This window comes from Drosophila busckii, chromosome 2L (genome assembly GCF_011750605.1).
Source record: "Drosophila busckii strain San Diego stock center, stock number 13000-0081.31 chromosome 2L, ASM1175060v1, whole genome shotgun sequence".
Classification (NCBI taxonomy): Eukaryota; Metazoa; Arthropoda; class Insecta; order Diptera; family Drosophilidae; genus Drosophila; species Drosophila busckii.
The window spans coordinates 10,128,505-10,247,403 of NC_046604.1; the positions used below are offsets into that span (position 1 = coordinate 10,128,505).

The 118,899-nt window shown below is 37.6% G+C and overlaps 2 protein-coding genes across 9 annotated transcripts in view; both read left to right on the forward strand.

Moving 5' to 3' along the window:
* Positions 1 to 1,101, forward strand: part of LOC108594528 (cell division cycle 7-related protein kinase) — a 2,442-nt gene extending 1,341 nt beyond the window's left edge. Inside the window, exon 1 of the mRNA XM_017979732.2 lies at positions 1 to 1,101. This exon is cut by the window's left edge and continues 1,341 nt beyond it. Coding sequence (XP_017835221.1) covers positions 1 to 1,001 — 1,001 coding nt within the window. The 3' untranslated portion in view covers positions 1,002 to 1,101.
* A 24,949-nt stretch (positions 1,102 to 26,050) lies between these two features.
* On the forward strand, positions 26,051 to 95,714 carry LOC108595477 (fasciclin-3). Of its 8 annotated transcripts, none has more exons than XM_033294199.1 (7): positions 26,051 to 27,016; positions 87,549 to 87,866; positions 87,932 to 88,273; positions 89,035 to 89,469; positions 91,499 to 91,529; positions 94,612 to 94,963; positions 95,487 to 95,714. In XM_033294199.1, exons 1-7 carry the CDS (start codon positions 26,974 to 26,976, stop codon positions 95,664 to 95,666), a joined length of 1,701 nt encoding a protein of 566 aa, XP_033150090.1. In that variant the 5' UTR covers positions 26,051 to 26,973; the 3' UTR covers positions 95,667 to 95,714. The 8 variants fall into 8 exon arrangements, with proteins under 8 accessions (XP_033150090.1, XP_033150100.1, XP_033150116.1 ...); XM_033294209.1 differs by having other exon boundaries at positions 94,615 to 94,963; XM_033294225.1 differs by lacking the exon at positions 95,487 to 95,714 and adding an exon at positions 95,292 to 95,351.
* Positions 95,715 to 118,899: the final 23,185 nt, after the last annotated feature.

Genomic DNA, 118,899 nt, shown 5'->3' on the forward strand with positions numbered 1-118,899 from the left:
ATCGCCATGAGGGCAACAGTCTGCAGGCGGAGGCAGAGGCGGCGGCGCTGCGGCAAGCGGACCCGGAGCGACGCATACGCGCAGCGGGTGGCGGCACCACAGCCTTCGAGTCCAGTCCCATGGAGCCGACCAAGAAGGAGCTGGCGGCGCAAAAGGCGGACACGCAGCGGCTGATCAATCGCTTGCGCTTCATCAACGTCAATGTGGATCCCAACAACTATGTGGTGTCGACCAATAGCGGCCGCAAGGAAATGCACGCCTCTCGAGCTGGCACGCCCGGCTATCGGCCGCCTGAGGTGCTGCTGCGTTATCCGCATCAGACCACTGCCGTGGATGTTTGGGCCGCGGGCGTCATAATGCTCTCCATGCTGTCGTCGCTGCATCCGTTCTTCAAGGCGCCCAGCGACTGCGCTGCGCTCTCCGAGATTATGAATCTCTTTGGCGATCTGCAGGTGCGCAAGACCGCCTTCATGCTGGATCGCCTGGTGCTGCTCACCCAAAAGGTTGGCGCTCTGGACTTGAAACGCGTCTGCATGCGCTTTCGCTATGCCGCTCAGTTTCTCTCGCCGGAAATGCAGCGACGCCATCGCCAGGCCGATGGCAACAGCGAGCTCTGCCGCAGCTGCGAGCAGCCCACCTACAATTGCATCTGCAAGCACAGCACGCATCAGCTGGAGACCTACGAGGGCCTGGACATCTTTCCGCTGCATGCCTATGACTTGCTCTCGCGCCTGCTTGAGATCAATCCACAGCGTCGCATTACCGCCGAAGAGGCGCTGCGTCATCCTTTCTTTAGCGAGCATCATCGTCTAGTTGCTGGCGTGCCCTTCAGTCACCAGCACCAGCAGCAGCAGCAGGCGGGCATTGCCCAGCTGCGCTCGCGTGAGTCGTTGCCCTCCACTGCTGGCGGCTCGCGTGGCCTCAAGCCATATCTCTCCCATCCGCTGGGGCTCAGCAATAGCACGCGCACCGCTGCGGCCTCAAGTACGACGCATGTTTGATTCAACGTTCATGTCCAAGCCTCTCAGCCTGAGATCACCGCGTATAAACAAAAATTGTATTGTGCAACAAGCTCTAAATTTTGCAACAACATAAAAATAATTCTCATTGTTTTCTGTTCTTTTACCGAACACTGATTGTATTAACTTACTTCAACTGCTGTTATTAATATTTTAGTTTGCATTTTTGAATTTCTCTCTCGTTTTTGCAGCCTGCCACTTGCATTTATCATCTTCTTCTTGACAATCCGTTTGACAAACGACCATTTTCCCAATTGGTTTTTCGGTTTCCTCTGCCTTATCCATTTGCATTATTGACAGCAACAATTGCTTGTTGCACTTGCTTCTCGTTCTGGCGACTCCCATTGGACTTTACTTTGCGACACAACCTGTGCGCTTTGCCAAACTACTACTGACAGTTGCACTCACAGTTTGTGACATTTTAAATAATTACTATGCAGTGGCTCGTGCATAAAATTTGCATAAAAACAAAAAGCTGCAGCATACTTTCGAGCGTTGCATCGAATACTGCAAACTTATAAATTTAATACGCATCAAAATGCGAAATATTAAACGTAACGCATAAGCCTTTTTCTATTTCTAAAATTTTGTAAACGACTTTACATAAATTGTTTTTTGTATGCTCAAAAGTAGGCAACACTTTTTGGTATAAACTATGAGCAGCGCGCTACTTTTTCATTGCATAACACATAGGTAAGCTTACATAAGATATAATCAAGTTATAAAACATTTTAAATTAAAGGTTTACGTATTTATTGAGAATTTATAAATTTATCAGCTATTTAGTTATATCTTACTGAGCCAACGGCAAATTAGTTACGAGTCTGCTAAAATGGCACCGCATGTTGCCAACTACTTAATGCGGCATAAATAAGGTGAAACGCTGTCCGAATTTTATGCACCACGCTAGCAATTTTTTATACTCACGCACACACACACATACACGCACAGCATTTTTCACATACAGTGCCGGCTTTTAACGGCTCATTTTGTTTCTTAGGCTCAGTCAGCGTTGACTCCCTGCGGAGTCATAAACATTATGCGGTGGCTGCTCCATTTCCACCGCGTTCGAGCCACAAAAGCCGCGTGCGCAGCTACGAGAACACAATGCGGCTTATCAGACAACACAAAATAGCAGAAGAGCAAGCACAAAAAAAGAAACAATGTAAAAAACACACGTTATATATGTGTCTGTGTGTGTGTGTGTGTGTGCTGGCTTCGGTATCCTTTGCGCTGGAGCTTCCATCTTTTTGACTGGCCGTTAGCCAACGCTTTATGGCACATGATAGATTAGTCTGGCCACAGGTGTGCTTGCGGCTTTAGTTCACCTCTCTGCCTGGCCGCTTACAACAGCTTTGGCTATGGCTTTTGCCACTTTTTCATTTATTTACTTCAGTCTTTTGGTGCTCTCTTTTTTTTTTTTGCTAAGGGTAATTAAGTAATTACAATGGCAGACAGCACTTTAAGGTTTTTTGACTGCTAAAAATTATGATAGACACTAAAGGCTGCGAAGCCAGACGGATTAAATTGTAATAAGCCGTAAAGTAGAAATAGGCTAAGTTTACACTTTACAAATGTGTAGAGCTTAATTTAGTTCTAAATATTGAATTATTGCTCAGAAGCAACGTTGCCGTCGTCGTATATTTGAATTGACTGTAACTTTTATTCGTTAGGAGCAATATTGCTATTAAAATAATGTTAAAATATTTATAAAATTATATTAGCAAAATGATATTTTTGGGCACTCACTGAATAAAATAATAAGAATAATGGAGTAGTAAAATATTTATCTCTATACATATAAAAACATTGTACTCTGCTTAACTAAAATACCCTAAATATTGTAGAAAAGAAAATGTGATAAAAAGAAAAGCTAAAAATATTATTAGGCAATATACATTTTATTGATTGCCGATTATATCTAAGGACCTATACAAAAATCATCAACATGTGCAGCTTAAAAACTAATGATAAAAATTAAAAATGAAAATTATATGATATATTGGCGTCAAGTTAAAGACTGTTTAGCCATAATAAAATAATATAATAATAATAATAATAATAATATTATTATTTATATAATGCATTATTATAATATGTATTTTTGTATCATGAGCCAATTACGATAACGCAGAGATTTTTTCATTTCTTTTACGCCTGCGCTCTCTTTTGCTATAACACTCTCTCTCTCTCTCTCTCTCCTGCTGCTGCTGCGCTGCGCTTGAGCGACAGCGTGCACTGAGAGCAAAAGTGAGATAACAAAAGCGAACAGAAATGCATAAATCGTTTTAATTGGTTTGCGCGTTCTCCGTTACTCTCAGCTCTCTCTCTGTTGTTAGCGCTGATTTGCTTTATTTTAGTTTCTTAGTTGCACTGCCTAGAATAGCATAGAAAAGCGATATAACAACAGAAAGCTTAGCGACAGCAAAAGTAACAATGAAAGACAATTACAATAACGACGAGCATTTTTTCATTTCCTTTACGTCTGCGCTCTCTTTTACTTTCGCACTCTCTCTCTCTTGCTTCCATTGATGCGCTGCTGTCTCCGCTTGAGCTTGAGCGACTGCGTTTTCTCCGCTTGCACTGAGAGCAAAAGTGAGTAGATTGATTTGTATGTAATACGCACAAAAATATTTTATTCATCAGCACGTTCTCATTTTCTCTCAGTGCAGGCCTTAGACTGCTGTTGTTAACACTGATTTGTTCTATTTTAGCTTTGCTGTGGTATCATTTTTGTTTAAATTGTTTACATTAGTTAAGCTAGGGGTCTTCGATTTTAACTTAACTTTAGTAGCATTAAACTTCATTCTAATTATCAAAACAAAATCAAAACCATTTAAAATTTGAATAAAGTGTGAAACTTTGAATATAGAAAACACTCAGGATTAGTGCAAAGTGCACTTTGGTTTATCTTTCTCTCTATTTGAACAATACACAGCATAAAGATAAACTTAAAATATTTTAAGTGAATCATTTAAAATCGAGAGCAACTACGTTTTAACACTTTTGACAATCGTTCGCTTTTACAACTTTAAATTTATTTAAAACTATAATATTCAATTTTAATTTTTTGTTTATTAATTATGTAAATTAATTTAAAATAAAAAAGAATAAACACAAATTTACTGAGCTAAACGACTTTAATATTTCATTAATTAATTCCATAAATTCCAGTAACTCTTTTGTAATTTAACTCATAAATAATCGAATCTATAAGTCGATCTATGTAGAATGAAAACAATTTACAGTTTTAGAGCTGCGATTAGCGCAAAGTCGTCTTTAATAACTACATATGTGGCAATGCTCAAGTGGTGACTCGTCCATAAGCTTGGCCTGACTGTCCCAGCTGTAGGTTTATCTAACAGTTCATCTATTCGCCTGTCGGTGGGTGTCGTGTTGCGTTTTGTTTTGTTTGTTTGCTGGCGCGCCTGTCGCGTTTTGTTTGCCATCCGTTTACAGCGATGTCTCCTTCGTTCTTGGACTGTGGCACGTTAAAGGAAAGTTAATGCGTCATGGTTATGCTCATCATGAGCAACTCGTTGCCACATCGATGAAGATCATAATGATGATGATGCCGGCCAGCACAGGCCAGGCCAGACCAGATGCTGCTGCTGTCGCTTCGTTTGCTTGTGTTGGGTCAGTAAATGAAGAATGATGGACCAGCCAGGCAGACACACATCCTCATCCCATCTCGCCAACCACAGAGGAGCACAGTTGGCTGCACTAGTTTATCATTGCTGACTGACTGACTGATATACTTTTTGTCATCTCCAGCACGTGAGAGTCGCTGTTGCAGTAAATGGGATTTATGCTGCGCTATCGGTAGTCGAAGTGTTGATTCCTTTTTTATGTTTTTGTCATTGTCGAGTGTCGAGCATCTTGAAACTTAAACGTTAATTGGAAATTTTTAGCAATTTCCTAGCATTCCACACGACGAGCTTAGCCATTGCTGTTGTTGTTGTTAGAGTTGGTGTTGCTGTTGCTGTTGCATTGGCCAATCGTGAAATTTGCTGTACAAAATATGGATTTATGTCAACAGCTACAGCATTGTCATGCTTTCAACATTGCAGTCATTTTTCGCGCTGTTGTTGCTGCTGCTGCTGCTGCTGTTGTTGTTGTTGTTGCTATTGTTGTCGTCGACGTTGTCAGCTGCGAACTGTTGGCAATGCATCACTGATTATGAAAAGCTTGCTAAAAGCTGGACTTGTGATATATTGCTCTGTTGTTGCTACTAACGCTGCTGCTGCTGCTGCTGTCGCTGTTGCTGTTGTTCTCGGTACAATTTTTTTGTGGCATCATGGCGCTTCTATTGCCATCATCACATGAGCACGTGAGCAAGGCGACAATGATGAAGTTTTATGCTTTGCCACCTGCTGCCAGCAAAACACACACAAAGCTTTATGTGGGGCTTAGATTTCGTGGCTGATTGTTGCTGAAAGCAACAGCAGCAGCAGCAGCCCCAACAGCAACACCAACGGCAACAGCTGCAATGAAATGGAAACGTTAACGCTTCTCTTTTTCCTATTTTTTTTTTTTTTTGTTTTGTATTTGTGACTTTGAAGCAAAGTGCAACGCCAACAACATTTGATGTGGCAAGAAATAATCAAACTCAACGCCTTGTTGATAAATCGAGCAGAGAGTGCATACCGATGTTAAGTGAATAATTTGTTAATAATTAAATCAGCTCAGCATAAACTCAAGCCAAAAGCTGCTTACGTGTCAGGTTTTTGTTCATAAAATCCAAATTATGTCGAAACTGTAAGGTGTGCTGCCAAATGACATCAACGCTTATTAAATGACCACAAGCTGACAACAACAACAACAACAACAACAACAACATTTGCTCAAAGTACACTCAACATAATCCGGAAACGCCAAGTGACAGCAAACATGTCAAACAGCAAGATTAATTAACACACACGTGACAAACACGGCAAGGACAATAGTCCCCAAAAACAAAAAAAAAAGAGAGTGGCAACGAAAACGCAAAACAAGGATTGTCTGCCAGGTGACATTTTAGTTGTCACAGTCACAGTGACAATTGCAGTGGTACTTTTGTCCAAAAAGAGTCCTCAGGCTACCAAATTGGTGTGCAAAATTTGCATGTAAATTATTGGATTCGATTGTTGAAATTGCAATGGGTCAAAAAATTTGTAGAAAAAGTTTAAAAAGTATAAAATGGAAATTGGAATAAAAGCATAAAAGTTAAAAAGAGGCTATAATAGGAAGGAATAAATAATGAGATACGTTATGCTCAAGCTTCCTTTCTCCAGTAAGCATTTAGTAGCTTCACTAATTACGAATCACTTACCCTTCACACAAATCATTGTTGAAATTGGAATTGAAATGTCCATCACCAATAGCAAATTCACCAACATTCACATTCTTTGCTTCTTATTCTAATACAACAAACTGAAATTATAATGTTTAAGTGAAATGGAATTTAACTATTTAATCAATTGGACCAATGTCATGTCACCAATCATCAATCACTAGCAAATTCACCAACATGCAGTTATAAATGCTTTATTTCTTATTCAAATACAATAAGCTGAAATTAAAATGAAATAGAATTTAACTACTTAAGCTTAAATTAAAAATACGTAGCGTTGGTGTAATCATTGCATGATTTTTCTTGATAAAATCACCAACACACTCACCAATTGTTACCAAACGTAATGAAGTTTCAACACCAATTTATAAAATTATATTTAATGAAGATAATTTGTTAATTTAATGTCAACTAAGAACAGTCAAGTGAAAAGAAGTGTACAACAATTCAATGCATAGAATTATATATATTATATATTTTGAAGGATCAGGATTGGATTGGATAAAATTGGTAACTTTTTGCCCACTGTATGACAATTGAGTGCATTCAAAAATTCTTTGAGGAAACGAAATGCAACTAAAGTGGAGTTGGACAGTCGTAGTAACGCCCTTTGGCATATATTGTTAACTGGTATGTGGGTGTGTTGTTGTATTTGTTGCTACAGGTGCGTGTGGCTCGCATTTATGAACTCGTTACACGTAATTAGGGTCAGTGTGTCTGTGACTTTGTATCTGCATGCGGGTATCTTCACCAAACTCTCTGTTCCTATGTGTGTGTGTGTGTGCGTGGGACTCACAATTAATTAGAGTCGAGCGACAACTGCAACACACACACACACACAGAGAGAGAGAGGCACACAGAGACACGTGCAATGTGCTGGGCTGGCTATTGAAATACAAAACTGTGTGTTGGGCCAGCGCCACAAAAGTCATAAAGCTTCTTTGGCCACTTTAATTAGGCTAGCATGTAAATTAGCAGCGGCTGCCACTGAAAGCAGCAGCAGCAAGCGAGGGTTGGAAGGTGTGGCATAAACGGAAGGACAAACGCTCTAGCTCAGGTGAAACTCACACACACACACACACACACGAGTGTTGTGGCCAACAGACGCACATGGCGCACTATTTATTATGAGAATTTCATGTGCCCATACATTTGGCGTCGGTTTGGAGTGTGGGTGTGGTCAACGCCCATATATGTATATACAGCTCGCATTAATTGGCAGCGGCCATTCCATTTTAATTAGTTTTCGCAATGGTTCAAGCGCCGCTGCTGCTGCTGCTGCTGCTGCTGGCGCCAATTGCTGTGGTCCTGCGTGAATTATTATGCCCAGTGTAATATATTTTATAAAACGCTGACTTCTGGTTCAGCCTCTCGCCCTATGCGTTGCGAATTATGCAACGGCCCATATATATATGTACATATATACGATATGTATTTACGTCGAATTTAATTGAGTTGCATGCGGCTTGGGACTTGCAACTGATTGCAGCCAGGCTCAAGCTCATTTGTCAATGCTTTATCTGTGGGTGGGCGGTCGGTCAGTCGGTTGCAGCTATAATTAACTGTTTGTTAGACCAAATTCCCAAATATAGCAGACAAAAGATTTTGAAACCACATGAATGTGCATTCGACAGGAAGCCAGAGCTAATAAAGATCTCAAATTTCGAAATGATGATGAGCTCAAAAAGGCAGCAGCTCAATGCATTGCTTCAAAATATAATAAAGAGCGTTGCTAGCAGCCAAATGAAGAGCTCTCAATTGCACTTGCCATTGGCCATTGGCGTGTGAAGTTCACAACACCTGTACGCAACCCCGAAAAGAAAAACAGACAAAAACCATGTCGAACTATAGCTAATGCCACTTAGCTGTGAACTGAGCGCTGCGCTGGCATAAAGGATAAAGAAGATAAATGCATAGAGAGGGAGAGAGAGAGAGTGCCCAGCCAATTGCACAATGAAGTTGTTTTGATGTTCGGGACTGGGGGCTGGGGCGAGGGCGACAGCTGCTTGGGCTACCTGCTGATCTCATTCCATAGAATGTAAGACTATATAAATATATATTAATCAATATTTATGGCAGCTATGGGCATAATAACATAAAGCCACTGCCATCTATCAAATGCAGCCTAAAACACACACACACACACACACAGAGAATTGAATTGAAACCTGTTATGTGAGCCAAGTGCAATGCAAACAAGTCGAAACAGCGAGGGCGAGAGCAGCAGCCCAGGTAAAGATAAATTTCGAAGTTGAAGTTGAAGTTGGATTCATGCTTGTGTGCACTTTGACCACAGAAAAGGTCAAGACGCTACGCTGACGATACCAAAAGAAATATACAAGACAAATTTAGGACAAATCAATGGTCGCTACTTAAACACCCTGTAGAAAAAACTGATATCAGAGACTTAAAATTACGTCTAACTTAAGTTGGGACATTTACATAATATGTTGTGATTGCCTTGGGCTTAGTAAATAATTATAAATCAAAAGTGGTAATAAATAATTATATAATATATAAATAATAAATAAATATCTTAGAATTATTAAAATATATAGTTATTAGCGTTAATCATTCATTGCTATGAGCTTAGATTCTCTATTAAATATTATATTATTATTAGTCAGTCAGTTAGAAATCTACACTTAAGAAAAAATTATAATTTAAATACATGTGTATTGAATATTTAGTATTTAATCAAATTAATTGTACGCTAGGAATTTAATATTAATGATATTCTAAGACTCATGTAAAGTTTGCTTTTGGTTACTTTATATTCAATACTGAAAGATCAGTTTGTATATAAAATTAGCTTTTAAATAACAACAGACATTATAAGTCAAGATTTCATTTCATCCAGTTTATGTTGTATCTGAATAATTGATTTTAGTTATTTGCATATTCTGTAAATAAAAATATTTGTCGTTTTTTAAATGTGAAATTTACCATATTTAAGTTTACTTAATCTTAAACAGTTATCACACCTTTGTATTTGTTTTCTTTTTAATGTTTAAAGTCAACATTTAGTTTCAAAAATTAAATACATTTATTGCATACCCCTACTGTAGGGTATACTGTGGTCAAGCACATTTAACACACACATCAATCTACTTGATTTTTGAGTTATTTTGTATTCATCTTTTATTTTTCTTCTTCATTCTGCTAGCCAGCAGCCCGTAACCAAACTGTCGAGTAAGGGGTGAGTGGTGAGTGGGACTGTGGGACGGCTGGCGGGACTGACAAGCGTAAAAGTGTTGCCTTTTTAGCTGTGAGTAGAATATGTGGAATGTAAAGTCATCTCTTCATGCATAAGTAAACGCGTTCTGGTATTACCGAAGCAGTTCCTTCTCTCTCTTGCTCGTTTGCCATATCAATTTCCATATTAAAATAGTTTGAGGCAAGTGTGTGTGTGTGTGTTTCTTTGATTTTGCTGTGAGATTTTCCCACAACATTTTGCTAGCCACATACAAATATTTCTAATTGAATAAACAGTTGGCCAACAGAACGGACGAATGAATGAATGAAAAAAAAAGCAGCAAACTTTGAACTGTCTGCAGTTGGAAAATGCCTAATTTCATTAAATTTCATGAGTTGTAACTTTTTTTTTTTTATATGGAGACAAACTTGGGTTTAAGCTTTGATTTTCAACGTGTTGCTTAAGTTTTTAGTTAAGGGCATGCTGATTTTTTAAACTAAGTACTCAGACTAATCTAAGCATATAAATATATTTTTATGCATTATAAAATCTATAAAGAATTTGTTGTGCTTGCTTTATAAACTTAAACATAATTTTAGCTTCATCATCAGCATGAGAAATTGTTTGTTTTCTTTTCTACATTTTCAAATTGGTAGCATCATAATTGATTGTTTGTATTTTCTCATAACTGTAATAAGTATGCTGACATGACAGTTTTTTTCTTAAGAAATAAATATAATTGAGTTCAATGCTTGACCCGATGGAATGACTTTAAACAGTTGTGAGTGAGCATGAGAGCAGCTGAATTTATTTAATGTTTATTAATAAAGCTGTGGGCTACCAAAATCAAAGTTAAAAATATATATTTATATATTTTATTATTTTAATACACAAAGCAGCGCTGGACAAACTTTTATTGCATTTGATTGTTGGCAACTGTTAACTGTTTGGATTATTTGAAATTCAAGTGTCATCAAGTCGAGCGTAAGCGCAACAACATTGTAGCAATGTGGGCGTTTTGTGGGTGGGCGTGGCCACAATTTATGCGCATTTATAATTGAAACGAACCACGCTGCAAAGCAAAAAAAAGAGGAGCGAAAAAGCAAAAGCAAAAGCAGCAACAGCAACAGCAACTGAAAACAAATGTCGAGCGACAACGACACAAATTGAATTGGCTAAAAAGTTTTAATTAATTTATTGTTACTTCAGCTGGCCAGCTTGTATTCATTCAACAAAAGTCCACCCAGCACCCACTCCCGTCTCTCTCTCTCATCGTAAACATGGCTGTGTCCTTTAGTCTTAATTGTGGTGTTTGCTGTTGCGACAGTTTTCAGTTTCATTTGACTGTGATTGCTGTTGTTGTTGCTGTTGTTGTTGCTGTTGTTGTTGTTGAGTTAATGTATGTCTAGAGAAGTTGGCTAATTGTCTAGTGTGTTGACTGCAGCAGCATTCAGAGCTCTCTTGGCCTGCACCACTAAATTGGGGAGTGTCAATTTAAATGCGTCCTGCCCTTTTGGTCTGGGTAATGGCCAACGATGATTCAGCGTAGTCTGATTTACGCTCTCAGCCAAGTAACCCAAGCTAATGGCTAAAAATACAGTTGAAAATTGTTTGCAATAACTTAAAGCAACACAAATGCTTCAACATACAGAGAGAGAGAGAGAGACAGAGAGAGAGAGAGAGAGAGAGAGAGAGAGAGAGAGTGAGAGAGTTCATGAATCAAACTTGAGCTATTTTTTGTGGCTTTACAATTGTCATTTGTACATTTTCTGTTGAACAATTTTCAATTTCAGCATTCACTGGAACTTTATTTATCAGGCAGGCGTTGCTACTGTTTGGACTAATTGCAAACTCCTTTGAACAATTATATGTCATATATACATATATTTATTTGCAAACGCCGCACTGTGGCTCGTTTGCCCAAAATGCATGGCAAAAATCAAATTTCGAGGTGTGCTCTGAGTTAGGAAATGCTCTAATTTAATTTTATATTTATATTTACTTTTTTTTAAACTTCAAAGTTGAAGTAATTTTCTAAATTAAAATTAGATTTGAGACAAGTTTAGCCTAGCTTAGAGCTTAGAATCGACAAAAGTCTGTTCAACTAATTAAAAATCTAAATTACAAATGTAATACATGCAGTAATAGTATTTAGTTGTTAAATTTATTAATGCATGCAATATATAATAAATTTAAAGAGGAATGAATAGATCTTTTTATTTAATACAATAATAGTAGTAATTTGTTAGCTAAGAAGACTTGGCTCAATTTATCTGTTGCATAATTTAAATTCTTTTCAAACGTTTGCATAATGCAGATCAGCTCGTCAGAAGATATTAAAAAAGAAATCATTGCCACAAATTATTTTTAAATTATGAAAAATAAAAACGACAACAATTTACGCCCTATTTAGTGTGATGTTCACTTTGAAGTTGGGCTCGTTTAGCCCATAGCTTTGATATCAAAAGTTACCGAATTTTGCCCAAATGAACCACAGTGAAGACTATAGTAAGGGAATTACTTTGTGTGGCAACAAGAATGTTTCGGTTGCTGTGACATTTTTATTGAATTTTAATTTATGCCTTTGAAACGATACAGGCACATAATAAATACATATACAATATATACGAGAGTCTGCATCTACATAAATGCAACAAGCAGAGCAGGAGACAACAATGGCATTGAACGTTGAACGTTGAGCGTTGAATGTCTCGAGGGCTCGAGGGCAAATCAAAACCAAAAAATCAAAGTCAATAACCTGGCCCAATGCAGAGCTGGGCTGGCCCAACTGTTAGCTGTTAGCTATAAACAACAACAACAACAAAATAACGTAACGAAAACAAAAACCAATTTTAGTTCTTGAAGCGTGACATCAAACGACAAGAGACAAACACACACACACACACACAGATTTTCCAACTGGGCACATCTCAGGCTCGCTCAGGGTTTGCCTGCATTGTTTTGCTTACCTGGGCTAAGAGGCTGTCGCTGTTCTTTTCAATTTGTTGCTGCTCTTGACCAACAGCTCGAGGGCGAGTTCATTGACTGCAGTTAGATTTTTCGATATGATGCTTCAAATTAAATTTATGGCTACTTAGGGCGGCACCTCAACTCAGCTCAGCTCAGCTGGTTGCCTGGCACTAAATGATTATGTCTTTTAATTTGTATGCATTTATGTAAATGTTAAAGATAGAGGAACAGCGGAAGATTTACTTAAGCCCACAACATAGTAGCTCAGTTCACTGAACTGCTCCGCTGGCTGGCCTAACTATGAGCGATGGACTTGGCTCTTGGCCTGGCCAACTTAATCCACAATATTTGTCGCGTTGCACGCATCAACAAGTTGTGTTGCCAGTGGCTTTGACTTTATTGCTTTTGCTGCATCAACAACAGCACAGCTGATAAGATTGCGAATTCCATTTGCCACACTTTGGGGCACACACACACACACACACACACGCACATGGAGCTAATAACATGAGCGCAAACAAACAGCCAAACCGCGCTCAGTTACTCAGCACTTTATGTACTCCCATGCCACGCCCCCTCTTTACACGCCTCTGTTTAAGCAGCGCTAGTGACAGGCTAGCTGGTGCGAAAACTAATAAAGACAAGTGGCCAGTCACTAGCCATTGCCCCAACTACGCAACTTTCGAACTTCAATTCAAACTACAGGCGCCCCAAGTTACGAACTTCCCACCACCCCCAATGGCAGTTACAGTTAAACTGGCAGCCAACGTCCAATCTCTGCCACATCTTTCAGTTAGCTGCTGCTGCACTTGGCCAAAAGCCTTTGAGCAAACACATGGCTCGGCTCTGGCTGGCGTCCCATTAGTGCCGTGCGCTAATCGCCATTGTCCACCCTTGTCAAAGCCCAAACTGCAGACTTGCTCCTGCTCCTGCTCCTGCTGCTGTTGCTGGTCTTGGTCTGCGACTTAGACTTGCTTGCGGATTTGTTATGTTTGCTTATTACTCACACAGACAGATGCTATGCACTGCAAAAAATTAAACTAATTCACAAAGAAAGTTTCATATATTTTTTAGATTATTTTGAAATATTTTTAACAGCAATCGGCCAATACTAAGCTAATGCTAAAACTGAACGTTAGTTTAGGTTTGTAAGTATAACGAAGATTATTTTTATTTTTATTTTGTAGTAACATGATCAAAAGTTAACTCAACGCAAAATACTTGAAATAAGTAGAATCAAAACTAAAAATATTATAATTACGCTACAATATTTATATTAATACAATAACACAGTATAATATTATATTGGATTTATTGACATTTTGAAGAAAGTTTACTACAAATTTATTTAAGTTGTTAGGATAAAATAAATGTTATTTATTTGAATCTTCAGCGCATACAAATATTCAAATTATTTAGCCATAAGCTAACCAATAATTTGTTAATTATAGTTAAACTATATCACTCATTTATTTCTTCAATAATAATATTTTATAATAATAATTGCAGTTTTTTAGAAGAATGTAAGAGTTGAAGTCATTATTAAATCAGTAGCGCATGCAACTATTCATTTTATTCATAAACTATTTGAGCTAATAATAATTTGAATATAATTTTAATTGTATTTTGAATTGAAATCTCTCATTTATTTCTTCCAGTGTCTCTGCACTTTTGATGCCACATTTTTCTCACATTTTAGTTGGAGCAAAGGTTTTGTGCTTTTGTGCCCAGACAAGCAGCTAAAAGCGCAAATAAATAATCAGAGTAACAGCAGCAGCAGCAGCAGCAGCAGGAGCAACAGTTGCCAAATAGATCAGCACTTTTTGTCACACACACACACATATGGGGGTGTAATATATCTATGTGTGTGTGATATGTGGTTATGTTTGCTGTGGGCGTTAGTTGTGTAGCCACTTGGTGCTGCTTTTGGTTTCGGTGGGTTTGCTGCTTCGTAGTTTGTCAAAGCGTAATCCGTTGCTTTTTGGCATTTAAGACATTCGCATGGTTTCCTCATCTAATAAATTGCAATAGATTATTGTCAGCACAGCTTTCAATGTGTCAAGCGGCTACAGCAACCCTCGCCGCTGCAGCTAAAGGGGCGGGTCGGGTAGGGTGTTGTATCCATGTCCTTGTCGCAAGTGCTAACTATAATCAATAAGCTGCAATGCTTATGCCAATGCACTCGAATCTATATTCATTCGTTATTGAAACAGATGTAAATCGTCGATTGGCGTACACAATTTCGTTAAATCGCGTGTAAGCAAACCCAGAAGCCATCAGTGCTTATCAGCACTTAAACAGTTCAGTTGGGTGTTCTCTATAAATTCGCGTGTGGCTTCCCCCTTGGAGTTAATTGCAAATGGGAAGCCTTACGGATCGAATGCTGTAATTGAATGGCCATAAGTGTTTACCACACAAACAGCAAACAAAACAATAAAGATTAGCTCCATGCCTTTCCCACAGAGCATTAAACAAATTAAATCACATCGTTGCGAAAGAAATAAGAAAACTTCTGGATAAGGCCCGTCATTTTGAACGGAACTTTTTTTAGAAGCCGCCAAGCCCACATAACTTTGCTATAACTGGCAAAAATATTTTATTTACGTACGCGCAAGAAATCAATCAAATTATCACAAATATTAAAACTTGAAACAAAACAAATTGCAAAGTATATACACCTAAGGGCTTACGGATTTTTATTTTGATTATTTCATCCCCAGTGGAACTATATCGTCCGGAGTGTCGTCAAAGATTTTTAAATATATTTAATATACACAGTATATACATTTTGTAAACTGTTATATATTTCAGCATATGATGTCAGCTATGTCGTGTGTAAGCTTAGATCGAAAATTATCATTAAGTAGATTCAACTTCTTGTTGATTTCAGAAAAATGATTATTTCTAATTCAGTCTTTAAAAGAAAAGCAAGCAAATATCTTGTTCTTCTCAAAAGTTATAGAAATTAACTTTTTTTAATTTATTACTTTAAATTTTGAAATATCAGAGTTATAAAATAATTGAATAATTCATCAATTTAGATATTTTTGAATGCATTTGTTAATTATGCCCATTGTCAAAAACAACATTATATAACACTAGAGTTTGTCTCTATATTGGAAAACTACACTTATATATTACTTCTTCTTCTTCTGGTTTGAACTGTGTGCGATTAGCAATTCAAACAATTTTAGTTCAACTAGTCATCATCTTTTTCCAAACTGAATTTGAAACACACTCAGATACATTCTTAAAGTATTGTTTTGATATTGCTTACAATACTAATTGAATTATAAAATATTTAATTCAGTTTATTTTATAAAAGACAATCTCAGCTCGAAGTTTTTTATTTTTTTGCCAACAAACAAGTTCTTTAACATGTTGGCAATTCATTGTGCTTAGTTGATTGGAAAATGTTTGCTTAGCTCGCTTCAAGCTAAAAAATAGTGAACAAATCTGGCGATTAAATGCCATTGGCCATCGAATTTGCAACATTTTCTGCACATGACATGGGATGCAGTAACTTTTAATTGCTGCCATGGCTTATGTTGTTGTTGTTGCTGTTGGAGCCAGAGTCAAGGTTTAAGCTGAAGCTTTGGCTTTTGTTAAGCGCGTAGACAAAACTACTAAATGTCAAAAGTGTCAAAAAATTTCCACGAATTATGTCTAAAGAACATCAGAAGTTGTGCTAGTAAAGCTTTTGCTGCTGCTGTTGCTGCTGCTTCTGCGGTTGCCAGTTACTAGTTGTAGTTGCTGCTGTTGCTGTTACTGTTGCTATTGCTTATGGCCAGAAGTTGACTCGGGTTTTTGCTTGGCAGCTTACAAGCCGCAAGTTTCTGCTTGTAACATTTTCGACACATTAACGGCGACGGCGACGGCGCAGAGCTTCAAATGTTGCTGCTGGAGTTGCAGGTAGAGGAAGCGCCTTATGGCACGTTTTGTTTGGTTTCTTCGTAACAGAGAAAGGAAACAAGCCAAATATGAGAGCGTATGTGTGTGTGTGTGTGTGTGTGTTGTAGTTGGCCATGCGATATGTGAAATTGAGAACAGTAATGACGTTGTCAACGGTACGTTATACAAACTGACAGAGCACGCCAAAAGCAAACGTAACGAACTCAGTCACGTACTGGAGACGGCAGCAACAGCAGCAACAGCAACAGCATTAAGTATGACAAGTTGTTCGTTTTTTTACTTTTGGTTTGCTTGACCTATTAACTTCAGTTGGAAAAGTCTTTGAAGTAGCACAGGCTAGACTTGAATAAAATAATTAATTAATTAGATTGCGCTGCGTTGAAAGTGTTGCTTAGCAACATGTTGCGGGCTTATAATGCTTGCTTCAAATTGTTTGTATGTTAAATTATAAAAAACTCTATTGTAGCCCATGAACTCTGAGTATTGGGACACCCTGTATGTTGTCAAACTATATTTCCTTATTTTTGTTTTTATAAACAGCCGTATCCTCTTTTTTGATTTAAAACAATTTATTAATTTAAATTTCAAAAAAGAAAAAAAATGTAAATGCGAATATTAAGGTATTTAAATTTGTTTTCTTAATATAATTTTTAATTTTAAAAAACTTTTAAATCTCACTTTAAATATTTTTTGTAATCTTTTACTTTTACGTCTGCTGTAAAAAATAAAATTAATAAAAAAAATAAAGAATGAGAAGTTTGTTTTTTTTTTCTTACTTTTTCAAAGCAGCACAGGCTTGTCTGTATTTTTGTATTAAATAATTAATTAATTGGCTTGCGTGTTGCTCAAGTTGCTCTTAGCAACATGATGCGGACTTTGAATGTTGCAAGCAATTTCTAAGCTAAGCTGAGCTGAGCAGAGCGCCGTCTGGCGGTTTGGTGCTCTGGTGTGTTAGTTGAAGTGTTCAAATAGAACGCGTGTTAAGCTAAACACAAACAATATGTGGCCAAGAGCAAAAAGTAAGCACAAATGCAGGCAACAGTAGCCGAAGCAGGCCAAAGGCATTGAAAGCGAAGACTCGAATACAAACACATGAAGAGGCAAGCGGGGGAGACTGGTGGTGGGGGGGGGTGCTTGCAACAGTAGACGCACCAACAAGAGTGTCTTGGGCACTGGGGAAACCTGTTTGGCTGCTGCTGCTGCTGCTGCTGATGGCCATGGCTCGGCGCTGTGGCTAAAAGCAACACTAACAAAAGCAAGAAGTTGAGTTCGTTTTCTGTGTTTTTTTTTATAGTGACGACACAAACCGGCTTTACAGCTTGCCAACTGTGTTAGAGTGTAGAGCAATGGGAGGGGGGGTGTAACGAATGCAACTGCACTGAGACTGAGACTGCGGCTGAAGCTGAAGCTGAAGCTCTGGCAAAGTAAACTTCACATTTGCCGTCATCTTATTGTTATGTTTTATAATATTTTAGAGACAAAAGCGAAAGACATACATACGTGTGTGTGTGTGTGCGTGTGTGTGTGTGTAGACTGTTGCAGACAGTGTGGCCAAGGCGACACTTTAGTTATTTTCCACTTCTTCTCCACTTGCACTTCACATTTCAAAGGCGCATTAAAATGCATGATGATAAAAACGAGCCAAAGGATGAGCATGAGTCGAGCCTGGAGGCGGCTGCTGCTGCTGCTTGCAACTGGTTGGTGGTTGCACATATGATGTGGCTTGGGTTGGGTTCTTTTTGGCTTTTAGGGCGTGCGTGTGGGTGTGTGGGTAGCCAAGAATATGATACATTTTAAATTCAGCGTTTTACATGCGGCTGCTGCTGCTGCTGCTGCTGCTCGTGGGCGTCTGACGATGATGAAGTTGATGTGCTTGGAGCTCTTGTTGGAGCTGCAGTTGAAGTTGGTGGCGTTGGCGGGCTCATCGCTAGGCACGTTTGGTTAGTTAGGAGCCTTGTCAAAGGTTAAGTAGTTGAGCGCCCTGCCCAGACTTGTAGCATGTCCTTAGCCTTGAATCAACAACAACAACAACAACGAGAACTACAGACGAGCTACAAGTTTGCCTGCTGGCCAAGCGCTTGTTTGCCATATCATTAGGCATAATTGTAATGCAGTTAAGACCAGCTACCCCAGTCGACGACTCATTTGGGCGCAGAACAAAGCTTAAAACAATGACAAACAACACAGCGTGCTGTCCCTCAAGCTATAAAAATGATTTGACCTTTTTCGCCCAACAACAACAACAAAAACTGGCAGCACACATTTGAGGCCAAGAGTAACGAAAAAAAAAAAAAAGCAAATCAAAGCAACTGAAATCAAACCAAGCCAAGCAGAGCCAGAGCAAGAGCAATTGAATTCGAATTTGTGTATCTGTATCTAATCTAGCGTGGAGCCAGAGCAAGAGCATTTCGGCTGCTGTGGCTGGGCTTGGGGCACGTACATGTGGCACAACGAGTGGCAGTCAAAACGTAGAGTAAACGCAGTAAATACAGTAAATAAATAAAAAGATACGTTGAAAATTCGTTTCACTTAGCTACAGTTGCTTTATTTTTGTTTTGTGTTTTTCACTTGCCTCGTTGCTCGCTGCTTGTTGTTTTATAAAAGCGTTGACCATTTTTTATTTATTTTTGTGTTTACTGAAAAGCAGCAGTTAAAAGAAAAACGTGAGGCGCTGCTGCTTGCTGCCCAACAAAGCAAACAAAAAGAAAACAGAAAAAGCTTCACAGACAGCCACACAGCCACAGCCTCAGTTACGGATACAGCTACAGTAAAGTAAAAGATACAAATGAATACATGTACACACATATTGCTGTGTGTTTATCTTTGATGTGTGTGTTGGGTTTGTCAAAAGCGCGCGCAAAGAGCATTCAAAAAGCCAAGCAAAGCAACAGCAACAAGCAGCAACAGCAATTAACAGGTACAAAAGGTACAGTCCAGCAGTAACAGTAACAGCAACAGCAACAGCGTCTTAACAGCGCTCAGTTAACAGCAATAGCGACGCTCAGTTAACATTAACCGCTAGAGAGTGAACTGAGCGCAGTCTGTTAAACGATCGAATATGTTGCTTGCGCGCTTAGCAACATGTTGCTTGCGACACTTGTTGCCAAGCGCTGCTGCTGCTGCTAGCGCGAGCAACTGGTTGCTGCCAAGTTATAAGTAAAATATGCATAAATAAAATAAATTAATTTATGTGCTAGATTGTCACTTTGGCGCTTGTTTCGCCTGTCACAGTCAAAGTGAGTCGTGGCCCATGAAGTAAATAAGTAAAAAGCTCTCGCCACTTAATCCCTGACTCCCTTAACCTTTTGACCCCCCCAACACACACACACACACAGCAAACTTTTGGCTAACACATACGCCCCTTTTGGCAGTGCTAATGTTGCAGCGGCGACAACTTTTCGTGAAACTTTCCTAGCTGCTTGCTGGCCCCACAAGCTGTTAGCTGTTGCTATTGCTATTGCCAGAGCTGTTGCTCATTTTTAAACAGTAGAAACCCCCAATTGCCCAGTGCCATTTTACCATCTAACATATAAGGGCCCCCACCGCCCCGTTGGTTGTACATGCTTACAATTGGCTGAGGTTGCGTAACTTTTTGCACAAACCTTTCGCACATAAATCTCAATTTGTTGCTACGCTCCGGAGTGCGAATAGTTTTGCGATGACTGCCGCATATGAACGACACACACAGTCATAACCAACACCCCACGCCGCTCTCTCTCGCTGACTCCCCTTTGGCACATTGGCTGTGCATTTGAATTTATGCTCAGGCAGGTCCCAATTGGAGCCACCCAACCGCAACATGTTGCACGTAGCTTATTACTGCCGCCGCTCTGCCATTGCCATTGCAACTGCATCGTCAGCAAGTGCCAGACGCTGCTGCTGCCATTGCCTGGGCTTTAAGTAGGCAACATGATGGGCACCACTTTTAGTTTTTAATAAATACTCTGAGCAACAAATGCACACACAACTTTTGGTCAGACTTAAAAATACTTTGGGCAGCAACTTCAAGGGAACTCGTCAGTCGTCAGCTACAATTTGAAATATTTAATGGAAGTTTGCAGCACCAATTTAAATTTAAAATAAAAGAGGTTTAAGAACTAAAACTATGAATTGTAGACTTAATTAAGTAAACAAATATGTTTTTACTTTCAAGAGTAAAGAGAGCCACAAAATGTAATAGAAAATAATAAAATAAAAATAAAGTATAAATTTGTATTGAGAATTTAAGTGATAATTCCTCTAAATAATTCTTAATTGGGAATCGGTCAGCTATAATAAACAATTTTAAATATTAAATTAAAGATAGCAGCATGAATTTAAATTTCAGTTAAAGTGTATACATTTTTATTATAAATTGTAGTCGGTCTAAAGTTTGTTGAATAATAAATTTATATTACTTAATTTAACAAAATATTTTAATTAAGCATATTTAAACTTCAATTTTAATTTTAAAATGAGAAAATTGGGGAAAAACCCAAAACATTAAGTGATTAGTATTAAATTGAAATTAAAATAAAAATGTTTAAATTCTTAACTGTAGCTAAATAACAAAATAAATTAAATTAAAAATTGTGTGTCAATAAATTTAATAAGCAAATATGAGTTGCAAGCTTTAAAAAAAATTTAAATATTCAACTGAAGATTGCAGAATAAGCTGAAAGCTTAAAAAATACATTTAAATTGTAAATTCAATGCAATAAGTTTAATAATCAAATATTTTTTTACATTTTATTTTACTTATTTAGAAAATATAAATTGAATTATATATTAATTTAAAATGTGTACAGCCCAAAAGTTGAAGTTTTGGTTGTATTAAAATAGTTTTCAAATCAACATTTATTTACTAAAAAATATAAATAAAACTAACGTTATATTGTTATATAAATATTTATTAGTTTTAAGTATCTACAGCTCTGCTTAGGGCTCTACTCTGGGTTGATTTAGAAATAATGCTCAAGTCAACATTTTATTAAGTACTGTAGAATTGCTAATCGTGATAAGCGCATGCCACGCCTACAAAAGAACACAAACGCCCTACAATTACACACGCACACACGCACACACACACTGTTGCTTTAGCTGTTGGTAAAGCCCATTGCTGTGGGCAACAGTGTCTCCGGTGCGATAACCGTGCTGACGTTGCTGGTTACATTTCTAACAACAGCAACAACAACAACAATAACAAGAACAATATCCAGAGTGAAGCAGGATAGCTGCAATAGTAATAACTGCAGCAGCTACGTAAAAGTGCTTAAATGCAAATTGCCAGCGGCTGCTTTACACCCACCACAACAACAACAACAGCAACAGCAACATCAGCAGCAGCAGCAACAAGCAGATCTGAAATATTCTCATTACAAGCGCAGTTTAATCTCCAGCAAAACGCAGTCAACGCAGGCCCACGGGCCAAACATTCAGTGTTGGAGTCCAAGGCAACGAGTTAAATGTGTGTAAAGCCGCCACGCCCCCTACCTCTTACACTGCCCCCCACGCTTCATATTGTTGTTGTGCTGTGCCTGGTGTTTATGTAAAAGTTGAAAGAAGCAAAAACAAAACAAAAAATGGAATATAAAACGTATATAAATTCATTGTTTTGCACAATATGAGTGACTTCAGCTAAACTCAGTCCCCGCCTCCGCCCCCGCCCACAAGCCTTGCCAGTAATAATGGCAACAAAACTGAAACTGAACTGTAACTCAATTGTAATGCAAGGTCTTTACTCGCTCATCCACACCCAGAACACGCCGGAGCGCCACAACTGCCAGAAAAGAGACACAGAAAGAAATTTTAGTATCAGTTTATAATGCGTGACTACAATATCGAAAATATACATAAATAAAAAAAACATATAAATAGAATTAATATATATTTTTATGTGAATTATATTAAGTGTTAGAGGCCTAATTCTGGAGTTTTATTTTAAAATATGTGCATAGAGAAAAGAGAATTTGTTAAATGTAAGTAATAATAAGATAAACAATTAAATTTAAAATTCACTTTATTAAATTATAACAACCAAATAAAATAAATATCACCATGCAAGTTTAAGGTCAAATTTATTTTCTGAAATTGATATATTTTTAATTAAATTCGTGTACAGAATTGAATTATAATTATTTTATTTCTATTAACATTAATCGAAAATTGCAAAGTGTGTTAAATTATAACTATTATAATAAAATTACAAAAACGTAATAAAAAAATGCATATAAAATAATATTTTAAGTAATAGCTACTGTACATTCAATAATTTATAAAATTAATTATAAAAAGTGAGGCAAGCAATTAAATTAATAAAAATAAAACTACTACACATTAAATAATTTATTACATTCATGTGCATAAAAAAACAAATGCAAGCACTTAAAGTAACAATATTTGGCATTCTGTAGATATTTATGAAAACAAAAACTAAACACAAAATATAATATATTTTTTCAAAACTGAAGAATTGAAGATTATAAATGCATTTAAAGAATGTTTTCATAAATTGATCGCATTTTTGAAGGCGATATAATAAATTTTGATTGATTTATTGTGTAAGCAGAAGCTATACATTTAATTTAAATTTATAAAGTCAGTGGTTCTATCTAAGGGAGTCCACTGGGCTTTCGTGGCAATGGAGCTTTATTTGGGATTCTTCAAGAGCGCTGAGCCTGGCATGCATCCTGTATCTTTGCTGAGCCTGCGTCCATGCCAAAATTAGTTTCTTGTTACTAACTTGGCATTCTCATAGTAAACGACGCTGTTAGCATAACTAGCGGAATTAAATAAACTGCAGTTTAGGTTTGTACATTTCTTTTATTTTCAGTGCATTTCCCAACTCCAACTCCAGCTCCAGGTTTGGTCGCTCGTCGAGTCGTGCGCTTAACAAACTCGACAGCCAGCCAGGATGCCAGCCCTGGCTGCCAGCCTGGATGGGTGCCTGGCGTGCTAAATTTGCATGTTTTGGTAACTTTATATACTTGCATGTGCGTACGACTCGTTTGCCAGCTTTTCTAGGCGATTTTCATTTCATTATATTGCAGGTTATTGTTTTTCACTCTCTGTCTATGTGTGTGTGTGTGCACGCTATGGAAATGACTTGCAATGAAATTATAATGAGTTTGACTTGGGCTTTTATTTTCTTTTTTCTTCTCTTTTATTTTTTTTTGAGTGGGCGTTGACATACGTGCAGAGTAGGCGTGACTTGATTGGATGCTGCATTTTGGTTTAGCATAAAATGCATATGACAGAACGAACGAATTTTTTGAAAATAGTGCGTAGCCCAACTGACAGCAATTTATAATTTTATTTCACAAAAGAATTCAATTAGTAGCACATATCACTGTATCAAGAAATATTTTGAAAGTAATTAAGCATGAAATATTTGCAGTTGCTGCTGCTACCTCTGCAACGAAATTCCAAAAATGTTGCCAAGCCAGCAGCAGCAATAAGTTACAGGAGAATATCCTGAGCAATGCCAACTCAGCAGCGTTTGCCGCATGTTTTGACATGGAGCCAGGACAGCCAATGTTTTTCTATATATTTGCTGCTTGCCTGCCTCATCATAGTCCAGAGACTAAACGTTAACATTGCTGATGCTGCATGGATTTTTGTTATTTTATATTTTATTTTTTATTCCTTGCTGGCACGAAGTCTATTGCCTGTCGCCAAGCTTGTTGTTGGGCTGCTGCTGGGCTGAGCTGCTGCTGGGCAAATTGAGTTGCAACCAAGCAGACGCCAGTGGCCAGTTGCACAGGATGCTAACGGGTATGGGTTTGTATACAGAGACGCCTGCCGCTTTTCCGGCTTCCGTTCTATCGTTCTATCTCTTTCTCTCAGCCCCAGCATTTACACATTACGTGTAATCATCATTTTCAGCTTGCAATAAACACATGCTGTCTGTTCTCAGCTCTCACCCCCGCCCACCACCCCCGCCCACGCTGTAAGCCAAGTAATATTTTAAAGCCATGGGCCACTCCCACACACACACACACACACACACACACACAACAATCCTGTAAAGAGCTCACACATTTACATTTTACATGCCATACATAGTGCGATGGCCGTTACATGAATTTACAATTTCCAGTGTAGTGCACACAGCTCGACATTCTTTATTGCATGCGATATTTTTATTGCATGCAAAATGCACAGCGCGCAAATGAAAAGTAAATACAAATGATAGACAGACAGTTATGCTATTTATTTAAAACTATAAATCAATGGCAATAAAAAATGCTGTGTAAATATTTATAATAAAGTAAAAGTTAGCTGTGAACAGTCGTTGGTTAAAGAAAATGCTTAGAAAAAATTATTTAAAATTTATTAAAATGAGTAATATAATTTAGAATAAAGTGATTACAAAAATACAGTTTTTTTTACTTTTCTTACATTAAAATATATTTTTTAAATATTTATTTATTTAATGACAGTTATAAACATTCGATGGTTAGAGAAATATTATTCATAATTATTGAAAATAATTATAGATATTTAGAATAGTCAAAGTTAACTATGAACAGTCGATAGTAATAGAGAGTGATTTAATAAAAAATTTATTTTTTTGCATAACAATACTTATTTTTTATTTATTTATTTTATTTAATATCAACTTTGAACAGTCGACGGAAAATTGTTACAATTAGAAATAAAAATAAATACTAAAAAAATTAGTTTCTGTGTTTTTTTTATTTATTTAAATTAATTTATATATTGCGAGTGTATTACAATTATTATTATAGTATTAGATAATTAAAAATTATAAGTATCGTATGTCACTTTTTATGGAAATTGAGATTTCAATCCTAAGTTATTCTAAAGTTCGTCACTCATTAGCTGATTAAATATTATAATGATATTCCCTCTTGTTGTAAAGATATAAAGAATAAAAATTTGGACTTTCTACAGGGCGACACCAGAATTAAATCAGAAAATACGAAACATTCGCGGAAGTGTGGGTAAACTAAATGCCTTTAACTTCTTTTATTTACAGGGTATATTGGCTATGGACTGACAACGCTTGAGCATATGCAAAATAATGCCAAAGGGCATTCGATGCGAGAGGTTTGCTGGAAAAAAATACTTGCTTTGATTAAATTTAAAAAGAGTTGATAATTATTGCTGCAGCTAGAAAAATTAATTCACCACCCGCCTCCCCAGAGATGCTGCATGCATATTTTAGAATTGAACTAATTAATGCATGTGTGCGCATTTGTAACTATAGTTACTGCTAATCTGAGTTAAAACTGACCGCGTTTTGTTCTATTGACATTTTATTCGTGTGCCACACACAAAAGGCAGCAAACAAATGTCGCTTGAGATTATCGGGCGACAAGTAAACAATGCACTGGGGAGAGACAAAAACAAAAACAAAAACACAAGCAGATTTGCATGCAGAGGCAAAAATCAAATGCACAATAGTCGCAGCAGCAGCTAAAGTGGAACAGCAGCAGCAGCATGTTGCTAGCGCTGCAGCAGCTGCAGCTGCGTGACTGTTTAGCTACAGCGCAACATGTTGCGAATGAACATGTTGCTAACGCTGCAGCTGTTAGCTGCGCTGCTGCAGCTGCGTAGCCGTTTGGCCCGCTTAGCAACTTTAACGCTACAGACACAACTCAGTCTGTTGGTAACTGTTGCATTCGACGCTTCGAACGCTCTCTCTCGCACAAAAAAAGAACTCACGACTTCGTTTGTCGGCTACACACACGAATCATTTAACGTATACTTCGTACGTTGGCTCGTTCGCTCTCGTTCGTTTCTCACCCACGCTTGGGTTGCGCTCTCACTCATTGTGCGTGCGTGTGCGTGTGTGTATGTGTGCGTATTGCCGGCCCGTCGCGTCGTTTAACGTCATCGTCATCAATTTCATAACGTCATTTCGTTTTTGCCGCTCGTTCGTTCAGTCAGCGTGTGTGTGTTAGTGTGCGTGTGTATGTTAGTTTATGCGTGTGTATGCGTGTAACTTGACCAGCCAGCTAGCTAGTCAGCCGGACTTGCGTCTTTCAAGTTTAGTCAGTTGGTTTCGCTTCGAGTGGAATTTTCGGCGCGCATACTAAATAAATGCCATTGCGTTTATTTACAAACAAAAGTGGCCAAGCACTCAAAAGTTAATATTCCTTATCGTCGTAGTCGCAGTCGCAGTCGCAAGTGTTTTTGACAGTGCAAACATAAAAAGAAAGTTCAGCACACAGCAACTAAATTTTAACATAAAATTATATACATATACATATACATATAAAAATCAACGTTACATACAAATGCCATTGTGGCCCATATAAAGTGAAGCCCACTCCACAAAGTTTGCAACTTCAACTAAAACGACACATTTTATGCTTCAAAAGCTAAAGCGTTACAACAACAACAAAAAATCACTAAGCTCTTTGCCAAATACGCGCGAGAGTAACAGCAACAACTAAAAACCCAAGCAACATAATAATAAAAAAGCGCCTTTTGCCCAAAGGCAAAGTAACGTAAAAAAACAACAACAACAAGTGCACATATATAGGGATTACGGAAGTTGCAAGAAGAAGAAGAAGCAGCAGCAGCAACCACACAACATGTCACGGATCGTTTTTGTCGTACTGGCAGCCATCTTAACAGGTAAGCTCTTCACTCTCTTTCGTTCTCGCTCTCGCTCTCGCTCAGTCTCGCATGATATCAGAACAGACGGCAGTTTTATTTTTAAGCGCTGATTGATACACAGCGAGTTTTTTTTTTATGGAAAACTTGTTTTTTATATATAAATATATATTGGCTAAAATCAAGTTAAGCTAGGCCATTGTGTCCCATAGACTTGAGTTGCATTCCAGCCTGCGCTTAAGCTTTGGTGGCTTTTTTTTTTTTGCGAATTTGGCGTTTTTTTAGTTTTGGGGCATTTTCGGCAACTGCGCATGCTTAGAGACGAAGCCGAGCCAAAAGCCTAGCAACAGTGCCGAACAGCGCAGTGTGACCTTTGGGCTAGAGTTCGCAGCGCGCCTAAAAGGTCAAACACACTAACGTAACTCGACTGTTGCTTAAGCAATTTGGCCAAAAGCTGCATGCTAGCGAACCTTGAAGACCAAAGCTTAGGCTAGCTGCAAGTTCAACGACTAAGCAATATACACACAAAATTTTAAATTAAATTAAGATTGTTGCGCTGCATAAAAATTCTTTAGTCAAGCTACAATAAAGGTGCTCATCATATAAACAACATGCTAGCAATTAAAAGACAGCAGTCTCAGTTGTCTGTGTGTGTGTGTGTGTGTGTGTGTGTGTGCAAACAAGGCAGCAGGCTCAAGTCTCAGGCTTTTGGGTATGGGCGCAACTTGCTGAAATTTACAACTTGCCAGCGCCTGGCAGCCTATTTAATTAAAATCCTTCAATGGCATCTTTTTTTTTTCTTCTCTTCACGCTGTATGTGTGTGTGTGTGTGTGTGTGTGTGAAAGAAGCTGTATGCCAGCCCATACTCATTAGCTTAAAAGAAGCTGCTGCTGCTGCTATTTATGTTGCTGCTGTTGCTGCCTAACAACATTAACAGAACTGAACGGCAGCAGCTGTCTCATTACCATTACATGAACAACTCGTTCAGCACCCACACACACACACACCCACCCAACTTATATTGACGTAGAGCTGCCTTGACGTGACTTTAAGATAGACACAATTTTTTTTTGCTGCTGTTGCTTTTGAAATGACAAGCGCAACGAAACGTCGAGCTAGAGCCCACAAAAGCTTTGCAAAATGTATGCAAAGCAGAAGATCCTGAAATCCTGAGCGTTACAGCAGCTGCAGTTGCAACATGAGGCAGCAGCCATTGCACTTTACTTCTTGTTTTTTTAGCTCTTGCTGTTTGTGCAATTATAAATGTTTAATGGGCTGCCGCAATGCTTGCTGGGCTGCAGTGCAAGTGTCCATTCAATTTGAGCTTGGCATACGCGGCGTATAAGTTATGTGGCCAAATGTCACACATGCAAAAAATTGCTTACAGCTTATGCATTTTAATGTGCAACAAAATTTCAAGCACACAACATACAAAACGTACGTGTGTGTTATAAAATAAATAAAATGCCAAAGCGGCAGAGCGTTGGGTACAAAAATAAATTTTTGATGTTTCGGCTCGTACTACATTTGACTTGGCAGCTGATTTTGGCAGCACAGAGACAGCGACATGTGGTTTATACGAAGAAATTACGTATACGTAGCTTAAGCTTATGCTAAAACGTTTAGCAGCTCAATTGGGTTTGAGTTTGTGTTAAAAAAAAATTGCATTTTATTAAAATGCTAGCGCATAGCTTAGTCGCCTTTAGTTTTTTTTTTTTTTTTTTTTTTTGGGGCTATATATGGTAATTGCATGTAGCACATAAAGACAAAGCACTGAGACCCTGTTCTCTACTCATTCATATTCATAACAACGTCGTTTCGTTAACGTTTTTTGCATTGCTTTTGTGTTTTAGCTTTGCCACTTTTTCTGGCCTGGTCAAAAAACATTTTTTTTTGCTCGCGCGTCCAGGTGCTAGCTCTAAAGACAAAGGCTTAGGATATGCCCTGCAGCTGAGCTTATAAAGAAAGAAAAAAAAGCGTCTGCAGTTCTTAAAATTTCTTTTTTTTTATTTTGTCTTTTGCTTATTTCTCAATTTCCGCTTTTTAATTGCTTGCCATTCTCAGCAGATATATATATATATATATGTATACGCGTTGGAATTTGGTGAAAAAAGATTTTTCTTATCTATTGATTTTCATTTGATTGGCAAATTGTTTCACGTCTTAAACAGCGTCTTGGCATATTTTGAATAAAATTGCCAAATGGCTAATTTTCTACATTTGCATGTGCTTGAAAGTTATTGGCAACGCTTGCCTTTGGGGCATGTTGCTGGCCATATTGACAAAGCGTATGCCAAGCAAATTAAATAAAATGGCAGCAACAAAGCGAGCATAACAAACAGTTGCACTTGCAACAGCAGACACAAGTTGCAAGCTTATATAAAAGTTTTCGCTCCGAGTCTGAGCGCCAAAAGTTTTTGCATCGATTCGACTTACGAGCACGTACTTGGCTTCGTTGTTGTAACTGGCATATGATGTGCATAAATAGAAAACTCGCTCTTAAGTCATACTTAATGATGAAAGGAGCAATGGAGGGGGGTGGGGCTGACTGAGTGATTCATTGACATAGTTTACTGAGCAACTAAATAATATTATGTAAATGAGCAATGAGTCAATTTCACTTGAATCAGCAGTAGCTGTAACTAATAAAGTTAAGCGTTTATTTTATTGTTTAGCGCGTCAGCTAATAACAATTTTCTATAATATAATAATACTTTAAATATATATTTATATTTTTAAGACTTTACACAGACAACTTCTTATTATTATCATAGTAAAATTAATATACAATATTTAAAAAATTTGTTTAAATATATTACAATTTTTGAATAAAAGCAGGCAGCCACAATGGAAATTATATTAATATATTATTTTATATATTATATTTTGTTTTTGTGAGCCGCATAAAAATATTTTTTATATTTTATAATTATTTCATAGTAATACATAGAAAATATTTTATTGTTTTCCATTGTCCTTTACTTGATTTTTAATATATTTATAATATTTACTTTATATTTTTTATATATCTTTCAGTATTAATTTTAATACAACACAAACAATGCTATGGAACAAAGATTATAATATTTAGTCTAATTATTTTTTACAAAAATGTCAAAGTGTATAAAAATTATAACCACAATGAATAGGAACTTACTTAGTACTATTTTTAAGGCAGCATAAATATAATAAAAATATTATCGTTATGCATTAATTATTGCTGTGCGTATAAAAATAAAGCACATGACTTCAATATTCAAATTATAGCCACAATGAATTTAATTCATTTAATATTTGGCGAAGCAGCATAATTTATATTTGGCCATTGCACTCACAATTCGTCATTAATTGCAAGTTTATTTAATTGCTATACATGACTTGGCCTGATGGATTCTTCAGCAGCCATTTCCACTTGAACATATCAATCGTATTTGCCTTGAATGTTTTGCTGTAAACTCAATCAGCAACGCGCTTTTATTTTTAAATGCAACTGCAACTGCTGCAGTTGATAATGACTAGAGAGTCGAGTAGATATATTTATGGCTCGACTCGTGAGTCATTGAGGTTTGTGTTTTGTTCTCTGCGTTAGTCATAGCTAAAACTAATTGAAAAATGGCAAACAGCAAGCAGAGCTTCGATCAAAGCCAGATGACGTATAATAACTGTAAATGTAAACAGCATATACAAGTTGCTTACTTGCTTTTGTTTACAATTATTGTTGATTGTGTGTTGCATTTACAAAGTTATTGTGTGTGTTTGGCTTTGATTTGGGGCAACGTTGCTGCTGCTGCTGCTGCTGATAACGCAATGTGCACCTGCTGCTCCAGTTAGGAATTTTCATAATTGTTAGTTTGTTATGCTAGTTTTTGGGGGCACACACACACACACGCATACAGACACACGCACCTGACAGTCAACTGTATATTGATTTTGCTGTGGTCGCTGCTTTGGCGATTAGATAAGCTCTTATCAAGAAATACTTACAAGCTTCATGTGTATGTGTGTCTGCTGATAAATATAACTGTAATCAGTGTGTCACACACACACACACACACGCTAGTGTGTGTGTTGCCAATGCAATTTGTCTCGCAAATCAAATGCAGCTGCATTCAAAATTTTCTCATACAAAGTCGCTTATTGCATTTCCTCGTATTATCTTTGCCATAAATTGTTTTGTATGATTTGTTTTTTAATTGAATTCAAATCAACCTCAAACTAGACAGTTTGATTAAGTTTTAATCAATAGCAAAAATAATATTTCCATTATTTTGCTGACATGACTTAGCCGAGTTTATAATATAATGTTGTCATTAAATAATCATAAGCATATAGCACGTTTGACGTTGTGTGCGTGTGTGGCATGTCTATATGTATCAAATGTGCTGTTTTAATTAAATTTTCATACACAAGCGCTTTACTATATATAAACAATCATACAATGTTCCATTCATCGTGCAGCTTAGAATTGCAATATTTAGTATAAAATAATTGGATATAATCCACGTGCTGCTGCTGCTGCTCTTCATAATTACATGCCACATTGCAACTGCAACACACTTTGCAAATCGTTCAGCCAACCAACTTTAATCCCAGATGTTATCACACACACACACACACACACAAAGTGAATGCAGCACGCAGAGAAGTCATCAAAGTTAAGCTGCAAAAGTTATTATATTTTAATATAATATTTAAACAATTGTTGCATTAATTAATGTGCAAATGCCACATGGCAAAATGAAAGAGAAAGCAAACGAATTTACAATATTAATGATATAAAAAGTAAATGAATCATTATCAATTCTGTTATAAAAATGAATGATAATGAAGTTCCAATTTTTTACGTTATTTTTTTTAAATTTTAATTATTAATTTTGATTAATTTTATAACTGCCTCAGAGCATAATCAATATTTTTGATTAATACTTTTTATTGCTCACATGCTTATCAAAGATTTTTTTTATTATTTTTAATCAGCATAAAACTCAAACAGTAAATTACGCACAGTGTAGACGGGTTATTTATAAATATTTATGTGCAGCAGTAATTTTTATATATTTTTAATTACAATTATTTAATTGCTTGTAATACTTAAGGATTGCATAATAGCTATAAAAATTATGTATTTTATATATATAATATTTAATTTATGTCGTTAGCTCAAATATATTTACTATTTGCATATATAAGTAACAATTAGTTAACAATAAGAAATTCAAATTTAATAACCTATCCCAGTCTTATTTTATAAACTTATGTGAAACATTGAAAATGGAACAGGGCGCGTTGTAATGATCGGTAGAAGAACAACTCAAAGAGTTATTTTAATTATATATGCCAATAAGCAAGTTTACAACAAAATGAAATTTAAGCATTTGCATGCTCTATGATTAACCACAAAGCAGCAGACAACGTTCATTAACTGCCATTAGTGTTCACTGTACATCGTTCACTGTTGCCAGGGCGCAGTAGTTATGAGACTTGGGCGCAGTCAAGATCAGTTTAGCTCAAAGTTCAAAGACTCGGCAACAGCCGCAGCCGCAGCCACAGCCCATAGAGCTTCGAGCTTCACATATTTATATGCTTATATGCTTATATATCTTTTTTATATATATACCAAGCACATGTTGACTAAAGCCCCACAAAGCGCAGCTGCTATCTTGTTCATATCTAAATGCTAAACTTTGAGAGAGAGCGGAGAATCGACGCTGTTTGTGGCTTAAGTTGGTTGCTCACTAACCGGTTTCCATTCTTTTAGAGCTCAGGCTACCATTATGCACACATACTTGTATAAATATATATATATATACATGTGTCTGCTATTATTTCTCAACATTTCTATGCAGTTTTGTTTTGCTCTTAGCCTGGTTTGTTGCTCTCGCTCTCTGTGAAGCGTAAAAGCCAAAAAACACGCACACATGCGCACTGCGTATGTGTGTGTGAGTTTAATATTTTTAACTGTTATTATTGCTGTTACTTTTGTTGTTCCACATTATTGCTTCAGTTCTCTAATGTTTTTATTTTTATTTCTTTTTGTGGTATACTTGTTTTTATTTATTCAATGGGTGTTGGCACTAGAGCGAGATAGCTGCTAGCTAATTATTTGTATTTTTCTGCTGCTATTGTTGATGTTGTTTGTATTTGTACAACTTTTTCAACTGCTGCTGCTGCTGTGTAAGATTTTTGTTTTTTCTGGAAAACTGCAGCAGCAACCAGCTGGGAGTTAATTTGTAAGTTTCGACAGTTTGGACAGCTACGCCAGCTGTAAAATTTTTCTATATTGTATATACCTTTGTTAACCAGCAGCAGCAGCAGCTAAGCTGTTAATAATAAAACCAACACTTGAGTTTAGACTCGAAGTCTGCTGTCTAAATTGCTCATCGCTTGTTTGTGTGGCAATTAAAGCAACGTTGGCAATTTTGTGTCTGGCATGACAGTCGCTCGTTATGCGTCAATTGTGTTGCTTGTGGCCAAAGCAAAATTCACAATTTAACAATCTCTAAGGGTGTTGCATGTACAATCACTGCAACTCTGCTGGGTGCACGCGCCTCGTTCGGGCTCTGAAACTGGACCACAATGTTTAATTTGATAAATGTGCTCAGATTCGTGCGACAAAACAGTTGTCAGCCCAGCCCTGCCCAGTCCGGTTAACTGCAACTTGCTTCACACATTTATTGGCTACAGTTGTTCATTAGCAGCAATGTCTGCTAGCTCTGACAGCTCTCAGCTCTCAGCTCTCTCGCTCGTGATTAGGATTGATGTGAGCATATTAACGTGCTCTCGACATTTTGCAATTGCTTAAATATTGAGAGCTTGAAACAGGAGCTATGCATAGCACATAATGAAGTCAATTTGAAGTGCCTGAGCTTGGGGAATGCTCGTAGTTAATTTGAAGTGCCAAACTGTTAATTGAAAAGCCTGTTGGAAAAACTGCAATGAAACATTCGCTTAATGTGCAATTGATTTAACTTAATTTTTATTTTCATTTTTGGGCGCGCAACTCTTTGCTAATCTTTACCCATTACAACAATTCAACATAAAAATCGTTAAAAGCGACTTTGAAACGCTTTTTATGTTGTGCGTGACCAACAAGCTTTGGCCAACTGGCTTGGCTGGCTTATGAAATGAAAGCCCAAAGAATAAGCCAAGTAAAGAGTAGAATTTCAAATTAAATTTAAATAAATTTCACGTTGCACGCACAACGAGTGTGAGAAAGTTTGCCTAGCATAGACTTTTGTTTACTAGCTGTAGCTTTTATATATTTATTTCTTTTTTTTCTTCTTGTAATTACTTTCTAAGTGAACGAGTGCGTGAGTCAGGCAAGAAAGTTTTTCACTTTATGGCGTTTTATGTCGTTTTTTGCTGCCTTTTTTTTTATATTTATTTAGCTTTTGCCAGCATTAAAAGCTTGAAGTTGTCTCAGCCAAGTTAACTTATCGCATAACGCATATTTTAAAGGCCACACACAGCCAAGTATTTGCTTCTGCCTTATCAATGCGAACGCGTTGCGTAGCATTTTATCAGCATTAGAATTTGTTGCTGACTGCTCAGCAAATTGTTAAATAAAAGTTCAGCTATTACTACTACTACTTGGGGCGTGGCTAAATGATAGATCGCATTAGCGTGACTAGGAAATGAGCACAACAAATGAAAGGCGTTAATCCTGTTAATTAAACTCCAATCTCTCAATCTTTAGACAATCCGCACGTACATCGGGCTCAAATTATAGTTCCGACTTTCAATTTCAAGCTTATCAAGCGGCACTCTCTGCATTAACAACAATAATTACAACGAAAATCACAACACCAACAATTACACCAACAATTTGTAGTAGCTCAACAATAAAAACTACTACACCAACAATTTAATCACAACTCACAATTTCGTTTTCATTTTCATTTTCAACGCCCTTCACTGCGGCCACTTTCACTTCGTAGAATCGCATTTAAAAACTGCTTTATGCATATTCTCATATTCTCTGGCTTTCATCTCACTAATTTCCGCATTAAATTAAGCAATGAACAGCTCGAAAATTAACATGCGCCCCAGCAAGAACAACAAGCATAAAAAGACTTTTACAACTGCCAGAGCAACAATCAAAAATACAAAGCACACAAAAACTTTCACCTTGGCCAGCCCAGAGACCCAAACAGCAAACTCCAGTCAAAGTTACAAGTCACAGATGCAGATACAGCTACAGATATGGTCAGAGCTGCAGTTATTTATGTTTTTGTTTTTTGTTTGCAATAGTTTTAATTTTATTTCGCAATTGTTACAATTAAAAATAATATAATAAAATGAAGGTAAATAAACAACCACAATTATGCAAACAATACAAACAAACAACAAATTTTGTGCAATTAAAATGTTTACGCGCATATTTTTGTTCGCATTTTTAAAACAATTGCTGCAAGCCCCGCATTGACACTAATGCAATTTATTAATTAGAACTAATTTATGGCATGCAATTAGAATTTTGATTTTGTTTTCGATTAGTTTAGTTGCAATGATAAATATATATGAAAGTGTAATTAAAATAAATTATCCATATGCAATCGAATGATTGCAAATGCTTCTGATAATCAAATTATGAAAATGCATTGTTTTAAACAAAAAAAAACTAAACAGTCTGTATTGTGCTACAAATTAACTAAAGCAAAATACAATGTGCTGTAGCCTGCTAAATGGAATGTGGTTGACATAATTGAAACTTAATGAAGTGTTGGTATTTAGTTTAATTAGTTGCTAAAATATAGTAGCAGGCGATTAAATTTTACAGTCTCCTCAGCTGGAATAGAGTTGGAGAATATGTTTAATTGATTCTAATTGATAAGCTCTGGCTGGTCTATAGCTGGAAATCTTCTTCTTCTTCTTGCATATAAATAGCAACGGTCTAATACTGAAAATAACTTTTCATTTGGATTGCTAAAATTAGAAATAATTTAAATGCCTAAATTGTGCATTCAAAATTTTAACTAACAGTGGCTGAATTTATTTTGATTCTATAGTAGAGATTATCTAGCCTGGACCACTTGAGTTCTTAAAATAACATTAAATAACTGTAGCAATGTTTACAAATGTCTAGACCTATGACAAGTGGACTTTGGAAATTCTTGGAAGCAGCAAACTGAATACACAGAGGGATATAGCAAATATATTAAAGCGAAGTCAAGGCCCAATATGAAGAAACATAAATTATCATATGCAAAAATAGTAAATTCTGAAGAAATGAGCTTCAAAAAATGTTTAATAAAATACTTAAGTAACTAAAAGTTATCAAAATAATTAAAACTTGCAGCTGAGGCTTAAAAAATATTTTTTAAAATATATTAAAATATTTTTTATTTATTTATTTTATTTATTTATTTATGTACGCGCCAAAAGTTGCACACACACTAATACAAGCAAAGCAAAGCAAACAAGCAGACGAAACAAACAAACAAACATCTTAACGACTTTGAACGCGTTAACTAACTTTGAAATCCCCAAGAAAAGTGAGAGGCAAGTGCGCAAGCTGCGCCCTCAAAGTTACTAAATTCGATTTGGTTGCACTTAGGCTTGCTGCAATGCGTCAGCAACAACAACAACAACAAGCGACTAGAACCGTAACTGTTGCCGACCCACTTTAGACGCTCAGCTCTGCCCACTTGAGTGGGTCAAGTAAAACCTTTTTGTCAGCAATAAAAAAAAAGCAGCAACAAGCGCACATGGCATCCAATTTAACATTTTGGCCATTAACCATATAAAAGCGACTTGAGCTCAACTCAAGTGGCTCTGCCAGTGACTGTGGCTTAGCATTTTTGGCTTTTCCTCAGCTTTTCTACTCAAAACTGTCACGCCCATTCCGGCGCAGTTTCTCATGCTCGCAGTCTCAGTTAAAGCAGCAGCAGCAGCAACAACAACTGGCCAAAATACAAGCGCCAGTCGCTGCGGTCGTTAGCAGCAGCAGCAGCAACAGCTGAAAATGTGGGTCGACTTTGTGGCCTGTTGGGCACTTTTCGTCGTCGTTAAATTAGCGGTTTTCAAGTAATAATCGCTGCCGCTTTAATTGCAACCGCATGCAAATTGCGCAATGCACTGAGCAATAGAAATAAACGCACACACACACACACAAACACAAACACCAGCGATTTAAATATGCCAAAAGGCATAGTTTGCAGTTGGCAGTAATTTTCATTTGATAACAACAAATTGTGTTTTGTTGATGTAGTTGTTGTAATTGTTGTTGTAAGTGGAGTTGTTGTTGTACTTATTGTTGTAGTTCTTGTTGTTGTTGTTGTAATTATTGTTGTTGTAATAGTTGTTGGTGTAATCAAATTGCTGTTATGGTTGTTGTAGTTATTGCCTTTGTAGCTGTGGTTGTAGTTATTGTTGTTGAAATTGCTGATGTGTAGTACTTGCTGCTGTATTTATTGTTGTTGTAATTGTTGTTGTTGATATACTTGCTGTAGTTATTTTTGTTGTAGTTATTGTTGTTGTAATTGTTGTTGTAGTTGGTGTTTTTATACGTATTGATGTACTTGGTGATGTTGCAATTGTTTCTGTAGTTGTTGTTATTATTGTTGTAATGTTCAAATAAATTTATTGTTGTAATTTTAGTTTGGTTGATGTTGTTGTAGTCATTAATGTAGTTGTAGTTATTGTTGTTGTTGTAATTCGTATTATTTTGGTTGTAATTGTTGTTGTTGTAGTTATTGCTGTTGTAGTTATAGTTATTGTTTTAATTGCTGTTGTAGTTGGTTTTTTTGTACTTGTTGTTGTAGTTGGTGTTTTTGTAGTTGTTGCAATTGTAGTTGTAGTTGGTGTTGTTGTTATTGTTGTTGTAGTTGGTGTTTTTGTGCTTATTGTTGTATTTGCTCTTGGAATTGTTGTAGTTTTTGTTAATATTGTTGTAATGTATTTATTGTTGTAGTTTTAGTTGTCGTTGATGATTCGTGTTGTTGTAATTTATACATATTATTGTAGTTGTAATTGTTGTTGTTGTAGTTATTGCTGTTGAAGTAATTTTTGTTGTTGAATTTTTATAGTTGTTGTAGTGGCTTTGGCATTATTTGCTTGTTGTCTTAGTTGTTGTAATTGTTGTGGTTGTAATTGTTGATTTGTAATTGTGGTTGTTGCAGTTTTACTTGCTGTTGCATTTGCGTTTGATTATTGTTGTTGCAGTTATTGTTGATGTTGCTGTTGTTGTTGTGGCTTTTGCAATTGCTTGCGTTTGATAATTGCTGCTGACATTGAAATTTGTGAATGAAGCATTTCCACTCACACGAATTCGATAGCTGACTCATTCATTCGAATTTAAAGTGCCCGTACCCCCGTTTATGAGAGCTCCAGTCATAAATACGTCCGTGGCCCCGCCCGTGGCTCAATTGCACTAATTGAACATGAATCAGCGAGTGAGTGAGACGCGCTTGCTTACAGCAATTTGTGTATTTCTAAATTAAAGTGAAAATTCAAATGAGCAACTTATGACGCGTTGGCTGCAACACGCGCAGTATTTACAGTATTTTTGGGCAGCACTTGCAACACGATGCGGCAGCCATAAAGTGTGCGGCAGCTTGTGTGTGAGTCGCGCTGTTTGCTTAGCTAATGTTAATGAGTTGCGTGAATTGCCACGAAATCTGGTAATTAATAGTGTGAGCACTAAGCTAAGTCTTTGTTTTCCCACAACATTTTATTAAATATTTAAGCGTGGCTTACTGGCTTAAAGGCTTAGACGCTTGCAGTATTAGCTTAAGCTTAAAGTGCATTTTGAATAGACGCAGCAAACTGCAAGCAAAAGTTTTGTATTGAAATATTTTTAGGCAATAAATAAATTAATGAATTTCTTGCTAATTTTACTTTTCTTTTTACTCGTTGCAGGTAAGCTACGAAAAATTGAAAATCAGACACGTAAGCAATGTCAAAAGACTGAATTTATTTGTATCGAACTCACAAATCTTCTTGAAATTTCCTGCTGAGCGTGGCACGCAACGGAGCCACACGAGACTATAAATGTCACTTGTCGGTGCGCTACCGGAAAACTATTAAAAAAGAATTATCACCTGGGTTAACAGGGCGGCGGTGGAGTGGGGCGTGCATTGTTGTCAGTTTCAAAAGACGAAATACCGACTGAAAGTCACAGCAATTAAGAGCAGCCAGCCCCACTCAAAAATAGCCAAGCCGAGAGAGATGGTGAAGTAAAAAGAAAGTTGTGAAAAAAATATGATTTTTTGTGTGTTTTTGTTTTGTCAACGCTCTTTTGTGTGTATAAACAAAAAGGTGCGTTAAACAATTTCCAACACTCGAACGCCATACAACGGAAGCTAAGTTGTAAACAAAAGAAGCAGCAGCAGAAATTGTTATTATTTTGTTTGGCGCTGCGCTTGGCTGCATTTTGTGATTTGTTACAAAATCTTTTTCTTTTTTGTTATTGTTGCTGCGCTTTTCTTCGCTGATTGCTTGACAGCTTCAAATGTTGAAGCAGCCTGTTGACAGCTGCCCTTAGGCTGGAACGCTTGGGAATGGAACACGCAGCGCTGCTCTCGCTGCATTTGTTTACTTTGGCGTTGGGCCTCAAATTGCTTCAGCGCGCAGACCCAAATGCAATGTAAACAAAAGTGCGTAACCCGCTACGTGTGCGTGTGTGTGTGTGAAAGAACAACAATAACAATTATGCGTGCATAATTAAAGCTAAACATATGCGGCGGGGCCATTGGCTTGGCTGGAAAACTCGGAAAAAGTGTCTTCAAACTCGCTGTTTGTTTACATTAACGGTAAACACCTTGAAAATTGCTTTCATTAACAGGAAATCCCTTGCAGGCAATTAACACCAAGCTAGAAAAAATATAAGCAGCACCACACAATGGGCCACAAGAGTTTTGCCCATACCCAGCGGTTTGTTCTAACAAGTGCAGAGTCCCAATTGCAATCCGATTACCATCAACTGCAATCAATGGCAACAAAATCGAATTGCACCACACACACACACACACGCACACATACAAATGTCATTGGCCTCACTTGAACTGCTTGAATGTGGTTGCGAGGCGGTGCCGTGCCGCACCGAGCCGTCAAATTGTTTTCCGCCTTTTGTTTTCGTTTTGTTACAAATGTTTTTTTCTTTTTTTTTTTCGCCCGTATACCTGCAATTGCAGATAGAGATAGAGTATGCTTGGCATTAATGCAGGCAGACCAAAAGATACTTGAATGAACAATGAAATGTATAAATAACATTTTGGTAGTAGCAGCTGTACTATTATTAACTAAGCTAATTAAGAGCTCAGTAGCTGCAAGTAATTACAAAGAAATAGTAGTAGCAGGCGTAAAGTGTAGTTAAGTAGCGGCAGCTAAATGTACTTTAGTAGTATTAATAGCAGCAAGTGGTACTTTGGTAGTAGTAGTAGTATAAATAGAACTAATATTCTCTACTAAACTGCAAGTTTGTAGTAGCATTATTATCAAATAGTAGTGGGCGTAATAAGTAGTTTAGTAGTGTAAGCTAAATGTACTTTAGTAGTATAAAAAGCAGAAAGTGGTACTTTGGTAGTAGCATTATTAACAAATGGTAGTAGTAGGCGTAAAAAGTAGTTTAGTTGCTCTAGTACAAATAGCAGCATTATTATTGAATATTAGTAGTAGGCGTAAAAGGTAGTTTATTACTAAATGTAGATTTAGTAAACAAGTATTCAATTAAATGCTATCTGATGAACTTAAGTTACTTCAACAATTATCAATCACCAACTTTGGTTACTCCAACGGTTGCCACCCATACAAAACATTGGTGAAATTAAATTGGTAGTGCCCTAGGCGGTTACCATTTCACTTAAATTAATAATCATTTGCAGCAATATTCACAATAAATTAACTACAATTGAATTCACCAATATGCACCACATACTAATCCCTAGGGGATTCACCAATATCTAACAACTAATCACTAGTGAACTCAACAATAAACACCAATCGCTAAATTGTAGAGTAAAATTGCATTTATTCAAAAATATTATATTAAGTTTATGACTACAAATGAGTGAAAGTGCAAAATAATTTGTAGTAACGATTGCTATAGTACTTTTTTCAAAGAGTAGTTGAAATTCAAAATAGTAGTAAAAATAGTAGCGCATCTAAACTTCGATATGCGCTTCTCTGCTTTATTTTCGTGCACTTTTTTCACATTTTGCTTTTGGCGTACGTACGTTTGAACACCCCCCGCCCCACCCAGCAGTTTTACTTTGATATGGGCAATGATTTGGTTCAGTTTTGTAATTGGTTGGGCTGGCGCACGGGGCGTATAAGCTCAAAATTTTAGGCGGTACAAACCCAATTTAAAGGCGAGCTCTGCAAACAATTGAATGCAATTGCATACAAAATAAATTTAGCAAAAGTCAACTAATTGAATTGCAGGCGATACACAAATTGTGGTTGCGACAGTAGCAGCGGCAGCAACATCAATTGACTTGCCATGGCCATAACCGAAAAAACCAAATGAAATCAAATGTTTCGTGGCGCCAACGAAATCCACAAAAATCTGTTAGATATACATACAAAAAATAAATGCGACAGAAATTGTGCAACGATTTAGAATAGGTATTGATATTATTGTTATGCCTGCCTGCCTGTCCACTCCAGTCCAGTTCGGTCAGTTCGGTCAGTTCGGTTTTGTGGCTACAAAATCTGCCGCAATCTGTTGCACACATGATTTCATTTTTATTTCCTATTAAAATCACATAAACATCAAACACACAGCACAATTGAAATATGTCTAAAGCCGCTGCTGCTGCCACTGTTGCTGCTGCTGCTGCTGTTGCATGTTCGTGGTCAATGGTTGTGCTTTGAATTGATTCGATTTGAACTCTAATCAGCATGTAATGCTTAAAGCTCTAGCACAAATATTGCGTCAAGTAAAATGTTGTAAGCAGCGAATATTTTTTCAATTTATTTGCCAGCAGTTATTCATTATAAATCCGAGGGCAGGCAAAGGGACTGACACCCACATGGCAAGCAGCTCCAACTGTGTGGCAGTTGCTGCCGCCGCTGTTAAGCTGCTTGAAGTATAAACATGCCACACACTTTACAGCGACAAAAACAGACAAACAGACATTCAGTCAGTCAGTCAGACAGACAGTCAGACAGTCAGTCAGTTGGCAGCTGGCATTGCTATTCAATTTGTTTACCGCCTTTGGCAGCAGCCCTTTGTGCTCATTACTCTTCATTATATGTATTTTGATTTGATTTTTTTCTCTACTCTGCTCTGCTTGCTGCTTCTGCTTAATTTGAAGCAAAATATTTATTGATTGCCACTACAGCCCCCAGGGCTGGGGGCGTAGCACATTTTTGAGGCATGCCACTTGGCAGCAAGCTTACAACTCATCCACTTGACTTAACTCTCGACTGTTGAGCGAGTGCTCTTGGCAGCAGAAAAATTCTTACGTACATAAGCTTGAATATCTCTTGACTAGTTATTGCCTCAAAAATTTTATGTTGCACTAATTAGTCTTGTTGCGCATTTTTGCTGCAAGCTCAAGTGAGCGAGCGAGCGAGAGTTGGGGGCGTTTTGTAAGTGACAATTGTACAATATGTGGCATGCCACACATGCACAACGAGTCAGCGCTTATCACGGCGTCAACTGCATCGTCAGTTTACAGTTCCGTTCTGTATCTGCCGGAATCGTTCGCATCGCATCGACGTCTGGCATGTTTCATTTTGTAATGCAAGTGGCAGTTGCAAGTTGCCGCTGCTTCATTTTTCTCTGCTGCACATTTTGTTTATGCATCTTCTGTGTCGTCTGTCCCGCTGCATAGCTGTGTGCGCATTGTTTACCCATCAATGTTGACGACTGACAAGAAACATGCAACGCCCACAATAAGCGACTTGCAACAATAGCGCCGGCTCAGCTGGCAGTTCAATTTAATTTCCCTTTAATATTTATGCTTTGCTTACTCTAATTGTAACTACAAGAGTTGAGTTCAGTTGAGTTGAGCTGCCTTTTCAAATGTTTATAAAATATTTCCGCTCTGCTTTGACAGCGCGTTGATTGAAATGGGTTCAAATATTTTTATAACAAAAGCACTTCAATCAATTTTCAATACTTGAAATATGTTTTAAGCTGCACGCTTTAATTCAAAATCAGCTTTAGCTAACAATTTGCATAAATAGCTGTAAAAAGTAAGCAAACAATAACATTATGTTAGCAAGTTAATAATTATGTGGAAAGGCCAACTAAAAAAGTTGCATAAATTATAAGGCCAAGGGGAAAGAAAATTCTGCTAAAAAAATATATATAATTATTTTTAATAGTAAAGGGCAGAGCGAACTTGACTTGACTCGGGGGCGTTGCTGTTGAGCAATCAAAGGCGTTGACATAGCAACAAAAATCAGCATGAGGTCATAGGGTTTCACTTTGACCAACACACACACACACACACAGATACAAATAAACAGTGTGTTTATGTCAACATCAATGCCAAAATTCAATTGCTAAATAGCTGTGGGCTTTGATTAAATGGCAATCAACAGTTTGCTACTGACAAGTTGAAACTAATGCGATGATACCCTTTGAAACTTTAACTTTTGAACTTTAAATCAAATAAATAACGTTAAAGAATAACGTAGATTCATAATAAATTCGTTACGGTGTTAAAACTTACAACAAAAGCAATTTTAAATCAAAATTAAACTTAAAAATAAAAAAGACTAAACAATTTCCTTCATCAAAGATTTTTATTAATTTTAAGAAATATATATCTTTAATAAGTACATATGTTTGATTTATATTTATTGGCTTACAAATTATCATTTAATTATCATTAATGAAAAACCTAAAAATCAGCACATAATTAAAGTGTTTAATTTTTCTAATAGAACTACGCTAACTATTATAAATTAAAATTAAGTTTAGCCTTTAAGCTTTAATTCTAAATAAGCTTAAAAATTATATAACATTTTTTTTCTTTTAATAATATTCTTAATTTAAACTTTACAGCGTATTTTTCGCTTCACTCTCGTGCTCCAAATTTTAGTCTTTCGCCATTTTAATTGACACAAATTAAACTGTTTGCTCTTTCGCAGCTATGTGGCTTTGCTTGTGTCTGTGTGTCTGCGTGTGTGTGTATCTATGTGTGCGTAGGCGTCGCTTTGAAGCTCTCACCTATTAAATGTGTATTCAAGGTGGAACCGTTGCTTAAAGTTTATTTTGTATTGTGGATCTCTTAACGATTTCCTGCAATTTACTTTTAGTGAAAACAAGAAAAACGCGCAATTTTCGTCGCACTTGGCGAAAACTAATTGAAGCGTCGCTTTTACAAGTATTTTTAGTTTTCTACTTTATTTATTTTTAACAAATATTCACTTGCCAATTAGAACTTAACTCGAATACAACTTTTACTAAGTGTCTCTTTACAATTCTCATATGCTAGCTAACTAGTTGTTGCTGTTTCTGTTTTTTTCTGCACAACATTTTCCATTTTTTTCTCTATTTCGTTTTGAGCATTGCCTTTTGTGCTGGTTTTGTAATTGCAACATAATTTGCTATTACATGCTACATCTTGTTGCTGCTTTTGCCTTTGTTGTTGTTTGCTCAGTTGAGTTTTGTGGGTCTCTAGGTCTCACAGCTGTTGCAAATTGCGCCAGCGACTGAGCGAGCAGTTGGGGCCTGAGACAATTACAAGCAATTAGAAATGAATTGCTGGAAAATGCCAACTTTAGAGCAACACAAAGCAAGCACACAAAAGTCAAGTAAAGTTTTCCATGTGTTTTGGGTGAATGTCTTCAGTTTGCTTAGCAATTAAGCATAAATTAAGTTTTCATTAAATTAAAGCGAATATATTAAAAAGCTTAGACAACTAAGACTAATGGGAATTGAAATTTCTAAATTTTTTTTATAATGTTTGCAACTAAAATTTGTATTTAAATCTGATAAAAATTTTGCAATGTAATTTAGCATACATTTGACAAATTTATGCAATTCAAATATTTAAATTTAAATATTTTATTATTTACATAAATGTGTTTTTAATTATATTAGTTGCAGCAAGAATTCGATAAGTGAAATCAAAATTGACTTTAGAAAGAGTTAAAAGCAATTTTACAACTACTTTTAGTAATTGAAATATTGTCTAAATTACTTGCACATTTATTTAATAAATATGTGCGTATATTGAAAACACAAAATTAAATTCAAATGAAGCTTCAGCCTTTCTAATTGGCATTTAAAATATTTCCATATTTACTTATTATGTTTATTGGAGCTTAAGCGTTGCTTTGACCCTAAAATAAAAATAAACAAAGACGAGCTCATGCACTCGTTTTGCATTGCAATGTTCCTAAAAGATTATCTGCAATTAGTTGCAACATTTTTGTGGCATTCATTGGGACAAATGTACTCCTACGCTGACCTCTCGGCCAGAACCCGCTCGCTCTCTGTCTCTGTCTCTGGAGCATGTTTTGTGTGTAATTTGCAATTGCAAATGGGAATGTGAATGTATCTCACGTATCTTTTGCATGTGTGTGTGTGTGTGTGGCGCTTTGTCTGGTCCAAAGCATTTGGCCCGAAGGCAGCAACAAACACAAGAGAGCGAGACAAATGCGCATTAAAATACATATAAAGGATATTAAAAATAGTAGGAAGCGGAACTACCAATTAAATGGCGAATGTGTGTTCCATTCGTGCTGCTTCTTCTTCAGCATGTTGTTGCCGCTGTCCGCAGCAAGTGCTTGCAACAACAACAAAGCGCACTTTACATTTTTTTTTTGTTCAACTATTTTTACATTTACTCCTTTTTTTGTGCATTTTTTACATTTTTAACTCGATAAGCGTGTGCATACTATTTGCACAGACTGTTGCGGCTGCCGTCAGTTACAGCAGCAACTATTGTTGTTCTTGTTGTTGTTGTTGTGTATGAAAACGTAATTAACAACATTTTGCAGCAGTTTTTGTAGCGCTGCCAAGGGATTTACGTTAACCTAGCCCAACTGCAACTGCAGCTACCCCAAGGGGGTGGGCAGGGGTTCCAACACAAAATGGCATAACTTGTAGCATCGTTTACACTCAGTTTGTTGTTGCTGCTGCTGTTGCATGCAACAATCAAGTTTGCTGTAAATGCTTTGGCTCTAATGCTTAAATAATTTCTCTTTTGTTTTTCACATTTTTTTCCTTTTCCTTTGTAATTAACATAATTAATAAAAGCACAAAGGCCCATCAAAGTCAATTATTAACAACTCAAGAGTGCGCTCCAATATAAAAAAACAACTAGAAGAGCTCGTAAATAAATGAAAACAATTTCAGTGCTCAATTGGTAAAGCAAAAGTTCAAGCCCAGGCTACTTAAAGGGAACTAACCACTTGAACCGCCACAACATGCCACAGACGCAGCCACAGCCACAGCCCCAGCCGAAGCAGCAGCAGCAACATAATTAATATGCATAAAAAAATGTTTCAGCTGTGGCTCTGAGTGGGTCAAACGGCGCTGCCCAGACTGAGATCAGCAGATTAAGCTGCCGACTGCCGACTGCCGACTCAAGCATCTGATGTTTTATTTAGAGTTATTTATTGGAATGCACAAAATTATTATAAACAATTCTGAATAAAAATGCTGAGTTACAAAATATTACAAATTGCTTAAACAAACAATTTATTAAACCTATACAAAAATAAACAAAGGCATTCAATAAAAATAATTTGGTATGAAGCAAGAATGTTCGAAAGTCAATTGCTCTGAAGAGAATTTTTTAAAGCAGCAACAAATTTGAATAAAAATTAAAACAAAAGAATATTTTTTTAAATATTTAAAGCACAGCACAAATGTTTTGAGCTTAATAGCTATTAAAGAAAATGTAGTTTAAAGAATAAAGTTAGTGCTATGGCAAAGAAATGTAAAGAAAACATAAAAGTTGTGTAAGCAATTTATAAAAAATTATTTTAAATGCAGAAAAAGTCTGTAAATGCTTTAAGGAATTTTTTTAATATAATAAAATTATTATGCAAACTAATAATAATAATATATACCAAAGTTAGTTTAATGTGAATGAAAAGTAAAGAAAACATAAAAGTTGTCTAAGGAATTTATAAAAAAAATTATTTTAAATGCAGAAAAAATCGCTTAAAATTCTGTAAATGTTTTCAAAAAAATTTTTAAATACAATATTAAAAAATGTATAAAAAATTAAGCTTATAATAAAAATATTATACCAAAGAAAATTTTCTCCAGATAATAAAGTTAGTTTTATGTCAATGAAAAGTAAAGAAAACACAAAAGTTTTCTAAGGAATTTTAAACAATTTTTTAAGTAAAAAGTCTGCGACTGCTTTAAATAAATGTTTTTTGTAATAAAAAAAAATATTTTAAATTAAAAAATAAACATACAAATTATTAAATTATGCCACATATTGCTGCTTATCGTACAATCGCTTAAAGTTGTTCAATTTGTTGTATGCAGCGCTTGTAGCTTTGAGCTTGCTGTGCGGCACGCTTTTGTGGCAGGGCCGCTAACTCGCATCCATCCCTATGCGCTTCATATAGTGCATGCGTAATTATCTCAATTATTCACCGAAATGAGCCCGCCAGCCAGCCCGACTGCAAGTTTGTTTACATGCCTTGCCACTAATTTCATATGCGTCTTGTCTGCACCAGCAGCACCACCACCACCACCACCACCCCCACCCACTTGGCACTGTTTGCCTTATGGAGTGGAGCGCACAAATTACATTTGTATGCGTTTTGAGCTGCACGCATTCGGAATTGCAGTTGCAATCGCTGCATATAAATTGCAACGCAAATGCAAAAGCCACAACAATTGTGAGCCAGCCCCCCCCAACCCACCAACCCACTCAGTTGTGAGTCATTAATGCGCTCGCCTTGTTGATGACTATCTTTGCTTTAGTTGCTTGTTGTTTGTTGTTGCTCTAACTGCAGCTTAGGCCTGGCTAAGCAACTTGTCGTGCTGTTGGCCTTGGCGCTGACGCTGACGATGTCATCAGTCGTCTTATTTGAGCAATAGCGCTTAGGCGTATTTGCATTTGTCTGCCGCTTGTTGCATGCAACAGTTGCTGCATGCTGGCAATTAGTGCCTGCCACCCCCGCAGGCTCGGCTTGGCTTGGCTTTCGATTGCTTACACTGCAGCTGATGTTTGACCGGTGCACAACTCTTGCCACACATTGCTGCATAATGAATTGCATTTATTAAACTGCACTCGCCAAGCGGCAGCTATTTAACAAAGATTAATTAAAATGCCAATTAAGGCAGCAAAAAAAAAGTAAAAACGTTTGACAGCTTTGTAATTGCGGTAAACTTTGCAATAATTAAAATTAAATATAAACTTATTTTCAGTGGCAAGCAGTGGCAAGTGAAAATATGTTGCAACGCGTTGCAGGTGTGCCACGCCCACCGGTTTGCTAGCTATCAATCTAATTACTGTCAACTTGGTAGCTTGGGAAAGACTGCAGCGCGCACTTCAATTAGCGTCTGTGCCATTAGGCCACGCCCACTTTTGCGTTATGCAGGCGCTGGCATTCATGTTATTGGGTCGCCGTCACTCCAGAGTGGAGAGTGCAATGCACTTGGCTGCTTGCTGCTTGCTGCACGTCGCGAGACTTGATGGCTGTCAACTAAAATGGAAAGCTAACATCAATTAGCCGGGCTTAGACAGTCGGCGAGTTTGGCCTGGCCTGGCCATATCTAAAGCCTCCATAGCAATTGCAATTAATTTATGAGCTCAACTTGCAACTGCAACTGCAACCGCTTTCACATTTTTCGTGTGGCTAAGTCGGCAAAGCTATTGGGCTTGCATTTAGACAATGGCGTCAGTTTTATGGCCCCTTACGGTTTGTAGCTTTTTATGATATGCAGCAGCGCATCCCTGGCAACCTGCAACTGCATTGCGTGTGTGTGTGTGTGTGTGTGCTTGCAACAAAGCCTAACTAATCAATGTCCGACAGTTTGGCAGCGGTGACCAGCTCAACTGTCTGCCAAAAAAGCAAAACAACAAAAACGAAACAAAAACCTGCCATAGCCAAAGTGAAAGGGCTGCAGCCCTCAAAGCTCCCCATGGTGTTCACACACACACATACGAATACACACACACCCACCTATGTATGTGTGGTTCACTTTGCATTCTCGTTTTGTTTGTTTATTTGCGTTTTCCTATTACACTCGCAGCTAATCCAGCTCTCACATACTGTGTAAGTGACTGTCCGTCTGTCCGTCTGTCCGCCTCTCTGTTGCTTTGCCGGTCAGTCGGCGCTGGCATTTGCATGCTTTTGGCATTGCCAGCTAATCCGCTGCTGCCATTTTAGTTCAAATCTGCAAAAAATCACACAAGACTTGACGGCTAATGAGCAACTGAAGGGAACTCCAGAGACTCTGAAATAAAATAGTAAAGAGTTGTGGGTTTTGATGCAAGCTTCAAAATAGCACGAAAATATATAATTACTTTAATATTACAGAGAAATTTTTTTTTAACAACAAACCAAAGATTTCTGAGTTTAAATTCCATTTACTTGCTGAAAAATATTAAAATAAAATGTAAAATTATTTATATTTTAAGTATATACATACAATTATTATTATTATTTTTGTTAGATTTATTTGTTATATTTTAGTATTTTAAACTATAAAATACTTTATTAGCTACATTGACATTTGTCTTATTAAAATAATTAGCTTGAGAGAATAGTGAGAATATTTTTGTCTTCTAAGCAATATTTAAAATTATTAATATTATTTTCTATATTTTTTTATTAATGTTTAGCACTACTTTTTATTTAGTAAATTAATGGAATATATTTATTTCAAATTATTTCGACTTGAAATATAAATAACTATTTATTTATTTAATGTCAACTATGAACAGTTGACGATAAAAGAAAAAGATTACATAAAATATTTAAGTTAAATTTAAAAATTATTTTAATAAATTAAATTTTTTTTTAGATTTGATAAACTTATAGATTAGGAGTGTTTAACAGACCCAACATTCGTTGCAAAGATTGGGGAAAACCCAATCAGGTTTGGGTTAGTGTGTTAGTTATTAAAAGTTAAAATAAATCTTTTAGTAAGTGTTAATTATTATTAGTTAAAAAAGTTAATAGATATTTGATTTCACACTAATAATTTACTAAATTATTTAAACATAATTGAATTTGTATTGCATTGTATTTAACAAAATGCTTTATGACTTCAACTAAAAATTGAAGCCCAGCATTTCTTTATACGATATTATTATTTGCTTGGATTTTCATAACATATGTGCATACTTTTAATATTATAGAGACAGACTGGCTGTCAAAGTGACTGACAAAGTCGTGCATTTCAATTACAAAGCCCAGTGACTGACTGTTGCGGCTGTGCATACTGCAGGTGCCTGGGGGCGTGGCACACACACACACGCGCAGGGTGCTCTGCTGTTGTTTTGCTTGCCAAATGCCGTTGAATGTAGTTGATGTTGTTGTTTGTTTGCTTTTGTTTCTGTTGTTATTGTTGCTGCCTTTGCATTTCCTGCAGTTTGGGGCTGGGGGCTGGGGCAACACTTTTTGGTGTTGCTTTCAATTTTGCTGCCTTTGCTGTTGCTTCCGCAGAGTTTGGCATTTCCGACGCGCTCATGCGTATAATTTTTGCTTGCAAACTGTCGCTGAGTGCGAAACAATACATTGCAGCCTCGAAACGAAACGAAACGAAACGAAAAGCAATGCACTGTAGGTAAAGTCAATGCTTGGGCCAACGTGACGTATGCGCAACGTGAGCGAAAGAACGAAAATTGGCAACTGTGAATGTATTTTCTTACAAGCAATGACCCCCCTCCAGCACCTCCACTCCCTCCGCTGTTGCATTTTACAGCCTGCACTTGTGATTGTTTTTCTTTGGCTCTCTCTCTGGGCTTTTTACCTGGTCCGAAGCGCGTTGGCTGATTACGTTTGACTGGTTTGTTTTGGACATTTGGCTTAAAGTCTTAAATTATGCGGCGCTTCGAGCCCTCGAGCCTTTCAATGCGCCACAGCTCGTTGAATGGCCGAGTCTAGGACAATGCCAGGCACCAGCACCCAGCGCAGGCTGTGGACAATTTTTATGGCCAACATGGCTGCTGCTGCTGCTGCCTTTTGTTTGAGCGCGTTTGGCCAAAAAGCAAAATTGCAAACTCAGCCAGCTTGCAACACGAAAATTGTTGTGCATTTAATCAAGCAGCAGCAGCAACTTTAAGAGCTCCCACGCCGACAAGCCTTTAAGCATATTTCTTGTCAGCACTTGAAGTTTATTTATCTAACTTTAGCATCAACACGCAGCAGCAGCAGCTAACCCCCAAAGCTGTCACTGCAACGTTGCGACCCTCGCTGCAATCAGTTCGCAGACCATGCCACGCCACCTGCTGCTGCAACAATGGCAACAACAGCAACAACAACAGGTGGGCACCAGCCACGTCATCATAAATGGCCAAGCTCACGTACAACTCGTTACTGCAATGCCATTGTATGGGAGCAAGCATTTCCTATTCGCATTGCCTTAGTCTAGCGCATATGGCCTTACAGTCATTGCTTGTCGTTAGCTTATCCCGCGGTGCGCTTTTGCGGCTGCCACATGCTGCATGCAACGCCCAGCCCAACCAACCAGCCCATCAACAACCCAAAATAGAGTCCCTGGGCTGGGCTCGCGGCATTAGGCAATTTCTTGCAGGCACATTACACGATTTACTTTTCCATTTTCATTTCCATTTCCAATTCGAATCTCAAGCCCCCCCAATGCAAATTGCTGTGCGGCATTGGGACGGACGGACGAAGCTCTAGAGCCAAAACAAAAAAGAGTACACACCATAAAGACTCGTTGGCCATGTGGAGAGGGGTGGCAGCAAATAAGGCGCTGAGGCCAACACAATGAGGCCAATAATGAGATACAATGGGCATTCAAAGTGCAAATTGCATTTGAGCAGAGACAAGTGTACTCGACTTTCAATTGTTTTCCATTGATTACATTAGCGGTATGTGCTATCGATAAAAATCGATTAAATTGACTTGTGATCAATATGAATTTGTTCTATATAAATTGAAATACGACAAATCGATAATTAAACAAATATAATGCAGCATTATTCGCCAAGAAATTATAAAGTTTTATTACAATAGACTATCGATTTAATTTATCGATGTGCATGTTCTATAAAAGCAAAAGCCTGATCAGCAAGCAAAGCAAGTACGTTAGTCTGTATGAGCATCAACAACTTAGACACTAGAAGAGCTAGGGCTACAAAATATAAAAAGTAGACACTTCTATACTCTACCAAGTAATCTTTTATTATTGAAAATTTAAATATCTGCCACTAGCCTTCGCAAATCGCAAGAACGTTCAAATTATTTAATGAAATAATTCCAAATTTAGCACACACAATTGTTGACATGTTCTCAATCAATGCCCATTCATTCCAAACGGATAAGAGACATATACACATATAAAAAATGTTACAGATAAGGGAAAGTGTATCAAACTTTAATGTGTTCTTTTTAATTATATTCAATGTGGAATGAGTCGCTCAAAGTTCTTGCACAATTCTCACTGCAATGCACAACTTTTGTCAGCTTTGTTCCACTGTACTTTGGCTAACATATCCACACACACACACACACACACACACACATTGAAAAGTTGAGTTGGCTTCCTTCGCTGCACTTAATGCACACGCTTGAGGGAGTTTATTGAAAACTTTGTCGTGCCAAGAGCAAGTGGCTGGGCGCAGCTCTAAAGCGGGCATATGTACATATGTGTGTGTTTCAAGAGTTGTGGGGTGGGGAGGGAAGACAGTTACATACACAAAAGACAGGTATTATGTGTACGCTGAGCATATTTGGTTGCGCGCCTGAGCAGGTTGTCGGCATTGCAAGTAACCGCTTGAAATGCTGACAGAATAACGCGGCGCACGCTTCGCGGTTGCCTGCGCTATTGTCTGGCTGGGCAAGAACCCTTTATGCCACCACCCCCAGCCCCAGTGACAGCAAAGCAGAAAAAATAATATATATAATGCCTGAGCAGAGCGTCTTAAGTAGCTGGCAGCAGCTCCTTTCGAGAGCAAGAGATCTTATGAATGCCAAGCATGCCGATAACGCGCGCCTGTAACCGAAACCCCAAATGCCCGCGCTCACATTTATGCGCGCTACGTGTTCAGTACGCATTATGGCCATGCCAAAAGCAATGGCGATTATGAAGATACGCGCCGCCGCTGAAAGAGATGCCAAAGATGCAGATAAGAGCGCCCGCTGGCGCATTTTTTTACTTTGCTATTGATTTCAACTAAAGTTGCCAAGTGAAAAAAAACACAAGTGCAGCCATTGTTCGACTGCAAAGTGTGAAAGCCAAAGAGTCTGAAGTGATTGGCAGCGTATGGGAATAGCTTCATTACTCAAAAGTATTTGGGGATTCGCGCCAAGTGTAAAATCGAATCAGTTGCAAATTGCCTAAATAATTTGCTTGCCAGTTAAATTTTGGTTAGCATTTCAATTTAAAATATTCCAACATATCATTTCCTCTTGCAAACAACAAACAATTGTCAGGCTGCATTATTAAACTTCATAACGTTACAATTTCCAAACTGCAAATATGCAACAGCAGCAAAAAATGTGGCACGTATATCATGTAAATCGAATGCATAGCAAAATATGGCGGCAGACAGACGTACCCACCGACCCACCAAACACAAAAAAATCTATGAAATGCAAACCCAATAAAAGGTTGAGCTGGCAAGCAGAGAAATTTGTCATCACTGCAGGAAGCCGGAAACTAGCAACAGTTGCTGTTGTTTTTGTTGCCGCTGCTGCTGTTGGCGTCACGCCCGCTCAACAGAACTTTGCTGAACCCCCCACGCCTTATCAACAAATTTGTTGCTTTTGTTGTTGCCCGCAGCTTGGCGCGGTTTTCTATTTTTCTGTTGCCACAATTGCAATCATTGCAGGTTCAATGTACGCGCAGTTCGTAGCACACACATGCACACAAAATGTATGTAAATTATGATAGCAAAAAAAAAAAAAAAATGTCTCGATAGCGCAGGTGAAGTAAACTTGGCATATTAACCACCTGTGGCGTTTTGTTTTTTGCTGTTCACTAAGCAAAAACAACAACAGCAATGCATATATGCGATATATGTAATGTTTGTTTATTATGTGCTACAGTGTGTGTCTATTAGTTGTCTAATGGGACGTATGCGCAATATACATAATATTAAGTAAATAAATGTGCTTGCGAGTCTTGGGGGAGCTTTGAACAAATTAGCATAGCAAAAAAAAAAAGTTGCTTTGACAACAGAAGTTGTTGTTTACCATAAAAGGTTGTCAGTGCTTTTTTTTACACATGTGGGCTGATCGAATTGAGAGATTGAGAGAGCGACTACGCGCACTTGGGGAATATGCATAGATAGAACAATCAAACAAATAAGATATGTATGAGGTAAGCGCATGTGGAATGCTACTATATGTACACACGAAAAGCAATATAAATAAAGATAATTGAATTAATAGACCACAATAGACAGAGCTATAGACAGAGAGAGAGAGAGAGAGAGAGAGAGAGAGAGCAACAGTATAAACATAATTTATAAATGTGACTTAGCTGAGAAATGTTCAATGGAAAACATGTGTGGCATTGTAGGAATTAAAGCAAGTGCTAAAATTTAATATATGTAATTCCTATGGCGTTAGGCGCTCTCTTTAAATATTAAAATAAATTTATTGTACTAACGTTCTGCACTTCATAAATATTTCTAAAGCAAAATATATGTTATACGAAAAGAGGCGTAATTGACTTGAATTGCTATCGATAATTGCTTAGTATCGATTTAAGCAAGTATTTATACTAAATTGAATATAATTTGAGTTAGTTGTTGGGCAATAATAATCAGCTTTTAATCTAAATATATTGCTATCGATAACTGCTCATGGTCAATTAACTGTTTAATCAAAGCTGATTACACTTGAGCTTAAAGTGAGAATTAAAGCAGTAACAAAAAGTAATAAAGTGTAAGCAGTTTGTAATCAAAGTATATTGCTATCGATAACTGCACATTATCGATTAATTGTTAATCAAAGCAATAAATAATCAAATGCAAATGTAACATTTAAAAAACAATAATATTTTATGCATTTTTTTCTTATATTTAAAATTATATTTTATTATTTCATTATTTGTAAATTCCATTAACTAACTGTCTACTTTGCTTTATTTTCCAGGTACGTTCATCACTTTGGTCTCAATACTAACAAAGGTAAAAGCCACAACACAAACATAGATAGACACGTGTGTGTTTGTGTTTGTGTGTCTGTCTGGGTGTGCGTGTGTCCACGATAAAAGTCAAACATTGGCGCACTGGCTTCAGTGGCTCGTGCAAAATGTTTGCACTGCGGAAACGGATATAAAAAATGCAAGCAAAAGTAAGCCGCAGGCAAGGCACAGAGCAAAAAGAAATAAACTGATATATATAGTTGGGTGGCAAAGCAAAACAACAATGCAGCAGCAGCAGCCACTAGACAAAATGTTCACACTTGCAATTAAACAACAAAAGCAAACACAGAGTATGAGAAAAAAATATGTCAGAAGTTAGAAAACTGGGGCCACTTTATGAGCTGCATGGGCTGGACTCGGAATGTGGGTCAAGAGTGTCATAACAGCGCCACCTAGCGGCGCTAAGCGAATTAAACAGTGCAGCAGCATAAAAATAGCAAAGAATGAGTCGAGTCGAGAGAGTGCAGGCCAAACAGTTTGCAATTAAAGTGTGTGTGGAAGAACAATAACCCAGTTGGAGTTTTCGGAGCAGGTGCGGAGTAAATGAAATTAGAAAACAGAGGAGGAGTCATCGGGCAGCAGCTCGACTGACACGCATTCTATAAGTTTGCTTTGCTTGTTACGTTGGCCTGGCGCTTTCACATTCCGGCACACTACACTTGACCAAGTTAAGTGAAGCTGCCCAGTTGCTATTTGGTCTCGGCTTTGGCTATGGCTGTGGCTTTGGCTTTGGCTTTGAGTACTCAACTCCCGCCTGACCACTTAGCGAGAACCTGCTCGAGGCCACTTTCCCAAACGACCGCAGCTGAGTTGCCAACGCCGTCGCCACTCTCCACTGCAGTTTATTGGATGCCATACATTCGCTCCCCCACTCTCTGCCGCTCTGAACACTCAACGCTGCTGCTGTCTGTCGCCCTTTTTGTATTTGTTAAACATTTTAACAGCAGCTCGCTGCCTACGTAGAGCGTGAGTTGGCTGCCCTGCCGCTTAATGAAAAACACTAGAAATACTGAATGCTTTTGTTCAGGCCAAGTTTAGTGGAAACAGTTGCACTACGAGTGGGCGTGGCGTCAGTTGAGCTTCACGCTCTTTTGTTTGCCCATCATCGAACTTTTGGTGTAATTAAAATTTCGGTTACGGCTTTTGAGCTATTTTTAGTGATAGCATAAACTGTAAAGTTTCAATAAACATTTTCAAATTGTTAATGCACTTTCACTTTACTGCATAAAAAAAAAACAGCAGCAAAGCCAAAGGCGCATTCACATTGCACTGCTAAGTGGCAAAGACTTTCCAATGAGCAATGAGAAATTGTTGCACGTGCACGTTGCACTCAGCTCGGCATGGAATCGAGTCAACATGCAAATGCTGTTGCCATTGCCACTCTCTTGCTTTTAAAGACACTGCACGTCCATTTCGTGTCGCTCGGCCATAACGCCGAGCTGGCTGGCCAACTCATAAAAGTCTCCGACTATCAGAGAGATTCGGGTCAATAAGTCTGCTGAAGACTGAGTGACTCCACGACGGACGACGGGACGCGCCTTAACCCAATGTGTCGAGGAGTGAAAACATTTGCGCTTTTGATTTCTGCCATTCACGCTAGTGCCAGAAGTCAAAGCCTTTTATTATTGACTTACACGCTGAGATTTATGACGCTAATTAGTCGCATGTATATATTTTCTTTTTGCGGCATTTGGGGTTAGGCGACATGCAACATGGTCAAAGCATATTTGATTTGATTTATGTGGCAACTGGTTGCTGGGGGCGGCGCGTTAGAGCGCAAAAAGCAGCTGGCGATAAACGATAAGCAGCTTGCAGCTGAAAAATAATAACAACAACAACAACTACACAGACATTTCTTTCAATTGTTGTCAAATCAAAAGCTAAAAAATTATCTACAAAGCGACTGCAATTTACCATTGAAGTTAGAGTAGAGTTAGTTTCAACTATGAAATACCCTTTAAATTGAATTGGGTTGTATACAAATTTTATTTAAAAATTATTTATTTCATGTTTATATTTATTTGCTCAGCCTGAAGGCCTTTGTTGCTCTGGTTATACAAATTGTACCATAGAATTAAATTCTAGGCTACAATTAAAAAATAAATAAATTTATTTGCTAGTGCAACAAACAAGCAAAAAAATGTGCACATTTATTTATTTATTTAATATCGATTAAGAAAATAATTAAAAATAAAATATATATAAAGTTAAATATTTAAATTTAAATGCTCTATAAAAAGTATGAATATAAACACTATAAACATTCTACAGAATGAAAAGTTATATTTTGAAAGAAAATCTTCTCTTACTCAAAAATAATAGTTAATTATTAAGCTGCAGACAGCTTTGCTTATTTGATATAAAAGTGAATGCATAGCAATATATTTTTAAATATATCAATTAATTATTATTTTTATCAATTATCAATTATTTTTATCAATTAATTATTTATTTTTAATCTGCTGACAGCTTTTACATAAAAATAAATTTAGATTTCTTGCACTTACTTATTTATTCTTTCAACAAATTCTAACTCCAAAGTGTATAATACTTATTTACTTTTTATTTAACAGGGTATATAAGTTATAGTTGCTTTTATGGCTGCAGTTGCGACAGTGACTCGACTCGCAGCAGGACAAAAGCATTGGAGTGTTTGTTTTTTTCAGCATTTATTATGATGTTGCTGATGTTGTTGTTTGCTTTTTGTTTTTTTGTTGCATGAAATTTGGCTTCTATGACTTTTGTGTGTTTAGCTTTCGCAGCAATTTGTTGTACATTGCATTATCATTTGTTGGCTGAGTGCGCTTTAAATAATCGTTGGCTCTTCAAATTGTTTTGCCCACAATGCGTGTGTGCAACAGACAGCAACAAAAAAAATCATGAGACAGAGAGAGAGAGAGAGACAGCGTATGGTTACCTTCGTAGCTTGTGCAATTTTTATCAAATTTCTGCTTGTTGTTGTTGCTGTTTTTTCTCTGCTTTGCGCCAGCACAACGTTGTTGATGCGTTTTTTATAGCCCAGTCATTAGGGGGCGTGGCAGACTGAAAGCAACAGCTTTTGTCTTGCCTGCTGCACAACATTAGCATCATCATCATCATCAGCAACAAGCAACAAGCAGCAGCAGCAGCAACAACGTGATGATTGCCTGCAGCTTGATATATCTGTTGGCAGTTGTATTTGAACTGGTTTCAGGGCTTAGGGGCGGGGGCGTGTCTTGCGTGCGCCAGCAATTTGCCCAAAACGTTTAACGAGCTGTTTATGGGCCCTCGCTTTGCATAGATTTGTTTTTTCCCCCACCCTTCCCTCCTCACTACTCCACACACTCCGCACAATCAGCTGCTGGAAATCTAGTTCCAAGTTGGCATCCACTTCGGCTTGACAGCTTCAAGTGGGCAGGCAAAAAAAAAATACAAAAACTACATGTTCATAGTACTAATGCTATTCATAAATTCAAATGAAGCACTTTAGTAAAAAAAAGCCAAATAAAAGATTTCCAAACAATATAAACTACAAACTGAAAGCACACAGTCTACAATAGTTTTGTGTTCTGTTCCATGGAAATCTTTACTCGGCTACCTTTTGCTCTTGTCATTGTCATTGTCAGCAGCAGCAGCAGCAGCAGCAGCATTGTTGTAGCTGTAGCTGTCTCTTGTACAGACTCTTGCATAAACATTTGCTGCTTATCTATTATCAGTTGATCTCTCTATCTCACTACGCCACGCCACTGTACGTCATGAATTTAGTTGCTAAGCCCCCCTGACCAGCAGCAGCAACAGCCGCAGTCGTTTGAGCTCTTGGCAACATTTCTGCTTCAGTACAATTAGTTTGAAAGTTTTGCACTCGCAGTAACTGTCTCCAACACTGTGCAACAAGTTTAAATAACTTGAATGATAAACTGCATACTTTTTATTGTATTCAATTAAAATTATTATACCCTGCAGTACGGCTATTAGTATTACTCACCAACGCCAAGTGTTGTAGCAATTGTTGATTTTGTTGGTGATTTCATCAAAATTCACAAACGCTAAGTGTTAAGTAAGGAGAATAGTTTTCTAGTCGTATGTTGTTGTTGAATTCATTGTTGTTGATTTTAATGAATTCACCAACGCTAAGTGTTGTAGACTTATTGCTTAACTAATGCAACTTCAGTACAGCTAGAAGCATTTTCTGATTTTGTTGGTGATTTCACCAACGCTAAATGTTGTAGAATAGTAGTAAAGAGAGTAGTTAATTATTTATTATTATTATTTAAAACTTTTTGATTATATATTTATATTTATGCGCTCCAGCTGCAATTCACCAATGCTAGGTGTTGTAGAAAAATAACTACAGTAGCGCAATGTTCGTTTAAACATTCGAATTGCTGTTAATTAATTTAATAATAATATACCAACTATGTGAATTGATAACTTTGATTGATTTCGTTGAATTGCCTACATAAATTTCACCAATGAACCGTACTGCAGCTTTATAATTTTCAATAGCGTGTGCTGCCCGCATACTTTTGTCGCACAGTGTTGTCAATTCGAGTGCAACTTGAGTCTGGCTGTCAGCTCGTACGCTCGATTAAAGCTGAAAAGCCTTAAGCGCCCACCGCTTGAGCACCCCCAGCCCACCGCATACATATTTATGCACTTGGCATTTGTGCATTTTGCATTTATTGCCGCTTTGTTTGCCACGCCCATGCAGCGTGAGCTGCCCCTTGCAGTCGTTGCAATGATTTTTCAATGCCAACGCTAGTATGACGTGGCTTTCATTTGTGCCCTCTAGGCGGCGGCTATGGGGCCTGCAGTCAGACTTGTCGGCTTAATGCACACAAACACACCAACACACACACACACACACATAAAGACACAATAGTCGCCGTCACATAGCATGCACTTCATTTGAAATGGCTTTTCTTTATTCCCATTTTTTTTTTGCATTGCTGCTGTTCTTGCGTTTACTTTTTGCTTGGTAGCTCGCTCGGCCCGTTTCATGTCTTCAAGTTATGGCCTAAGCCAGCTGCCAGTCAAAGCCCAAAGCCCAGAGCACTTCCTTCCTGCCTGGCAAGCCTTGACTAACTGTTAACTGTGATTGGGATTGGGATTGGGACTGGGACTGGGACTGGGACTGGGCAATGTCTAGGCAGTCTCGGAAGCGTTTAACTCTGCTGATTGATTGCAGTCAACAACAATTGTTTGTTCCTTTATGCACAACATTTATTTCCAGTTAGGCGGTTACTCATAGCTGCACTTCTTGTTTCGCTCTTTTGTTTGCTTATGCTAATGCATAATTTTTTGTTCTGTTGTTTCACAGCTTTAAGTTCTGCCCTGCTCTGCCCTGTGTGCATTGTTATCTTTAATTGGTTGTTGTTAGTTGGGCATAGCCATAAATAAATCAAGACACACCCGCACATCGAGCCTATTTATAAATGGACTCGTGTGTATTTTCCATATGTGTTCAATGATTCATGGCAGTTTTGATTTTATTGCCTGCATTTGGTTTCCATGGCTGCAAGCTGGGAAGCATCCATTGCTTGTAAGTTGCAATAAAATTCAATTAAATATCTACGACAGCAACATATTGTGCAATTGAAATTATTTTTGTGACAGCAACTGCTCAGCTGCATATTAAAATTGCTTTGCCAAAGATATCTGCAATTTAAATAGAACACAGTAGGTGCATTACATTGATTTAAATTCGTAGAATTCATAAATAATGCACAACAATACGAAAGGAGTTCTAACAATTGAACTGCAGCATTAAAAATTATTTTGATTAAACTGTGAGTTTCATGCAGCATATTTGTTTTAATGTTTTCTGTTGAGATCTTTAATTGGACATTTAGTATTTCAATGTAATTTATATAATTTATTTGCTTCCAAGAATTTATATTTTGTATAAAAGATAATTGATTAGCTGTCAATTGAGAAATAAAATATTTTCAACTTGAACTTATTGAAAGTTATGTAACATAAGCTTTATATAATATATAAATTTATTAAATAAATCTGAATTGAATAAGATATAATACAAACATTAACAAGATATTATCAAGTTAATTGTAGTTAATATTAAGTTGGGTACCTTCTGCTCTGTTTAAATTAAAATTCATTTATGCATAGCAAACTGTCAAGTTTTATCTATTATCGAATTCCAAAAAGAATTGCACATTTAATCAAGACCCATCGCAGCTGCAGGGCAAACTCTAAAAAATGCTACTAATGAAAAGGTGCTGGCTGAATGGAGTAAATGTTTTAAAAGCTCTGAAAGAGAGAGGTAACGACAGAAAGAGGACACACAAAATGAATTAAATGCTGTTAGCGTTTATTGCTGCCTTTTTTTTTAGTTACGGAAATTGATTGACATAATAAAATAATCCTTGAGAGTTAATTGAAATGGACGAGGCGGATGAAACGCTGAGACAAACTGACAGTTGGATAAAGTGTCGGACAGGTGGTCGTCCGGGCAAATAGCGCATAAAAACCAAAACAGAAACGTAAACGAAATAAAACTACAGCAAATGAAATTAATGTGACTTTTATTGAAATTAAATTCGCCATAAAAATAATAAAAAAGAAAGGGCGAACGTGCGCCCCAAAGAAAATTTCCAATTGCATTGGCCATGTATAAAATTCGATTAGCGCTGTGGCCACGCCCACATTTTAAAGGTAAAATATTTTGCATAATTACTCAAAGTTGCAAACTCATGTTTTGCCATCAATCAATGCAGCGCAGCAAGCAAACTTAAAAGCAAGACAAATTTTCCATACTCCGTGCTCCGGAGTAATCTGTCCCGAGGCTTACAACGCGCCAAACGAAAATTTTAATTATGGCCAGCTTAACGGGCCAAAACTTTGCCATGGTCAGTGCAACGGCAACAAGCACAACTGAGCTCAACTCAAATAGCTGCAAAAGTTGTATAAACATTTTATTTATTTTGCCTAAAATTAGGAACTGACTTGAACCCTTTTTTTTTTTTTTTATTTGGAGCGATACTTAGGAGCCCAACTGTCAAGCTTTTTTAATTGACTCGCAATCCCTAGGCGGCTGTCAAGCAATGGACTTAACCTTCCTCTTACGCATTTCAATCCAATTTTAATTGGGATTCAAAACTCGCACTCGCACTCTCACTCTCTCGCTTGTTTGAAAATTTATGGCAATTGGCGCGATTTTGGAAGTTTCTTACTCTTGTTTTTGCATTTGTTTTCATTACTCGACTCGCATTTCTGTTGTTGCTTCTTTTTTGTCGACCGCGCTGTCTGCTCTAGCGTAAAATTAATGCCCCCTGGGTGGGGTGCGGGGCGCGGGGCGGGACGGGCTGTATGCATTGTACAAAACATTGCCCTATGCCATTGTGTTTTCATTTCCGCCTCAATTGTTGCACTAAATACTTTGCACAAACACTGAGCGAACGCAAACCTGGAACGGAACCAGTTCGTTTGTAAAGTTGAGAAAATCGCGTGTCTGCTTAGCATGGGCATATGTTAATGCCAGAGTACAGGATGCGCCCTAAGTTTTATCTGCCCTGCCCCATCCCAGACAGACAGGCAGCCCTTAACTGCATTAAAGTCTTGCGCCTGAGTTGATCTTTTATTGCCCAAACTAGCACGCACATGGGTAATTACATATATGTTGACTCTAGCTCGAGCTCGAGCTCTCTCATTATCTACGGTTCAGTTAGAGAAAAATAGCGTAGCGAATGCAAATGACGTACGACATTTGATAAGCATCTCTTGCTCTCCCTCTCTCTCTCTCGAGTTAACGACTCTACCATTCAGATTTGACAGCTGTTCCCGTTCGTTCGGGTGGTTAAACCCGAACTGAAGGTAGTGTTAATAATTAAGGGGTTGTGTTTTATGTTAAGTTAATTATATTGATAAACTTGACATAATAAACGAATCAGTAGTTGTACTACAATTTAATAGCAATGCTAGCATATTTTATGATCCCATGAATAAAGCATTAAAATAAGCTATAGTTGTGTTTATAGCTTAGAAGCTTTTTAGAATTTAACAGCAGTAGAATTAAGTACAAAAAGTTCTCAGAAAAATGTACCTAACTTTGAATCAAGTTTGAATTTTCCAAAAGTTCATTAAGGCTATTTCCTTAAATTAATTATAATGAACAGTTTTGACGAATCAGTAGTTTAGTTACTAATTTAAAATAGTTCTAGAATATTTTCTAACTTTATGAATTACTTCATCAATAATTGAATTTAAATTACTTAAAGTGTAAGTTAATTAAAAAGCTCACTACATTGTAAAATGTTTATTAAAGCTCCAAAGCTTGTTTATTAAATTTTTACTAAATATTCAAAAAGCTCTTTTAAGGCTTTTCAAGATATTCTCGTACTTCTACAGCTGATAAGCTCTAAGCTCTAAGCACATTAAAGCTGCTCAAAAGCTTTCACTTCTATTTGATTTGCCTGATTAACACTCTTATACTTCCAAAAGCATTTTAACAGCAAATACAAGTGTTAGGTTTACTTAGCTCCAAGAATTCGTTTCAAGCTACGCTTTAAAATCCACTTTAATCCAATTTTCTGTTTAACACACGGTTCATAATTAATTCCAGCGATTACATATAAACATATTCAAGCGTTAAATGTTGATTGATTGGTATACTGCAAAATTGATGATGTGTACCCATGTTGCCAGCCGAAAAGAAAATAAACACTGCCTTTAATAAGTTTAGCAACGCCCAAATGCTTCAAAACCTATTTTTGGCTTTAACGGAGAAAAAATCGGTACGGCAAATGTTACAAGCGACACAGCATAAAAAAGTTAATTAAGTTAAAAGCACTCAATGCACACGCTGTAGCAACAATAACAACAACAAAAGGAAAGAAGCAGCAGAAGGCGAAAAAATACAGTTAACAGTTTTTTATATTTACAGCCATGTATTGATTAAAAGTAACGCGAAAAAAAAAAAAAAATTGGCACACAAAAAAGGTAAAATGAATGATCGTAAATGGATATGTGTCAGACATAAAAGGTATATATATCGTATAGTAGTATATGTGCGAATACATGAGACAAATTAGCAACGACATGCGGCTACAATAAGAGCAATTTTTATTATTATCTGGCACTAGTGTAGTTTTGTTAACTGCGAGCAGCTTCTTTTTTAATTTAATGCAATTTATAACTGTGGGCTGATTGCTCTACAAGGATCAAGCGGGCAGAGCAATTGAGGTCAGAATTTTTGGACCGCAATCAAGAGGCCGCGCCTCAAGTGTTCGTGCCAAGACTGAGATTTAAAAGCGAGACAGCGAAAGTGAGAGAGAGAGAAAGTGCTGAAGAGCTTGCGGCTGACAGGCGTTGTCTATTGTGATTATGCCACATGCCCCAGGAGGTCACACGGAAGCGTTGACAACTGCAACTGCCACACATATAAGCGAAAAAAAAGCAACTGACATAAAGCAAAAGGCGGCAACGTCTGTTTGTCTGTCTGACTATTTGTCTGTCTGTTGTTGTTGCAATTTTCACATAGCTGAGATACTCTCACGGCAATTTGTTATTTGCTTAACAACAATAACACCCAACTTGCGGCAAATTGTTGCAAGCAATAAAAAAAAGAAACTGAAACTGTTAAATTCAAATTATGCAAGCGAATTTCACTCACTGTGCAACATGCAACATGCAAGCAGCTTATGCAACCAGAACCTTGGCACAGTTAATGAGTTCGTTGAGATTTAACAGAGACACACAGCTGCTGGCGCCCCTATTGCGCCATTAATGAGGCGTGGCCAACCGCAAAAGGGATCAGACATGCTTAAATTTATTGTTAGTTTTAAAACTGCTGCTGACGACAGTTGACAATTGCGAAAGTAAATGAAAGAGACACAGAGAGAGAGAGAGAGAGAGTAACATCTAGATAAGCAAGCCAGAAAGTCAGTCAATTAAGGTCCAGACAGTCGGCAAAAATGTCACTTTTGACATTTATTAACTCGCAGCAGTTGTTGACTGTCCCTTGCTCTGTTTGCGCTGCTCTTAGCTTAGGTACTGGCAATTATGACATTTATGCGGGACACTGTTGCTAAGGGTTCAATAAATTCAAATTGGGTTGAGCAATCCAAGAATAAACACAGCCATAGCCTTTGACCGAAAGAGTTTGTATTCCATCTAATATGACTGCTCTGTTTATGCATCTTGTATGGCTCAAACATATTTCATAACTATGTCTATGTATGTCACACAAATCCTTTGCCCAGCCCAACTCCCCAATATGTCATATTTTACTCTCTGCTCACTGCTGTTGCAAGCGTCATGGCTGCTGCTTGACTTTATTTTCTAACTATGCCAGGCTAACATTGCTGCATGCTGACTGCTGACAACGCTTGTCACACTCTTTAATTTATCCCTTGACAATTTTGCAGCCACAGCAGCAGCAGCAGCAGCAGTCGCTGCTTAAAGTTGTAGCCCCCACATAGAATTTAACGCTGACTTGTCAATGTGTTGCAAATTCTTGCGTCTCTCTCTCTTTCACTCTTTGCTGCGCGTTTGGCATTCAGGCAACGCTGCCAATGTCATCTGTCAATATTGATTTAAAATCAATTCATCTCCCGCTGCGTTGAATGTCTGACTTAGACGCAGCGTGAGTTTTTCATTAGCTCTAGTTTGCCAGTTGAATTCTCTTGCTGTTGCTTTTGCTTTAGTTTTAACTTTATAGTACTGCGTGTATAGCATTTATGTTTGCATGTGTATGTGATTAATCAAATTTTTTAGAGTACGCCGTGCCCAGGCCACGCCCTTGCAGTTGCTCATGACACTTGTCCATCAGCTGGGCAAACAAAACAAATGTTAAGCTGCCAAGTTAATGCCAAACCCGCAGACAGACGCACACACTGCCCGTCCGTCATTTCAATTGAAGCGTACCGTCATTTGAAACGTCAGCCACCCCCCTCGCCCCTCCGCACATAACCAAAACCGCACTGCGACTGCTACTACGATTACCAACTGAGCCAACCCAGTTCTCAGTTCCCAGTGCCATGCAAAGTTCAATGCTCCAATATGCAAATGGACTCTTGTTGCTGCCACTGCTTCAACTGTTGTTCATGTTGTTGTTGTTGTTGTTGTTGTTGTTGCCGCTGAGCACGCACAACATTACATTAAATTTATTTTTTGTATTGCTTTTGTTTTTGGCTTGGTTTTACTTTTTGCCACTTTAAAAAATGGGCGGCGCTTGTGAGACGCGCTGTTAACTTAAATTGTAGTATGTGCTAGCTTGTTTTTTAAGCCAAGAACCGAATGTAAGCTCGGTCTTAACGCGGCCATAACAAATGCAATCGAAATGCCAGCACAAGTGGCCAACAACAATCACAGCAGCTTAAATGGAATGCATATTGAATAAATATATAAACAATGAAACGCACTTTTAAAGCAAACAAATATAAATTTTATTAAATGTTAACTACAATAAGGTTAAGCAGCTGTTTGTTATTATGCAGCTCATGTTAAAAGCGCGTTTTAATTTAAATTAAATTCAGTTTATTTTGATTTATTTTTTTGCAAGCGTTTATACTTATCGCTATGCTCTGTTATCGAAAGTGTATATTGTCGGCTTTTTGGCTCTGCTGCTGTTGACTCCTCATTTCAATTGCATCCAACAACACTTTACAATTTACTACCGTGTGGGGGGGGGGGGTCTACCCCAAACCGAATTACATATCGTGTATAAATTTTCACGCAATAAAAGCAACGGCGCTTAACTGGCACAAGCATCAAAGAGTACGAGCGATATACGCTATATATATTTTAAATGGATTTTCATTTAACTGCTGAAATAAAAAGCTGCGCATAAAAAAATTGTCTACCTGTTTTACCATCAGTAAATCTATAACTGAATCCCATATAAATGTTTTCATTTAACAACAATTATTTGGCTATAAAATACTACTATATGCACAAATATAAAGCTAAATTTAATGCAATGCACTGCACTGCACACACATTCATTTATTTTAAAGCAGCAGCAGCTTTATATTCTCTTTAGTCCGTGTCTTAAACAAGCTTTAGATTTTATTGTCAGATTTTAATTGCCAGCTCATATTTCATTTGTTTATGCAAAGGCAAATCTCAGTTAGCTATACAAATTGGCCACAATTTGTGCCAGCCGAATATAGAAAACAATTAGACAATTGCATTTAGAGCAACATAAATTTGTGAGACAAGCGAATTAAATTAGTTTACAGTTTTATAGCCGTATTCAAATGTAAATGCAAATCATTTACATAAAGTGTGTGTGTGTGTGTGTGTGTGTGTGTAATCATTGACTGTCAGTTCTTATCCTGTAATCAGCATTAATATTTGCCGCAGTGCATTGTGTGTGCGGCATACAAAGTTAATTTTAATTAAATCAAAGCATACAAAACTCGAAACACAAAACATGCCCTCAAGTTAAATTAAATTGTGTACTTGAATCTAAGTTAATGGCTTGCCAAATATAGCACGAACGGATGGATGGCTGGATGGATGGATGGATGGATGGATGTGTCTATCCAACTTGCTCTCGGCTGGGGGCGTGAGCTTAAAACTACCAAAATTGTCGCGAGCACGTGCTGAAGCTATCAATGTATTTTGATTACTTTGAGAGTCAGGCACGCATATTAAGTTTGCCTACATTGTATATTTATGTATCAGCAATTAACAGTTTAATACATAATAAGCACCTGGTTAGGCAGAGCAACAAACAGAAATGATTAGCTACGATGGGAGTATCGATAGTATCGATAAGCGCAATACGCTTCATTGTCTGCTGTTGTATATTCGTTGTCTAATTAAATTTTAAGCATAGCAATCAGTTTGTTATCGATACTATCAATAAACTAAAACGATAATCAGTATATACTGTTTCATTTTTATACTTTGCAAGCGTCTACCGATAAGCTCAATCTACTGTTTGTACATAGAGAGCAATATGTTATCGATACTATCGACAAATTAAAATGCTCTATAGCATCTTCTTGGAAATAAAACATTTTAAGCATAAATGCAAATAATCTGCAGCTAACATTAAAATACGTTAAGAGCATTGCAAATAAATGAGTTGCTCAACTTCATTTTGGCATAAACAACATTTAAATGCTGTTGTGGGATTAGTTTAAAGCCACTTAGCAAAACGCTTCAAAATGCAAGCAAAGCTGGCAAAGTGTGAAGCGGCCTGCTACACACAAAAACAAAACTCAATTTGTCACTCAAACAACATTTGCGAATTTGCAGTTAAGTTTGCTTTGTTTCATTAGCAACAATAGCAAAAGTTTTTGCCAAGCCTGCCTAATGTCGGCTTAGCAACACACACACACACATGTATAGAATGCTTTAGTATGTGTGTGTCTATTTCCGGCTAATTGATATGCGTAATTTTGAATAAATATGAAAGCCTTTGTGCTAAGCTCTATGGCTTTGAGGCTTTTAAACAGAATTGCAGCCAAAATTCACTTAACTCAGGTCAAACTAAAAAGTTATGCAAGTAAAGTATTTTGTAAAATTTACTACGCTACGCTAAAAACGAATTGAGCTAAAAACCTGAGCATGCAAAATGTCAACAAAACTGACAACAATGCAGCAGCAGCAGCAGCAGCAGCAGCAGCTAGCAAAAGTTTTTGGCTTACACGTGCTGCCAATTTGGGCGCCAAAGATAGAAGACAGGAAAAATAGCATAACATAAAAGTAGAAGAGTGAAGTAAGTTAAAATACAAAGTTCTGTGTCTATTATTAAATTTACCAAGGAGCTCAAGAAAAACTTAAAACACTAAACTGACAGCTGTGGCTTGCAACACACGCAACAGCAGCAGCTAACACATTTTCAACACCTCTAGGAGCTGCTGCTGTTGCTGCTGCTGCATTTGAATAATTACTCAACTCTCGAGGTTGCAGTGCGACAAACCAAGCGATTTATGAGTCTCCCAAATGGCGACACACTCACAATTCTGTGTGCGTGTGTGTTTACAGTTTTATTGCTGTGTGTGTGTGTGAAATTTATGTGCCGAACTGCATGCTAAGTAAATTAAATTCAAGCCTAGCAACATGGCCATACATGTTGCTGGCAACATGTAGCGCAACATTTGAAATTGGCAACGTTAAGTTGTCGTTGTCGTTGTCGTTGGTTTCCTTTTTTCTAAGGGTGGTGCACAGCTGCCATTGGCTATTCGCCAATAGATAAAATCTAAAAATATAAAAAAGAAAATAACAGGAAATGTGCTAAGGCAAGCGCGCAATATTTTAGATGATGATGTGCTTGCTGTTCAGCATGATGATGATGAGTGGAACAACCCTGAAGCCGCAGAGCCTGGCCAAAGGGGAAACACCTAAACCAATTTGGCACGCGAAAATTTCATTACAGAATTTAATAAACAGCAGCAGCAGCAGCAGCAATAGCAACAACAACCCTAGCTCTAGGGTTGTCAGGCTGTTAAGCAACTTCAACTGCTGCTGCTGCACACCTTTAAATTTCATGGCTAAGCCGCCTGAGTAACCATTTTTGGTTTTGTATATTTTTGTCAAGCATATGGGGGGGGGGTTGGCTTTAGTTTCTGTTGGGTGGTTCGCTTGGGTGGTGTGTGCCCATAAAAATGAAAAGCGTGCACACACATACATATTTGAGCTAAACGCTTGGCATATTTGTGTAACATTTGCATTCGCCATTTTTTGATTTATGCCACACGTACCACATAGAAAATGGAAATTTATAGCCAGTCTCTCTCTCCCCAGTTGACTTTAAATGCGCTCAGCATAGCCATAAATATAAGAAAAACATGCATATACATTCTTTAATATTGAAGGCTTCTGTCAACAACTCATTAACCCACCCCCGCCTCATCAATTTAATCCCCACTACACTCCATTGAGTTGACAAATACTATTTGAAATTCCATTGCATTTCATTTCAAATTTTGGCACCCACAAAATATTTTATTTGCATTGACATCATCATCATCACATCAGCGAGGTGTCAACGGCAGCGCCAGCCCCCGAAACTCAAAACTGAAACTGAAAACTAACGCAAACAGCAGTAGCTATAAAATATTTTTAATACCTTTATGACAAGCCACGCCCACAAAACTACACCTCACATGAATTCGTGTGTGTGTGTGTAGCCATTGAAAATACGCCAAGCGGCGACTTCATTAGTTTGATTGCATTAACGGAGCTTTTTGGCAGCACATATTGGCCAAGGGGGGGAGCGTAGGGCGGGTGGGTGAGTTGGTAGTACTGCTAACCGCAAACACAGCGGCGAAAATTTTACTACTATTTTATTGACAGCAACAACAACAACAGCAACAACAACAAGCGCGCAGTAAACAGCAGGAAAATAAAATAAAATGAAAATAGTATGAAATATTTTCTTGTTCATTGCTGGCATTCTTGTGGCTTTTAAATACGTATACGTAATATATTTTGCTGGCTTAACCGAATAAATATACCGTGCGGTTAAAAAATCTACATTAAAACAAAAAGTTTTATTTTTAAATATCATTATTTTAAAAATATAGAAAATAATGATGCTCATCTTTTTATATCAATACGCAATAATCAAAAAGTAAAACTTAATTATTTTTTATGATTGCTTGAAATAAATATTGTTGCTCTGGCAAACATCCTAATTATTTGTTAATAAAAAAATTTAATAAAATTTTTATTCTGATAGTGATATTTACGTATATTTTTATTTTTATTTCCGTACATAAATTTTATATGATTCATTTTATTTTAAACACTGCGTATGAATTTTGGGTAATGAGCTTATTTTATGCAATAAATGTTTGAATGCATTTTGCACTTTTCGACATTTTTTATATATTTTGCTGAAATATTTCGCGGCTACTCGCTTGGAAGCTTTTCGCCGAGTTTCAGTTTAAGTTTCATGCCCTGACAGTGGGTGAAGGGCAATAAAAATTCCACAATGGCGTTAGCGTTTGAGCACTGCATTTGTTTGCGTGTGTGTGTGTGTGTGTGTGGCGCATATTTGCGGTACAAACAATGTCGCACAACTGGGGGGCGCACCAGTCGCGCTTTTGTAGCTAAAAGTAAAATGCAATAAAACCAAATTAAATGCAGAGACACACACACACACACATGCACACATACACAAGTGTAAAGTATTTAAAAAAGCATATACATAAATATACTTTATATGCCATAATTTATTCGCCAAGCCAAAAAATACTGCAGGTTGGACGCTCGACTGGCGGCTGTGCTCTCAGTTCGGTGCTAAATTGTATTACTGCACGCGATTCCCTAGAAAGCCATTAACAGAGACAGAATACAGGCAAAAGCAACTGTTATTGTGACTATAACCAACAGCTACAGCAACTCACTAACTCAAATGGACAGACACACACACACACACACACACACACAGTTGTTGGCCATAATAAGCTATGCCAAAAAAGCAGAACTGGCTCTTTGAGAATTTCGTTGCAAAAAGTTTATGGTTTTGTTTGTTTTTTTCTCTTTTGCATTTTTGGGGCTAGGCACTGGTATGTGCCCCAACAGTAATTAGTGTAATAAGCCTCAATATATGTATGTGTGTGTGTTATCTATGCATGTGTGTGTGTGCCATTTAATCCTTTTGCTGTAGCTTGCAGTTTGCTGCAAAAAGTTTGCACTTAAAGCAAAGCCGCACACACAATTGATAAACGATTGCAGCCCTGGCTGCATTAATCATATTTTTTGCTTACTAAATGAAAACTAATATTTAATTTTATCATCATTTTTTTACTTGCAGGTAATTATGCGACGCAGACATGCAACAGACATTAGTTGAATAAACCACAACAAGCGGCACTTGACATGCTTGTCATGCAATCATTGCCACGCCCACAATTAGCAGCAACAACAGCAGTAAATGTTTTGTTTAACTTTTGAGCGAAATGTATCTATTTTTCCTAATAGGCAATCAAAAGCAGGCTCGACCACAATTTGCGGAACACACTGTGAGCTTTTGAAGTGGCTCACTCACTCCCTTGCCGCTTTGCTCTTTACTCTTTAGTTTAAGCAAAAGGGCTACTTGCGGTCTCAATGCTACTCAAGCATAAAAGTTCAAATGCAAATACAATTTGCCACTTAAAATCAACATAAATTGAGTCAAGTGCAGTGGCAGTGGCAGTGGCAGTGGCAAAGGGAGGCACTTGAAGCCGTAACAAAACAAAAGTGAAGCCAAGCTGCAGGCAAAATACTTTAATAAATGGCAAAGCGACAAAACAAAATATTTACAAAAATATGCGCTAACATTTAATTCAATGCTTTATTAATTTACTAAACAATTTCAATTGAAATGCTTTTATAAATAGCAAAGCGATTAAGCAAAATGTCGCAAACATTTATATATAGCTAAGCAACAATTAAAAAAAAAAACTAAAATCAATAATAATTCAATGCAATAATTAAAAATGTTATAAACACAAAGCTTTATTAATTTTCCAACATTTAATTCAATGTATTAATTTACTAAACAATTTCAAGCAGCAAACAAAATTAATGTATAAATAGCAAAGCGATAATAAACAATTTTAAGCAGCAGGCAAAATACTTTTCCAAATTGGCAAAGCTACAAAACAAAATGCTTAACAAATATTTGCCAACACTTAAATAAAGTTTAGTTTACTAAGCACATATCACAAACAAATGCTCACTCAATTGCAAGTCCCTCGACTGCAGATATATAGACATTGATATCTTTATCCGCAGACAGCTGCTGAGCTTGCCATGTTTATCATTAAAGCAGACGCGGGCGCACAATTGTAGTCTCTAATAAATTCATAATTGACAGCAGGCGTTGCCCACCTTCGTATGTGTGTGTGTGTGAGTGTGTGTCTGTGACAAATATTGTGCGTAGAGTTACGCATACATATGCTGCTTGCCTGCCTGCTGGCCAACTTCCTGGCAAATTGCTGCGCTTCCTGTCAAACCCCAGCAATGTGGAAAAGTGAAAAGAGGCCAAGCACACACACTCACAACCCTTCTGGGGTAATTGCAAAAACTATTAAGCCAAATTATGGGTTTTAATATACGTAGAGACGACGCATATAAAGTGCCGGCTGCCTGAGCTCGAGCTCGACTCTCTTCGCTGCTCCGCCTGCTGAGCCCGGAGTGCGGCACTTGAGTCTCTGAAGTGGCGTAAAAATCAAGCGCACGCGAAATTATTATATTACTCGAGCATACATAGATTTCAAATGCAAACCCAACAAACCCAATTTGAACCCTCTCACCCTCTCACCCTCTCACCCTTTCACTCTTCTGGCTTTGCCTTCCCGCAGTTTGTTTGATTGCAAAATATTTGCTTGTGTAAAAAAGGCGCCGCATCGAATTATATGAAAAATGCAAGGGTAATATTTGTTTGACCTGCATGCACACAAACCCACCCCACCCCCCAACCCTAAGCGCGCAGTAGTTTCTGTTTATTCGTTATTTTTTTTTCTTTTATTTGCCCCCAATTGGCTGCCAGTCCTGTGGTATTCCCCTGGCGCTCTTTAAACGGCCCTGGTTAGCCCTGCCAATAAAAATAAAAAAAAAATTATGCCAATTGATGCCAGCAAAACAAAAAAAAGGCAGCAAAAATTTAACTGTGCGAAAAAATAAATAATAAAAGCAAAAAACCAAAGTCGACTTCACTTAGTGTTCAGCGTGTAAATTTTCAACACTCTGTTGTATATTTATTTTAATATCTTTTTTCTCTCGCTCTGCCCCCAACAACACAATTATTAAGTGTTAAGTATAAAGATTAAAGCGTACGAATTTAAAATATAAAGCCAAAAAGTCAACAGTGAAATGCTGTTAATTCGCATAAAATAATAGTAATTTTTAAAGCAATAAATAAGAGTTAACATTAACAAAATGCAATTCAATTCTTATTTCATAACTTTTATTTCAAAAGTTATGTAAGCCAATCAACAATTCCTGAGCGATAGCATTAATTTTTTAATAAAACAATAGGAAGTCTAATACATTTTTAGTCTTTGCTTTGTATTTGTTTCTCTCTCTTAAATTTTTATACACTTTGTTTTTTAATACAACGATCGTAACCCTTTGTCTCAAGTTTTTAAATATTTTAGTCAGAAACATGTCGAACCAAATCGTCGAGATTTCATTATTTAGAATAATTAGAGTTGCTGCGATTTATACAACATACATAAGAAAATTTTCTTTTATCTCCTAAACCTATCTCCAAGATTGATTCTGGGTTCTAATCAACAATTATGTCAGACAATAGAATAGATTAAGCCTTAGACTTGTTGCTGGTTAAACAAATGAATTCTGTGTGTGCTTAAACTGCCTAGAAATGTTTTGATTTTAAAATTTTTGACACGCCAGTATAAAATAATATATTATATATATTATATAAAAGACTTTGACTATTACAATTAATTGGTAAAGCTGTCTAGATAAATAAATTTAATACTTTTCACTTTAGTTATGTTTTGCAATTGTATCCCAACTTCAATACAAACGCTCGCTTTGGATCTGCCAAGTCTCTCACTTGCATCGCCTTTCGCACGTGTGTCCTTTAACAATCCATTTACACTTTGCCGACAAGATAAATTGCACTGCATCTGAACATAAATTTAATTTACAATTTTTTTTCTCTGCTTTTTCACTGTAAATCTAACAAAAAGTTTACACATGAACGCCTCGCAAGTATTTGGCGTGCAGCAGAGCCCATAGAAATTTCAATTTCAAATTACAATTTGCAGCTTAAATGTCTTTCAAGTTGCTGCTCACTGAAATTTTAATAACTCAATTACGCACACATTTGAATTCATTAGCGCCACACGAAATAACAAAATAACAGCGAGAGTAGCAGTCGGGCTAAGGCAAATATATAATGAAATGCATATAAATCAAATTTAGCGCTGAAATGGCAAAAGGAGTCGAGTTGGCATACAAAAGGGTCCTGCTACCTTTTGTTATGTACTACACAGGGGTGCAATATTCTTTCTATTTCTGTTTTTTGACAGCAGGGCTGATATTCAGAAATTATTGCCTAATGCCAGTAGCAGTTGAAAATTACTAATAACGTTGTATACGCATTTTCGCCATAAATAACGAATGCAGCAAACAATGCATTTAAATCCCTAGACTAACAATGCATAATAACTGGCAGTTACATATGTCCGTTGGCATTACGATCTCTCTCTCTCTCTCTCTCTCTCTCTCTCTGGTTAGTTAGCGAGGCAAGAGGGAAGAGAGTGTGCCCAGCTTAACGGCTAATAAGGTCAGTTCAATTCAGGTAGCCATGCTCTCAATTTGCCACTAATCGTTATTGGCAGACTGCGGCCTTTCCATTTCGATTGTCAAATGCGGATCAAGAGCACTTCCTGCTGAGGATTAGCACGCTGAGCTCTCTCGCTGCTTGACTGCGGCATTTGTTGCTTGACTAGATCGCCAAACAGCAACTGGCAATGTTGAGCTAATTGGCAGCTAAGCCAAGCGAATGAGGTCAGCTGACAAGTCGAGTGTAGTAAAGAATAAAGCTATGAGCTTGGTGAAAGCCGCTCATATGGCTTAAGCAATGTAAGAAGAGCAGCGAGCAAAAAAAACAACAGCTCATTGTACTTAGTGGCTACTCAAATGACTTGAAACATTTTGCAATGACAGCTGCAGAACTCGCAAAGAAGTTTATGAATTAATAAATGTAGAGCTACTACAAATTTTCTATATTTTATAATGAATTGCATTGTGTAAAACGCAAAACTAAAGTTAAATTGGTTTAAAAAAAGACTTCAGCGCTCTTATTCTTATTTAGATTTATATTTGAAGAGTTTATTGTAATCAAATACGAAAACGATGCTGACTGTCAATTTGCAACTCTCGCTATGGCAAGCTTCTTATCATAGATGCAAAGCAAAAGTAATGAATGAATAAACTTACACATTTATCAATGCATTAATCTGATTGCAATCTGAATTTAAATTACGCTTATATGCATTCATAACTAATTAATTTGCTGCTGAGCTAATTCCTTTCGAAATCTTTTCCTATGTTAAACTGTTACTTCTTCTTAAAAGTTAAGCTGCAGCCACAAATATTGTAAGTTATTTAAATCATTTATTTTTGTTGCTAAATTAAATGAATAAATTAGACCTATTACCTATATTTATTACATATGCTTACTCAATTATTAAATGCCTAAAAGTTTATTTGCCAGCTACTTACAAAATTCAGGCTAAATAATTCATTCTCAGCTGCATTACAAATTTATGTTCGACTTAATGCTTATCCATTGAATTGTTTATAAGACAGCAGCAGCAGCAGCTATAGCTAATTAATTTCAAGCTTAAAATATTGTATATTAAAATAATTGCCAAGCATTTGCCTGTCTGCCTGCCTGGTTGATTAATAAAGTAGATCAAAGTTTGATTTGTTTAATTAAATACACAATTGAAGCATTGAGTGCAGTGGGTCTAATGAGGTCTTAAGCCAAGTTAAGGCTACAAGCAACTGTTCACATTGTTAAACTGACACGTCGGTTGCACAATCATTTTCAATTTTAATTGAAACTGATTACTGCATTCGCAGGGCTAACTCAGATTACACCAAAGAGTCCGCCGCTCTCCTCTTGCTGTTGCTTAGCACTTGCTCTGCTTTTTGGCAGCTGTGTTGGTTAAGCGTAGCTTTGTGGTAGGCAAATCTACCCTCAGCCAAAGTAGCCCGCAAGGCAACGTCTCAATTTCCAAATGCTTCAACTAATTACATTGTCTGCCAGTAGTTTTTTTTTTTTTGTTTTGTTTGGCTGCCTGGCATTGTTAAGCATTTTCTATGACATAATTCAGCCTGCGACTCTGACTTTTTACACGCTGACAATCACATAATTAAGGGTGCAAACAACCCCTGGGCAGGGCATGGAAGATGTGCCACACCCCTCACTTGTCTGCACAGCTGGCGAGGCGATTGTGCGGCACCCAATCAAATGTAAAGCATGACAATTGTTTAATGGAAAACTCGCTGCTTTGTTTAATACAATATTATGTAAATTTTCCAGCAGCAAAGAAAAATCACGCAGCAGCAACTGCAGCTAACATTTATTATGCGTGCTAAGTCCCGTTAGCGCATAAAGGGGCGAGTATGCAATATCTTTCTATAGTGTGCGTGTGTGTGTTAAAATGCAAGTCAGCAAGTGCTGCCATATCCTTAAGGATTTGGCGAAAAGCAATAGAGAGCTAAAAGCTTTCGCTCAGCTACGAATATTTGCGCTGATTTCTCTAGTGTCTGCACTGCGTGATTTTTGTGGCACACAAAGGACATGCAACATGCCACAGCGCACACCGCACACCGCACACTGAAATTTCAATAACCACGCACAGTTCATAGAATATGCAATTCCAACTGTATCGCCGTATTAGCCATAAACACATGCTAGCTAAGAAATTAGTTATCAATTGTTAAGCAAGCGAAGCTGCAGCTCTTAGCTGATTGCAACCGAGTTATCCGAAAGTTTGGCCACAATTGAGGCAAACAGTTGGACCACAGCCTGTCTCTGTCGTCATTAACAATTGTTGAGCAGGGCAACCGACCAACATTTACTCAAGTTACTCTCGCTCTCTCCCTCTCTTTCTCTTTCTCTAAGTGGCAAATCGTTGCTATGCCAGCATAATAATGTGACCAGGGGATTCATTAATGATGAAAATCAATGCAACACATACAGACATTTATCTCTCTGTGTGTGTGTGTGTGCATTGAAACAATCATTAATTAATGTCAACTGAAACAAAATTAAATTTTGCGACAAACGCTTTACGCTTGAAATCAATACGCAGCATCATCATCATCAATATTGCCAAGCTGCAACTGCTAGGGGCCCAGCATATATATAGACATATATTCAAACTGCTGCTGAGGCAGGTAAGCCACAAAAGATGCCTCATCGCTTGCACCCTTTGCGCTGTTAATCACATTTGGCTTGGAAAACTTTCTCATGCCCACATGAGACTGTTGCTGCTGCTGCTGCTGCTGCTGAGTTATGGTACGCTTGACCTGGCGCTGTTTTAACTGTGGTTAACAAATTTTTCAAGCGCTTTTGCGGCCAACTGCCGAGCGGCGTGCAACAACTTCATTTTTGTGTGTGCGTAATTTGAGTAATTGCATTGGAAAATGTGTTGTGCATATTGATGAAATGTGATTGGCAAATTGAAAAGGCAATTAAATGGCTGCAACTTATGCTTGAATAAATGCAACTTAAGCATTATTCACGCTTGTTGGTTACGAACTTAACTCTAAATTATGAAGCATCAAATTCACTTGCACTTAGCTTGAGCTATAGAAATATAAATATAAATTTCTTTATGACTAATTAAAATAAAATGCAAAATGCTTGAATAAATATTAAATGTGTGCTCATACTTTAAATTTCAAATTGAAAGGCGTGACCATCATTTATTTTAATGCAGCCTTAATGAGCACTCTAGTAATTATTTTCTGGCTGCCTTTGTTAAGTCAAATTTTAAGTGGCAGTCAGTAGCATAAGCTACTTAAGCTGCAGCTTCTTTTTTTTTATGACAATTATTGTACGTTGTCAATGGAAGTCAACCACATCCAAATTATTATTGCTATAAATGCAATTTTTGTTTACCGTTTGCTTGGCTTTAATTTAATATGCAGACGATCAAACGAATGTGTGCGTAAATTGCAACACGCATAAGCAGCGTTATTACAACGAATTAAAAAGCAAAGAAGAGAGCGAACAAATGACTGATGCGTGTTCTTTTTGGGGTCGCCATTGAAAAGTGTTGTCAGCACAGCAACAACATAATTGCAATTTAATGCACATTTATTGACATTCAACGCTCTCTCTACATTAATTAAAAAAACACATTTCATCGCCTGAGCAGACAGCCAGACAGCACATGGAGCAATCGCCCGTAGCATTCGACGCTTGTCAAACAAATCAAGAACATTTATTAAAAGTGTAACCCAAAGCGACGCTGTAGCTGGAGCTTTTAATTAGAGTTTGCTGGCAGGCCAAACAAAGGTCTTCCATCATAATAAATCTTGATGCGCCGCAGCAGGTAGCGCCAGCTCATAATTAGCTTAGGGTAAGGCAACCCCCTCAGCATAATTATGCAAAAGTGTGAAACGCCAAAAAAAAATAGAAACAAGCAGATGCGCAAAAAATTCACAATAAAATACATAAAAGTTAACTAAACAAACGAAGCTCGAAGCTCAACTTTTGTAACATAATTCGTTATTTATGACTTCAATTATGTTTGCCCATGGCAACACACACACACACACACACAGTAAAGCAGCAAGAGGTCAGGTTAAACGGGCGCAGCGAGTCGCACTTAACCTGCAGGTGGGCCACGCTTAAAGCGCCTTGGGGCATGCTACACACATTTGTCGTGTGGCTCAAACAAAAAGCTTTCGATGGCTTTTCCAGTTAGAGCCAAAAGGTGCGCTCACCTTTCACTTTTAATTAGACTTTCGACAAAAGGTCGTTTGGGCCTACGATATTTATGATAAATTAGCCGCAACTTTTGTCTAAACTAACGACATCAACTTTGGCTTGAAAGCGCTTTAAGTTCCTGTGATTGACATGCCAATGATTAAGTATACGCAACGTTGACAACCATAAATCGTGCACATAATCAATTGCAATTTCACAGAATTCATTTAAAATTATTTAATAGAGTGACAAAGTCTGCTGCTATGCAGTTAATAAATTTGAAATTAATTTGTTTAAGCTTTTATTACATGACAAGCGCACAGCGTTAATTTCAATGTCATTTACAATTTATGTTATCAGCTGTTAAAAAAATATAACTGTTACATTTATATGCAAATGAGCGCTGACAACAAAGATTATAAATTATTTGCTGATATGCCAGCGCATTTAATTAAGCAACAAAAGGGAGTTGGGCGCTGCAACTTTGTGTTGAGCCAAGGCCGTTAACACGCCCACCAACAACATTTAAAAGCCGCTTACAAAAGCCGTCTAACTGCAACTGCACAACCTTGGGGGCCACACAGTCATTTTTTCAGTTTCCCAGCAATCAAACACGTTTCCCACTTTGCTTTGCTTTGCTTTGCATGTGAAAAACTGAAAAACGAAGAAAAATGTAAGCCAGGGTTAAATTCAGTTGCGTTACTATTTTCTGATGTTTTCTGCTAAATTTTTTAACCTTTTTGTTAGCACCGAGCTAATTGCCAAACAGTTTTTGCCAAATGCCTTTGGGCGTGTTGCCTTAAATAAACTCTGGCAATTAAACGATCAACTCGCTGCAAACAAACTGAGAGAGAGAGAGAGAGAGAGAGAGCGAACTTAACGCCGCTCGCTCGCATTTAAATAAACTCGTTACAAAATGCAAAAGATTTTTCTTTAAACTCATTTTCGCTGTCATCAAAACTTGCCAGCGAGCAGTCAAAGTTAAAACAAACTTTTCATTTCCCAGCAAAAGTCTCTCAACTTTGCAAGCTCTTAGACACTTTTATTGCAGCTGTTGCTGAATAAAAGCATTTATGCAATTTATTTGTTTGCGTTTCATAAATAATTCACTTAAGTATGCGTATGTATGTTTGGCATACATAGCAAAGAAACTAACTAATTTAAATTGGGGTCACTTGCGAGTAGTTGTAGTTGAATCTTTCTCAAAAAGCGCTTAAGCAAATCTCGGTGCGAGTGCGAGTTCAATGACACATTGTGGCCTGACAAGCGTTAGTTATGACCAAGCCAAGCAAGCACCGTTAACTGGGCTCAAAGTGAAATAAAATTATTGCGCATAGTTCGCATTTATGGCGTTGACACATGCGAGCGAATTTCTTTTGACACTTTGTGTAAATATTTTCTATACATGGCTTAAACACATTTAGCACACACTCATTTATGCAATGCACATTAATTATGCAATTAAAATGCGTTAGGCATTCAACACACAAACACACAAGTTGTGAAAAGTGTTAAGAATATATTTGGAAATTCAAGCTGAAAGACAAATAAATGTTGTATGCGTTATGAATTTTAAATGTAAAACAAATTTATAATTGTGTAGGTAAATAATATTGTAAAATTAATGTAAACAGTATGCGCTAAAGACTTGTGGCACTCATTTTTAGTGTAGTTTATAATATTTGAATTTAATTTGTATATTTCATGCAATTTTACGCTTTAACTCAAGCACCACTCAGCATTCTAGTCTCCATAAATATTTGTTAATAGCAAAATAATTAATTGATTTATTCTATTATTATTTTGCTGCATGCCATTTGTCAAATTGCTTGTCGCCGCCAAAAAAAAAAAAAATAATTCTATACAAGTGGCACATAAATTATGAGCCAACCAAACCGCAGATCAATTTATTTTGTGGCCAAAATGTGCGCGACATTTCGCCAGACGATAGACCGAGCGCCCACCGCAAGACTTGGCCTGGCTAAAAAAAAACAATTAAAACGCAGTCGCAGACATTTTATGGCGGCGTCAACAACCGTCTGTCTGGCTGACGCCAGCAGCAGCAGCAGCTCCCTTAAAGCAGCAGCTCCATTAACTTTATTTACCTTTGGCGGTGATTTTTGTCTTCAACTCACGTTTTGATAAATGCTTTGCAAATAGCTGGCGACAGTTGCTGGCGCGCAGCCAGAGCAACCCCAAAAGTAGGCAACAATTACGCTGGGCTAGGCCTTTAAATTTTTATCTTTCGCTTCACATTCATAAATAACTGTCAAGCAATAACCTCATGCTTTCTGATTTCGATGGATACATTTCTTCTGATGCCAAGCCCCAGGGCTAGACAACGCCTAAGGTGTGGCAGGTGCATGTGTGTGTGTGTGTGTGTGTGTGTCGAAAAAATTATGCTAATGTGAGCTTCTCTGCTTGTTGACTTGAAGTCTAGTCGCTGTATGCTAATATATAAATAAAAATAAAGCAGCCAGTTTCAAAATACGAATTTGTATTTAATAAGTAATAAGTTATGATAATATGTTAATACATATATAACTTGACTGCTAAGCATGAATTATTTAACATAATCATTACTGATTAGCTTGAATACTGAACTAATGACTGACTTACTGACTTTAAGTAATTCAAAAGTATGCAAAGGCTTTTCTTAAATTATATTCAATTATTTTCAAGAAAAAATTACACTGCAAGCTGAATTAACGGCTTACATAGAATTATTTTCAGATATGCCTAATTACTTTAGAAAAGAAATTTTTTTCAATTTTTATGAATTGAGGATTTTCTTAAACTACTTTCAATTATTGCAATTATTTTCATTTTTTATTTAAAAAAATGTCCTATTTTCAGTTTCATAAATATTAAGTATACGTATATAACATATTATAATTATTATAAGTCCTAATTGAAATCAATAATTCTACATTTTGCAGGCATTGAATTTAATTAAATTAAAACTCAAGCAATTTAAGTAAAATTTAACATATTTTAAATCTACTTAAAGTAAAAATTAGAAGTTAATACTTCTCTGCCCAACTTAAGGCAACACTTGCTGACAACCTTTGTCCACTTTGAATGACACTGACCATTTCTTTCTTTTGCAGCACATTTCTCAGTAAAAAACTTAAGCCTAAGCTGCAGCTTCAGCTTCAGTAATGTTTCTTTATAAAAATAAAAGCAGCTTGTCTGTCTGACTTTACGTGTGCTCATAATATGCAAAGCGAAGTTAAGTTTAGCTTAAAGTGTTTTATGATTTATGTTGCTGCTTTAAGAGCTTGAGCATCGAATGCGGTTTGAATGCTGACGCATATTAATGGGCGTAGTGCAAAACTCTAGGCAATTAATTTGGGCACAGGCACACAAAATGCATTTGTACTACAGCATGTTGTGTACAAGAATATATATGCATATATACAAAACATATTGAATAATAATGTCTGGCACAGTTGTTCGGCTGCTGCTGTTAAATTTATGAGTTCAAATGCACCGCAATATTTATCACATGTCCGGCGCAAGCTAACTTTAAATATATATACATAAACATATATACAAACGAACGCATGCATATTGTATAATGAGCCATATTTGCATAAATATCTCAATAAGTCAGCAAAGCAGCAGCAGCAGCAGACCTCAGGCGAAGAAGCTTGAGCAAAGTTTTGCGGTATGTTTGCAGTTCTTTAGCCGAGGAGCCACAGCTGGACCGCAACACCAGCTCCACCCACTCAGCCGCTCGGCAGCAATGCATTAATTATGATAATAATTCTCTCTGGCTTTAATAAGCATTTGGCATTCTGTGTGCACACTGGCTTTTGCCTTTCAGCCTGTCAAGCTGCTCAAATATGCAAACTGCTCAGTCTCTGTCTCTGTTCTAGAGCTCGAGCTTGTTGCTTAAGTTGTTGCAAACTTGCCGAGCCACTTGACTGCATTGTCAGGTAATTACAATAAGACGCTTATAAGCTCATCGAAAACTGAAGTGCCAAGTGCAAGTTTACTTTTGCCTGGGCGAGCAGCCAGCAGCAATTGTGGTCTCGCCCTCTCTCGCTTTAGCATATTTTACAATAATTAACTGAGAGCTGTAAGCTGTGAGCTGTGAGCTGCTGAAGTGGCAGATAGTGAAGCTGTCTAGCACAGAGAACATCGCTAAGCATTTGTGCTTAGTAATTGCAAATAAATTTACTCTAACTCTAACTCTCTCTCACTCTGCCTTTCACTTGTCTAAACTGAAATTATGCCTGTGGCTAGCGCAAAATTATGCCCAAAAAAATAAAAATAGAGTCTTTCACTTTTTTGCGAGTGCAGTTTTCGATTTAGGCGTGCGATTAGCCAAGTTAAGTGCAGTCGACTTGCCCTATGAATATTTTTTTAGAAAGTGCTGCAACTTTTACTGCTTGTGCCGCACATGTGGCAATGGCAATTATTGACCCTCGAACAAACATTTTGCACTTTTACCTGCCGCATCTTTTCATTAGTCCCGCGCGTATAAATCAACGGCCCATAAAATTTCATAAATTTTCGGACATTTTTGTGCATTAAGCGTGATTCATGCTTGCCATAAATAATACTAATAATAAATAGGAAACGCGACACAGCAATTTGATGTAACAGCCAATCATTATTAATAGCAGCAAACTTCCCCCACTTTCAATGCCGAAAATAAAAGAAAATTGCGCACACGCCATGTTGGCCGCACACAAATGTTTGTTTATACGATATATAAAAAAACATGAGCACTACAAATAAACATAACAATAACGGGTTTGCAGTCGCAGCTTTTCTTTGCTATTTGTAATGGTTTTTATTAAATTCGTTGCCTGTGCAAAAGTCAAGCTCAAGTCGCGCTGTCAAGAGATTTTTTTTCGCTGCGCCATAAATCAACAATAATTATCTTTTTGCTGCGCTGCAGGTGAGGGCAACAACAATAAGCAGCAATGTTGATAAATTGTTGCCGATAAATTGAAAATTACAAAGGCTTAGAGTATTTGCCGAAATCTGAGCTCAGTCGCTAGCAACAACAGACATTTAACATATTGTTTATACATTTATTTCTTCAATGTGTGCCTCAAGTCTAGAGCTTAGTCATATTATTGCTGAAGTTGCAGCGCAAGTTCTTGTAGCCAGTTAACCTTTGAGGCAGTCAGTCAGCCAGATATGAGTGGCTTATAGTCTTGGCCTAAATGCAGCAGACACCGTGGTACAAAATATGAACGTGCTTACTATATTCAACTCTTTAGCATTTTATATTAAATATTTACATTTCATTTAAACAAAATTTCTGCTATTTATTTTAATTTGTTAATGTTGCTTAGCCTGCTGCTCTATTTTTTTTTTATAATTTTTTTACACTCTTCGTTTTTCTATACTTCCGCACCAGAGTGCGATATAAAATCTGTGCTCGAGTCTTAGCGTAAAAAAATATTAATGCAGCTTCCTGCCGCTTGCAAAAAAAAAAGAAAAAGCACGAAAACAAAAAACATTTGTATGTTATATTCGGGGAGAAAATCACGTTTCACATAAAAGACGCTAACGTGGCTAAAGTCAAATGGAAACAATAGACCAAAAGTGCTGCAAGCGTAGCGAACGAGAGACAGAGAGAGAGAGAGAGGGCTGGGCGTGCCACTTGATTTTATTGCGCTTTAAATTAAATATATTGTGCAATTTATAGAAGGAAAGTCAAGTGAAATGATTTTGTGGCTGTTGGCATACAAACCTCACAAAATCACACACACATACTTATATATATATGTGTGTGTGTGTGTGTGTGTGTGTGTGTTAGGGGCAAAAATTTGAAAGAACTTTTAGTTGAGGCATGACCACTGAACTGGACAACGTCCCAGCATCCGCAGCAGCAGGGCAACTAGTTGAAGTTGAAAACTGCAGACATGGCATCAAATAAAACACATTGCTCTCCATAGCAGTAGCTGTAGCTGTAGCTGAAGTCGAAGCTGTTGCTGTAGTTGGAGTAAATTCCAGCAGCAGAAAGCTAAATAAATAAATATCAAGAGCGCGGCGGACGCAGCGCAGGGAATGCCACGCGAGTCGGCAGAGCTACATATTCCAACAATATAAAAAATAGATTTGCTGTGAATGCGTCGCGAATTTTGAAGCGGTTTGTGGGTGGGGGGGCGGAGGGGAGGCCAGCGAAGTGGCGTATATAAAGCATACGCCAGCAGTTGCCCTCCCCTCCCCCATCCGCTCGCTTTGTTCTCATCATCATCTTTGTTTTCATCCGCAGCTGCAGCTGTAGCTGTGAATGTGACATTGTCCACAGCTCGCAGTTTGGTTGCATTGTGTGGGAGTTTTGGTTTTTTTTTAGTGGGCGTGGCGTGGCGTCGCGTGCCGCAGTTTAATGCTGACGCTTGAAATTTAAGCTGCAAACTTTTGCGTTATACTCTCTGTTGACAGCTCCGGGCATAAACGGATAGTTTGGTTTCATAATAAATGTTGAAAAATAAATGCAGTTATTAGGAATGACAATTCTAATTTAGTTTGCATTTTTATACAGCGAGTGGAAGCTTGGAAAATATATTTTAAGTATGCATATAATTTTATATATTTATTTTTAAGCTCAACAAATTAATTAAAAGTATTCAGACGAATATAATAATGCAAGCTTCAAATACTAGTTAAATTTTTAAAAGACAAAACAAATATTTTCTAAATTACAAATGCGAAATTCTAATATATAATTCTTAAATAATAATACTATCTAAATATATATAAAAATTTATTAAAACAACAAAATATAAAAAAATTATAAGAACTAAATTCTACAAAATATTTGTAGCAGCCTTTTTTAGGCTATTCGCTAATACAAATTATTTGTAAAAAAAAAAACATTATATCTGAAAAGTCAATACTTGAAACAAACATTGGTATTTTCAGAATTTACATAATGCTAAATCTTTAAATATTTTCCAACGAATTTATACAGAGTAGCTAAAGCTCAACAAAATTGTGACTCATTTGTTTAGCTTGTTTATTGCTGTATAAAAATTAGAAGCAAAAAAATCGACACCACAGCAAGTTCTATACGAAATTGAGTGATTTAGTTTTTTTGTTTTTTGTTCAATGTCCAGTGGTGCTCTAGAGTGGTTTTCATGGCGCGACAAGCTCAAGTGTAAACTAAAACAGCAACAAGAACAGAGAGCAGCACATAAATTCACTGACAACTCAATTGTTGAGAACGCATTGGGGTTTTGAATTTCACACAAGCGGCCAGCTGGGCCAGTTGGTGGCTCGACCCGCTTTAAAGCCAAACAAATGCGAATGCAAATATCAAAGACGAAAGTCATTGAATTGGCAGGCAAGCATGTTAGGTCTGTGTTGTTGTTGTTGTTGTTACTATTTCCTGTGCTGTTGCTGTGGCTGACCAAACACAAAATTCTGCTGCACATCGTGGCAAGCAACAAAGTCAGCCAGTCAGCCTGTTCAGCCAGTCAGTCAGTCATTCAGTCAAAAGTGCAAAAAGCGCAACAAAATTGAAATCAATGCATGGCTGCAGCTGCATTTTGGGCTGCCCCCTGCCACCCCCTTTGCCACACTCTTGCAGTCTTTGTAAGCAGTTGCAGTTGCTGTTGCAGCTGCAGCAGCAGCATCAAAGTCTCATGTTTATGGCACAGTTTGCAATTTTGCGGCTTTCATTTACAAAATTAGTTGGCCAACTGGTGCGGGGGGGGCATGCGGCGTAAAGGGGCAAACAATTGCCAAAGTGTTTTGCAGGCTGTGAAAATTGCAGTTTGAAGCAACAGCCAATCAAAGCGATCAATGCAAAGCAAATTCGTTGAACATAAAACAAGCTAAAATCAATTTCGAGACAGACACACAGACAGACAGACAATTGCAATGCGAATTTGTGCCCAGCGAGAACTTGGGCAGTAATTTAATGAGTGTAACTGTAAACTGCTAACACATTGCGCCACCGTATTAAATGTTTTTCATTTTATTTCCATTGCAGATGCGCTCAGCTATGGCCAAGTGAACGTCGAGCCCAACACAGCGCTGCTCAACGAGGGCGATCGCACCGAGCTGCTCTGCCGCTATGGCCGTCCGCTTACCTATTGCCGCATCGAGATTCCAGGCGAGAACAAGGTCTTGAATTTGTCGCCTGTTTGGAGCAAGACTCCCGGCTTTACCTACTACGGTGCGGGCTTGAATGCGGGTCAGTGCGGCGTCAGCATCGAGCGCGTCAAGGCCAGCAACAATGGCCAGGTCAAGTGCAGCTTGGGCGTCGAGGGTGAAGAGTTAACCGGCACCATTGATCTGGTTGTTGCACGTAAGTTGCACCGCCAAGTGAAGCTTGAGCGCACTTTAATCTTTGCCTTCTTCTTTGCCTTGCAGTGCGTCCGCAGCAGCCCATCATCGAGCTCATCTCCAAGCCGAATCGCGAGGGCTTCTTCGACGAGGGCACACAGTTCAATGCACGCTGCAGCGTCGCCAATGGTCGCCCACCAGCAAACATCTCCTGGTACATTGACAACATGCCCGCCAATAAGCGCACCACCCCCCTGGACATTCAGACCACCACCCACGACAATGTCGAGCTCGCCACCTCCGTCCAGGAGATCTCCTGGCACTTGTCCGCCGACGATAGCAATCGCAAATTGGTCTGCCGCTCGCATCATCAGACCGACCGCGAGAGTCTGCCACCCCAGGAAGCTGCCTACATCATCAATGTGCGCTGTAAGTAATCCGACGATATATACTCAACTATATCATTTAAGCTGGAAACGTTAAGATTGCTTTAGAATTAGTTCCAAGTTACAATTAGAAATAAATTAAAACAAGGCGCAAGTTAAGAGTTCTAAATATTTTTTAATAAGTAAACATATTAAAATATATATATATAAGTTACTTACATTAATATTACTAATTTATTTGCATTAACATAAACTTATTTACTAATTCTTTTCATTTAATATATAAGCAATACATTTTATAACACTTTTAACATTTATTTTGGCTAATATTTTCTTTTGACTTTATAAATATATTAAATTTACAATTTTTATACAATACAATTTTTTTGGAATATTTATTTATTTATAAAGAGCTAGTTATTTTAACTTTTCTTGTTTAATTATTACAAATTTATTTAAAAAGCATAATATTTTAATTTTTAATATTTTTTTCTTATTTATTATTTTAGCTATTTTTAATTTATTAAATATATATATAATATATTTAAACTAATTAAATTCTAATTATTAAATTTACTTATGTTATAAGTATATTAACATTTTTTTTTTAGAATCATGCAATCGCTTTGCTTAACGCTTTTAATATTAATAACTAATGCGCTATTATTCAATTAGTTTATTTTTTAATTTCTAATAACAATTTTTATATTTAATTCAACTTAGTATGCACTTAATATAAAAGTCTAGCTTAAGCTCTTTTACTCTACGAACTTAAATTAATTTCCTCATCTGCTCAAATTACAGACGCACCCGTTCATCAGCCCGAAGCTTTGGTCTATGGCCTCTACTTGGATCACACCGCCTATGTGAACATTACCATACGCGCCAGTCCGCCACCGAATGTGGAGTGGACCGTCGATGGCAAAGTGGTGCCCCAGGGCCACTATGAGGAGCGCTACTCGGCACTGGAGCCACAGTATGTGGGCAACGATGAGTACAATGTGACTTTGGTTATCGCCGGCCTGACTCTGGAGGACACCACCAAGACCTACAATTTGCGGGCCAGCAATAATTTGGGCACCACGGACTATCAAGTGCGCATTAGCTCGTCCAGCAAGCCACCCAGCAGCAGCTTGGACGTGGCCGCCATTGTGGGCATCGTTGTGGCCGTTGCTGTGCTGGTGCTCATTGTGCTCCTTGTGCTGTTTGCCCGTGCCACCGGTAGATGGTGCTTTGGTGGTAAGTTGCACTCACACTCACACACACACACATACACACACGTACACTCTATAATATCTCACTCGCCGCACTTGCATAAATATATGTGTGTGTGTGTGTGTATACGCTTCTTCTCATGAACATGTCTTCATTATCATCGTCATCATCATCAGCATCAGCATCATCAGCAGAAAGTCATTCTCAGCTACGCTAACAATAATTTTTTTTCGGGGCACGAATCATAAGCATCAAGCCATCATTCAACATTTTTAACTCCCATGCCACATGCCGCACATGCCACATGCTGCTTGCTGCAAAGAAAAACAAACACATGGCAGTCAGCGAGCGAAGTCTTGTCTCGTGGGCGTGGCCGCCAGCTCCTAGCCCTAGCCGTAGTTTGCGCGCTGTTAACTTTCAACTCATTGTGCGGCTTTTAAATTTTAATTAGCGCCAAGTTGTGAGTGGAGAGACAAAGCGACGACGACGACGACGACGACGACGAGGGCATGGGAGAGAGATTCTGGGTGGAAGCCTTAAAAACTCTTCTAATTAAAAATTTCACTTGATTTTGTGGCTTGGGCCAACACCCAATAAAAAAAGATATGTGTGTGCCTATCATAAGAATTTAGGAAGTGGTTACGCCAACATAAACAAATTCAATTCGATGCAAAGTACAGGCTAATTGGCTATTTAAGAAAATTGTAAAGTGATATATATAAAAATATGTTAATTAATAACTAATGTTAATGTGTAAAGTTTACAAATTAAACGCGCCTTGTCGCAAACTGTCGCAAACTGACAACAACAAGAAGAGCTAACATTGTAGACGCTTTACTTAAATATTTATATTTTAAATTGTTAATATTCATTTTATGTTTAAAACTCTTTCCTACTTTCTTGGGTTTCTTGCTTTTCTATGTTTCTAATTTTCTCAATGCGAATTGTTGACTTTAACTATTTGCTGCTCACTCTTTTTTTTTAATTGGTTGAAGGACTTAACTAACACGTTTTATCGATATGGGCCAGGCCGGCAGTTAAGCGTTAGACCAGCCAGAGACACACACTCGTCGCTAAATGTTAGTTCTTGTTGTTGTTGTTTTTACAGGCGCCACACTCAATACAGATATCGGCCCCGATTCCGAGGCACAAATCCATCCCGAGCTGGATGATGATGATGATGACGATGAGGTTCAGGGTCAAGACAATGGCCATGAGCATATCGATACCACGCAGCAGTCAGAGGAAGCCACGCCCCCAGTCACTGACAAGCTGGAGGCACAAAAGAAGGCCGATCTGAAGAAGAGCGCAGCAGCCACAGCCGCTGCTGTAATCGCTGCCGGCAATAGCCACAAAAATGACTCCGATGCCCCCAAGCCGCCCAACACGTCCGTCTAGATAGTGCACACTGTACTCTAAGCTTGTCGCGCTCTCTAATTTTCACTGTAACACACACACACACACACACACACACACAAATCTCAAATGGCGCACAAATTATCGAGATATCGATAAATCGAATCTGAATTCTAAGAACTTTAAGCGTAGGCCAATTATTTGTTTAAGCTTATTGCCGAAAATCTCGCAACAATCCATGCTAAATCTCGATCTGTACAATTTAATTTTCTCACATTTATTTTTTTGCCAGCGATTAATTAATTTATTTTAAGCTTCAACCTGCCAGCGTTTTGCATTTCATAATTTTCAACTTGCTCAATTTTAGTTCTAAAATTAAGACATATCATAATTAATGCAAATGTTATAAATTTGAGCACATATATTAATTATATGTGTAGTTATCACAATTGGCTAAATACATTAATTTGCAATTTTTTGTTCAGTAGCATTTTAGTTATTTGTAAAAAACAAAACCCATTTTATTTTAAAGTTGCAAATAAATTGTGTTTTATATTTAAAACAAAAGATGAAGAGTTTAAATGATGATGATGATGTTGAGTGCTATCATTACATAAATCATAAATATCATAACTAACTAAGCAACCAAATATCAAAAGCAACTTTCAAATATATTTTATATTTATTTATTTCACAGGTAAATCAATCAAGACGCCCACAAATGAAACGTAAGTACTTAAACCCTAAATCTTGCTCTCAATCTTGTCAAAATAAGTTCAAAGTGCAACGGGGCTAGGCCATAAGCAAATCTCATGCTCTGGATGTTTCCCCCACCCAGTCACCAGTCACCACCCACCAGACGAACTCAAAGGGTATCTGTCTGCCTAACTATATTAAATGCATATACTAATTACTGCTTACTAACTATTTGACATTGAGCTTTAGTATTTCTATTTGTTAGTAGTTAAGTTGTGTGCGTTTGTCTTGTTGCATGTCCTTAACATAAATTTTCCATTTTTTATTTTTCTTAATACATTAAAACAAAGCTGCTCATTACTAACATTTAGTTAATATCATTAGTAGGCTAGCTCTAGCTCTTAAATAGTAAGCGTCTAATCTTAGCTCACATATACACACACACACATACATATGCGCATTATTTCTGGCCTGCAACTTAATGGAATAAATTCGTATCTTTCTTCTCATATTCCATGCGTTTCACAAAATATTGAATTAACCATAGCATAGTTGAAATTATATAAAAACTGCTGCAAACTTATTTTGATCGCCATCAAATTGTCTCGTCTCATTTTTGTGTCGCTGTCTTGTCGCCCCAAAATTGAAATCAACTCAAAATCACAAACAAATTTCACGCTGACACACACACACACACCAACACACACACTCACGCAACTTATTCACATATACACGCCATGCTCGTTCGCTCGTCTGCCCGCCTAGTCCAAGAAAAAATCGCTCGCCACTTCGCCTGTCTGTCTGTCTCTGTCTCTGTCTCTTTCTCTCTCTCTCTGCCTCTCCCACTACTTTAAACTATTCACTGTGGCGTACCGCAAAATAAAATCAACAACTAAATCTGCATATACTAAAACGTCAAGTCGCTGTCCAAGCCAAACACACAACAAAGAAAAAATTATAATCATAGCAAAAATGTTTAGCAAAAAGTTAGCAAGACAACAACAACAACAACAACAACAACAACAACAAATGTTCTTTCTACTTCTTCTGTGTACTTTCATATGGACAACTGTCAAATGTTAAACACAAAACTGTCACAAAATGTTTTCTCTGCTTGCCCCACAACACACAAAACCAACCCAAACAACTTTGCAGCAGCAGTAGCAACGAGAAGCAGCTTGAGCAGCTTGGCGATGCAGCAGCTCATCATGGCCAGAACGTGGCACTGCTGGAGTCGCCCAATGGCATCACACTGCTGGGCGCCAGCAAACTGCGTGAGTCAAACGGAAATGGCCACAGGCATGAGCGTCTCTCTGCTGTGGAGCGTCGTGCCCATGATGAGGACGACTCCTTTGAGTATGCCACAGATCGTGAGAGCAGCGTATACAATCCAACCACAATGCCGCTGCGACGCTCGCACGATGATGCGGAGCCAACAACAAGCACTGAACAGTCGGATCTGCTGCAACGTGGCAATCAGCTGGGCATACCCGAGTCGCGCTTCTCACGCTGGCTGCCCAAGCATCAGCGCGAGCTGCTCGAGAAGCAGGCAAACATTCTATCCGGACGTACGCAAACTGCAGCGAAGCCAACGCCGCCAGCAGCACCACCGAAGCCAACGAAAAATTCACAAGCCACAACAGCAGCAGCAACAACACCAACAACAGCAACAGCTAATGCAACCATAAAGCTGCCACAGGAAACGGAAATCTAAATATGTGTATTATGTGTGTGTGTGTGTGTGTGTGTGTGTGTGATTAGAAATGTTAGAGCTTTAACTCCAGCCAAGTTAGTTTTAAATTTAAAGCATAGTACTGGGCGCTGCATATCAGTGAGCTTTTAGTCATACTGTCAAGCTGACACAAAGCTAAATCTCATAGCCACAACACACAAAACAAACAGCAACAAGTATTCAATATTGTTTACCATGAAGTACTCTTAACAAAACAAAAAACCCACACACAGCATGAAATTGTGGCATGAAATTATAAATATTTTCGAATATATATTATTTGTATTTTATAGCAGTTGCATGGCAAGCCAATTAAATAATTTAGCTTGCAAACGAAACGAAAGTGAATGGAGATGTGCCTACTGTACTTCCTTTAAAGAAAAGCCAAAACGATTTCCTTTTATAATTTTAATTCATGTTAAGCTTAGCGAGCAAAGTAAGCTGTAGTTAACTCTAAGTTTGTTTCATTTAACTTATAATTTTTTACTTAAAAATAAACAATAAACAAAACGTATGCCTGAGTGTGTGTGTCAGTGTGTGTGTAATTTAAATTTATGCTACCCCCAACTAAAATCAAACAATGCCAACAAATTACTTTATCCTCGGCAGACACGCAATAGCAATTGCAAGTAATAATAGCAAATACATATGCATATTTATTTGAGTTGCGTGTTTTGCATTTCTGATATCGATGGCAAACACAGACAAAGCTGCCACACAAGCTTCGAGTTAGACAATGGCCAGACATATATATATATATATGTACCTATAGACGAGTGCGTGTTGTGCTGTTTAACAAACAGCTTATGCATAGTTGGGTTAAATGCTGGCCAAGGCCAAGCCAAGAGTCAAGTGGCAGCAACATTCATAAACAAACAAATCTATTTGGGTTTCAAGCAGATAGTAGATAGTCTAAAGTCGAATAAACTCAAATGGCCGCTGTTTCGCTAACAAAGTCAATTCTGAAAAGCACAATTACTTTTATTGCTGTTAGCGACAGTTCAGCTTCAGCTTTTAGCTTTCAGTTGCAGTTCAATATTTGTTTGCCGAGCTAACAATTTGGTTTTATGGCTGGCCCTACACCTAACAATGACAATTACGCAATTATCAGCACAAGTTTTTGGGTGAAGCCACTAACAAAAGCGTAAGAGCCAACAAAATGTGCCTCAGCTAGCAGACACACTTACACTAACTTGCACTAATCCAAACGACTAACCTGCTTTAATGGCCAACTAACAAGCCTGTCCAGCCCCTCTCTCTCTGTCTCTCTTTTGACTGTCCCGGGTGCACAGCAACAATTATTTTGACACATTTAATAAGTAACCCAACATACTCACACTTGAACTGCAACCGCAACAACAATTGAAACCACAAAAAAACAGCAGCGACACCGAAAGCGCCGACATAAAGGCCACATCCACCTCGACGGCGACGGCGACAACAACAGCAACCGCAGCTGGAGCAGCTACAGGCGCCACGGCTCTTGTTATGCCCGAGGATGAGCTGAACAATGGCAATGGTGAACAGGAGCTGCTGTCTGGCAAGAAGGCCAAGCGTTTGCCAGCCTTTGCTGCTGCTTTGCTCAAGCGCTTTAATGAACGCGACGGCAGGAAGAGCAAGGATAACAATACACAACAGCAGCAGACTGAGGCGGCAGCCATGCCAAATGAGCAGGACAACAATGCGGCAGCAGCAGCAACAACAACAATCGATGGCAATGACAATGAACCAAAGGTATACAACAAACAGAACTCCCCAAGTCTTTAACTCTCACCAACGCCCAAGTATGACTGTGTGTGTGTGCGTGTGTGTGTGTGTGTGTAAGTAGCTTAGCCTATGCGTAGCTTCCAAATAATATTTTATTTAAATTTTCTAGCTACTATATAATCACAAATATTTTATTGTCGTTCTCTTTGCTCTCTTTTTTCGTCTATTACACACAATTTATTGCTTAACAACAAACAAACAAACTTCTTTATTTCCATTTAATTGTTGTGCATACGCATGTATATATTACTTGTATTATATACCTACGCTTCTCTATATACATACATATATGAAGGCTATAGTTTGGCAGAGCACCTCACCTGTGTGGACTTTTAAGTAAATTACAAGCAAGCAAACAAGCTAAGCATAAACAAAAGGTACCGCAAATTGCCTAAGAACAAACAAATCCTTGTACAAAGCGTAAACCAATTTCACTCAAAGTCACTTTACATTTGCGAAATTTAACAATTTGTAAACCTATTTTCCACAGCAAGACAAACAACTCGTCTATGCTGAACTTGTACTAAAGCCCGCGCAGGAGACGGCAGCAAACGCGACGGCGAAGGCGACGGCGACTGCGGCAGCAACAACACCTGTGGATCCAGCCACAAAAAGTGCAACAGAATACGCCGAGATAGTTTACGTGCAAAAAGGCGATGCTAAAAAATGAGAGAACACAATACTCAAACCAAGCCCAAGGAGGCCCCCTCCCCCCCAACAACAACAACAACAAAAGCAACTTTAACAGCAGCAACATTAAAATATACACCACACAACCCAATGCATAAACCTTAAAATTTAAACCTAATGAACGACAAGAGTAATAAAAATATATTAATTAAAATATTTAATGTGGTTTTTCAAAAACTTCATGTGTGTGTACTAATTAAATGTAAACTGAATGTGTTATAAAAAATTATTAAAAGCAGATTAAAATATATGAAAAAAAAAACAAACGAAAACATTAAATAAAAGAAAACATAAATACATTTTTCCACATAGAATTATTCATTAAAAATACACACACACAGCACAGAAATCTCTACACAAAAGCCCACACAATTAAATAAAATTTACAACAAATGAATATTAATAGTTTATAACTAAACTGGCAAAAGTAAATGAAAACTATGAAAATAAATTAAATTTACATGGAAAATGAGAAAATGATTATTTGCCGAAATAAAAAACAAAAAAAATCTCAATTATTTACATAAATGTCAAGCAATTAAGCTAAATGTAATTTAAGTAAACTAAACAAAAATATTGCAAAAAAATTAAAAAAAAAAAATAAATAAAAAAATATGTATATTTAAATAAATTATTTAGATGATCCTTAAATTATTATCACAACATTTTGTATACAAAAGATAAAACCAGTTTCTGTTTAAGCCCCTTTTTGATAAATTGAACAGCCAGAACAAAGCATTTAAGAACAACAAGAAAATAAATACTAGAAATAGTAAAAATCACACACAGGCAAATCAAATTGTAACCTCTTAAGCATTTGTTTCTATACACACACACACAACTCAACAATTTCCATCCATCAGCAATTATAATAATTTAATTTAGTTGCTTAAAACACTGGCAGACAAAAAGCGAGCGTACGTTATTTTAATTAAATTAATTACATTAAGCGCCTAACTATGTATTACGAGCATGTATTTTCATTATTGATATATTTCATTTTATTTTATATATTTTAAGCCTATAATTTGTATAAAGTTAAGATGAGCAACTTTTTTGAATAAAATTCTTTACCGTAAACAGAGCGTGTTTTATTTGCTAAGGCTGGATCGACTCGCAACTGTCAGTTGCTGACACGTGGCGTATGCGTAATTTCAATTATCAACATGTTAATGCGCTGGCTACAAGCAACTAAAGCAAAACACTTGCCTGACACGTAACAAGTCAATTTAGCTGTCACCTGGCGGCAAACAAACATCATTTGATTTGCTTAATTAATAGTTACAACTACTACAAACTGTCAGCAGATTTTTCTCTGCGACTAAAAAATGCTGCAGCGTGTCAAAACTCTAGCATACTTTAGGGCAAAGCTGATAGCGTAATAAGCATGAAGTCATTAGTTTGGGCCGCCAATCTCTGACTCTTTGTAATGCAAAGCCCAAGCACAAGCATCAACTTTCGCAGTTAACTTGGCCAAAGCCGAGAGATGAGCCGCATATCTGTGGTTGCGACTACGAAGCTTCGCCTTGCTTGTCAGTCATGCCATGCGCTGGGCGCACTCAACTTTTTCTGACATTTCAATTTATAAAGCTCAAAATCTGCGCGTTACCCCAAGCAACGCATTTCACATTAGACAAAAAACCACAGCAGCAGCAGCAGCAACTGAATTTATTTTATTTATATGTAATTTTTTCTCTGACGTTTGCTGTTTTGTTGCCTTTGCCAAAGTTTTATTTTTTTTTTTTCATTTTCGTCTCGTCTGGGGCGACAGCATAAAAGTGAAATAAAATTTTTGCATACATCTCCATTTACTTTTTTTTTGTTTGACTGGGCTGGAAAAAATAAACAGTTTGCAGCTTGTTACGAGCTTCACTTTACATGCACTTGAAGCAGTTGCCAACAGTTTTGGCCTAAGATGTAACCATTAGGACGTAAACCAAAGCAGAAAGAACTTTTATTAATATTAGTATAGTATTTACAGTCGTAAAGGAATATTTATTAATAATTTATTAAGCAAGATAACTTTCTGTAAAATATCAAGTTTTGTTAAGCTGAAACTCAGCGAAATGGCATCCGATTTAAGAGTTTCATGCCTTGTTAGACTCGTGAGATGTAAGAATTAAACTAATTATAATATGAAAGTCGTAAAATGTAATGATGCAATTTTGTTTTTAGCATTAATACGAGCATAATGCAATAACATTCAAGAATCGAAGTATTTTTAAGAAAGTTCTGGCTAAACAACAAATGCAGCCAACTTGCTTTCTAAATAAAAGCTCTGTGTTTCATTTGATCAAGGAAAAAATATGCCAATATTAGCCATTGGGATCTCTCCACTCTCGTAAGCAGGCGAGAGTTGCACATGTTCTAAGACTGGACTAAGCCAATTTGTTTGTTCCCTTAACTGAGAGCGACAGTCGCTGCCTTCAATTGAGAGCGCTCCTTATTGTATTTAATTAATGAAATACACTACTTACCATGTATCTCCGCAACACTTAACATTGGCACAAATTAAACATTCAAAATGAATTTAGTTATTTTTAAATTAAACATTTTTAAGTTTCGACTCAATTTTATTTGAATGTAAACTTGAAAATCTGTTAGGGCTATGAGCTAAGATCAACCCAAATTTAATACATTTTGTTTATTTATTAATGTTAACTTCAAAAGGCGTGCCAAATCATATTCTACTCGGTATGACCAAAAACCAATTTGATAAATTTGATAAAATAGTTTTAAATTCAATACAATTTGTATGAAAGCCTCAGTTTTGCATACAAGACCCCACAAATCTCAGGCACTTATATAAACAATTTGTGCTATAGTTTGGTATGTCTGTTAGCTCAACTGCCGTAAGCCTACAAAAGCAATGTGCCATTGCTCTGGAGCTGCTGCTGTCCAAATGGGGAAAAAAGACTCATACGTAACAAGAAGAAAACAAAGCGGAGCAGAGCAGAGCAGAGCAAGAAAGAGCAAGCAGAGGAAAACTTTGTTTCTTGTTATTTGGCACTTTATTTATTTCGCACTCATTCTTTCAACTCTGATGCTTGTAGTTTACCTGCACTTGTGTTTACCTGACTCTTGATTTTTGATTTTTGTTTGATTGTGTTTGAGTTTTCGGACTGACAGCAAACGCTTGCTGCACGCTGTTTGTTTGTTTGTTTAATGAATGGTGCTGCCTTACTTATTATTATTCTTGCTGTAGTTTACTCAACTGCTATGTAAGTGCAATTTGTCAGAGTGAAGCATAACAGAAGTTGTTGTGTGTAGTGCGCTTAGTTAGTTAGCGTAAGGTTAAAGTTGCTCAACTCGCTTCTATTGCATATTGCATGAAGTCAAAGCAAACAATACGCATAATTAATATTGCATAACAGTTAAGCTGATTAAGAGGCTCAAAATGAGCTTGTCAGTTATACAATTGATAGAACAGATGTGCGTTTATATAATAGCAGGAATAAATTGATAGTACAAACTTGCTTGGGCCACACTAGTTAATTTGCAAGTGAGTTGCATACATTTTGCAGGCACTATAAGCTTGCAATTTTTGTAAACAATTTGGCGCACTTGCCTTTTTCAAAAAGTAACAATAAAATTTAAAAGCTCGAGTGGCAAACAGCTGTTGGCCAACTTCTCAGTGTTAGCATCCACACGATTTCCTTGCTCTCTGCTGAATATATGAAAGCAAAGCAAAGAGAGCGCAAGCTACTGAGAGCGACATTTGTTAAGAGAGCCAGCTTTTTTAACTGTTCGCTCTTAAGCCAAAAGCTTTTAAGAGCAACTGGTTTTTATTTTTATTGAAACTTACGAACCAATTGCTGTAATAGTTGCAAATGCATTTCAACAATACGAACTGCAGTTGGGGCTATTAATTAATGAGCTGTTTAGATTAGCATTTAAGAGTACATGCGTAGCAAGAGAGCGCTTCAAGTCCTTAGACAGCCGCCCATATGTAGATAAGACAAGGCAAAGTAGACACAGTGCCACTTGAGCAGTTCTCAAGCTTTTGCCTGTGTCCTTCATAATTTGTGCGCTCTATGTGCCTGTGTGTGTGTGTGGCACATACTTGCTACACGCTTTGCATTATGCGAAGCTAGCAACAGGTTCAAATATATAACTAAAAAATCGTCTGCAGGCCTAATAAGCCTTTGCTTAGTCAGCTGCTTGGCAATTACGCTTGATTGCCGGGCAAATGCGTAAATTAAAACTTGAAATCAAATATCAAAATAATGAAGCACAATAAAAAGAAATAATAAAAGTAACCAAAAAGTTTTCGAAAGTTCATTGCGAGCAGCCAAAAAAGGCAACAGTGCGCATACTTAATTATATTTGGCCTGTTTATGTTGCGCTGTTGCCTGTTGCTTCTTTCTTTTTTCTCTACCAAAAATTTTGCGGTTTTAATAAGCGTCAAGCACGGCGAAAAATATGTACGAAAGCCAAGCGCATAAAAGGGACACAATTAATTGCTTGAACAATGAAAAAAGCCAAACAACAAAAATGTAAAAAATAAATAAAGTTGAAACAAATGCGAGCAGAGCAACAAGTTAACTTTTGCACACTGAAAATTGATATGCAAATAGAAATAAAAATGAATTAATTAATTGGTTTGGCATTATGCCTAAAAATTTCAATTGAGCCAAGTGCGTTTGCACTTTGTCATTTGGGCTGTATTTAGGCTTCAATAAATTTTACTATCCTAGCAGCTTTTGATTTACTGTTTACTGAGCTTATTGCAGGAAAGTGCAAAGTGAGCCACGCTAATGAATGTGTGAAAGTTATTTGAATTACAAATCTAAATTTTGCCACATGAATTTGAATTTAAAACGAAACTGTAACCCAATTCTTATTTTGTCTTTACGCAATTTTAATTATTTAGCACGAAAATTGCACTACACACATTACTATTACTAGATCGGCTACAAATTTGGGCTGCTCTGACAGAGTTTGTCGTTGGGCAAAATACATATTTGAGCATGTGGAAGTGGCGAGTGCATTATTCAAGTGCGTGCGCCATTATGAGGTCGCATAGATATATTTATAATGAAGCGCTCTGCCAGGTGACGGTGCCGGTGCCAGGAGCAGCCGCAAGTTTATGAGCTACGCCACCCCACTAAGCAACTAAGCTGCATGCGACCCACAAATCCACAAATCTAGCACAGCGTATTTAAGTGCTGACAGCTGCAGCAGCAGGGCAAGAGGAAAGTGCCTGCTCCTTTCTGTTCAGTTCTGTTCTGTTATGCGCTGCGCTGGGTAGACAGGGTCAGAGAGTTGTGCAATTTCACTTTTCAAACAGTGACATTCAATTTTCAACTGCAACGTTTTTGTGGTCTTGTTGCGGAAATTGAAAATGTTGCAACTCACAAATGCAAACTGACGGCCACTTTGAGAAGAATTCGCTTAAAAGCGCAGCACATTTATTGTTCAACCCCAACCATTATTAAAATAAAACTCATAAACAGCAATAGAGAATTGTGCCATAATTACTTACGCATTGTGTGCACCTGACGGACGACTCTTCTTGGAATGCCACAGCGCCGAGCCGCGCAATGCCAAAGTATTTAATTCACACAGCAAGCAAACAATGCATCGCCAGCAACTGCTGTGTGTGTGTGTGTGTCTCCCTCTAAGAAATGTATGCCAAGGCGAAGGCTACGCAAATGAATTGCTCAAGTCACCCGTGGCGCGACAGTCAGTGGCTTAAGGCTTAAGGTAAGCGCGTTACACACAAAAGTATGCTATAGTTTTCTTTTTTTTCGTACATAGCATTAAAGCCATGAACTGGCATTTAGCTTCAATTTTGTCAGGCAAACTTTTGGACAGCTATGCGTTGGCATTTAATTCACTTAAAGCTAATCGCTGAACTGGCGCTAAGCTATATAAAATATATACAGCATATACATATGTAGACTATATACTTGTTATTTGTATAGAAAATGTTGTTATTGTCGCTGTGGCCTGTGGCTGTGGCACAAGTTGAGGTTGATCCGCTGCCAAGTCAATAAATTCTCATTGCCTAAGCCATAAATCAGCATCATGGTGCGCTAAGTGTCATTTTTTGTGACGTTAGGATGCCTTTTTACCTGGCCAACAACAACAAGCGCGCAGAGCTGTGTATTGAAGCTATGGATGGGAGTGGGGGTGGGGTTGGGGGTGCGGGCGCTGCCAGTGGCAGTTTCACAATGCGCGTTATAATTTACACCTTGCGCAGCGACAGCAACTACAACTGTCATTTGACCTTAGCCACAACGGATGAGCAGTGCGGGAGCTACAGCTACAGCTGCGCTGCTCTGCGCTGTTCTGCTCTGCTCTGGGGTGGGGAGGGTGAGAGGCCAGGCTATGGCTTGGTGAGCTGACGTTTACATAGTGCGACGTTATATATTTTACTGAAAAGCGCAATTGCTTGATTTGAAAATTGGCTGTGATGGCTTTTCATTTTGAGTGACTGATGCGCAAGAGTCTGGTTATATATATATATATGGCTAGGTCGCTTTGAGGTTGCAAAAAGGTGTTAAATTACACAGTCAGCTGTGTGATTGATGCGGCACGCCAACTATAGATTGCTATGCTATGGTCTCAACGCTAACAATAAAAGTGTTATAAAGTCAGTCGCTCACTCACTCACTCAGTCAGTCAGTCAGTCAGTCAGTCTGCTCAAAAATTAATCACATAACCGGTCGGCATTCATTAAGTTTGCCAGTCGCGCGTTTAATTAACAGCAGCATCGCTTGCTATCAACTCTTTAAGTTGAAGCCACAGCTGCACTGATTGCTGTAGCAGCTTCTTTCATTTTTTTTTTTTTGCTGCGAAATTAAGTTGCTGGAAATACGGGGGCACACACAATTGACGCAATTGCCACACGATACTTTGATTTTATTTCGCTTTACAGCCGCTGGGCGACAAAAGCGTTCGCCGGCAGTTCCCAGGCATCGAAGTTGATTCGAGTTCCATTCAATGTAACAGTTGGCAATAAAAATTGCATTGAGAACGCTTAACCAAGCAGCGTTCGTTGGCGTTCATCAAATTGATTTCAGTACATTGCAGTTGCGTTGCACTGAAAAAAAGAAATACAAATCAAAATAACAAAATTGAATGCTACAGTTTTTGAGTCGCATAAAAATATTGTCTGTCAATCTCTTGCATACAAAGGCTGCGCAGCTTCCAAGCGACCAGATAGCAAATGATGAAAACGTTGCGCGCACACACCGATTTGTAATATTTGTTGCCAAAAAAACGAAGCGCTCAAGTAAAAGTCAATAAAGAGTTCACATAGGCGCGCGCAGTGACAGATACAACAGTGCGCTTGAAAGTATGCTACAAAAGTATTATAATGCAAGGCAATTGCCTTCAATAAATATTGGCTAAGTGTTAATATTTCATTAATTAAATTACAAAACGGCAAAACCGCTTCAAAGCTACCCCTTGAGTGAAGTAGAGTGCGTGGTAAAAATGGCAAGCGTGAAAAACGTGAAAATTGCCGTTGTTCATATCGTTGTTATTATTGTAGCTGCTGCTGCTGCTCCGTATTCGATTTTTACGCTCAATCCCTCAATCAACACCAGCGACTCTACTCGACTCGACTCGGCTCATACCAACACGCACTTCACATGCCTTTAAACTTGTTATTTCGAATCCATATCCACGCAGCACAATTCGCGTGCGCCAGCCAAGCGGCGAGTCGAGGTATAAACACACACAGGCACTCACACACACCCACACACACGTTCAGTCGCTGCTTTGGCAGCAAATTCACTTGTTGTTGCCAGATTTCTTTATCTCTTATAAGCAGCGAATAAAAAATATAAAAAAATAAAACCGTATAAAGCAGCTTGCGATAGATCTATTCAATTTGCAAGTTCGCATTGTTTGGCATGTTAAGCAGCTCACTGAGCAATTTGCACTTGTCGAATATTGAGGCCACTCAGCTGTAGACTGTAGCAGCACCCACCGAATATCCATTGCACGCTGCTGCTGTAAAACTATAAACGATTTACCAATATAAACTGATATCCACACATATATGAATATATATTTAATTAATTGCGCACATAAAAAAGTTTACAAAACACTCAGCGCTGAAAGCCTTTAAGTCATAAAAAATTATTCAGTTGCGAGCATATTGTGCTGGCGCTGCTTGAGCCAAAGTGCCTTCAATAACTGTGTGGGGTATCGCAATTGCTTTAGTTGCGATTGGATAAATCGAGTTCGGGCATAAATGTATGAAATAAATATGAAGCGCAATCGAAATGGAATCACAGACTTACAAAGATAACTATATAAATAAGAAACTAATCGAGCTGAAGTATACAGTATTTTAGCATTAGCTAATATTGAAAAATTTAAGATGGAAAAAATCTATTTAATTGTTGACATACTTTTGCAAAATTAAAGCCAAACTTCGTTATTTATAAATTAAAATGAAGAGCATTTACACTCAGTAATTCTTTTTGCACTTGTTCTGAGTAATTCTCTTTCTATTTTTCAGAACACACTTTAAGTAGTAGATATATATTATTTAGATGCTGCATGTTTTCACTTTTTATTAAGCAATGCGTGGGTAATGTTTTATACTAGGGTGCCACAGAATTGTAAATCAACTTGACGCCAACGCAAAAGAAGCTGCGAGCTGGTTTAAGGTGACACAGATTCCCTTTTTGTGCATTTTAAAATATTTTTTATGTGTAGCGGCCGTCACTTTATATTCATAACAATAAAATATCTGTAGGGCGTTCCCTCCTACGATTTGCTCTGAGAGACTTTACACAGAATTCTTTGGCACCCCCTTGATAACGAGTTGTATTTAAATATAGAAAGAGATGCCAGTGAGCAGACATTTGATACATGGGCGTATGCAGAATAGAATTTAGAATTAGACAATTGTTCTTACACCCGCTGTAGTTATTTATAAAATTTCAGAATTTAAGGTTTGAATATCTTCTCCGATGAGACTCACTTTACCAAAGCTTAAGCTAAACATGAGCTCTTCTTTTATTTTCAGCTTTATATTTTTTAGGAACTACTTACATTGTTACAACTTGGGCAGCTTGATAGGCAATCTATGATCGCTTAATAAACAAACCAAAGCGTAACATCAATCAAAAACAGTGACGGCCTCTCTTTCTCTCTCTCTCTCTCTCTCTCGCTCTCTCTATCTTTAGTGCTAAAAACTGTATCGCATACGCAAGTCGCATAACCTTCAAAGCGCCACAAACCACAAATTGATGTAGAAAATCGATGGCTAATAGGCAAGTGTTGCTGTGTGTGTGTGTTGGTGTATGTAGGTGTCAGCTATTGTGACATGTCAATGGCAAAAGGGCAGCGTATGTGTGCTTGTGTGTGTGTGTGTAGCTGCTGTGCATCGAAATTTGATTTAAGGCCAAGCTGCAGAGTTCCTTTTTTTTCTACTTGGCTTTGGCTGCCTGCAGCTAGCGAGACATTAGAAAAACGCGAGAGGAGCGTATGTGAAAAAAAATAAACTAAGATACACTCACATGTTGTTGCTATTGTTTTGTGTTGTGTGTGTTGGCAGTTGGGCGCAAAGGCAAAACCGTTAGTCAAGTTGAAAGATTGATTAGTTTTTAACAACTTGTGACTCGAGAGGCGCTGAAGTTTTAGCACGTGCGCTATATTAACATTGAAGCGGCAGCTTGATGACGAGTCCGTTGAATAGCAGCAATTAGCAGCAGACACCTCAACAGTGCGTGTGTGTATTTGTGTGTGTGAGTTTTAAGCTGCGACTGAGCTCATAAGTTTAACTAAAATTGTAAACAACAAACTGCTGTCGAAGCAAGAGCCAGGCTAAGGCCAAATACATACATAGTTTATAGGTATGGTGTGGTCGCATACATGCCACACATACTGTCAGCTGCAGTGAGAGTGTAAAGGAGTGGGAGTGTCTGGGGGGTGTGGGGTGAACTGCACAGCAAAATCACATTTCATATTTGCATACGAAATGTATTTGCGCTCTACGAAGCACAACAATAAACATTGTAAATATTTTTTATGCGCATGTTACGAGTATTTCTTGTATTTTCAGTCACACACACACACACGCACGCCCACATACATATATGCAATCATTTTTCTTACTCTACTCGTTTGTTTTATTATTTCTTCTCTTTGTTTTGCCGCTTGTTTCTGGTGTTAGTTTTTATTACAAAACAATATATTATTCAATTGCGCTCGTTGCTTTTTTTATATTTTGTCCTTGCCGCTTTTCCTTTTCTTTTTTGTGCTGCTGCATTCCAGTTGCAACTTGTTTTATTTACCTGCTGCCTGTTGACTTCTACTGAATGGCACATAAATCAAATGTTTGACCAGCAAAAATTAAGAACAAAATAAATTCATTTTAATGAAATTAAAAGCGCGACACAAGTTTTGTCTGCTGTTTAATTAAATGAGTAATTGCATTAGTCAAATTTAAAATGCTTTAGCTAATAAAGTTTTACTTGTTGCAGAAATAATTCAAAATAAAATGGATTCAATATAGAACAATATATAATATGTAAAGATATTATATATATTATATCACTATAAATATTTAATTTGCTTATCATGGATCGGCCACATAATCAGCCAGACTCAAGTTTCAATTTAAGCAAGAACGCGAGACTTAAACCTCTTGCCAACTTGATGCAACTAATTTGTTAAAGTCCTGCCGGCCGCTCGCTCAAAATGCACAACAACAACAACAAGTCTCATCACGTGTTGCATTGGCGCTTAATTGGAAAGAAAAGAAAGTAACGCAAAGTGGAACGCAGGCTGCTGCTGCTGCTGCTGCTGCTGCAGCTGCAGATAGCGGGCAGCAGATAGTCCAGATAGCCGGGCAATTCTAATTAAATTCATGCTCGCACTTTCATTTAAGCAAATTTACAGCTGGGCGGCAGCAGTGGGCGTGGTCCGGCAGCGCCCAGAGGCAACGCAAACAGGAACTGTTACAGTTGCCGGCTAAGGGACAAAAGTTGAAGGCAACATTAATTGCAAATCCGCAGCGCCCACAGAAGGAAGCAAAGTGAGCAAGACAAAGAGAGTGAGTGAAAGAGAGAGAAGGAAAAATGGGAGCAAGGCTTGTGCTTGTGCTTGGGCCTGAGCCTGAGCCAGGGTCTGTAGTTGCTTGTGCTCGTGTTCGTGTGTGTGTGTGTGCAGTCAACGAGGACTGTTGCATATCCTTGACCCGTTTTGTTGCTGCGCCGCTGCAATGCCGCAAAATTTAAACGGCTTTTTCTTACTTCATTTCATTGCATTTCATGAACAATTTAAGCCAATTGTGTTGGCCAAACGGCTGACGATGTCCTTGCGCCTAGAGCGCTATAAATTCATTTTTCAACAGTTTACACCAAAGCAAATTTTAGCATAAAACATTTTCTCTAGTCAACGCCTAATTGCAATTCTCACTTGCTCAAGTTTAATAACGAAAAAATCTAATATGAAAACTTTTTACACAACTTTAGTTTCAACTTCAGCACTTTAAGACTGCCGGCATTTTAATTAAACCTGCTCGCAGCTGCTTGTGTGTGTGTGTGTGTGTGTGTGAGAAAAAAACTAACCACGAAAATCATATTTACATGGCTCTAACCGCAATTTAATGCGGTTTACATTTCATGGGGCACCCAGACGGCAATCAGAGCTCAACGGCGCGGCGTTGCCCTTTTTTATTTACGACTACAATAAAGCGGCGCGCCTACACGCATGTGGGCGTGGCAGTTGGCACAGCGGTAGCAGCAAAGGTAGCAAAAGTTATTAAAATCCGGCAGCTTTGTGCTTAACGTTTCGTTATTTAGTGTCAGCTCACACACACACACACACACGAACTCGCGACAGGTGGCGGCCACACCTGTTTGAAATGTGTGTGTGCGTCTTAATCTCATTATTGTGCTATCAAGTGGCAATATGAAGCGACTGTTGTTGCTCAAGAGCTGCTTTATTATTAGATATTTAAACATATATAGGACATGTGAGATTAACAAGCAATGCCCTTAGAATTCGACAACGAATATGAGATTTAATTTGTTGAATTAACAAATTGAAAGCAGATGAAATTTGTAGTAAACTGCAAAATTAAATGAAAATTAAACAAATGCAAAGTAAAGAAACAAACTTTACTTTCAACTAATCTTAAGCTAAGTCGATGATATTGTCCAAAAGTGCATTTGAGCTTTAAATTTGCTGCTTTAATTTGTTTATTGCTGTCAAGAGCACTAAGTCTCCACATTATTAGTATTAATCTGATTATTTACGAATGATTTACTGTCAATATTCATATTGCTTCCAGTTACTTTAAAATTTCAGAAGAACAAGATGCGTATACGCAATAATTACTATGCATGCAAAGTTATTTCACGCATCGAATTGTTTTCAGGTATGCAAAAATTTTCTTTAGAAATACTTGCTGAAAAAACAATTTGATATGAAATGTGAATTTAAATATAGACTGAAAGAATTGAACAAATTTATTTACTTATTTCCAAAGCAATAAATGCCAATTTTCTCACAAGCACAAACTATTTTTATTGCAAAACAAATTTGGTTTAAATTAGAGCTTCATTTAGTACCTGCAAAATGCAATTTATATTTGAAAACAAATAAATAACTCGTCAGATGGCAACACTCAAGCTAACTTAAGTTAGCAACTCACTCGCCTCGCATGAAGTTTGAGCTTGAGAGCAGTGTAACATTTGCTGGCCAATGGCATTTAAAAGTAATTCTTAATAGACTCGCAATGCTTGGACGCATAATGCAAAAAGTACAAAAGTTTCGGCACAACAACAGAAAAAACATAAACAACAACAACAGCAGCAACAACAACAACGAGAAGAAGTAAATTTTCATACAACTTTGAAGTTGCATTTGCTTGACTTAGACGAAAAGTTTTTGTTATTGCCCCGAACTGATTTTGTTGCCTCTTGCTCTGGGGCTAGCTCTCAATGCAATGCCCTGCAGACTTTTGGCGTTTTTGGCCTTTGCTTGGGCAAATAAACAAATTTTCAATGAAAACGACTTTTCTACGGTCTGTTGCCAAAATTGCACAAATGTTTATAAATATTCAAATTCTTTTCTGGCATAGTAAGTTGGCTTACAACTCTGCTCGCATTTTAACTTTACTTTACAGCACTTGCATGCGATGTTTGTTAATTCTCGCCGCACACATACATATCACAAAAAGAAGGAAGCATCAAAATAAACTAGAATTATTTTTGAGCCAAATAATAGTCAACAAAAGAGAAACTTGGGGCAAAAGTTTTCTTGGCAATTGAAAAGCAGTAAACTGCATATGTGCTCATGGCTATATGAGAGTATTTTTTTTTATCTTGTGGCAAGCGCTGTGCAAATATTTTTCCAACACTGCCAGCAGCAGCAGCAGCTTGTTTGGAGGTCAAATGCCCAAAGGTGCGAATGAAGCAAGTGTAGTTCAAATGCAATAGAAATACACAAAGCTGAGCTTGCGCTAGTCAGATAGAAAAGCAGCAGCTGCATAATCAAAATATGAAACGTTATGAGAGCACTGAAAATGAAATTTAAAAAGTAAATTGCACTAGAAAATTAATGCTGATAGTTTTTGAATATTTAGCAAACTGAGTTAAGTAAGCATTGCATACTTTTGTGCGCGTGGCTAGACTGAAACGAGCTGCCAACAATCAAAAGTAAATTGAGCTGCTTTTGTACTTTATTTTTGCAGTAAACTATCAGTGTATATAAATTGTATCTAATCCAGCGGCAAATAGAGCGCATAGCTGGCGGTGCTTTCAATTAAATGGCATTGCATAGAGGCCCAAGCGCCCTTACTCTCTAAGCAAACAAACAAACAAACAAGCAGGCGCGTCAAAAAGCAACAAATGCGTTTCATCAAACATGCAGTTGGAAACGTGCGCATCAAAAGCTGAATAGGTGAGCAAGGTGCTGCTGCCGCTGCTCCCGCTGCAGTGGGGCGTGTCAATCAAGTTGCCCAGAGGCACTAAGCTGGTCACACAAAAATCAAAAGAACCAACAGCATGTTGCAGCGCAAATATTTGCCAACTGTAATGAACATTTTCATATTTTCTTCTTGCACGTGTATTGCAGTTGGTGTTGCTGTGGCTTTTGCTGTTGTTGCCTTTCAGAGCCCATTTTCTTTTCACATGCAAAAAGAGTACAATGCCCCCGCTTGCTCTTTGCCTTTGCATATAGAAATAGAAATGTAACACATGCTGTCTGCCCCCGCAGGCTTAACTTGCACGTCAAACGCATCCTGCAAACACACACACACACACACACACCACACACATGCATACTTTTGCCTTGCTGCTGTTATCACTTAACAACACAAATCGTTGCGAAATACATTGCCAGATTCAGATTCAGATTCTAATTTATTTTCAATTTAAAAAGGTAAATGTGCCAAGCTACCCCAAGCCCCAAGCCCAGCAGACGCCCAACATATAGTATACACACAACACACACACACACATACAATTGAGCTAGACAGCGACGAGCGGCAAAAGTATGACACAAAGCAAATGTTTGTGTGTGCCAAAAGTTAAAGCTTCAAGCAAATGGCCGCCTCAGGTGGTCGCCTCACTGTGGCTATGGCTGTGGCTCTGGCTGCTGTAACGATGACTCCACACAAAATTGTTTACTCTGAGCTGAGCTGAGTGAGCAACAAAACGTTAAAATTCCCACACAATTTAACTGGCTAACTAAAGGCAAAAGTTTTTGCATTGCTAAAAATTCAGCTGTGCAGCTTAGTAAAAGATTTTCAATGATTTACTTTGTGCTCTGCAGATTTGTAACTCTAGAATTTGACAAAGCGCGTGGCAACTGCAGCTTAAGGTATTAAATATCAATCAACAGCAGTTCATCGTAGTACTAGAGCAAAAAGTTGCAGTTCAAAGTTTCGTTTACCTGTTTCATTAAATTTTCTAATCTACAAAATAATATTTATATTTACAAAATTTCGGCTCACTTTAGAATACGAACGTCAAAAGAACAAATGAATAAAGTGCAGAGAGTATAAATAATTAATTGAAAATAAAAATGAACTTTTTTTTACAACAAACTGTTATACAGCTTATTATTAAGCTTAGTTAATTCTTTGCCATTGCAACTTTAGTTTGTCAACTGTGCGTATACAGCCCTTGGACGAAAGTCCTTGCTGCTCGCATAGACGAGTCTGGATGTAAGCGGCCTTGTAGACTTTTTATATTGCAAATTTAAGAAATATTGTTAGAACTCATTTTATTTAAATGCAACATTAAGTTCAAATAAGCTTAGTAGCCTTCCTAATTTAATCTGTTTACAATAGTTTATCAAAAGCACAACTTAAAGCAAACGAATCGTTTAATAATAATAAATTCAACAACAAGCAATGCATTAACTAAGCCTTCCCAACCTATGACATTGCTTGAGGCCTTACTCAACTTGCGCTATATGCTGCTTAAATAATTTTTTTAACAAACCACTGAGAAACACAAAAATTAAGCGCACAGCATTCAAAACATACAAACTGAGTTGCCATGTCAACAAACATAAGCTGTCTACCAAATGTGCTTACTTTTCTCTCAGCATTTGTGGCTTGCTTATCAGCAATGACCACACACACACACGCACACACATGCAAAACAAGTGTGTGCTAACATTTCTATTGCATAAGCTACGGCGCGCGCATTTTGCACATTTTATTATTATGTTTAAAGTTTTTGCACAAAAATAAAACAAATTCAGCGCCAAGTGACAAATGCTGAAAGCCACGGCAGCGAACGTGCTAGTGTGTGTGTGTGTGAGCTAAAGCACGGGGTCATTTATAAGCAGTAGCAGTAGCAGCAGCAGCAGCGAGAGTGACAAGGACACTTGATGCATGTTGGCAGCTGGGTAATAATGACAACGATGACTGCAATGAAGCAGACAGCAAATGCAAAGCTAGCTGCTCTCGAGGTCAGGTGTTGTGGCGTGTTGCTGCTTTGCTGCATGTGGCAGACATGCAAAATGCTTGCAACATGCTTTAAAGCAGGAATGCAATAAAGCTGGCAACAAAATAGATGAGCAGCAGCTCATAAGCAAAAGCCAAAATGCCGTTGACTGCAGCTCAGCACCTGTAAAAGAAAGTTAAGTGAAAAGTTGCCATGCAAATATCGAAGCCAAATGAAACGAAATGAATGAATGTCAACAAAAAACGACTAAAAACTATTTGCAGCAAACTTTTACCAAGCCAAATTTAGATTGATCTACCATGAGCGTCAAGTTGCCTTATTAATTTACGTCAGTGCCGACAGCTGTGACAACTACTATGAGCATGAGCAGTAGCGCAGCTGTGCTAAAAGTTTAAATAGCATTTAACGAGAAGCGCAGCAGCAGCATCTAAGCGTTGCGTATGTGTGTGTGTGTGTGTGTGAGAGAGTGAGAACTAAAGTAGAGCAAATGCGCGCACTTCAATCACTTTAATTGAAACACGAAGTCTACTCATTTATCTACATCAGCCGGAAAATATTGCGTTTCCTCCTCCTCCTCCCATCTCAGGTAGGTGCAGGTGTCTGTCTGGCAGCGTTGTCTCTTTAGTGTCCTTGTGATTGTTGTGTACTTTCACTATACGAATTGGGGACATGCCAAAAATAAAAGGCAACTTGCATTAACAAATTTGAGCTTGATTTTGTTCATTATGCTATACTGAGAGTCTTTGATAAATTAAATTAGTATTGATTTCATTAAAACAAATAAACACTTTTTCCTTAAGAACGAAGAAGTGATTGAAAAAATTATTTTATTTATATTATTTTATATGTCAACTATATTATTTTGAATAATCTTAAATAACTCCTCATTAATTTTCAATTATTTGTGATTATAGTCACTAAGAAAATTAATATCAATCGAATTATTAACAATAACTTTTATGTTAACCTATTTATATCTTGCGTACTTGCCAATTAACAGAATGAACTTACTGGATACCTTTGAAGTTAATGCAGTGAACATCGAAAATCTCTTTTGCTTGGATAAACAAGAAAAACACATACAAGCAACTAAATAAAATCAAATGCAACAAGTTTTTAGAGCTGACTGAAAGCGCCTGAAGCGACACTCAATAAACGAAACAAAAATGATAATGAAGCAACATATGGAAAATGCCAAAGGCTATAGCAAATGTGAAAGCAAGAAGAAATATTTAGTTAGGAAGTATAAGTAAAGCAAAATCAAGCAAATTAATTATTTTAAGATAAACAATTTAATTTGCATATAAAACATTGAACAGTAATAATGTTTTACACGTTTAGTTAAAAAAGTCAAAACAGACTGCTAAATCTAATAATAATTTGTAGCATTTAATTTAAACTGTTGCTTTATCTATATACTAAACATAGCATGTAAAACAATGCAAATTATCAACTTGGTTTTACGGCTAACAATAATTCGAATTTTGCATAATTAAACAGCAAGAATTTATATTAAATTTAGTGCGTGTTTTTATCAACTAACAATTTAAATATAATTTAGTGCATTTATGACAGCTCAAAGAAAACTAATTTTAGTTTTAGAATGTGTGCAGCTGCAATTGAAATTTGTATTTAAAATTCCAAAGTAAATTATTTGCGGCTGCTAATAAATTTTCATAGCCAAGTCAAATTTTTTATCATGTAACCTACAGTCATGTGCTTCTAAATAAAACAACATTGTCATTTATGCGCTGAAGCCATAATTTTCATGCCTGGAAAAGACATCAAGTGATTTGGTGGCCAGCTAATGGGCAATCAAATTAAATACCTGCTCAAACTCTTGATTTCAAATGCCAATAATTTTTCAGCAAGCAAACTCTGCAGGGCGTTAGTCCCACTCCCACTCACATTTCCATGTACAATTTGCTGACCCAAGGGCAGCAGTTGCTGAGTCATCAGACAGCTGCTGGCTCATTTGTCCCGCACGCAAGTCTGTGCCAAAAGTTTGCTGCGAGGCAGAGAACAATTTTTATCACTAATAGATGCTACTTTGTTGCTGAGCCAGAGGCCATGAAAGAATCACAAATTTTGTTTTTGGCCAAATTGTTGACAAATTTCAAGGCGCACACCTGCAAGACAAATTATCAAAATGTGGGCGTCTTGCTGGGCGTGCTGCTGCTCTCTGCTACTTTCTGAAAGCTAATGAAATGATGACAAAGTGGCCAAGGCGCTGATAGCCAAGCTAAGGCAGCCGCATTGACATTGACAGTATCAGCCCAGCAGAGAAAGGCAGGTGAACCGACCTACAAGTCTGTTCTGTGGTCAAAGTTTTGTTTGCTTGCTTTCACTTGAGCACAGCAGCTGCTGCTGCTTCTTTTTTTTAAATATTTCTAACCGTCATTAATTATACTGCTGGCCAGAAGTTGCAACAAGACAAGTCAGCATAGGTTAAGTGAGGTTATGTATACAGCAGCACAGCAGCAACAACAACTTAACGCGCATTTGTAATTGTATTTGTGTATTTTAAAGTGGCTTGAATTTGTTGGGACTACGCTGAGCTTGTCAAGGCAAAGGCAAATGTCTGTCATTTAGTTGATTACAAACACAATTAGCTTCGGTTTATTTGATTCTCGAGTCGCCAAGTAAATAATGGCTTCCCAATTGCATTGTTTAACGACTAAAGTTACACTACGAATTAATTTAGACTTAACATTTTGCAGTAGATTTTAATATCAATATCATAAAACTTCATTTAAGTCATCATAAGCTTAAATGAAAATAATAATTATATAATATCTTGTATATTTAACATTATTTAAATATTTATCACTCTTCACTTAATCAAGTTTAATTTTCAATGATTTAAAATTATAATTCACTTTACATTATTCAAATTGCCATATTTTAATAAATATTTAAAGCAAATAATTCAATTTACACCAAAGCAAATACTAAGACAGTTTCTCCAATTTTATTGGATTTGTTGCTTGTCGTTGTCCTTGGCAATTGCTTAAAGCCGAACTTTTGAAATAGAATTCCTTGGAAATCAATCAAATGATTGGCAATTGAGAATCAATAAAAATACAAATAGCAAAATAAAACAAATTCACAAACAAAACACATTTAAAGCAAGTGCAATCTATCAAAGCAAAGAGCACTCGCCTACTGCAAGCTGAGCCAGCAACCATCCACACCCCAGACCAACTAACAAAGGGACGGATATCAATTTCAGGCATTGGAGCAGCGCAAGCAGCGCAACTGGCGTGGCGTTGGCTCATTTTTAATGCGCGACGACAGCGCTGCATAATTATGCATGATCCAGAGCAACATCCAATCCAGAGCCAGCCAGCGGCGGCATTTAAGCCACCAATCAGCGTCAACATCAGCGGCAGCGTCCACGGCCAGACCTGCTGGTCTGCTGGCTGCTGGCTGCTGGCTGCTGATGGGGCTAATGCGAGGCACGATGGTGCCTGCCTGCTTTGAATATTGAAAAAGTACGTGGCAGCCAGCTAGACTTGCTAAAAATCCACATCAACTCACACCACCAGCAACCACCGGCAACCACCAGTGCAACACGGTTGCGGCTGCTAACGCGGAATACGAAGCATAACTGCAGCCAAGTATGGCAATCATTTGTGCTTTAAGGCAATAGAGCGTCGCGTCTAAGCGACAGACAGACCAAGCGTCGAGGCCAGCGGATCGCTCGTCGGAATGACCAACATTTTCAATTACAACAAAGGAATGCCGGTCATTATTTATTATGCCGACCGCATGGCCTCGAGCAAGCAGTTGAAGTGCTGCCACCCCCACCCCAACCGCCAGCCCCCACCAGCGATGCCGGCAAAAGCGTGGCCAGCTCATTTTAGCAGCAACTTAAGCCTTTCACACTGGACTAGCCGCTTGTCCATTGCGCGTTCATTCATCTAATATTCATGAAGAAAATGCTTAGCCAATGTCTGTGAGCCTTCATTTTTCACTAGCGCAAGAGGCAGAGTCAGAGTCAGAGTCTGGAGTCTTGCGCTAAAAGCGGCTTTATCATAATTTTGCTGTTTATACTAAGACGTGCAGGCTGCACTTCTTTTTCGCCTGCCCCTCGGTCCGCTACATTCGTCGGCTGTCAGTTTTATGTGTTTTATGAAAATTTTTCGCAGCATATTTTGTTTATATTGTATTACGCTTTGCTTAATTTTGTAGCGCCGCTGCCTTGTTGTTAAATTCTCTGGCGAAAAATGCGCTCATAAATCAAACACAGGCATTTTTGCCTGTTTTGCCGCCGCCTACTCTACGCCAAGCTGAGTGCCAACTTCAGTTTACAGCCCCACTGAGACTTTTGTGCCATGTGGCGGTGGCGATGGCGATGGCGATGGCGGTCGAGTTCATTGGCTGCTCTGGTCTGTGTCCAAGATTTTAATTGCATTTCTACAAAACTAAGTTGTATTCGTTGTAGTTCCATGCCATGCCAACTTCTCAATGAGCCAACGAAAAAACAAAAAACCTTTTCTGTCTGTCTGCTAAAAGGACAAAAGGTCAAATATATTTTAATATTCATGAGGGCAGCCGCATATACTGAACACAAAAGATTCTACGAAAAACACACATAAGTAGTTGCTAAACAATTGAAAAGGTTTCCACTAGAGCAAATTCGAAAAGTGCCGTTTTAATTATTTGAATTAAAGCAGATATCTGATATGCCACTTACGAGTATGTGCTTGCAATAAATTAAGTATACGCACAGTTCACCAAAATTAAATGAAGCATTTGTGGGAGCAAATCATAATAAGTTGGCAACGCATAGTTGCCATTAATTAGACGAATAAGCAATTTGATCTTACATTACGCATACGCATAGTACGCATTTCAATAAATTGACAATTTAATTTAAGCTATTCAGTTTGACGTTTAAACATCAAAAAGCCTAATTAAGCTATTAGCCCAGTTAAGAAAGCGCCGTTTAGAATAACAATGTCAATCCTTTGATTGCAATGCCAGCCAGCCAGCCAAATGGGTCAATTGAAGCTCAATGTAGCAAATTATGATTGACAAAAGGCGCAGGCGAAAACAAAGCTGCGACATTATTAGTATGGCCCGGTTACAGTTTGACTTGTTTTTCTTCGAAATCACAGAAAAGGCAAAAACGGAGCAAAGAAATTAAGTTGCCAAAGTAGGCAACAGCATAAGCTGGCCTCAAAAGGCAAATGAAAACAATATGATGATGAAAAAGATGACAGGCAGCATAAAAGAAACTAACAGACCAACAAACAATACAAACAACAAAAGTTGCAAACAAATGCTGCTAATTTACTAGGACGGTATGCATAAAGCCCCAGCCTAATTGCTGTCCAGCCCTGACACAGTGCCACAGTTAAAGCCTCAAATACACTGGCTCAACAATAGGCTGATAAACAGTTGAGCGTATGCGGCGTATGTGGCGTATGTGGCGTATGCGTAATGTTATTTGTGTTACGCGGTCGCTGATTTGATTATGCAGCAAAACAACCGCACAAAGCTCAACACAATAGCAACAATGAAAAGAACATGTGGCAAGCAATAGAAACAAAAATATATAATTTTTGTTTTGATTTATTGTTGCATGTAAGCGTCAAATTCTGTTTCTGTTTCTGTTTCGGTTTGTGTTTGTGTTGAGGCCGAACAAACAGCAGTGTCAAAAAGTTAGGGGGGGTGGCGTACAATTGTAGGCAACCATTTTTGCTACTTTATGCCCAACATAACACCTACTATAATCCTGTTAAAATTTGTTTTGTTTTGTTCGGCAGCGTGCGGCAAAGTTTGTTGAATGTTTCTCGACTTTTATAGCTGCAACTTTGGCAGGTTAACCAAACTGAAATCGATTTAGTTGAGGCAGCCAGCAGGAAATTGATTTCGTATGTCGTGTATGCTCCAGCTCCGCTCCATTTCCCTCTCCCTATATCCCTTGGGCATCATTGTAGCTGCTTCAGCTGCTGCGCTGCAAAATTACCCAATAAAATACAAAAGCTGGACGAGCGTAATGTTTCTTTGATTTGCCAGCAGCGCGCAAATTAGCTGCTTCATAGTTTTTCCCTTCCACGGTCATAAAATGTTCAAGCTTAGCGCGCGCGCTCGCTCACCTTTAATTTTCTCACCTCACTCAGCTCAGCTCAGCTCAGCCCCGCACCCCACCCCTCCACTCAAATGCTATACAAACAGTGGCAGCCCCTAGCGAATACTTCGCTTGTAATTCATTTTAGCGTGAAACTTCATTTGCCAGGTTCAAATTTCATTGTATTTGTTTCACCCCCTCCGCCACTATTCCCTCCAGTTGGAGTGGAGTGATTTTTGCCCGCTAGTCATGCACATGGCATCCCAGCAATTTGCAATCTGGCTGCTTTAAAATGCAATAGATTTGTATCAATTTGTGCGTGTATGCGAATCAATTTGTTTGCTTATTAATTTTGCAAATTTTCACAGTTTATTAGACAAACAGTGTGGAACTGAAATTTCGCACAGTATATGCAATTCATATAGAAAACAATACATTTTAGATCCGCTCAAATTATAGACATGAATATAAATGAGAAGTTATTTATGAAGTGCACTTAAGCTGGAATAATTTTAAATCAATTTGTTGCTGATAGTTGAAGAAATAAAAATAGTTGACAGTGACGAATTAAGTTTGAATAAAAATACTAAAATACCCTCTTGAAATTTAAATAAAAGCAAAAACAACATTGCAGCATAAATTAAGCAGACTTCGAATTATAAAATATATTTAAACTGTCGCTTATTTGTTTCTGTACTATATATGCATTATATGTATGGCAATGTCATGATTTTATTTTATAGAAAGTAAAGAAGAAGCCAATGACCAATGAAGTTTGTTTATTCTTGATCAAATCAAATCTATAAATCTTGTCAGCCCAATCAAGTGAATAATACAAAAAGTTATATTTACAAAGCGAATGTAATTCTTCTTAATAAATCTTTGAAGAGTGTTGAGCTCTACCTAGATTAATATATAATATATTTAATGTATTTAATAGTCCAATATTAAGTTTCGTGGCTCTGAAATTTAATTGCTTTCAAAATGCAATAATATTATATATCTTCAATACTTGTTTCTTGTGTGTTCGATGGCGGACGAGTTACATGCTGATCAACTCCAAAAACTTGTGTACATTAATACTTAAAGCTTGCGCGACAGTGTGCTTCAAAACTCAGACAGTTGTTGTTGTGTTGAAGTAACTTTAGCCCGCACCATCTTCGCTTTTGTTGTTGTTGTTGTTGCGAGTAATGAGTAGTCTGCGCATCTTGGCCGCACATGCAACACAGTGGCAATAA

Excerpts from the sequence above, each read along its gene's own strand:
- LOC108595477 (XM_033294190.1), top strand. The coding sequence starts at position 26,974 with ATGTCACGGATCGTTTTTGTCGTACTGGCAGCCATCTTAACAG. Across the intron at positions 27,017-87,548 it reads ACTGGCAGCCATCTTAACAG|ATGCGCTCAGCTATGGCCAA; the intron begins GTAAGCTCTTCA and ends TTTCCATTGCAG. Across the intron at positions 91,530-92,652 it reads AAGACGCCCACAAATGAAAC|CAGCAGTAGCAACGAGAAGC; the intron begins GTAAGTACTTAA and ends ACAACTTTGCAG.